The sequence below is a fragment of the Xenopus tropicalis genome, chromosome 4 (genome assembly GCF_000004195.4).
Source record: "Xenopus tropicalis strain Nigerian chromosome 4, UCB_Xtro_10.0, whole genome shotgun sequence".
Lineage (NCBI taxonomy): Eukaryota > Metazoa > Chordata > Amphibia > Anura > Pipidae > Xenopus > Xenopus tropicalis.
In genome coordinates this window covers 83,699,926-83,838,919 of record NC_030680.2, presented here as the reverse complement: position 1 = coordinate 83,838,919, position 138,994 = coordinate 83,699,926, and the positions used below count along the sequence as shown (strand labels likewise).

At 39.8% G+C, this 138,994-nt stretch overlaps 5 protein-coding genes across 9 annotated transcripts; 2 read left to right on the top strand and 3 right to left on the bottom strand.

Annotated features, from left to right (window-relative positions):
* The first annotated feature begins 24,729 nt into the window (after positions 1–24,729).
* Positions 24,730–32,132, top strand: tctex1d1 (Tctex1 domain containing 1). Of its 3 annotated transcripts, XR_004222380.1 has the most exons (6): positions 24,730–24,834; positions 26,899–27,013; positions 28,149–28,240; positions 29,289–29,413; positions 30,472–31,541; positions 31,887–32,132. XR_004222380.1 is itself a non-coding variant. In XM_004913927.4 (5 exons), the coding sequence occupies exons 2-5, from the start codon at positions 26,901–26,903 to the stop codon at positions 30,673–30,675; spliced, it is 534 nt and encodes a 177-aa protein (XP_004913984.1). In that variant the 5' UTR covers positions 25,213–25,372; positions 26,899–26,900; the 3' UTR covers positions 30,676–31,218. The 3 variants fall into 3 exon arrangements, 2 of the variants coding, with proteins under 2 accessions (XP_004913984.1, XP_004913985.1); XM_004913927.4 differs by lacking the exons at positions 24,730–24,834; positions 31,887–32,132 and adding an exon at positions 25,213–25,372 and having other exon boundaries at positions 30,472–31,218; XM_004913928.3 differs by lacking the exons at positions 24,730–24,834; positions 31,887–32,132 and adding an exon at positions 25,379–25,524 and having other exon boundaries at positions 30,472–31,218.
* A 2,396-nt stretch (positions 32,133–34,528) lies between these two features.
* Positions 34,529–38,437, bottom strand: insl5 (insulin like 5). Its single transcript, XM_004914318.4, has 2 exons — positions 37,554–38,437; positions 34,529–35,091 (listed from the first exon to the last, which is right to left on the bottom strand). The coding sequence occupies exons 1-2, from the start codon at positions 37,729–37,731 to the stop codon at positions 34,856–34,858; spliced, it is 414 nt and encodes a 137-aa protein (XP_004914375.2). The 5' UTR covers positions 37,732–38,437; the 3' UTR covers positions 34,529–34,855.
* Positions 38,438–48,514: 10,077 nt separating this feature from the next.
* Positions 48,515–73,128, bottom strand: wdr78 (WD repeat domain 78). The gene is given in 17 exon segments (NM_001113033.1): positions 48,515–48,893; positions 51,509–51,662; positions 53,625–53,851; positions 54,700–54,798; positions 56,158–56,282; positions 56,860–57,017; positions 58,145–58,296; positions 59,762–59,848; positions 60,973–61,112; positions 61,352–61,546; positions 64,404–64,565; positions 67,211–67,350; positions 67,795–67,945; positions 68,552–68,658; positions 70,018–70,208; positions 70,850–71,039; positions 72,930–73,128. Coding segments are annotated over 17 exon segments (2,388 nt in total). The 5' UTR covers positions 72,989–73,128; the 3' UTR covers positions 48,515–48,842.
* A 108-nt stretch (positions 73,129–73,236) lies between these two features.
* Positions 73,237–95,579, top strand: mier1 (mesoderm induction early response 1, transcriptional regulator). 2 transcript variants are annotated; one of them, XM_004913926.4, is made up of 13 exons: positions 73,237–73,343; positions 78,154–78,178; positions 78,682–78,827; positions 80,038–80,196; positions 81,266–81,398; positions 81,514–81,578; positions 82,790–82,862; positions 83,864–84,015; positions 86,495–86,576; positions 87,561–87,652; positions 87,828–87,955; positions 90,916–91,055; positions 92,185–95,579. In XM_004913926.4, exons 1-13 carry the CDS (start codon positions 73,335–73,337, stop codon positions 92,487–92,489), a joined length of 1,509 nt encoding a protein of 502 aa, XP_004913983.1. In that variant the 5' UTR covers positions 73,237–73,334; the 3' UTR covers positions 92,490–95,579. The 2 variants fall into 2 exon arrangements, with proteins under 2 accessions (XP_004913983.1, XP_002939019.1); XM_002938973.5 differs by having other exon boundaries at positions 87,558–87,652.
* A 3,295-nt stretch (positions 95,580–98,874) lies between these two features.
* slc35d1 (solute carrier family 35 member D1) lies at positions 98,875–121,249 on the bottom strand. 2 transcript variants are annotated; one of them, XM_018093569.2, is made up of 12 exons: positions 120,989–121,247; positions 118,797–118,830; positions 118,622–118,708; positions 116,460–116,527; positions 115,052–115,123; positions 112,439–112,507; positions 112,010–112,112; positions 110,854–110,946; positions 107,745–107,812; positions 107,161–107,239; positions 104,358–104,440; positions 98,875–102,473 (listed from the first exon to the last, which is right to left on the bottom strand). In XM_018093569.2, exons 1-12 carry the CDS (start codon positions 121,183–121,185, stop codon positions 102,365–102,367), a joined length of 1,062 nt encoding a protein of 353 aa, XP_017949058.1. In that variant the 5' UTR covers positions 121,186–121,247; the 3' UTR covers positions 98,875–102,364. The 2 variants fall into 2 exon arrangements, with proteins under 2 accessions (XP_017949058.1, XP_017949060.1); XM_018093571.2 differs by lacking the exon at positions 104,358–104,440 and having other exon boundaries at positions 120,989–121,249.
* Between the last annotated feature and the right edge of the window lie 17,745 nt (positions 121,250–138,994).

The window sequence follows — 138,994 nt, the reverse complement described above, 5'->3', positions numbered from 1 at the left end:
GGTGTAGTTAAAAATAAAAATATTGCCAGGCTGCATGCAGCAGGATAACAGGGCCCCACTCTTTGGATTTTGGCCCAGGGCCCACCAAGGCCTTAAAAAGGCCCTGCAGCTTGCTTTCATTGTGGGACTTGTTGTCCCTTAACCTGCCCAGGAGCCAGTGTACCATAATATAGCCCAACCCCCAGACTCTCATTCAAACTACTGCCTGGTTGCTAGGGTAAATAAGACCCTAGCAACTGGATTACTGTTCAAAACAAAACTGTAGGAATGCAAAGAAAAAACCTAAATAAATGAAGACCAACTGCAGGTTGTCTCAGCTAAAGACCAATTGCAAGTTGTCTCAGATGAAGACCAACTGCAAGTTGTCTCAGAGGTATACCAATTGCAAATTGTCTCAGATGACGACCAACTGCAAGTTGTCTCAGAGATATACCAATTGCAAATTGTCTCAGATGAAGACCAATTGCAAGTTGTCTCAGATGAAGACCAATTGCAAGTTGCCTCAGATGACTACCAATTGTAAGTTTTCTCAGATAAAGACCAACTGCAAGTTGTCTCAGATGAAGACCATTCGCAAGTTGTCTCAGATAAAGACCAATTGCAAGTTGTCTCAGTTGAAGACCAATTGCAAGTTGTCTCAGATGACTACCAATTGCAAGTTGTCTCAGATGACTACCAATTGCAAGTTATCTCAGATGAAGACCAATTGCAAGTTGTCTCAGATGACTACCAATTGTAAGTTTTCTCAGATAAAGACCAACTTCAAGTTGTCTCAGATGAAAACCCTGCCCCTGCCCCTGCCCATTTTTTGCTGATTGCCCATTTCCACAGTCATTACAATGGCGCAGCTGGGGAGAACATTTTAAATTTACAGTATTAATTATACTGGCACATCTAAGTATCCATCTTCTGTAGTAATTATTCTGGCACGTCTGGGTTTATGTTTTGGTGAAACGGGTCTGCGCAAAAAGTTGGTGTAGTTAAAAATAAAAATATTGCCAGGCTGCATGCAGCAGGATAACAGGGCCCCACTCTTTGGATTTTGGCCCAGGGCCCACCAAGGCCTTAAAAAGGCCCTGCAGCTTGCTTTTATTGTGGGACTTGTTGTCCCTTAACCTGCCCAGGAGCCAGTGTACCATAATATAGCCCAACCCCCAGACTCTCATTCAAACTACTGCCTGGTTGCTAGGGTAAATAACACCCTAGCAACTGGATTGCTGTTCAAAAACAAACTGTAGGAATGCAAAGCAGAAACCTAAATAAATGAAGACCAACTGCAGGTTGTCTCAGCTGAAGACCAATTGCAAGTTGTCTCAGATGACGACCAACTGCAAGTTGTCTCAGAGATATACCAATTGCAAGTTGTCTCAGATGACGACCAATTGCAAGTTGCCTCAGAGATATACCAATTGTAAGTTTTCTCAGATGACGACCAACTGCAAGTTGTCTCAGAGATATAGCAATTGCAAATTGTCTCAGATGACGACCAACTGCAAGTTGTCTCAGAGATATACCAATTGCAAGTTGTCTCAGATGAAGACCAATTGCAAGTTGCCTCAGATGACTACCAATTGTAAGTTTTCTCAGATAAAGACCAACTGCAAGTTGTCTCAGATGAAGACCATTTGCAAGTTGTCTCAGATGAAGACCAATTGCAAGTTGTCTCAGTTGAAGACCAATTGCAAGTTATCTCAGATGACTACCAATTGCAAGTTGTCTCAGATGAAGACCAATTGCAAGTATAGCCTGTACAATCTGCCAAACAGCTAAAGACAGTCTGTGCCAACAAAGCAATAAATGGAATAAAACCCCTGGTATTTAGCAGAAAGCAATAAATATCAATATAGTTAAACCTGCAGCAAGGAGAGATGTTGCCCCCCCATTTGATAACAGTTCCCTGTCCCACAGCAGCAGTAGAACTGTCTGCCCTACTGGCAAGCATATACCCAGCATCTGTTGGAGGCACTGGCAGCTCATTTGCATACCAGTTATGGTGGAAGAGTCCATTACAAAAGGGAAAATATGTTTGTTTCTGCTTTGATTAAGGAACCCGAGGAAGAGGCAGGGATAATATTGATGACACGCACTGTGCACTGAAAATGGCAACGTTTTGTTGATTCTCCCCAAGGCGTAAAGGGTGGGCAATTGAAGGTGTCTACATTGAGACATGCTGGCAAGTGGCTGCCTTTGGGCAGCCAAGGTGGTAGGGAGGCCCCTGCTCCTGCCATGTAGTGTCTGGCTGAGGATAGGGACTGCCATGGTTGCCCATGTGACAATGGTCAGTCTGGGTGTTTCACATGAAGACCGACTGCAGATTGTCTCATTGCCCATTTTTTGCTGATTGCCCATTTCCACAGTCATTATAATGGCGCAGCTGGGGAGAACATTTTAAATTTACAGTATTAATTATACTGGCACATCTAAGTATCCATCTTCTGTAGTAATTATTCTGGCACGTCTGGGTTTATGTTTTGGTGAAACGGGTCTGGCCAAAAAGTTGGTGTAGCTAAAAATAAAAATATTGCCAGGCTGCATGCAGCAGGATAACAGGGCCCCACTCTTTGGATTTTGGCTCAGAACCCACCAAGGCCTTAAAAAGGCCCTGCAGCTTGCTTTCATTGTGGGACCATAATATAGCCCAACCCCCAGACTCTCATTCAAACTACTGCCTGGTTGCTAGGGTAAATAAGACCCTAGCAACTGGATTGCTGTTCAAAAAAAACTGTAGGAATGCAAAGCAGAAACCTAAATAAATGAAGACCAACTGCAGGTTGTCTCAGCTGAAGACCAATTGCAAGTTGTCTCAGATGAAGACCCACTGCAAGTTGTCTCAGAGGTATACCAATTGCAAATTGTCTCATTTGACGACCAACTGCAAGTTGTCTTAGAGATATACCAATTGCAAATTGTCTCAGATGAAGACCAATTGCAAGTTGTCTCAGATGAAGACCCTGCCCCTGCCCATTTTTAACCTGCCCAGGAGCCAGTGTAACATAATATAGCCCAACCCCCAGACTTTCATTCAAACTACTGCCTGGTTGCTAGGGTAAATAAGACCCTAGCAACTGGATTGCTGTTGAAAACAAAACTGTAGGAATGCAAAGAAAAAACCTAAATGAATGAAGACCAACTGCAGGTTGTCTCAGCTAAAGACTAATTGCAAGTTGTCTCAGCTGAAGACCAAATGCAAGTTGTCTCAGAGGTATACCAATTGCAAATTGTCTCAGATGACGACCAACTGCAAGTTGTCTCAGAGATATACCAATTGCAAATTGTCTCAGATGACGACAAACTGCAAGTTGTCTCAGAGATATACCAATTGCAAGTTGTCTCAGATGAAGACCAAATGCAAGTTGTCTCAGATGAAGACCAAATGCAAGTTGTCTCAGAGGTATACCAATTGCAAATTGTCTCAGATGAAGACCAATTGCAAGTTGTCTCAGATGAAGACCCTGCCCCTGCCCATTTTTAACCTGCCCAGGAGCCAGTGTAACATAATATAGCCCAACCCCCAGACTTTCATTCAAACTACTGCCTGGTTGCTAGGGTAAATAAGACCCTAGCAACTGGATTGCTGTTGAAAACAAAACTGTAGGAATGCAAAGAAAAAACCTAAATGAATGAAGACCAACTGCAGGTTGTCTCAGCTAAAGACTAATTGCAAGTTGTCTCAGCTGAAGACCAAATGCAAGTTGTCTCAGAGGTATACCAATTGCAAATTGTCTCAGATGACGACCAACTGCAAGTTGTCTCAGAGATATACCAATTGCAAATTGTCTCAGATGACGACAAACTGCAAGTTGTCTCAGAGATATACCAATTGCAAATTGTCTCAGATGACGACAAACTGCAAGTTGTCTCAGAGATATACCAATTGCAAGTTGTCTCAGATGAAGACCAAATGCAAGTTGTCTCAGAGATATACCAATTGCAAATTGTCTCAGATGACGACAAACTGCAAGTTGTCTCAGAGATATACCAATTGCAAATTGTCTCAGATGAAGACCAATTGCAAGTTGTCTCAGATGAAGACTAATTGCAAGTTGCCTCAGATGAATACCAATTGTAAGTTTTCTCAGATAAAGACCAACTGCAAGTTGTCTCAGATGAAGACCATTTGCAAGTTGTCTCAGATGTAGACCAATTGCAAGTTGTCTCAGTTGAAGACCAATTGCAAGTTGTTTCAGATGACTACCAATTGCAAGTTGTCTCAGATGAAGACCATTTGCAAGTTTTCTCAGCTGAAGACCAATTGCAAGTTGTCTCAGATGAAGACCAATTGCAAGTTGTCTCAGATGACTACTAATTGTAAGTTTTCTCAGATAAAGACCAACTGCAAGTTGTCTCAGATGAAGACCATTTGCAAGTTTGCATGTGCAAAGTTTGGGAACCATGGCAGCAAACCAATAAAATTCAATAGGTGAAATCTGATTCGCTGTTGGTGGCGCGCCCACTTTTTCAAAACTAAAACTGGAGTCCCCTAGTGACCAACTGTGAAAAGTTTGGGGACCCTGGTGTTATTACTGTGAGAATGGCAGCAGGTTGGATTTCTGCCAAATCAATAGGTACAATCTGATTGGCTGTTCACAGCTCCGCCCACTTTTGGGCATCCAGCAATCATCATATTTTCATTCAGGCTGAGCCCATGACTATGTGATTCAAGTTTGGGGACTGTGGCCTCAAAGCTGTAAGATTGGCAGCAGTTTCAATTTCCCCATAAAAGTCAATGGGTGAAATTTGATTGGCTGTTGTAGGCCCCTCCCACTTTGCAAATTTTTTTTTAAACAACTTGAATTCGTAGTCGCCCAGTGACTGACTGTGCAAAGTTTAGGAACTCTGGCATCAAACCAATAAAAATCAATAAGTGAAATCTGATTGGTTGTTGGTGGCCCCGCCCACTTTGGGGTCATCCAACAAATGTTGCTGTTTCATTCGGGGTGACCCCATTATTATGTTATTCAAGGTTGGGGGGTGTAGCTTTAAAGTTGTAAGTGCGGCATTGACTGTCAAAGTCAATGTAGAAATTGGGGTGTTCGGAGCAGCGCCACAAAAAGACGGGGGGCGGAATCGCTTAGAAAAGCACAAGCAACCTGCTCCACTATAGGGCGAGGAAGTGTGGAGAGTTTGGGTTTGTACCCCTAAAACAGTAGGAGGAGTAGTGTTTAGAAAATGGGGGGCGCTAAGAAGAAGAAGAAGAAGCGGAAGAATCAGCGGAAGTGGAAGAACAGTCTGTTCCACCCGACACAATAAAGCAGAAAATGTAGTTACAGCACCAATACAGTCGGATCCAGCTGCATCGCTTTCATACGTCCCATTGTGGGTTTGATGGGATCATTTTCAAACCTTGAAAGCAAATAAGTTGTTCAGTAAAATCTGCCTCCCCCTCATGTTATTATGTTGGGTTGAAAACCCCACAGACTGTTCTTCCACTTTGGGTTATTCTTCCGCTTCTTCTTATTCTTAGCGCCCCTCATTTTCTAAACGCTACTCCTCCTACAGTTTTAGGGGTACAACACCCAAACTCCCCACACATCTTCACCCTATAGCGGAGCAGGTTGCTTGTGCTTTTTTAAGTGATCCGGCCCCCCATCTTTTTGTGGCGCCGCTCCGAACACCCCAATTTTCCCACTGACTTTGAGAGGGAAGATTTTCAAACTGCTGCCACACTTACAGCTTTGAAGTTACACCCCCCAAACTTGAATAACATAATCATGGGGTCACCCTGAATGAAGCAGCAACATTTGTTGTATGACCCAAAGTGGGAGGGGCCAACAACAGCCAATCAAATTTCACCTGTTGACTTTAATGGGGAAATTGAAACTACTGCCGATCTTACAGCTTTGAGGCTACACTCCCCAAACTTGAATCACAGTCTTGGGGTCAGCCTGAATGAAAATATGATGATTGCTGGATGCCCAAAAGTGGGCGGAGCTGTGAACAGCCAATCAGATTTTACCTATTGATTTGGCGGAAATTCAACCTGCTGCCATTCTAGCAGTAATAACACCGGGGTCCCCAAACTTTTTACACTTGGTCACTAGGGGACTGCAGTTATGGATTTGAAAAGTGGGCGGAGTCACCAACAGCCAATCAAATTTCACCTATTAATTTTTATTGGTTTGATGCCAGAGTTCCCAAACTTTGCACAGTCAGTCACTGGGTGACTACGCATTGAAGTGTTTTTTTTGTTTTGTTTTTTTAAACCGCAAAGTGGGAGGGGCCAAGAACAGCCAATCAAATTTCACCCATTGACTTTTATGGGAAAATTTAAACTACTGCCAATCTTACAGCTTTGAGACTACACTCCCCAAACTAGATTCACATAGTCATGGGGTCAGCCTGAATGAAAATATGATGATTGTTGGATGCCCAAAAGTGGGCGGAGCTGTGAACCGCCAATCAGATTTTACCTATTGACTTGGTGGAAATCCAACCTGCTGCCATTCTCACAGTAATAACGCCGGGGTCCCCAAACTTTGCATGGTTAGGCACCAGGTAACTGTGGTTCAAGGTAAGAAAAAGTGGGCGGAGCCACCAACAGCCAATCAGAGTTTACCTATTGACTTTTAATGGGGAAATTCAATCTGCTGCCATTCTCACAGTATTAACACCAGGGTCCCCAAACTTTTCATAGTTGGTCACTAGGGGACTGCAGTTTTAGTTTTGAAAAGTGGGTGGAGCCACCAACAACCAATCAGATTTAACCTATTGATTTTTATTGGTTTGTTGCCAGGGTTCCCAAACTTTGCATAGTCAGTCACTGGGTGACTACGCATTTAAAGTTTTTTGTATTTTTGTAAGTGGGTGGAGCCACCAACAGCCAATCAGATTTTACCTATTGACTTGACATGGGGAAATTCAACCTGCTGCCATTCTCACAGTATTAACACCAGGGTCCCCAAACTTTTCACAGTTGGTCACTAGAGGACTGCAGTTTTAGTTTTGAAAATGTGGGCGGGGCCACCAACAGCCAATCAGATTTCACCTATTGAATTTTATTGGTTTGATGCCAGGGTTCGCAAACTTTGCACAGTCAGTCACTGCGTGACTTCATACTCAAGGTTAGAAAAAGTGGGCGGGGCTGCCAAAAGCCAATCACATTTCTTTCATTGTTTTCAGTGGGGAAATTTTAACTGCTGCCATTCTCACATGTTTAATGTCAGGATCCCCAAACTTTGCACAGTTTGTCACTGGGTGACTATGTTCCAAGTTTAGGCGGGGCCAACAACAACCAATCAGATTTCACCTATAGATTTCATATGTTTAAATTTAAACTGCTGCCATTCTTTAAATATTAATACTAAGGTCTACAAACTTTGCAGAGCTAGTCACCTGGTAACTGCGGTTCAGAGTTAGAAAAAGTGGGTGGAGCCACCAACAGCCAACCAGACTTCACCTATTGAATTTTCAGATTTTAACTATTGATTTTCAATGGGGAAATTCAACCTGCTGCCATTCTCATAGTATTAACACCAGGGTCACTAGGGGACTGCATTTTTAGGTTTTAAAAAGTGGGTGGAGCCACCAACAGCCAACCAGACTTCACCTATTGAATTTTTTTGGTTTAAATTTAAAATGCTGCTTTTCTCACACTATTTATGTCAGGGTTCCCAAACTTTGCACAGTCAGTGACTGGATGACTACATATTCAGGGTTACAACAAGTGAGAGGAGCCACCAACAGCAAATCCATTTCCACCCATTAGATTTCATTGGTTTATATTTAAACTGTTGCCATTATTTAAATATTAATTCCAGGGTTGTTAAAGTTTCCAGAGTTGGGTATTTGCCGTTTCAAGTTAGAAAAAAAGTGGGCAGAGCCAATAAACAGCCAATAACATTTCACCTATTTACTATGGTAATGATACAATGGGGAAGTGTAAAATGCTGTCAGACTCACAATTTTTATGCCTGAGTCCCCAAAATGGGTTGGTTGGTCACTGGGGTACTGCAGTTCAAAAATAGGAAAAGTGGGTTGGGCCACTAACAGCCAAACAGATTTCATCCATTGAATTTTATTGGTTTAAATTTAAAATGCTGCCATTATCACACTATTTATGCCAGGGTGCCCACTGTTTGTCACTGGGTGACTTCCACTCAAGGTTAGAAAAACCACCAGTCACAATTCACCTATTGACTTTTATTAGTTTAAATTTAAACTGCTGCCGCTCTTTAACTATTAATCCTAGGGTCCCTAAACTTTGCAGAGTTAGTCACTGGGTAACTGCAGTTCCAGGTTAGATAAAGGGGGTGGAGCCACCAACCGCCAATCACTGTTGTCACTCGTTGACTTTCGGTGGGGAAATTTAAGTTGCTGCCATTCAGACACTATTAAAACCAGGTCCCTAAACTTTGCACAGTGGTTTTTACTATATGACTGTGGTCCATGGTCAGTGAAAGTGGGCAGAGCCCATTTAGTGACTTCATGTTTTTCAACCCAACATGAAGTTTGTTCTCAAACTTCCCTTTCTAGTTGTTATTGTTAACACCAAATAAGACTACAGGTCTGGGTGCTTATGCCCCGAACCTCTCACTCTGTAGGTATTCAGTCTTCATGTTAGTGCAATTAATATACCACATACAGTTGTGAACGGTTAGATATACACTCACCGCTTCCTCCATCTAGTCAGAAAGGTATAGAAATCACTGCCTCTCTCCTCTCCTTCCCTCTCAGCACATGACGTTTTTAAAGGGCTTTGCTCCATAGCTCCAGTTAACTCTTTCTTCTCACATAAAACAAGATCATACAAATCCAACTCTCGCCTTGCATTCCTCTCCTTCCTGTTACTTGCTGCTGGCGACATTTCCCCCAACCCTGGCCCTTACCCCATCCCTGTCCTGTTAGGGTCACGTTCTCCAAACCCACCTTGTACCCCTTCAAAGTACAGAAACCTTACCCCTATACCCAAAGCCTCTGTTCAAATTCCCTGTGCCTTTTGGAATTCCTGCTCCGTCTGCAACAAACTCACCTCCATCCATGACCTTTTCATTGCTAAATTGCTTAACTTATTTACAATAACAGAGACCTGGCTTTCCTCTACTGACACTGCCTCACCTGCTGCTCTGTCCTTACTCACACTCCCAGACCTGGAAACAGGGCAGGTGGTGGGGTAGGACTCTTTCTCTCCCCCCCCCCCCCCCCCCCCCCGCTATTCATTTAAAGTCCTTCCACCTCCTCCTTCTCTTTCATTTTCCTCATTTGAGGTTCACTCTATTAGGCTCTTCTCCCCTGGCTTGCTTCGCATTGTGGTCATATACCAACCTCCTGGACCAACCTGACAATTCTTTGACAACTTTCCTGCCTGGCTTTCTTACTACTTTTCCTCTGACTCCCCATCCATCATCCAGGTGACTTTAACATACCTGTTAACAATTCTAATGCCCCTGCTGTCTCTAAACTCCTTTCACTAACATCCTCCTTTGGGTTATCTCTGTGTTCTGACTCCCCTTCTCACTCCAATGGAAACTCCCTGGATCTTATATTTACAAAATGTTGTTCTATCTCAAACTTCAATAACTCCTCTTTCCCCCTCTCTGATCACAATCTGCTCTCATTCCAACTCTCGCTAACTCCCTCTATTCCCTCAGCTGTCCCCCAAACATGCACATACCAAGACCTGCAATCCCTAAACACGTCACATCTCTCTTCTTCCTTTTACTCTCTTCATTCCAACATCCTGTCTCTTGTCCTAATCAGGCTACCTCTGTCTACTACAGCACACTCACCACTGCCCTCAATGAGCTTGCTCCTGCCAAGATAAAACGCATGAGGCCCAAATCACTCCAACCCTGGCACACTGCTCATACCAAATCCCTCCAAAAACAATCACGTGCACTTGAGCCCCGCTGCAGCTACAAATCTGCTCTGCTCTCCTATAATACCACCCTCCGCCAAGCTAAACAAACCTACTTCACTGCACTCATTAACTCCCTCTCTAAAAAACCTGCACAACTCTTCTCTACCTTTAACTCTCTGCTGCTTGACACCATCCGAAGTGACAATGCACAACTTAATCCCCATAACCATTCACCTCCCTCCCTACATGCTACCCAGTCTCTTCTTGGCTCCTTCTCCCCAGTGACTGAAGAGGAAGTCTCAAAACTTTTGGCTTCCTCTCACCTTACTACCGGCCCACTTGATCCCATTCCTACCAAACTTTTACACAATGCCAACCCCTGTCTTATCAAAGCCTTAACTCATCTATTCAATCTCTCGCTCTCTACTGGAATCTTTCCCTCCCAACTGAAGCATGCACTTGTAACCCCTATTCTGAAAAAACCCTCCCTTGATCCCTCCAATCCTAGTAACCTCCGACCTATCTCTCTGCTCCCATTCATCTCCAAACTACTTGAGCGCCTAGTTTACAACTGACTGACGCTATTCCTCTCTGACAATAACCTCCTAGATCCCCTACAACACTCCACCGAAACTGCTCTAACCCGACTAACAAATTACCTCCTATCGGCTAAAGCCAAAAAACACTACTCGCTACTAATACTTCTCGATCTCTGCTGCTTTTGACACTGTGGATCACCCTCTTCTCCTCCAGTCTCTCCGCTCTCTTGGTCTTTGTGACACTGCCTTATCCTGGTTTTCATCTTATCTCTCAGATCGATCCGTCCGTGTCTCTTACAATCATCTTCTCCCTTGCCTCTTTCTGTCGGGGTTCCCCAAGGCTCTGTCCTGGGCCCCTTACTATTTTCTCTCTCTACCTCCTCACTTGGCAAATTAATCAATTCTTTTGGCTTTCAGTACCACCTCTATGCTGATGATACTCAGATCTATCTTTCCTCTCCTAATCTCAACCCAGAGCTTCTAACTCGTTTCTCTTCCTGCCTGTCCGCTATCTCCACTTGGATGTCCCAACGTTACCTTAAATTAAACCTCTCTAAGACTGAATTGGTTCTCTTTTCCCCATCCAATGCCCACATTGTTCCCGAGGTATCTATAAAGGTTAACAATTCCACCATCACCCATCTTCCTAGGCCCGGTGCCTTGGGGTTATCCTTGATTCTGCCCTGTCCTTCACTCCTCATATCCAGTCACTTATCAAATCATATCACTTTCACTTAAGAAATATTTCCAAAATACGATCATTTATCACCCAAGATGCTGCCAAAATTCTCATTTACTCTCTTATAATATCTCGCCTGGAATACTGTAACTCCCTATTAATTGGCCTTCCCCTTCAAAGACTGTCCCCTCTCCAGTCCATAATGAATACTGCTGCCAGGCTCATACACCTCTCCAACCGCTCCTCCTCTGCCATGCCACTCTGCCAATCCCTGCACTGACTTCCCCTACCATCCAGGATACAATTCAAGCTAATGACTTTCACATTCAAAGCAGTTCATAACTCTGCCCCACCCTACATCTCTGAACTTATCTCTAGGTACCATCCAACACGCTTGTTACGCTCCTCTACTGACCTGCTCCTCAACTCCTCTCTTATTCCCTCCTCACAAGCTCGCATTCAAGATTTTGCAAGGGCTGCCCCCCTTCTCTGGAATTCGCTCCCACAAACTATCAGACTTTCTCCCAATCTTTCTGCCTTCAAGAGATCTCTAAAAACGCATTTATTTAGAGAAACTTACCCTAATCTAGTTTAACATAACCTCAGTGTGCCGCTAAAAGCAATAACCTTTGCCACACCTCTCACAACTGTCACGCCCATTCCCACACCTTGTGTCTCAACCCTTTCTCCTTGTAGATTGTAAACTCTTTGGGCAGGGCTCTCTTCACCTCTTGTATCGGTTAATGATTGCTTTATATGTTACTCTATATGTCCAATGTATGTAACCCACCTATTGTACAGCACTGCGGAATATGTTGGCGCTTTATAAATAAATGTTAATAATAATAATTCCAAATGTGCATGAAAATAAGAACAATAAAAGGTCTGTCTGATTTGGGATCATATACACATTTTATTCTGTTTGTGCTTATTCTCAAAACACTTGGCTCACCGTCTATAAGACGAAACAGAAAATTTGTAGAGAAAAAGAACACAAACCAAAAGATGTTTCCATTGTAGGATCCACACCCAAGCCATACCTTCATCTTTCTGCTGTATATGCTACTTCTGCACACACCTTAGGTTCCAACACAGGAAAACTTTGATAACAAATTCTGACCCACGCCCAGGCCTGGACTGGCAATCTAAAATGATGGCAAATGCCAGAGGAGTTGCTATAAGATGCCATAGACAGTCATTATTTAGTGGGCTAGTGAGGGCTGTTTGGGCCTCTGGGTAGTTGAAATGCTAGGGCCTATTTTGAATCCTAGTCTAGGCCTGCCCCCACTCAACCTAAACCTGCAATGGTTGATGAAATTTTGACCCTAACCGGCCTGACCTAACGGTAAACCCGCGGGTCCCGTGGGATGCAGGTCAACCCACACATCACGAAGCTGTGAGACACTTGTTTACACAAACTTTTAGTTTGTGTACTTCTCACTACCGTATGGGTTGGGTTTGCTCCCCAGTGATTGTATTGACTTACCTGATAACCCCGGACTGGTGCTGCTGTTAGCAAAAAACATACTGGCCCAGGGTACATGCAGGTGAGCAATCCTCTTTCATCTTCTTTCTTCGTGCTGGCTACACATGCAAAGAAAAGTAAAAAGCCGAACTTGAATGAAAAAGTTGTCTTTTTGACTCTACTGCACGTGTGGGCCCTGGGATCGCAAAGAAGCAAGTAGGAGGGAAGAGGATCGCTCGCCTGCATGTACTCTGGGCTGGTGCGATTTTCTGCTAATATCAACAGCCCAGGGTATCAGGTAAGTGATTACAATCACTGGGGGGGGGCAAACATTTAGCACCCCACGCTCCAGTGATTTTTAATTTCCTTCTCCTTTAAAGCAAAGTGGAAATGCTACTGATTGACAAATATAATACAAACAAAAAAATAAAAGTGGGGGGAGAGGCTAATTAACATGATCCCAGGTTTTTTTATAAAATCATACATTTTCAAAAAGAGGGTGTTTAATTTTAAAATAGTTAAATCATCCTATACAAGTTATACAGTTCACCTGGGTTTTTGAACACATTTAGGGATCCAACCTGTTCTAATTTCCTGGTCCTTCCACGTGGCAGTGGGCACGCATGGGACAAGCCCAAGCAATAATACAATTAGGGAGGGATAACGCAAAATATATATTTATTTAGAATTAGCTGTAAAGAGGACTTTATGTCTAAAACCAGCATAGGTTTATAGAATTCATATCAACCTTATAATGCTTGATAAAGGTGTTGACTGGATTGCTGCCTCACAAAGCTCCTCTGACGACACCCAACTTCTGCGTGCCCAAAAAGCTGCCAAAGCTCTTGAAGAATGTGGTCTTACACCCTGGGGCTTAGGGAGTGAATTGAGTTCATAAGTTTTAATGATACACTTAATCCAATAAACCACTGTAGGTGGCTGAGGCACCCCTTCTAGATCCAAAAGAACATTAGACAGTCCAAAAGGCTTAACTCTCTCCAAATCTTTCAAACATCTCACAATATCTAGTTTGTTCTATCTCTCCTGCCACTTATCAAAAGGATTGGGAAAGAAAACCGGAAGCACAATATCTTGTGTGAAAAAGATATCACCACCTTCGGCTAGAAAGCCTTGTTCAGACAAACTACTCTATCCAGAAAGAAGACCAGATGACAACATAAAGCATGAATTTCTGCTACCCTCCTGGCAGATGTGATTGCCAGAAGAAAAGTTAACTTTCTGCAAATATCTTTCAAAGGAATGCTCTGAAGAAGCTCAAAAATGTTTGGTCCATGAGGGTCTGAAGTATTAAATCCCATGGAGGAACAGTAGATCTCCTAGGTGGTTTAATGTGTCTCATCTCCTGCATAAACCTAACCACCAGTGGATCTGCATCCCAAGACTCGCCTGTCAAAGCAGACACCTGAACTTTAAGTGTGTTGTACGCTAAGTTCTTTTGAAAATCAGCTTGCAGGAACTCTACTATGTTATTTGAAGATGGATGGAAGATGTCATACCCCAACTCATCACACTAGGGAAAATACACTGCCCAAATCCTGTAATAATTTTGAGAGGTAGACGCCTTCCTGGTCACTAAAAGTGTCTCAATCACTGCCAGTGTCAAAACAGATACCTGCAATCTCCATACTGTTAAACAGAGATTTTCGGGGACTTCCGGGAGGCGGGCCCACGCAGCGGCCGCACTTTTAACGAGCTCCGCACAGCCAGAGCAAGAAAATAGCTTAATAATCTGCTCACCACACTATTTACAGCTCTGAAGCGGAGACCTGACAGCTCGCATCACAAGAAGCCCCTGGGCTCACCGCGACTGTCTCCTCTTCCCCGGAAGCCCGCGGCCCGATAGCCGAACCGATCCGCCATACCGCCGGCGGCCATCTTACACCACGCGACTGGACGTCGCATCAAAGGGGAGATTCCCCCACATTACTATCACTGGGCCACCTGAGAGACCAAAAAGACTGGTACCAGCGAACCAACGCTGCCCGGAAACACCAAGAACCAGAGCAGTGTGCCAAGCGACTGCAAACTCCAAGACGCGGCATACGTAATCTGGCGCCATTCGACTAGGCCCAAACCAAGTAAGCAACTGCTCTCCCTCGCAAAGCGGAAGCCCAATAACCCGCTCCATAAGAAGCCCTTAGGCTCAATTTAACTGCCACCCCCCTCTAAAGACTCGAGGCCCGGCAGCCCAATCGGCCTGACTTACCCCCGGCACCCACCTCGCAACGCACATCTACATACTGCGCCACACGGGGAAAGCCTCTACCCCACCACTACTCCCATACCAGAGGGGACTGAAAGGATAAACATCCACAGCGGGGCAACGACACCATAAGCCCCTAGGGGACCTACCTGCACTGCAAACACCCAGCTCCAAAGGGAGACGCTCAACCCTACAATACAACCCACCCGCCCTCAAAAAGAAGCAGACCACTACTCTGTGAAGCGGCAGGGACTAACGGGAGAGGGTAAAGACACATACCACCTTACCCCCACCCTCATATCACCCACAAGACCTCTGGGTGCAACAAGACACCCCCAGGGAGCCGTATTAATCCTGGGCATCTCGGGACAAAGACCCTGGTCTCAAAAATTGGCACATCAAGCCTAACTGCACCAAACAACAACATAGGTGCAAACCTAGCAACTCAGCTGGCTGTCCAAATACCAGCCACTGCACCCTAGCCAACCACACAACAAGGCAACACGGCGTACCTCGCAGCAAACAGAACCTCACCTCAAAAGTGGCAACACCATACCAAACGCCACACACACAACAACTATATAACTGACTGTATACCCAATCAGAACCAAATAAAACAAGCCGGAGCAACGAACCCACAAGCTCTACAGACACAAAAACTCCTATAACTGTATTCCCACTCAACTCAGCTACGTGACTTCTGCGGCGTCTCACATAACGCCCCAAACAGAACTCCAACTCAAAAGTGGCAACATCTGCCTAAAAGCCACCAATGTAGCATCTATGTATTCGACGTGAACATACAATACCGCACTCTAACCTTCATTTCAGCCAACCTCAAGGGGAACAGCAGGTGGAAACCATTTATATCAGCCTCTATACTAACTACATAACCTGCATCAAAACTGATGTCCACACGGTCATCCCAATCTAGATCAATGGAGAAATATCTGGGGCACTCAACTACACTCCCCCAACGGAACAACAAGGGGAAAAACAAAAACACCAAAACACCAATTCTGGATGCCTCCACATCCCCCCAACAAACCCCAACATCTCCAATCAGCCCACCAGAGTCCATGGACCTTATATCCTCAAGTGACCTGGTTCACCTTCTAGCGCCTTTACTAGATCAAAAACTGGCAAGTATCAAAGAAACGCTAGATGAACTCTTACAACAATCATCTAACCAATTACAGCGCATACAAGAAGCGGAAGATAGAATCTCAACATTGGAAGATGACCTTACAAAAGCACAAAACCAAATTGATCTCCAACAGAGGCAAATCCTAATTCTCACAGACAAAGTTGATGACCTAGAGAACAGAAGCAGACGAAATAACCTCCGCCTGGTAGGCATACCAGAAACTATCAAGGGCAAACAACTGGAGGACCTCCTCTTAAACTGGCTGCCAGCAACACTACAAATACCCCCAAACGACAGCCACTATCAAATAGAGAGATTCCACCGAATAGGCCCCCCTCCACGGGAAGAATCGCTCAAACCCAGACAGGTCATTTTCAAGTTACTAAACTACACCGATAAACAAAAGATCCTGGACGCATATAGGAAAACTAAAGAGCTCAAATATGAGACACATCGCCTCTATCTCTTCCAAGATTTTTCAGCCCTAGTCACCGCCAAACGGAGAGACTTCACCCCCATCTGCCGTCACCTATACAAGTCAGGACACAAATTTTCTCTCCTATACCCAGCTAAACTCAGAGTACTGGAAAATGGGAAAACGCACATCTTTGAGGACCCCCAGAAAGCAGCAAAACACTTTCGACTTCTTACAAGCGGAGAACCAGCAAACAACTCTCCAAGCTCCTCACCAGGCGACTGACCCGATTCAATCAAAGGGCTAGCACCTAGACTAAGATCCAACCAACCCCACACCTCAGGGCAACTTTGAGAACCCTGATACTGAACAGCGAAAAGACTCTGGACAATCAGGGCTACAACTCCCCCCCCTTCCCTCCCTCTCCCCCCCCCCTCCTCTCCCCCACAACCAAGTTTGAAACCATACTCCCAATATCCCCCACCCCTCAAAGGACCCACCCATTCTGGTCCTCCTGTAACCCAATCCCTCACCTCCTAACCCACCCATCCCCTATCTGTCTATAATAGTGCGGTATTTGCTTATGAAACATACGTGCATATGTTAAACTTATTGTTTGTTTGTTTTTTGTACTTTCTTAACACAGTTCACCGGTTCCCGAAAACAAAAGTACCCGGTATCTGCTCGCTGGGACAGAGCCGGCTATCCCCTCAAGTAACCCAATTACTTTTTACTTCATGGAGAAAAGGCATAGGATAGCCTTTAGATGGCAAATACTACAACCATAATACAAGATATTAAAATCTTATCCTGGAACGTAGGGGGTCTTAACTCCCCCCTTAAAAGAAGGAAGGTGTTAGATAAACTGAAAAAAGAGAAACCCCATATAGTGTTACTCCAGGAAACTCACTGGCGCACAAAAGACAAACCATCACTAAAAGATAACTGGATTGGGGAATGTTTAGAAGCCTCTCATAGGAAAAAAATCAGAGGTGTAGCAACTATCTTCAATAAAATGCTTTGTTATAGAATCTTAAAATCTTACAAAGATAAACAAGGTAGATTCCTCCTACTCCAGATAGAAATAGCGAATGTTAAATACACCATTGCTAACATATATGCTCCAAATGACAATAACCAACCCTTTTTTACAGATCTTATGCAAAGATTGGACTCCTGGGAGGCAGCACATATAATCTTCGGGGGAGATATGAACGTAATGTGGGACAGACATCTAGACAACTCAGGTACAGCCCCCTCACAAACCACGGACAGGGCCAAACACCTAAAAACATTATGTAAACACATAGACATTCACGACTCCTTTCGATACATGAACCCCACCTCAAAAGACTATACATTTTACTCGGGTGTCCACAAGACCTTCTCTCGCATAGATTACATTTTTACCTCTCAATCTCTCTTGCCCCACATACAAAAAACCGAAATCAAAGACATAATAATCTCTGACCATGCCCCAATCTCTCTATACATACAAAACCCCCAGCCACAACCCCGATCCTTTAATTGGCGATTTCCCTCATACCTTGCACACAATGAAGATTTTAAACAATATGTCAAGACCTCTCTAGCCAACTACATAGATGATAACTTAACCCACTGGGACAACCCTAATTTGCTATGGGCAGCTGCGAAACCAGTCCTCAGGGGGCAAATCACTGCATATTTGGCGCACCGCAGAAAACACTTTAACACCAAATACATGACCCTCCAACAGGAACTTTCTCAAGCCTACATACAACTGAAAACCAATAACAACAGAGAAACCCAAAACAAATATAAAGAGATAAAGAATCTCTTTGATACACTACTCACTGAGAAAGCACAATTAAGTCTAGACTATAAACGCAACAAATACTTTAGATGGGGCAATAAAACAGGCAAACTACTGGCAAGCATAACGAAAAAACAAAACCTACAACCTTACATACATAAGCTCCAGGGAAAACAAGGCTGGATCACTGACAAAAAAAAAATAACCGAAGAGATGACACAATACCTCCAATTCTTTTACGATTTAGAACCAGACAACCCTACAGAAGGGATTAAATTCTTACAGGAAGCGCATCTAACAAAACTAACAATAGAGGAAAGAAACCTACTAAATGCACCTGTAACAGAAACAGACATTCAAACGACAATTAAGACATTAAAATCAGGCAAATCCCCAGGGCCGGACGGCCTAAGCGCAGAATTTTACAAAATCCTTGCCCCAGAATTAACCCCATTACTTCTAGACTTATACAACAACACACTACAAGGCCTCCCACTCTGGCCCGAAGCCAATGAAGCCAGAATAATTCTCCTCCCCAAAAAAGACAGAGATCCAACCAACCCACAATCATACCGCCCCATCTCACTCTTAAATCAAGATCTCAAAATACTCACCAAAATTATGGCAGACAGACTTCAACGAATCCTGCCCAGAATCCTATCCCCCTGCCAATTAGGCTTCACTAAAGGACGCCACTCGGTTAAGGCAACACGACAAATCTTAGCTTTAATCTACCAACACAACATAGAAAAACGCAAACATGGAATTTTGGTAAACCTAGATGCAGAAAAAGCATTTGATAGAATATTCCATGCCCATCTATTGAGAATACTTAAATTCCAACACTTCGGCCACCAACTACTAAAACTGTTCCGAGCCTTATACTCCACCCCAACCGCCTTCCTCACAATTAACAACCACAACTCAGATCGCTTTCACATCAAGAAAGGCACCAGACAAGGCTGTCCTCTCTCCCCCCTACTTTTCAACTTAGCACTTGACCCCCTACTTAGACACCTCAGACAAAACCCACTATTTCAAGGACTCACAACAAAACACTCATGCCACAAAATTGTAGCCTTCGCAGACGACATTTTATTATTCACCGGCAACCCCAAACAAGACATCCCAATAATCCTTGAGACTATCAATAGATACACAACCTTCACAGGCCTAAAAATTAATTATGACAAATCGGAAGCCATAAAGCTAAGGCATACCACCACCTCTGACTGGACACAGAACTTCCCTTTCAAAAGAGCCCAACATCACATTACATACCTGGGGATCAAATTCACAGGCCATCACGCTGATACATACAAACTGAATATCACCCAAACCATTCTAGACCTCCAACATGAATTAAATAAATGGAAAACAGCGAGTCTAACCTTCCTAGGTAGAGCATATCTCATAAAAATGATATATTTCCCCATGCTATTGTATAAAATCCAGATGCTGCCCTACTACCTTAAACAAAAAGACCTCAAACTAGCAAACAAGATATTCAGAGAATTCATATGGACAAATAAAAGACCCAGAATTGCCATGTACAAACTCCAACAAACGAAAACCAACGGGGGCATTAATTTCCCAAATTTACACAACTACAATATGGCCGCCCTTCTACGTCATGTGGGAGACTGGACTTACAATACTAACACATATAGCAACTTAGAACTAGAACATACCCTCATGGAAGCAAAAAACCTTACCTTTCTCCTCCATCTACCACCAAATGAATTAACAACTACCCAAAAAAATAACCCACTATTTATCCATACCTATAAAGCCTGGCGGACAATTAGACACAAACACAAAACTACTCAACATCTCTCCCTATACTTACCCTGGACAGGAAACACAAACTTCCCCAGCGGCCTAATGACTAACATCTATACCAAATGGAAACAAGAAGGACTTCACTGTATTAGAGACATACTTAATAGAAAATTCTCTCTTATGACATTTACTGAAGCAACCACCAAATTTCCCTTTCTCCAAACTCAACATTTCTACTTTATACAAGCCACACACTATGCGAGAGGGGTCTTGAGACAGCTAACAGAACAAGACATTTCTAGCCCTGTAAATCATATATGGAAAGGAGCCAATACCCACCACTCCACAGCATCTATCCACAGACTCATCAGATCAAATTCAACTGACACACACAAAGATACCTCTCTGAGAAAATGGACAGATACCATCCCGAACGCAGATGAACAATACATTCTAAAACTCCATTTACATGCTATGAGATTAACTCCCTCTAGCCAATACCAGATCATGACCCTTCAACTACTACATCAATCTTACCTAACTCCAACACGGAGATTCAAAATGGGACAACTAGACAATCCCAAATGCCTGAGATGCAAAACAGATGAAGGCTCACTAACCCACTGCATTTGGCATTGCCCAATTATCCAACCCCTTTGGACACAAATATACGATTACTGGCATGAATTGACAAAAAAGATATTCATACCAGACATTGAATGGGCTCTTTTCAGTAAAATAAAAGGAGGGCGACAGATCACCAAACCTGACAGAGCACTAGCAGGAAAACTAGCTGCAGCCACCAGAAAAGCCATACTCCAGGAATGGCTATCAGTCACACCACCACCCATAAACCTCGTTAAAAGTAAATTACATTTTCTCTTTCATATGGATTGGCTCGAGGCATCAACCAACAAAACAATCTATACACACAGCTTCTTTGACACATGGACAACCTACATCCTGAACCTCCCCCTTGACGTTAGGCAACTGACAGTTGATACATTCAAGAATACCATATGGTATGATCAAGAGAGCCTCAGAGGCACTAATCCCCTACTACAGGTCATAACGACCCCAAGATGAGTCCTCGCTGCCTCCCAGGATCCAAAACACAACGGAAACAGGTACCCCAAACAGCTCCCCCCCAGAACCGGTGAACTGAAATGTATATAGTTTACATTGACTTTACTTGTTTGTTTATATCTGTCAATCGGACCCTCCACCCTATCTTATTTTGGTAACTTGGCTCACCTAAGCGTGAAACAGCCAACTACCTACCATTCATATATCTGTATATCTACAACAAGCTTACCAATCTAATTGTCTCAAACCACAAAAATACTAAACACCTATGTATAACAACATGTTTTGATTTCTGTAAAAGATAATATCCTGCATATGTGGAATCCGATTGATTTATCCAAAAATAAATAAAAACAATTTAAAAAAAAAAAAAAAAACAGAGATTTTCAGGATGATGATGAAGAACTGGTTCCTGTCTGAGGCCAGGGCCGCCATCAGGGGGGCACAGGGGGTACTGTTGTGCCGGGCCCAGACAATATCCTCGCTTTAAAGGGGGCCCGGCCGTGATACAGTTTTTTTTTAGCTCGGGCCCCCTTTAAAGAACTCCCGGCCCTGTCATTGGTGGCCAGTGGGAAATTTGATTGGTTGCGCCCCGTGCGTCCGTACGCACGGGGCGCAACCATATGAAAGGTGCAGATCAGCAGGGAGCCGGCACAGATCGTGAAGACGCGGAAGAGGAAGGTGAGCTGAAGGAAGCCGTATGGGAGCTGGAGGGAGTCCCTGGGTGTGGGGGGGCTGGACGAAGTCGCTGTGGGGGAGCTGGAGGAAGCCGCTGGGAGGGAGCTGGAGAGAGTCACTGGGTGTTGGGGGTGGGGCTGGAGGAAGTCGCTGTTGGGGGGGAGCTCGAGGAAGTTGCTGGGGGGGGCTGGAGGAAGCCGCTGTTGGGGGGGGGGAGCTGGAGGAAGTAGCTGTTGGGGGGGGGCTCGAGGAAGTTGCTGGGGGGGGCTGGAGGAAGCCGCTGTTGGGGGGGAGCTGGAGGAAGTAGCTGTTGGGGGGGGCTCGAGGAAGTTGCTGGGGGGGGCTCGAGGAAGCCGCTGTTGGGGGGGAGCTGGAGGAAGTAGCTGGGGGGGCTGGAGGAAGCCGCTGTTGGGGGGGAGCTCGAGGAAGTTGCTGGGGGGGAGCTCGAGGAAGTTTCTGGAGGGGGCTGGAGGAAGCCGCTGTTGGGGGGGAAGCTCAAGGAAGTTGCTGGGGGGGCTGGAGGCAGTCGCTGGTGGGGAGGGAGCTGAAGGAAGTCGCTGGTGGGGGGGCTTGAGGATGCTGGGGGAGCTGTGCAGATGTTGGGGCACATATCAAGAGGGGGGAACCGCAGGAAGTCACTGGGGGGGAGCTGGAGGATGCTGGTGGGAGCAGGGGGGGAGCCGGAGGATGTTTGGGCAGGTGGGAGCTGGAGGATAGTGGGAAGCACGCTGGGGGGGGAGCTGGAGGATGCTGAGGGGGAGGAGCTGGAGGACAAGGGAGGGGGGTTAACTGGAGGATGCTGGGGAGATGCTGGCTACTAATGTTTTAGGGGGCCCCGGGCTACCACTGTTTTAGGGGGCCCTGGCTACCAATGTCTGTGTGTCCTTTTTACTGATGGGAGGGGCCATTGGGGGGCAGGACATGGGTGGAGGGGGGCCCAGAAAATTTTCTTGTGATGGGCCCAGTGATTTCTGATGGCAGCCCTGTCTGAGGCAACTTGGAGGACTCCTTGGCCACCATGGATGAATTCTAAATCTTCTTCTGCCAAATCTTCCCTGATCATCCTCAAAACCTTGGCAAGCAGATGAAAAGAAGGCAGTGCATCCACTGCATAAAAGCCAGCACTTATCATCAGAAGAGGATCAAGCAGCTTCCTGAAGGCATGCCTGACAATTTTTTTACTCTTCAAAGGTGGATTGTCACAGGAAAACACCTAGGTGCGTGTCTGTCATCTTAGTTGTGCCTAGATAAGGTGCTGAAACAATAAATAAAAAATATTCACAGGACACAAAGGAAGCACTCACTTACTTAAAAATCTCACCCACTTGAATCTGAATCAGAGCATGAATGTAAGCGTGACCATGAGTGTGTATGCCTAGAACTCATGGCCTGAAGAAAAAACAGCATAAGTAACCACTTGAGAAAGCTGGAGGGTAAAACAAATGAGGCTATACCAACCTCATGCCAAAAAAACCCTAATGCATTGTGTGAGTTCCACTCCATCTTGCTGCACACCAGAAGTGTGGCTTACTGCAAAGACATGGCACCATGTTCATTGCCCCTCTGCTAATTGTTATTGACAACATTATGCTAAGGCTTCAAGCTGCAGAGAGGCTGAGCCCTACTTGGAAACAATGGGGGGAGTAGTTTATTCCAGCATCAAGGGACAGGAAAAAGAACACATGAAGGGTAATTTAGGGGAGACCTTTTTGTATAGCTTTTTATATATTCTTTATTTTTGCATTTCAACTTTAAGGAGGGGATACAGAAAGAAAGAGGGAGGGGGGAAGGGGAGGGGGTTGCATTGAACATTAACATTCATATTCATATTAATCCTAGACTAACAGCAGGTTCTTGCTACTCTATGGTGTTGTCTTCTGGTCAGTTGTTGTAATACAGCCTTATAAAAATTCTTAACACATAAATTAACAGAGGTGATCTTGTTAAGCAGTTATAGAGGTTTTTAGAGTAAGAAAGGGTGTCTTAGTGCATGTTGTTGGGGGGGGGTATGTGGTTCCTTGATACCTTATTGGTCTATTTTTTTCAGAAATTCTAACCATGGTGACCAATTTCTACGGTAAGTATGACTATTGTTGTGTATTAGTAGAGATAACTCTTCCATTTTCCTGATTTCTTCTATTTTTGTTAGCCATTCTTTGATTGTTGGGGCCTTTTTGTATAGCTTTTAAATTTTTTGTCCTTCTATGTGGCATGAGGAGTTAACCCATGCGTGCCCACTGCCATGTAGAAGGACTAGGAAACCAGTGTTATGCCCAACCACTATTGAGTGATGACACCAGCAGAACATTCACAGAGCATTTTGTTTTCCCTTAGGGATGCCACCATCCACCTGTTTGGAGTCCAGGCAGGGGGGCAGTGATGTCAGGGGTGGAATGATGATGTCATGGTGTGACTCCCCTTGATTGACACTGCAATTGGTCATTTTCTGAATGCAGGTCAATCAAGGGGAGTCATGTCTGGATTTTCTAATTTGGAAAACTGAGCAGGCAGTTTTGACCCTGAGAGCCCTTCTGAAACCAGGTCAAAACAGGACGCTTTAAGAAGCGCACCATCTCGCACACTACTTTCAATACATATTAAGCAGACGGTTACACGTGTATTATATTCTGATTTGACAAAGACATATACAAGCACTCTCATGTCAGCTCACACGGATTTTTTGGTGAGTTTTTTTGCAATGCTTCTGCAGTGCTTTGAGCCCAACATAAATTTGGCAACATCATGTAAACAATAATATATACTCCATGATTTAACAATAGCCCCAGCAACAACTGAGTGACACACAGTAGTACAACCTGTAGCCCCACATTAACTTTGGGGTATTTTACATCTGCCACAACTTTACTTCTATTTAACAATAAAACGTTACTGGGTTGTAAGTAGCACTTAAATGGCGCTACCTTATTTGCGTCAAAATGAAATTGAATATATATGTCAGATTTTACCTCCATAAAGAAAGTAGTGTAACATATGTCCCGTCCGCAACTACTAACACTATCCCAGCCGAGCATGTACAATAATTGACGAACGACAAGTAAACGATGATCAAATCGCCATACCAAAAGTCAGGCACAATTTCTTCTCCGGTGAGCCAATAGGAACTGATGTGGAAGATAGCCCCTCCTTCTTCTCGCAACACAGTTGCTACTAGCAACCTAACGCTGGCCTCATAGCTGCTCTGTGAAGTGTTGGTCGTCTCAGCTGTAGGTAAGTTATGGCGGTATGCGGATTTGAGCCCGGGCTGGTGTATTACTCGCACCTTGCTGGAGGATGACCAAACAAGCAGGACGCCCGACTGTTCGGCTTAGTTATCCGGCTGTTCTGCTTAGTTAAAGGTTTTCTGCCAACAATGAGGGCACCTGGCAGCTTTCGTTTAGTCAGTGCCCTTTCAAATTTCGTTCCTGACAACATAGGCGTTCCTAAATTGTGGGGCTGCCCCCTCGTCCGGTCAGTGTGTAGGTTGGGGTGCTGAAAGCAGAAGGAAAGGTAAAATTACAGAGGGGAGCCAAGTTGTTAGGCACCTGCCCCTTCCCCTGATATAGTCGCTTATTTCTGACTGACTCTGCTAATGTCTGTACTGGGCATGCGCAGAGGATGATAACTATAGAGGCAAGGAAAGGACCCGGGACAGGGTACTGGCTCCTATATGTTTCCAGTGTCCCAGGTATCCCCTGCGCATGTGCAGTATAGGAATCGGCAATACCGCCCATAAACTCGCTCAAGCACAGAGGATAAGTACACGCTGGTGAGTATATCAAAGAAGAGTATTTCAGAGAAGAGTACTGCTGGGCCAGGGGCAGAATTAAGCAACTGGAATCACTAAATGGTGCCTTACAATGCAACAGGCATTGGCACCTGTGTGCTCTCCTACACACTCCTAGAAGCCTAACCTGAAGGGTAAGGTTTGGAGGTAACAGTTTACTATTTAATCTGAAAAGGAATTGACCAACTTGAAGGGGCCTTACATAGAAAAAACCACAAACTTAAGGTGGCCATACATGGGAAGATTATAGCTGCTGATTCAGCTTCTACGGCAGCTTATCTGCTCATGTGTGGGGCACTCCAACAGCAGTACCTGACAAATATCTGGCCGAAAATCAGTCGGACAGGTTTAAAAATCTCCAACAGCCCAAAGAGTCTTTGTGATCCAATCATTTGGCCTTAGCAAATAAGTCCAATATTGCCCACGTTAAGGTGGTCATATCAGGGAGTAATACACCCGTTTTGCGACCTCGCCAAACATGAGGATTCTTCAATGTAACTACACTGTTGTGGCTAGAGATGTGGGGCACAAATCAAAGACAGGAAGCTAAGGGATACATAGCAGGGAACTACCACTCCCAGTACACATACTCCCCAGAATCCGTTGGCTATAGTGGAACGCTAAGAGTTCTAGCAGAGGAATAACCTGAGCCTGGATTGCAGAGGAATAACCTGAGCCCGTTGGGCTGTAATTAGCATTGTGTGTCTCCTAGAAACAAGCTTCTGTATGTCACACAAGACTGGGACAGCCACAGTTTTTAAACTGAATATTTTGTTTATAATCCTATAGTCTTGTACTTCAGTTCTTTAAAAAAAAAAAACAGTCATCTTTGACTTAAAATCACTCACATTATTGAAATAAATCTGACCAAAGAGTCTGCATCCATAAGTGCTGTAACTTTGTTTGATAATGTGATACAATACATGGGCTGTTTGAAGGTTCCACTAAAGGAACACAAAGGTTTGGTCAGATTTTTGACATGTTGACTTTTGGATGGAAGCTGAAAGATGAAGATAAATGGAGCTGCGGAAGGGAGCAGAAATCTTCTGTTCCATAAACAAGGCTAAGGAAGGAATGGTCAATGATAACACAATAGAACTACAGATATACATTGCAGACAACAAATTCTCTCTTTTACCTGGGTAATATAGCAAAAAAATAAAATAAAAGTAACACCAAGAAAATGAAAGTGTTTTAAAACAATTAAAATATAATTCTCTGTTGCCCTGCACTGGTAAAACTAATGTGTTGCTGTGTAGCCATGGGGGCAGCCATTCCAACTAAAAAAAAAAAAAAGACAAAAAACACAGGTTAAATAGCAGATAAACGTTGTACAATACAATGGGACACAGAGCATACCTGTTATCTGCTAACAGGTAAGCTTTGTAGAACACAATGGGATACAGAGCATATCTGCTATTTAACCTGTGCCATTAAGCTTTATTTTACCTGCCCCCCATAGCTAAACAGCAGCTTATTGAAATATTTTATTTTCTTTTTTTCTATAGGGATGTCAGACATAGCTAAAGACAAGGCAGCTCGTCTCCTGAAGAAAAGGGGAAGTATATCATCGCTGGGTAGCCATGATGTGAAACCAAGAGGCAGCTTCAGCAAAACCAAAGAGTAAGGTCTACAAGTTAAGAAATGTTAGTAATATGTGCATGTGTTCCTAGAAATACCTGCAAAGTTTAACTTGAACTGCATTTTACAAAGACTATATAAAAGATAAAACTGATGTTGGTAAAACAGGGAAAATGTGGTAATGTTCATTCATTCCCCCAGCTAGTCATAAGAGGATTAAAAAGCTAAAGCGAAAACCAACACATTAATGAATCCATTTTCCCCAGGTGTTACTGTTTATTAAAATACATTAATTATATTAGTAATTAGCGCCTGAAGATATTGGAGTCAGTTATTGGTTTAACATTTGACAATGCATAATACAGCTTATAGGACACAGATATCTAGAATAAATGTATCGGGGAGAGTTGGCAGAATGTGGTATGATAGTGTACATCCACTTCAGATTGGTAATACAATTGTATATTGAACAAGAGTAAAGAATGTAGGAACCATAGATTCTGTACTTTTATTAAATGTGTACAGTGTACTAGTTAATATTTACATTCATACTGCAAACTTTCATGTAACTCAGATCAGTTTTTAACAATACTTACTTAACAGTCAAATACAAATTTACACCGTTTATTACAACTGTGATCAAACTCTAGGTTGCATAATACCTATGTAATTATGTTAGACATTTTGGAAATCATTTTTGTATGTGACTTACAGGTATGGGACCCGTTATCCGTAAACCCATTATCCTGAAAGTTCAGAATTACGGAAAGGCTATAGACTTCATTATAAGCAAATAATTTTGATTTTTGAAAATGATTTCCTTTTTCCTCTGTACTAATAAAACAGTACCTTGTATTTGATCCCAGCTAAGATATAATTGATCCTTATTGGAGGCAAAACAAGCCTTTTGGGTTTATTCAATATTTACGGTATGGAGATCCAAATTAGGGGAAGATCCCTTATCTGGAAAACCCCAGGTCCCGAGTATTCTGGATAACAGGTCCCATACCTGTACCAGCTAAATCTGTCCATGTTCTGCTGAATTGCCAATATTGGTATATTATGAATCACTTTCATTGGAAAATATGTAATGAAACCAGAAAAGGAGGCTACGGCAATGTGAATATATTAGGTCAGTGCAAAATAAACAAAAATCCATATTCTCATTTATTTTTAGCTCTGTGAGCACAGTATCTTACATAGACGAACCGGGCCACCATGATGACATTCAGCGCCCTGCGATCCTGATGGAAAACACTTATCAGACAGGTAATATTATTGTTTGTAGCTGAAAAATTTTATATTTTTGCAAAAGACATAGCTTACATTTGAGCATCCAATTCTGCACTTTCTCATCCTTGAGAATTACTACTTTCATACACACAGTACTTTTTTCATCCACAGTGGTAACAAAACATTTACAATGTCCTTTGTGTAAAACAACTTCTTACAGAGTAAAGCTGGCCATACACGCACCGATAATATCGTACAAGACCCCGTTTCGTATGATATCCGGTGCGTGTTTGGCAAGTCGGCGAGTCGACTGATATTGCAGGAGGCTGTTAAAAGATTTTGATCGGGCGCCATAGAAGGCTTCTGATCAAAATATGCCTTCAAGGCTGAATCGGCAGAAGGAGGTAGAAATCCTATTGTTTCTACCTCCTTATCTGCCATTTCAGCCCTGAACGATTAGTGGCTGATTGTACGATCTTTCACGAGACCGATGGTAGCACGAAAGATCGGAAATCGCCACGTGTGTGGCCACCTTAATATCTGCCTCTCAGCCAGTAAATTTCATACCACTATTACATTAAGCAAGTTTACTGGAGCTGGTTCTTCTTTAGGGCTGTGCTTGTTTATGGTTCCTGTGTGGGATGTTATGCAGCAGTAGAATATTGTTATGGTTCAGAGTTCAAATGGAGAAGCAGACTAGAGGATTGTGAAGGCTGCTTGATAACTTGAAAAAAATGTACTTATTACGTGGTAACAATTAGGAAGGTGTCTTTTGCTCAATCAGATATCAGTAAGATATAAACAAATAAGCATTACTGGCATGTGCAGCTGGAGGCCTGTGGACCCCATCTGTCCTGGGCCTCAGTATACTTATTTGTGTGAAATAATGTTACTCAATAGGTGACATACAAGATGTGAAATGGCCAGTAAAACCATGGTGAAAACTTTCAATTTTAAGATAAAAAATATTTCCTTGTCTATTTCAAGTGCCTTTGTAAAAGTTGTGTATTATCTTGAAATTTAAAAAAATATACATATGCAACTACTGCTTTGCTAATGTGGTAATGATTCCTATACACTACAGGGCCTACAAAACGTTTTCCAGTAGCATCCGTAAATAATATTTTAAAGGATGTCCTTACAAGTTATCTTCAGGAAGAGAAATATGAAGCAGAGCTGTGCAGACAAATGACAAAGACCATCTCTGAGGTAAAACTGCATTTTAATAAAATACATTTTTGGTTCAGTGTCTACAAGATGCTCTTATTTAAATTAGATGGGTTAGTAGTTTGTATTTTCTTTGTTCTAGAATTTTTATTTAGGGCTGTAAAGTCATCTTTCTGCCTTGCGTTTAGAAATGTTTTTATATAGGTTTAAATCAGGGTAACAAAACTCACAAGTCATCAGAGCGTGTTAGCAGTATATGGCATTAGACAGGGTCAGACAGGAAAGGGTCAAATCCAGAGAATTAGGCAGTAATACAGTGTGCCCGAAATTAAAATAAAGTGTTAAAATATGCAGGTTTTCTTGCAATGCTCTAGTCAAGTGAAATGAGAAGACAGGGTTATTAAGACAGATTAGCCCCTGTATATCAACAAAGTTATTAAATTCCCATTTAATGTCATACTAGGTACAAAGTCTGCATAAAGTGCCTATCTGGAAGGATAGGGTGTTTGGCTACTGACAAACAGTTAGTGGCCCATACAACATATTTAGATGTGTTAAAAATAAAGTAGAACTATGCTTTGTTTGTGTGCTCTGTGAATCCTTTGATCCCAGGAGGTGGCCCTTAATTCTTAAAATGGCAGTTTTCTATTTAGGATCACCCAATAGCACATACTACTAAAAAAGTATATTCTTATGAAAATGGTTTATTTAGATGAAGCAGGGTTTTATTTATGAGCTTGTTTATGCAGTATATTTTTATACAGACCTACATTGTTTGGGGGTATAGTTTTCCATTAAGGATTCTAAAAATCATTTAAACATTACTAAAAAAAAGAAGTGGATGGAAAAAGTATGGATTTATTCTAGCTTCCGTAACATAAAATACTGTTATATTTATACAGGGAAAAGCAAGTTAGAAATGAAGTGCTTGTGTAGAAAGCATGTTATAGGTTTTAGCTTTGCCATTTTTCAAAATCTCCAGATAACAATACCCATATATATATTTGAATATATTGTTATTTGTGTTGTTAGAGGCAATGCCAGTACCATGCAGACATAAGTGAAACTTCATGTTACAATTTTACATGTGTTCTTTGCAGGTTATTAAAGCACGAGTAAAAGATCTGATGATCCCCAGGTATAAGATTATTGTGCTGATTTACATTGGCCAACTGAATGACCAAAGCATGCGTGTTGGAAGCAGATGCATCTGGGACCCAGCAAATGACACTTTTTCCTCCTACTCGTTCAAGAATAGCTCTCTGTTTGCACTTGCAAATGTCTATGGGGTGTACTATGAATAACACACGCAAATTAATTATATCCAATACTTTTAACAAATCTTAAGTATAGCAACTTGCAGGAACACTGAACCAAACTATATTCCTTCCCCCGGCAGCTGTGGCCAGCAACTTCCCAGATACTACATGGCAGATGACTGAGTCCCTGGCTTACAGGGTTTTACAGTTCTGCTGGATATTTTGCATTAAGACTAGAACATGAGCATCCGCTGATCTGCTTGTTAAAGGGTAGTTCACTTTTAATATAATGTAGACTATGACGTTCCAAGACAATTTGCATTTCATCTTCATTTTTTTGTGGTTGTTAAATTGTATAGTTTTTGGTTCAGAAGATCTACAGTTAGGAATTTCAGCAACTATCTGAATGACAGACTGGAAGATGAATATAAGAGTACCTGAATAGAATGATGAGTAATAAATAGTAACAATAATAATACAGTTGTAGCCTCACAAAGCAATATATTTTGATTACCAGGATCACTGGAGGCAGAAGGCTAATTAAAAAGTTGTTAAGAGTAGGTGATTCTAAAACATACTAAAAGTTAATGTAAAGGTGAACTACCCATTTGAGCTTAACCTTTGACAGTGTTCTTTTTTGTGCATTTCTGCATCACCCCTAACCAGCAATGTGCCCAATGTACTTACTGAAATGTTATTTATATGTACTTTTTCTATGATGCTGTAGACACTGGTATTCTAATATAATGTACAGCTGGTATTTATTTTCTGTTCTGCAGATTTTCATTTTAAAATTCAAACAGTTACCTATCTGTTAGGGTCCCAGAGCCAGTAAGACTAATTGTAGAGTGTTTAGATAAAATAATTGAAAAAATATTATAACTGGAAGAGGTAATGCAATAAAGTCTAAAGCTGGCCATACACGTGGCGATCTCACGATGTTTCGTACGACCGTCGGTCGCACGAAACATCGTCAGATCCGCCACACACCATTCAGGGCTGAATCGGCAGGTAAGGAGGTAGAAACAATAGGATTTCTACCTCCTTCTGCCGATTCAGCTCTGAAGGGAGAATTTTGGTCAGGCGCCTTCTATGGCGCCCGATCAAAATTTTCTAACTTGGCCGATCGGCGAGCCAACCGATTTCAGCAGCTTCCTGCGATATCGGTCGGCTCGCTGACATGCCATACACGCACCGATTATCGTACGAAACGAGGTTTCGTACGATAATATCGGTGCGTGTATGGCCACCTTAAGAGTTTGCACCGTCTAGTACACCATAGCAACCATTCAGTATGTAGCATTAACTGGTAACGTGTTTTAAAGCAGACATCAAAGTGCTGTGGATTACTAGACCATTAGTGCAAATGTTGCTACATTAAATAATAACAGACTTGGCTCACAGTGAATCTCATTTGTAATTGTTGGGCATTGCTCCATTGTAAATTCCAAGGTAGGGAAAGACATAATGCAGAGTATAACAAATAAAAAGGAAAAATGTGACCAGTTGTCTCAGATTATCATTTTATATATCATAATAAAAGGTAAAGTTAAAATTCTAAATCAAAATGTGAGTTTAGAGCTGAATACATAACTCCCCTCCACATGTTCTATTCATTCCTATGGAATTTTTAGAAGTGGGTGAAAGTTACCCAAAGATAAAAACACTTCTTAATATCCCATGGGAATGAGTAGAACATTGTTTTTATGTATTAAGCTAACCTTTTTTCATAAATCTGCTCCAAAATGTTTTATTAAGCTGTATTTATTTGTCAATTAAAGTGGAACTGCTGCTATTATATAGAATACACTGAAATGTAGAGGATGCTGAATAATTATTTTTCACAAATAGTTGTCTTATGTTTAAAGGAACAGTAACACCAAAAAATGAAAGTGTATAAAAGTAACTAAAATATAATGTGCTGCTGCCCTGCACTGGTTGTGTGTTTACTTCTGAAAGTCTACTATTATTTATATAAATAAGCTGCTATGTAGCCATGGAGGCAGTCATTCAAAGGAGAACAGCCACATAGCAGATAACAGATAAAACACTATTGTATTCTACAGAACTTATCTGTTATCTGCTATGTAACCTGTGCCTTTTCTCCTTTTTTCCAGCTTGAATGGCTGCCCCCGTGGCTACACAGCAGCTTATTATATAAATTATAGTAGTGTTACTGTAGCAAACACACCAGTTTTACCAGTGCAGGGCAACAGTGCATTATATTTTTATTACTTTAAAGGCACAGTAACACAAAAAAATTACATTATAAATATCACTTCTATAGATTTTAATAAGCATATCTATATTATAGAAATGGCAAAATTATAAACAGATTTAAAATAAATAGCATTACCAGGCTCAGGCAGCAGGTCTCTTCCAACTCTAACGTATTTCCGGGCAGCTCCCCCCTCCTTCCCCTCCCTCCCCTCCCTGTGCAAGCTCAGCCAGAGCGCTCCGATCACACAGGCTACGAAACACAGCATGAGATAAGAAGACCTCCGTCACCCTTCCCTCTCCCTGATCGGGCAAGAAAATAAAGCCATTAATCACTGGCAAGGCAGATTCTGAAAGCGAAGCGATGCGGGGAAATGAACTTCCGGTTTAAAGCGGATGCCAAGCAGTCGCCGTATCGCCGTTTTCACTGTGTCCTATGAATCACTGGTAATGTTATTTATTCAATGCCCAGTTATAATATTGCAGTTTCCATATGGTATGTGTGTTAAATAAAGTGTCTAGAAGGGATATTTGAAATAATAAATTTTGGTGTTACTGTTCCTTTAAAGCTCTTTCATTTTTTGGTGTTACTGTTCCTGTTTATAGATAATGATGATGATAGATAATTGCTGTCAGATAAGAGGAAACCTGTCTGTGACTCACAGATTCAATGTGTTGTGTGCAGACAGTAGCATAACTATGGCCAACCAAACCCCACCTCTTCAGGTGACCTTGCTTAGCTGCACACATTCAGCATCCCCTGCCACCCTCCTGTCCCTGGTAGGTAGTCTGTCGACTATAGCAAACTTTGTTGCAGTTCTGAAGGGGACTACAATAAAGCGAGTCTGCTTTATTGTAGAGTCCCCTTCAGAACTGCAACAAAGTTTTCTGTAGTCGACAGACAGCCTACCAGGGACAGGGGGTGGTGGAATGTGTGCAGTCCAGGCCCCCCTGCAGCCACAGGGTCTGCTGTATTGAAGTTATGCCACTGGTTTCAGCTGCAAATAAAGTTGAACAACCCACAGTTAAATCTTTAAATGTAGTAACCCCTGTAAGAAAATATAATACAAACTATTTGTAAAACAGACATACCCACCCACACACACATACATAAATTTATATATCTCCACTTGCAACACTTATGGGCTAAATTGAATAAACTTGCAAATGATATGGTTGCTTACTTTTTGAATAAAAAAAATTGGAATTGAAAATATACCTTGACTTTGCCTATGACAACTCCCATTAACTTCTATAGAACTCGCAATCTTTTACATGGCAAATTTTTACATTCGAATTTTCAACTCAAATTCAAGTTTTTTAAGCCCAAAAAAACTCAAAAAATATTGATCGTTGATAAATCACCCCCTTAAGTATTTGCGAAGATGCCAAATCCATGTAAGAAGCATAGCATTTGCAAATGATTCACTCTCACTGGATTTTTTTATATCCAAAAGCATTTTATGTTGAAGAGCTTTTGATTATGGAAAAGCCCAGTAAGTGTGAATCATTTACAATTGCTATTTATATATATTCTCACATATGTGGTATTACTATCTGTGTGGAATCAAAGCCCCGCCCAGTGATGTAACACTCCGCCCCCCTGCCTGGAGTTACAGAAGGAGATAATCATATATAATGTTGACAGGTCCTACTTTACAACAAAAGTAGCACAATGGAATTCACTACTAATACTTTTTATTATAACATATACAGGTTTAAACTGATTTGGAAATAAAATGCAAACTTTCACTTTTACTATTTAGTATTTTACTAGACTTTATGCTAACAATAAAAGGCAAATCTTTCTGCAAATGTGCATGAAACATTTTGGTAAGGGAGGGTAGGGGTACAATGGTCCCAACTTTTTCTGGAGGAGTATGCTGGGAGGTTGACGTTAGCAAGAGAGTCTTACTTCAGCTTTCCTGGAAATAGAAGCTGCCATGCTACATGAGAGGAAACACAGACCATATGATTGGAACTAGGACTGTGATTGGTTAAAGCCTATTTAGCATAAAGAGCTTAAGTCTTTTTTCTTGCAGCCATTTTTACAGCAGGCTGTTGTTAACAGCTCGTTCAAGTCCCTTCTCTCTTGAACAGATTTTCTCTCTGTATCCCACAGTTCTCCCAGTGATTCTGTCTTCTGAAAAACCTCATCTTCTTGGGAGCTGGCTTTTTGTAGACGGTACTCCAAAGGTGTTAGTTCCATCTCACCATTATGCCAAGACAAGTAACTGTCCATGTCTGCAGAAAGATAAAATAATGTGAATTAACATGATATCCAATGCTGTTTTCATAGTGGATGTTTTTGTCAGATAGTGACCTGTGTAACAATGTGTTCCCGTAGGACCCAAAGCGCAAATATGCGCTTTGGGTCCTACGGGAGAAAAGCGCTTTACAAATGTTTGTTGTTGTTGTTGTAATGTCTTTATTCAGATAGTTGTGCCACATGTACCCGACTGTACATCATGTAAAGGTCTACTATAGCTCACTGTATCTCTAGTCCTCCATAGTATGTTCCCACCTGCCTTTACACATCGTGCCTGTAAACAATACGTCCTACATGGTATAGGAGATAATAAAAGCTGTACTATTTTCCCCACAGTTAAAGGGGAACCCAGTAAATGTATACATCGGGAACTGCTTTAAATGGCACATTGTACAGTGCATGTAGTACAATAGCTCCTACTCTGTATTGTGTGAGAATAACCTCCACTGCAGAAGTTGCAGATATTTTTGCCAGATTCACAGTAGAGGACATAATGTTCTTTTGTAAATTCCCCATGAGTTGACAGCTCTGGTGCACATTGGGCTCCAAATGTGCTTACATTAAAGCCAACACAATCTGGGGTTATCTGTGTTCATCATACTGGGGCAGATTTAAAAACAATGACAAAAATATGGGGGTAGCTGAAGTAAAACAGGAGATATATTTTGCTTATTGAGTTTATTGTACCCCATTATATCAGCTCTGACCCTTGTGACTGCAGCAAAACGGTTATCCTCCTTACGTGGCAGAAGCAGCTTAAATAAGAGATTCATGATTTTATAAAGTCTGTTTATTTTACATTTTGTACTGTTCTACATGCACTCTCTCTAAAATACAGGTATGGGACCTGTTATCCAGAATGCTTACAGAAAGGATCTTTCCGTATTTCAGGGTCGGACTGGGCCGCCGGGACACCGGGAAAAATCCCGGTGGGCCCCGGCGGCCCAGGCCGACCTTTGCTGGCGCTCCCCCTTCTGACTGTTCCTCCCCTGACGCGTTCAATTCATACGCACTTGGGGAGGTTGTCAGGTGGGGGGGTTAGGGGCCCCTGGGGGGGGTAGGGGACACGGCTGGCTGGGGCACCTGCAGGTCCCCTGGGGCGGGAGCCCCGGTGGGCCCTGCACCCCCCAGTCCGACCCTGATTTGGATCACCATACATTAAAGGAACTGTTCAGTGTAAAAATGAAACTGGGTTAAATGGACTGACTGCACAAAATAAAAAATAATTCTAAAATAGTTAGTTAGGCAAAAATGTAATCTATAGGCTAGAGGCTAGAGTGAGCAGATGCCAGAACACTACTTCCTGCTTTCAGCTCTCTAACCTCTTAGTTACTCAGTGACTAAGTCACTGACATTAATATGGATTTATGCAGCTCAGTTGGGATCAAGTACAAGGTTCTGTTTTATTAGTACAGGAGAAAAGGAAAACATTTGTTAAAACTTGAATTATTTGTTTAAAATGGGATCTATAGAAGATGGCTTTCCCGTAACTCAGAGCTTTTTAGATAACAGGTTTCTGGATAACGGATCGTATACGTTTATATACTCAAATAGGTATTTTCTGTGTGTAAAAGCTTTTACTATATAGAATTCAATACAGATGTAACCCAGTACAGGTATGGTTCCTGTTATCCAAAATGCTCGGAACCTGGGGTTTTCTGGGTAAGAGGTATTTATGTAATTTGGATCTCTATACTTTAAATCTACTAAGAAATCATTCAAACATTAATTAAACCCAATAGGATTGTTTTGCTACCAATGAGGATTCATTATATCTTAGTGTGGATCAAGTACAAGGTACTGTTTTATTATACAGGGAAAAAGGAAATAATTTTGAATTATTTTGAATAGAAATTTGAATTATTTGAATAAAGTGGAGTCTGTGGAAGATCAGAGCTTTTCGGGTAACTGATCCCATACCTGTGTAAAGGTGTGTATAAGTTAATTACAGTGGAGTTATTAGCTCTTAGTGCCACCCTCTTCAGTTATAGTGGCCATCATGACTGCATTTAATATCTTGCTAATGTGCCACCTGAAATGGTATGACTGGTGCTAACTAGGCTAACACTGGGGACCTTGCATGTACACATATTAGTTGGAGAAGTTATAGTTCAGGGGGCATTTCTGTATGGCTTGCTGGGACTCATACTGGACCAATCGCTTCTCTTTTCTTCTTACTTTCATTACAACTATATCTCATATACTCGTATACTAATTCCCTGACTAAATTGGCACAAGGCCTGTTTGGTAACTTTAATGTGTCACACGTTAAATCTTACAAATTGCATTTCATGTATATGTGCAAATTAGATAAAGCATCAAGGCTGAAGCAGAACCTACTAGGGGAACAAATTATACCCTGCAGTTCCTTCAGTCTCAGTTATCACACAGAAGGGAAACTGTGTTAGACTGAAACAAGCAAGAAAACCAAACTTACCAGCAGTGTCTTGGGGTAACTCAGGCAGAAGTCTTCTCCATCTGGAGCCTCCGCATGTGTAGATAACTGCCCTAATGAATTCTCTGCCGCAGAGCTTGACAAACTGATTGTCGCTCCTTACTTCTGCAGCCACTATTAGCACAGTGAGCAGCACCAGGCACAAAGGTGAAACCTTCATATTGGTCAGAAACAGTGGCTACACAGCAGGGCGGGTTTGTCTGGACCACTGACAAGCTGCGAGATGGGGAAAGGAAACAACCTGTGGCCAATTTATACAGAAACACCTGTACTGTGATTGGTTAGAGACTGATGTGTTCAATATTGTCCATTATGTTCAATGATGCATATTTATACATTCCTCACGTTGCGTGTAATTTAGAATTTCCTTGCTAGTTAAGGCCATAGAGTCATTAAACAGCTCTTAACAGATTTTAACAGCTGGGAGAGATTTTAAGATACCATCATCTCAACAATGTGCAAACAATAAAAAAGGTTTATTTTTTTCCTGTAGAGCCTATGAGCATATCCAGTGTATATTCTTTTAGTAGCACTGTATGCTTCTAATGTGGAAAACCCCAGTGTTATTGTGACTTATTTCACCATTACTGTATATAAAACTCCACACATTTCTTAGGAAACGGTTTTCTGTAGAAATGACCTATTACTGCCACATAACTGGGGGACAGATGCCATCCAAATTGATGCCGAGCAAGAGAGCTTGAAGAGGCCTCAGCCAGCACATACCACCATGTCACCCTCTTTATATAATAACTAGGTAAAAATATATAAGGGGACCATACAATAAACTCCCTGATGCTTTATTCACCATTAGGACCTTCCCAAAGACCTGAAGGGAATATTTGAAAGAGTTTGTTACAGGTTATGACATTCTCTCCCAGAAGTGGCTGTACTGGCAGATACATTAGATAGTGTCAAGAAAGGGTTGTATATATTTTTAGAAAGTAAAAATTTAGTATATTAAAATATATCTATTCCTAGACCCACTCTGACATGAAAGAGGTAAGCACAAGCCTCAGGCAGCAGCAGCAACTGGAACTGCCCTGCTCAAAAAAAGGGGTTATGCCTGTTGTACCTTATAATTTCCCCTTGTTGTACCAGTTCTGAGGAAGCTTAGAGAAATTGCCCTAATTGCTCCCTATTGTTATTGCTCCAATGTATAAGCAGCTGTATGGAGCAACATGCAAGACACAGAGCTGAACATGAGTATATACTGTATCTAACAAATTTATAAGAAAAGCAGGTTACTTCTGCCAAATGTAACTCATCCTTAGCATTACAGGGCAGTTTCACTTACCCAGACACAGTGTACAAAGTTGTTAATCGTACACAGTTGTGCCAAATATTTTCATAGTGTGCCTGTCCTGACCCAATTCCTTAGCTGTAAGCGTGCTGCTTTTATTGACACAGGGCGCTGAGGGAGACCAGGGCGCCTGGTCGGGAGCTCCAGGGTTCATACTGTCACAGCAGCACTTAATTCGGAAGAGAAGGCTGGAGGGTCTGATCAGCACTGAGCACAACTACACAGAAGTGCACAGATCTCATTTGAATGGAACTCACTATGGTGAAAAGCCGGTGGGATGGCAATCCGGGGAGATTAGTCGCTTGAGACACAGGAGATTTGTCGCGAGCGGCTAATCTCCCCGTGTGCCAGAGCCCTAACTCCCCTCCCTAATTACAATCTGCTCACTTGTACTCCATAACCCCAGAATCTAGATTTGTCATCTAGGATGTCATGTTTTGACATCTCAACCATCTCCTGCCCTAAATACCTCTGTTTATTATAACAGAATCAGCACTGCCTAATAAACTTGCTCCTGCCAACACCCATTATCCAAACTGCTACCACCTCCGGCATAAAGTTACAACCAGCGACCTCCAAAGGTGGGCATATTTCAGTCAGAATAGAAAAACTGCAACTCCAAATTTGCACTGGTCTGCTTTACTACCAGCTTCTTCCTAGTTAAATGTAACTCTTATGTTTAATAAAGCCAACCCCATCAAGTCAATCTTCCTTTTGCAACTGAAATCATCCCTTTCTTAATAAAACATGTACTTATAACCTCTATTCTTAAAAAGCCCTCCTATGATTCCTGCAGTCTCTTACCTGTAAACCTTTCTTCCACAACATCCCATAGAAAATCCTCAACTACAAATCGCCATTCACTTGTTATTAGTGAAAGCCAAAAAACACATCTTGTAACTCCTACAGCTTTCTCTCATCATTCAGTCTCTTGGCCTTCATGACACTGGCCTGTCCTGATTTTCCTCTTACTTTTTAACTTGCTCTTTTAGTGTTTCTTACACTAGGGTATTAACTTTTTCTGGCCCTCTCCATATCACGGATAGCCCTCCCCTCTCCTCGTGGAAGAACCCCTTCCACCAAGCAAATAAATTGCCACCAGTACCACCTACCCGTGTTTCCTTCTCCTCACTTGTCAAGAAGTTTTGTTATGTTTCACTGGTGGTAGCGTGCATGTGCGGTAATGCAGTCCGGGAACCAAGGTTTTTGTCCCAGGGTCTTTTCCTTGTGTGGGGTATTAAGTTCAGGTGAGCGGGGCAGGGTATACCCTGCACGGGCTCTTGGTTATCCCCCATGTTCCCCCATTCAGTGGCCTTCCCAGTGAGCGGTAATGCTGCTGGCGGCCAAGGCAATGAGACTCCTACCTCGGACGGAGATGCAGGAGCAGGAGTCAAACAATTTTTGCTGAACGGAGAGGGTGGCAGAAGGGAATCCTGTCTTCTTTTGGGTATGTATGGAAGGGAGCGGGTTGGAACTACTAGTGCAGGAAGTGGTGCTCTGAGGGAGAGTATTTAGGGAGCGCACTCGCTGTTGGACAAGCACAAGGTTTCTTTAGGGTGACCTGGGATTGTGCCTTAGAGCTTGAAGCCTAGTCATGATTTGTTGCTATTTTTATTTTAGGTCACCAGGTCACAGGCTGCCACCCTCATAAGTCTACTCCCAGGTTGAGTTAAAAAAAAAAAGGGGGGGGGAGACAATCCCTTTCTGAGCTTTACTCTGCTGTTCTGATTACCTCTGGTTTACTTTTAGTGATGAAGCCGGCCAAAGCCAAACTGAGAGAACAAGATGCATTCTCACCAGGACCTAGCATGTCAGCTCATGCCTAGGATGCACCTCTCCCAAACAAGAGGTTATAGCAGGATTGTCTGAATTCAGCAGCAGGAAGTTCAGCTTTTTCCCAGTCTGATGTCCTGTCTTAGATTAAACAGGCAGTTTCTCAAGAGGTTATTGCAGCTACATCCCACCTAGAAATTTACAAGTGGAATCTGACACAATCGAAGAGGATATTCTCGGTGTGGATTCCTCGTCAGAGGATCGACCAGCATTCGATGACGCCATGGTTCCTCCTTTAATCAGGGCTATCAGAAGTACACTAGATTTAGTAGAGGACAGTCAGCAGACCTCATATTCCTTCCTTCCAGGATCCAAGAAGAGGGTGCTGACCTTTCCCTTGCATCAGAAAGTGAACAACTTCATTAAAGGAGAGTGGGAGGAGGCATGTAGAAAGTTAAAGGCTCAGTCTAAATTCTCCAAGCTGTATCCATTTAAGCAGGAAGAGGTGAAAGATTTGTGTTCCATTCCATCAGTGGATGCCCGGTTGTTCATTTAGCAAAAAGTACCTTACTACCGTTAGAGGACGTGGCCACACTAAAAGATCCCATGGATAGGAGAGGGCATTTGTGATTGTAGAAGAAACAGTCAAACCAGCTATAGCTTGCATTTCAGTGGCCAAGGCCATGGAGATCTGGCTGGAGAATCTGGAGTCGGCCATCAGGGAGGGGCAGGAGATGTAAGACATCTTAGAAGGCTTTTCTGAGTTCAGGATAAAAGGAATTCTGGGAATGAATTCCAAACTCTTAAAAAAAATCCCATTTACATGGGTTTATCCTATAGAGTTTGGAATTCATTCCCAGAATTCCTTTTGTTTGCTTTTGTCTGTATGAGGCAGTCTCCTCAACCTTATTTATTTCTGAGTTCAGGATGGGAGCCTCCTTCCTTCTCAATTCTTCTTTGGATATCACCCGGTTAGCCTCTAGATCCCTTATGCTTTAAGAAATGGCAAGACAAGCTTTATGGCTGAGCAGATATAACCACTAAAGCAGCTTTATGTTCTCTACCGTTCCAAGGACAGGTGCACTTTGGGAAAAAATTGGAAGAACTCATTTCCAAAGCTTCTGGGGGAAGAGTAAGTTTATGCTACAAAAGAAGCGCAAACAGCAGATGAAAAAGTTCTTTCGCAGTAGAATCCCATACAGATCTAAGCCTTTTCATACGGAGTCCAGACCTTCCAGATAACTGGTCAGGAGTTTATAATAGCTCCTTTCGGCACTTCGGTTCCAAATCAGCTGCTTCTTTTTTGGCCTCCCGCAAGCCCTTATGAAGAGAAGGGTACCCAGGGGCCAGAGGTAGGGGGAAGGTTACAACATTTTCTGGCTGCCTGGGAAAAATCCACAGAAGACCAGTGGGTCCTGGACATCGTGAGAAGGGGATACAAGCTAGAGTTCCAGGATTCTACTCTCCCCTCAAATTTCTGGATATCGCCCCTACCGAAAGCAGGGGAAAAAAGACCCTGCGGTTATGTCTTCAACAAATGTTGTCTCAGAATATAATCGTACCAGTCCCCATCCGGGAACAGGGAAAAGGAATCTTTTCCCATATTTTTCCTTGTACGGAAACCTTCAGGGAACCTCAAAACAGTAAATCAATCCCTTTGCGTCTAGCATCGTTTCAGGATGGAAACTTTGGAGTCAGTAAAGGTGGAGTCTGCACAGAAGACTGGATGTGCACCTTAGACATCCAGGATGCCTACCACCATGTTCCCATACAGAAGAGCATCAGAAGTTCCTCAGGTTTTGTGTAGGGGACCAACAATTTCAGTTCACCTGCCTTCCCTTCGGGATCTCTACCGTACCAAGGGTATTCTCCAAGGTCCTAGTGACTCTAGTGGCCTTTCTGAGGTGGCAGGGTCTGAGGCTGTTTCACTATCTAGACAAGCCATACACCACAGGAATATGGTGACAGAAGTACAGCAGAACCATGGTTGATCTATAAACTTCATAAAAAGTCAGAGCCAGCTCAGCAGGTGTCTTTTTTAGGGGCGACCCTAGAAACAAAAAGAGGGGTGGTGAAATTATCATTGCAAAGACAGCAAGATCTTCAAAAGCTGGCTTCAGTGATCCTTTTGATGTCTTGGGTGTCAGCTCCAGTGTTGGCTCATCTTCTGGGAATGATGGCATCCTCCATATGATTGGTGGCCTGATCGCACTGGTACCAACTACTATTGATCAGGTCAGGGGGATTGTCAGCCTGTGTCAGGATGTTTATGGGAGTCAAGTGAAATAGAGTAGCCTCTCCTACACCTTGTTATTAGCGTGCGCGTTTCCGCATGTGTGCTTTGTCTCACGCACCACATCTATTCTGACGCGCGTGTGCGTTCACCTTGTCAGGCACACTGCATCTATTCTAGCGCCCCCGCAACCCAGAAGTGCCGGAAGGAAGGCATCACACAGGACGTGCTTGCCAAGTTCTAGCTGAGCGTGCCTGACAACCTGTCTATCTGGATCCAAGTAGATCAACCCTTCAGGGAGGAAGTAAGGATATTAGAAGTAAGGGCCATCTTCCCAGCACTGCAAACTATGAGGAAGCAGAATAAAATTCAGAAGTGACAATATCTCGGCTGTCACTTATGTCAGAAGATAAGTGGGGACCAGGAGTCTAAGTCTCCCAGCAGAAGTAGAACCACTGTTTGCCTGGGCGAAGCAGAATTTGTCAGATCTAACAGCGACCTTTGTGCCAGGCAGGCTCAACAGGGGGGCAGATTTACTAAGTTGCCACAGGAGTGGCAGCTCCATCTGAAGGTCTCCGAGCAGATTGTGACCAGGTATCGGCAAGCAATACCAAATGCAGAAGTTTCTTTGCCAGGAGGAAAGATCCTCAAGCACTGGGCGTGGACACTCTAGTGCAAAAGTGGCTGAAGACTTTTTGCTAAGTCTTTCCTCCTCTTCCTCTGATTCTGATGGTTCTACAGAAGCTGATGGAGAGCAAGGGAGAATTGACCTGCATTGTTCCAGCCTGGCCGAGGCGGCCTTGGTTTACAACTCTTCTCAGATTGTCAATCGCCCCACAGTGGAATCTTCCACTCTCCAGGGATCTCTTGATCCAGGGTCCATTTTTTCACCCGGACCCAGGTCATTTAGCCCTGACGGCTTGGAGGTTGAGCGAAAGGGTCTAGAGGTGCAGGGTCTCTCCAATAAGTTCATTGAGGTTCTCATGAAGTCTAGAAAATCGCCTACCAACACTAGATACTGCTTGACAGTGGGCTTGGCAGTCAGAACTTTAAAAACACAGGTCTCATCTATCTTAGCCTTTTTGGGGGTTTGTTGGGCTATACATCCGTTAGTGGTTACGTTTTTCAGAGCAGCAATGCAGATGCTACCAGTCAGAAGACCTTTATGCCCAGAATGGGACCTTCCATTGATTCTAGACTTCTTCTCAACTGAACCATTTAAGGTTTCGACCTGGTACTTAACCTTGAAGATGGTCTTCCTAGTCGCAGTGACTTCAGCCAAAAGAGTAGGAAAGGCTTACTCTTCCAGAGGTCTACCAGCTCCCAGGGCAAGGGCTCACTCAACTCGGGGACAAGCAACTTCTTGGGCAGCAGAAGTAGGTACTCCATTGGAAGTGATATGCAGAATGGCTTCCTGTGCATCTCCGAATACCTTTATTTCCCAATATTGGTTGGATGTATCTTCAGCCATTTATGCGCATTTTGGTCATAATGTTATTTCTACCATTGCTCATTAAATAGTGCAGAATCCCATTTTATTGGTGTCATTCTTTGTCCCATCCAACATTTGGGAAGCTTGCTATATCCTGGGGAGTGCAGATATGGAGAGGACCAGGGAAAAGGGAAAATCGCTTCATACTTACGCTGATTTTCCTTTCCTGGTACCTCTACATAAAACACATTTATGCTTTACTGTAATGACCTCTATGCTTCCGATATCTCCTGTTTAATTGACAACATACCAAACCAACAATAGTTCAATATCATGTGGATGTATGTTGTTTTGTTTTACTAAAACCAATAAAACTTCCCTATAAAAAAACAAGAAGTTAGTATAGAACAGCAAGCCTCTGTCCCTTCCATCATAAAAAATAATAAAAACATGTCATTTCATCAAAAAAACAAAAAGGGTAGCCCACCGTTATTTCTACCAGGTTACAGAGATTGCACCCATTGGTATAGGTGGTTACTTAGTCCATAAAGAGTGATACTATCCAGTTGTAGCCAGTAGGCAGGGTCCCAGGTTCAAATGCAGTACATTGTGAAAAATGCTGGATGGCATTCTTTTCTTCCATCTTGCCTCACACAATGCCCCTACAGGTTTCTTCACAGGCGTCACCTGTGCAATGAGTTTTATGATACACCAAAAATATAAATTATATCTGGATAGTGGTGGGTGAAGTTTTCCAATAGCATTAGGCTATCTATCTCTCCGAATCGCACCCAAAATTCCTATATTTCTGGTCTCTTCTTGTTTATCAGCAATTTCTTTTGAAATGTAACATTTTTTTAGAGAAGCTTAGCCTCATCTAGACCTCTCTTTTATGATCTGTCTTTCCTAAATTTCCCTATTTCCACACCTTGCCGATTCACTGAAGGATGAAAAAACGAGTGATATTTTTGGGAATTAACGATTGATTCACTAAAAGGAGACTTGTGTGAATTAAGAAGCAATGTTATTGTTGTTATTTATGTTGCAATTATGCATTAGTATTATTTCTATTCAACAATTACCTCAATGCGATGGAAATAACGCATTGCGATAATCAGGGTTATTGCGCATGTGATATGATTAGTAACGCATGCGAAATGACTTGATGATGAATCGGTACTTAATTATCGAACACATTTTAACGCATAAAACTATGGGTTAAGCGTTAATGACCTTTAGCGAATTGGCCCCCTTGTGTCTTCTGACCCCTTCTCATTTTAGATTGTAAGCTTTAATGAGCAGAACCCCCTTTACATTTGTGATTGTACAGCTGTGTGAGATGTGGGTGCTTTATAAATACATGATTTTTTTTTTCAGAATGCCAGGTGTACATTATGTGCTTTTCTAATGGTTTGGGCTAGGGGCTCTGGTTCCACATATGGAAAATATAATTTGATTCTTGATCATATATTTTTTTTTACCACTTTGTTGCAATAATTTGGTAAAGGTCCTTTACTGTTTCATTGCCCCTGTTCACAAAGGGAATCCATACAGAATTGGTTTGCTGAGATAGAAGTGGAAGAACCTGATTGTCCTGCACAGAACCCTGACATCAGCCCAAATGAACACCTGTGGGATGCGCTGGGACTCTGATGGCAAGCCAGGCCTGATTAGTCAACATTATAGCCCAACTTAATTAATGCTCTTGTAACCAAATTCTACCACCAATGTCTTTACTACAGCTAGTAGTAGATAGCAGCTGGCTCTTATCTTACTGAGCCGATAGTGTTCTTCATAGTTGTACTCTGTGGCAAGTGGAGGATTAGGGGAGTTTGCACTTCATTCCTGGGACCAGAGTCTGTGCAGCTCTCTCCTCTTTTCCTTCTACTTCTCCCCCTCCCATAAGAATTCATAAGAGCTCACTTTCCCTCCCATCAGAATGTGTGTGATCTGAGCTACGAGCAGCTAGAGCTGCAGCAAGGAAGCTACTTAGTTATGGTAAAGCTTTCTACAGATTAATTATAGTGTGGGATTGATGTGGCTAATCTATTGGCATTAAAATGACAAATGCCTTTCCATCTCCTTTAAGGGGAATATAATACAGAACACTGCACAACTAAATGCTGTGTCTGCTATATACACAGCATTTGGCTGATTCAGCCTTTTGAAGATCTATCACAGGCAATTGTCTGCTGGTGCAGGCCAAATCAAAAGAACTGACTGAAGCAATTCAGGAATCTTGGGATGCTCAACATGACAAGAACTAGACTGCTTGGTACTGTAGGTGGGACTTAACCAGCTAAGTGGGATCATTTACTAAGCAGCAGCAGTTGCAATCCTGGAGTGCCAAGGGACACAAGGAAGCCCTGGACATACCACCTGCTTGGGATAGGTATTAAAGGAGAAGGAATGGTAAAAACTAAGTAAGTTTTATCAGAAAGGTCTATGTAAATACAGCCATAAGCACTCACAGTAATGCTGCATTGAGTTCTCTGTCAAAAGATTTGTTGTCTCTGTTTTCCTGTGCCAGAGACACACAGCTCTCTCCTCCTCCCCCCTCCCTCAAGAATGCTAAGAACTCACTCCCCCCCTTAGGAATATGGATCTGAGCCAATCAGCATAGTCTTACTAACTGAGCATGTACACTGGTCTGGGTCTGGGTGCAGGAGCGAGGCATTATGGGAACTTTCTTTACAGTGCTTAGCGCAGGGGTGTCAAACTCAATCACATAAGAGGGCCGAAATCACAGGCTAAGTCGCGGGCCAAATTTTTTTATTAATATACTTAGTAAGATACTAAGGGGTATATTTATCACAATGTGTAAAAAGTGGTGTAAGACATTACCAGTGATGTTGCTCATAGCAGCCAATAGATGCTTTGCTACTATTCAAATCTGATTACTGATTGGATGCCTTGGGCAACATTACTGGTAATGCTTCACTCCACTTTTTACACAGCATGATAAATATACCCCTTAGTCTTAGTTACTATGTGAGGAAAATGGAAATTGATCAGGCTGGATGGTTAGACACACTCACTAAGGGCCACATAAAACAGCCAGGTGGGCCGGATTTGGCCCCCGGGCCTTGTGTTTGACATATATGGCTTAGCGTGTTTTTTTCCTATGAGGCTTCTGATCATCTGAATGAGAGAAATATGGGGAGACGTAAGGGCACTATTGAGAGAACTGAAGGTAGGCTTGAGATTGAGATTAACTCTTTATTATCATTTTCTTCTCCTTTAAGCCCAGGACTCATTTGCTCCTGCCAGCTCACTAACTTATGCCAGAATTTTAATTTGGCACAAGCCAGAAATTATAAATAAAACTGGTTCTTGAAGATAATGACACTATAAAAAGAATTACAGTTCAGATTGCACAAAGTAAGCCATGGAATGTGCTTTTGTGCCAGTGCTATTTTTTTTTAACTGAACTGCATAGAAAAGCTTTGAAAATAGAAAAAAAAACCCAGAAAACAAATACATAACATACCCTGTGAGTAACCATGCTATTTTTACAACAAATGGCACTTGGTACTTGGACCAATATGTAAAGGCCCCAATACCACTGTGATTGCGAGTGATGCAAATACAATAAGCTGGGTGTATATGTTGTACCCTGGTGCTCTGCCCTGGACCATCAGCAATTTATTATTATAACATAGTTTATATAATTTGGATCACTGTGCCTTAAATGTACTAAAAATATTTACATTAAAGTAACCAAATAGGAATGTTTTGCCACCAATATGGATCCATGCAGATAAGGTACTGTGTTATCATTACAGGGAAATCATTCCCTTTCAAAGGTGTTTATTTATGTATTTGTAACATAAAACAACATAAAACATTTGACATTGGTTCTACAAGCGTGTTAGGGAAATCATTTTTTAAAGTTAGAATGAAGTTTATTGAAAATTACCTTCTCATAATTCGAAGCTTTCTTGATAACAGTTTTTTTTTCAGGATAAAAGATGCCAATACCTTACCAACATTTCACAGCCCCAATATTAGTTCCTAATTAACTAATCTTTCAAGCTGCTCTCTGATCATTGTGCCCACTGGGCTGTCTATAAGTCCTGTTCCCCCTGTCCCTGTGAAGGCTCTTCTGATTGTATTAAACAACTGACTGTCCTACAACTTTCCTGTGTCTAGTCCAGACAGTTGCAGCTGTGTGGCTGAAATAAAGACAATGAATGGCTGTGTTTTTATTTTCTGTATTTATCTAGTTTCCTCTTGGTTCTTTTGTAAATACAATAACAACATTAGGCCACAGTTTATAATGTTTCTTTGTGCACTCGGCTGTGCTTTTCATATCCAGTACATGTACTCTGAACCACAAGAGATGGCTAAAAGCACATAAAATCATTAAACTATCAAGCAGTTTGTCTCTCAGAGCTCAAAGTCTAATTACATATTGTAAATACAGAAGGCATTTGGTTGTATCCGGTAGGAAATGCTGGGTGTAGTTCTCTGCCATCAGTTCTGTGACATCATACCGTTTGTTTGTTATTACATGTATTAGTATGTAAATTACAGTTGAGTGGCTAATGTTGCTCCAATTATGTCATATAAGGCATTCACCTGTAAAGAAAAAGAGAACTCATCATTATAGCAGCACAGACCAAGGATGAGCACCCAGTGGTGTGGGATATGGAACATATTGCTAGGATTCACGCAGATAGAGGATAGTTAATATAAAACAAGTATAAAAACGAGAGGGCATTGCCATAAATGTGCATTGTTACCAATAAACTACCACTTAGGGGCACTGACTTCTGTTTATACGGAATCTGAAAAATATAAAAAGACTTGTAAAATACAATTAGATGTGCAAACTACCAAAAGTAATATGTAAGTAATATAACCCTAATGTCCTAGTTTCACAAAACAAACTCTTTTGTAGTGCAATAGACAATGTATTCATATAACACTGCTGTTATATCAAATGGCTAGTGAATAAATGGGTGCGACTGGGTCTAAGGAATAAGGGAAGGAAATGAATCATAAAAAAAGGGGTGCATGGTCATTGGTGACAGGCAGATGAGATGGGAACTTCAAAAGGGACAGCATACACCTACAAACATTGCTATAAAGCACAATAAATAGGACTTGTACTGAAATTACAATCTACCAATTGATTTAATTTAAAATATTTTTTTGCCATTATGAAGGCTATTTCATTGACTTTACCTCCTACCTTAGTTTATAAACAGGGAAAGTTGTTCAGAGCTCCATATCCACCTTTGAACAAACCCTTCCCTTCTCTAAGCAGCAGCTTTGAGCAGCTTATTATCAGGGGCTTCTCATTGGGCTGGTAATTTGTTTTATCAGCTCCTTTGGAGTTATTCAGGATCAGAACGTGGCAGGAAGCGCTAAAGTGAAACTGGCTTCATTTTCTTTGTTCGAGAAATAACAGAAACCATAAATTTCTTAATTAAAACAATAGGTATCAAGTATTTTTAGCACAAGCCCTATTTATTGGGCTCATGAGTAATGTCTCTTAAAAAAAGGAAGGAAAAGGGAAGGAAAAATGGAGGAGGGTAGGAGAGGGTAATAACCTTCCCAAAGGTTACTGATCAAATAACCAGATTGCCCCATTAAACGGTGCTCCATATATTTCTCCTGTTGCCGCCTTAATTATAAATATAAATTAAATTGATAGAATGAAATGGAAAAAGGGAATGGGTGGGAATACGGCTGTGGAAAGGATGACAGATAATGCAGAGTAGAAGAGTAAGAAAATATGAGGTATATACAGAAATCCAATGATGCTGAAGAGACAAGAACTTTATTGCTTGTAATATGGGACTTAAACAGCTTGCGAGCCTGAAGCACCAAAGGACATAAGGGAACCCTGTACTTACCACCTGCATGTTATACGTATTAAGTACAGTGCCAGATTACAATAAAAGATTTTCCTAAATTTCCTATCTCCTTAGTAAATACACCTGACATCTTTAAAACCAGAATTGGTTTTGCTTTCGTGCCATCAAGTGAATTGGTCATGCTCACGTGTTCAGCAGGGCTTAAATGAGCCTTACTTCATTATAAAACAAGATAGTGTTTGTTGCTGAATAAAAGATTCTGTAACCCTGTAGCCTTGATTTCTCTTCAGCTAACACTACAGACACATTCTGTATGTGAATCCATTGTTATTGGCGAGTGCTTCAGGAGAAAACTTAATATATATACATATATATATAAAATAAAGCAATTCTGACACCTAGCTGAATGCCAAAGATTTTACCACATATATATATATATATATATATATATATATATATATATATATATATATATATATATATATATATATATATATATATTCCTCAGTGTTTCCTAGCCAGGGCAAAACTCCGTATTTTATTATACTTGTTTTGCAGTCCTTCATTTCCTATTTTCTTGGTCATTTTTCTTTCTTTGCTCCAGGGATTATAGAACGGCAGAATTAAAACAGTGGGCCAAATCAATCATAAAAGCAGCTTGCTGAGCACTGTCTATAACAAAGGCTCCATGACAAACAGTCATATAGTTCCTGTGGGAACCCTTTTGGCAAGCTAAGTTGAGAAAACAGACACAGTTATTTACCTTCAGTGTTTGGTATTATGTTAGCACATAGACAATTTTTTGGCCTTCTAAGCAGAGTTTAAACACATGTCCAGAAACCATTGTATTACTACACAACAAGGAATAATTCAAGCCTGTTAATATTGCTAATGTCTGGTACAAACTGGCAGTCTTTCAGCTGTATGACTACCAAAAACCCAAAGACAGAATGCAAAGCACCATGTTTTTCACACTTTGCACCCTGTCCCATGTTGCACTCGCACTCCAATTTTTGGCAGTGCCGTATTTGGGGGGGGGAAGCTGCAATCAAACATTCTGCGCCAGGAGTTTTTGTTCTTCTTTGCACTTTCTTGCAGAATATATTCTGTGACAGTCCTGTAAGCTGGATTTACTGGGTGGTAGCTTCAATCAAAAAAGTTTATATATTGTCATCAGTCATGGACCTTGGACCTTTCCACTGTCCTTGCACTCAAGGGGGGAGGGGGCACATAGATATCCCCCTGCCTCCCACTATCCAGTAATTTGCACATCATTCAGAGATGCAAGTTAGGAAGCACTGGTTAAGCGCAGGGTGCACTGTCCTTAACAGAAAGAATTTACAGAAATAAAAATAGAAATGTGCATCTTACCTCTGAATCTTTGGAACTTGATACATTTCTTAGCTCATACACATTAACTTGTCCATCGCTGTCACCAATCAAGACACAATTTGTATTTTTAGCAAACAAAATTGACGTAAGCTTAACTCCAGGGTTGGCTTCATTTACTATTAGTGGGTCTATGCTACAAAAGAAAATTAATTATTCTTAAATTAGAATTTTTAAATTAGAATGTTGCTTACCATAAATTATTTGCACAAGTGAATATGTTAGATGGGTAGCGTACTGAACCATGTATGGCTTGGTATATAGTGAAACATGCTAAGGCGTTCCATACAGATAAGCTAAAACTGACTTTCAGCAATGCTCAGTATGGCACTGATGGGTAAATACGAATCAAAAACAAATCAAGGAATAATCACACAGGGTTGGGTGTATAAATATCTCTTACCCACAGTCACGGTGGGTCCAAGTGCTCATGCCCCAGACCTCTCAGCATAGGGAGCCATCATGGGAAAATCAAAAATAGAAAAGGCAGGCACTCCAGATCTTTTCAAAAATGTAGAGAAATGCAGCAACAAAAGTAGTTTACATTAAAAACGTATAAATTTTATTAGATCCATATGTAAAAAACAGGCTTCTTGTTTTTTACATATGGATCTAATAAAATGTATACGTTTTTAATGTAAACTACTTTTGTTGCTGCATTTCTCTACATTTTTGAAAAGATCCGGAGTGCCTGCCTTTTCCACTGATGGGTAAATGCCTACCCTGCAACCTTTAACACACAAACTAAATAACACCAAAAAAGAAAATCATGGGAAATGGGGATCCATGGCACTATAACTAAGAATATTTATGACCACAAAAGTTTCTGTTGGACCTAAACTATGTTAAATCAAAGCTGTTGATGAATTATTTAATTGGCATATAGTAAGGTATGGGGGTTTATATATATAACAAATTCCTGGGTGCCATTAATGCATGGTTAGTTATGTTACAAAGTACAGCACTGTGGTCTTTTCAACCACACTATAGTGTATTTGTTGGTTCAAAAACCCAACAGGGACCAAAACATCAAGTTTTTGAATCAATAAATACACTTTGGAGTTGTTGAAAAGACCTGTAGAGTGCTGTACTTTTAATTAAAAAAAAACGAAAAACACAGTTCCTTGAGAAAGGTCACACTGTAGTGACCGAAACGTTGGACTGCACTTCTGGGGCGGGGCTTCACTCTGCACAAGGAAGCAATGATAAAGAATACCTTCTGACTGAGGAACCAGGTCAGAGAGAATGCTGGGACAAAGGTAGGTAATTCTGGAGGCTATTTAGAGTAATTTTACGGATAGAAAAAAAAAAGGTTTACTTATTTAAGTACATGTGTATATATATGTAAAAAATGCTGATGCACACCAGGAAAATGTAATCAAAAAAAGATACTTATTTTATTTAGATCGACGTTTCGGTCCTCACCCGGGACCTTTATCAAGATCATATATATATATATATATATATATATACACAGACACAAAAGAGTAGGATCTGCCCTGGGTGCAGATTTAGGAGGAGATTTATCAATCCACGAACGCTCCAAATGTGTCCGAATGCGTTTTTTTTGTAATGATTGCTATTTTTGCGTCAATTTCGTCGCCGTCGCAACTTTTTCGTATCTTGCGCAAATTTTTCTACGCCGTTGCGACTTTTTCGTACTTTGCAATAAAATTTTGCGACAAATTGGTATTGTCGCGCCAAGTACGAAAGTTTCAGATTCATTCAAGCTTCGGTATCGTGACTTTCCTTGGGCCAGGTTGGAGCTGCAGAGTGCCATTGAGTCCTATGGGAGGCTTCCAAAAAAGTCGCGACGGCGACAAAAAATTTGCGCAAGATACGAAAAATTCGCGACAGCAACAAAAAAGTTGCGATCTTCAGAAATGATCGTATCCAATACTAATTTTTCCCATTCGGGATTCGAATTCGTGTCTTAATAAATCTGCCCCTTAGAGTTGATAATAGGCAATCAACAGAAGAAATCGGCACTCCTCAGGACTTGATCAAATTAAAATATTTATTGGGGGAGACTGATGTTTCGGGCCAAAAAAAATCTTATTTTTGATACATACACACTCTGTATAAAATATTGCCTTACGTGCTGGTGCCTAGATCCCAGATCTCGACTCTGTTTTCAGTGACTGCGCCAAACATTAATGCAGAGGAAGGAGACCACATGATGTCATATACTGCATTGGTTGTATTAGAAAATGTTAGAATGGGTGAGAGAACATCTTGCTGCCATAAGTGAATACACCAATCCGCAGAGCAACTCAGAAATACGTCTGGGCAGAATGGAGACCATGCAATTTTATACACAGGACCCTGTATTTTAAGAAACAAAAAAAGTCTTTGAATTTAGTACTACCAGTAGTATTTTGGAATTCTCCCTATTGGAACACTAGTACAGCAAAAAATAATTATCACTCTATGGGGCAGATTTATCAAAATGTGAGTTTTGAGCTTAAAACATAAAAGCTCACCCATGTTCTATTCATTCCTATGGGATTTTTAGGAGCAAATTTATCAAATGGTAAACTATCACTTTCACCCATTGATAAATACACTTCTAAAAATCCCATAGGAATAAATAGAACATGGGTGAGTTCTTATGTTTTAAGCTCTAAACTCACATTTTGATAAATCTGCCCCTAAGTCACTTATAGTCGAACCATCAATTTTCGAGTTCGAGGGGGGAAAAAAAGTGACAAAAAGTGTGCAACTTTTTTTTCTTTATTCTCAAACAGTAGTTTAATAAAAACACACAAGTAAAAATCACATTGTTCCATTCATTTTCAATAAGGCTAAAATCTTAAATAAACTTGGAAAAAAAGTTTTACTTGCTGAAATTTTTCATGTGATGGTCTTGGATTTGCCCAAATGCCAAAACTTCCACCAAAGATTTGGCTGAATTACGAATCGTATCCAAACCATAATTTGCATATTTACATTAAAGAAAAATCAAAAGAATAACTGCACAAATTTTTCAAACAACCATTCTGGCTGCCTAGAAGTCAGCTGTTGCATGACCCACACAAGTCAGACTTTAAAGCCTAAACCTATAAATGTTAGTGGACATCATTACATGCTCTTTATCTAGAATACAGAATTAGGGTTATTCCCAAAACAATATCCAAAATTGCAGATTTCTAGAGCTGCTAGGTTAATGTTACCTTGTGCCCACGGTATGTATCCAAAAACTGTTCATTATATGAGCAGGAACACTTGTGTATATGGCCCTCTTCTGTGCCAGCAAGATAGATGTTGGAGTCCTAAAAGAAACAGTAGAGCAGGAGTCTTGTTAATACAAATACATGGAACAACATGGTTAGCTGATGTCCTTCTTTTCATTTTTTCTTTGGCCCTACCCCCTTTATGCTCATGGGTGCACCCATGACTTAAACCCACAGAGAGAAAAAAACAGACACACATAGCCCTGTGATGTGAACAACACCAATATGCTGTCTGATTGATTTAGAGTTATATTAATCCATAAAGTGCATATTAAATCATAATAAAGTGATATTGATAAGTCCAGCCTAGTCCAGTGACCCATAAAGAGCAATGATTTCTTTAGTTTGTCAGACCCTTGGTCTTGAATAGAACACTCTAGAAAGGCTGATTATGACAGACAGAACAGACTCACAGCTGCAATATGTGTAATTGTACATAAACCAATACTGCTTAGAGTGTAAAAGGTATATATTTTAGAACCATAAGCCACATAAGACCTGGGGTAGCAAAGAAATTTATTTTAAACTCTGCATTATATATAATAAAAGAGCTGTATCACACCTTTCCAACCTACTGCAGAAACAGTAGTTAGACTATAAAAAGCTACAACAGAAGAGGATAAGCAAGTGAGACCAATGGTAAGATCGAGGATAAGCTTGAGGGACACTTTTCCCAAGATAATACAAGTAGAGAGGTACCACACCAAAATGGATGACCAGTGGAATGTTTTTGTAAATATGATATTTATACATATATATTTTCATGTTTAATAAATTGTGAAAAAATAGCAAAAAAATCTAGGAACAATATTTTACACTTTTTGCAGACATTTCTTGGGATGGTGTCTGGGAAATGCTTCTCAATAAAGCTGTCTATAGTCACAGTGTCTTCCTATCCTGCCTCCCTCTGTGATCAGTATGCAAAGGAATCATTCTGTGTATGACAAGCTTAAAATCTATGGGAAAACTGCAGAATTTTCTTGTGGAAAGTATTAGAATTGTCTATTTCAATAAAGTTTTTTTAGGGCAAATCTGAAAATTATCTCCAGGACACTGACAATGACAAATCTGGAAGGAAAAGTTCTCCAAATGGTCACCATCTCCTAACAAATACATAGCATCTAATGTGACCTTAATTTGCTTGAAGTTACTAATTCGTACAGCAAACAAGTTTTAATGGCCCCCTAAACATTACAAAAAATAAATTTACAGGAAAATATATAGAAAATAGTAATTATTTGATGCTCTATGGCAATTTGTGTAGCACTTCCCTGAAGAAACTATCAAAGCTACTTATAGACAGTGTATGTTGGCTTGAAAAATGTAAATAGAAACAAATGAGTGGTTTGCATACTAAGGAGTTTGATATTCACCAAAATCCCCCGTTGCTTACTTTACCTTTGGGAGAAAATCAAAGCACATGCCAGGAGCTTGTCGGGAAATGAATGCTTCTCCTTTTTTTTCCTTTTCGTTGCTTGACTTTTTTGATTTTTCACTTCCTGTTCGTTTTAGTTTCATCAGATCTGCACCATAATATAGATTGCATAACACGTAATTAGTAACATTATTATCTCCGGACTTTTAAAACGGTGTGGTGGGGGGGATTTTGTTGTGTGGGGAGGCTAATTAAAGATATTCTTTCATAGATATTTCTATGTATAATACCCTATAAAACCTTGCAGGATAAATGTAATGCCAATTTCATGCATAATACTCCACAAGACAGTCCTGGTTCATATAATGCGCTAAGAACATATGGTAGTATAAATCCAGTGTCAATTTCATGTATAATAACCCCAGAACACTTGGCAGGTTAAATAAATGCAGTGGCAACAACATCATGTATAATACATCCATCCTGCTTGTGGTAGAGGAACTCACTGATTTTGGTTTGGGGAGGCTAAGCCTCTACCATGTGTTTATATTTGATAAAAATATTATTATTAAAACCAAGAAACTGCATTCAGGAAACCTTGCATCCTTGTCGTATTCATACTCCTATAAAAACTGCCCTGCTGGAAGGCTGCAGGATGCATGTCCCTACTTTTGCACTAAATATGAATAAGTGAATGCTAAATTTAATTTAAGCAGAAGACTCACCATTACAGTCCAATCCTTTTCTAATATGCCACCTTGTTATTCTCCCATCTGCACATACAGACACCAGGATTTCTCCTTTATCATCTCCAAGGTTGCCCCTGTCATGCTCAATCCATTTCAGCTGCCATACCGGGGATGTATGTTTATTTGGGTTGTCACTAGGAGAGTTAAATAATAAAACATGACTAGCAATTGCCCTCAGACATATCACATTTTGTGTACTAGCATCATATTATAATTTAGGTCTAATATTTTACCAATTTCAGTGAAATGGGATTGTGAATGAATTTTGCTATTAAAATAAAGAAGCCCTAACACAGCCACATACATAACAATTAAAGCAAAATTTGATTGGTTGCTATGGATTCCCATGGATTACTACTGAAATATAAATTTCCTTTTTAAACTCATTGGCGCTGCTTTCTAGTCATGCCCTTTAAACGCTGGGAAATATCCTCTGTAAGGCTTTTAATGAGTGTCCACTTTAAGACCACTTTTTGGATATCTAAATCAAGTGACAAGTAGAATATGGGGAAACTGAACAAGCCCCTAGTCTTTTGAGAAAGTCATTAAGAAGAAATATGTAAAGGGTGTAAAGGGTGAATATGCAGTTGAGCAGTACTGGGTCATCTGGAAGGCAATTCTGCAATATTTAATATATATTAATATATTTTTAAGAAAAAAAGAGCTACACCTGGGAGTTACCAGTACAGTACAATTTTAATTTATTTTCTGACACTTTTAGGGTTATGTAATAAAACAGTAGCAGTAACCCATAGCAACCAATCAACATGGAGAGTTTACCTGTTTTGAAGCAGACATCTTATTGGTTGCTATAGGCTACTGCTACTGGGAAAACTTAGTGCCTTTTATTACATATGGGGTTTTGAATATGATTTGTGGAGTTATAAGTGTTGCTTGTGGTGCACTACGTACTTATTTGTAAAATATGGATTACAACTATTAAATTAATTTTTAATTGCTGTCAGTTTATTGTGGGTTTAACATGCACTGAGCAGTAAGGACCCCTAGACAGCATGATAATAATGCACAATTGATTTGTTTACTATAACTTGACAAAAGTTTTTTTTAAGAAAAAGTTACATGCAAATACACTTTATCAATATTCGTTAGTTCACAGTTAAACTATATAACCTCTGAGGTCACCTGAAGCATCCTTTATTTTAATGGTGCCTTCCTAATAGCTGCAGAAAAAAATATGTATTTATGTTTAACTTTACATGTGTTAGCTTCTAGAGAAAAAAAAAGAACCTAGAATACCCACCTACTATCTAGTACTGGGAAATCTTCATTATTCTGTACATTGTAAATGGCCACTGTACCATTATACATTCCAACTGCAAGAAGATTTGGATGAACTGCAGAGAAGTCCACGGCTGTTACACCACATTCACAGTGAAAAATACGTTCAGGCCACTACAAACAATTCATAATATTCAAAAGTTTACAAAAACAGAAAGATCACTGCCACTGTCACATAACTTGGACTCCTCAACATTGATAAGGTTAGAAAAATTACAGCTATTATTGATACTACTGCTGCTGCAGGTATGAGATCCATTAACTGGAACCTGTTATCCAGAAAGCTCAGAATTACAGGAAGGCCATCTCCCACAGACTCCACTGTAATAAAATAATTACATTTTCAAAAAATGATTTCCTTTTTCTCTGTAATAATAAAACAGTACCTTGTACTTGCTCCCAGCAATGATATAATGAATCCTTATTGGAGGAAAAAAGTCCTATTGGGTTTAATCTATTTTTAAATGAGTTTTAGCAGACTTAAGGTATTGAGATCCAAATTATGAAAAGATTCCTTATCTTATTGTGACTAGTACTACTTCTGATACCATCATTACTACTACTATTATTATAGCTAACACTATTACTACTCTCATTATTACGATGTCAATTGTTACTATTTTTAAAATTACTTTTTGCCATTATTACTATTGCCATGTGTGCTATTACAGGTATGGGACCTGTTATCCAGAATGCTCGGGACCTGGGGTTTTCCAGATAAGGGATCTTTCCGTAATTTGGATATCCATAACTTAAGTCTGCTAAAAATCATTTAAATATTGAATAAACCCAATAGGCTTGTTTTGCCTATTGGGTTCTGGATACCGGGTTTCCAGATAAGGGATCCCATACCTGTACTACTATTACTGCTAATATTATTCTTTATACTATTTCTACAAATACTACCATTACTGTTAATACTTTTACTATTATTACTATATAATCTATTTTTTTCTATTACTACTATTAGTTTTATTGCTACTATTACTGCTATTATTTAGGATAACCAAACCTGTGCCAAAGTGCTATTATAACATTTTAACTATTAGTACTGTTATTGCTACTACTACTATTATTACTGCTGATGTTGATATTACTATTACTACTACTATGTTCTTACTATGTCTGTGAAGGTTCTCAATTATTTAGGTCATGGTATATCTGTAGTAATAAGTCAAATCAACTGAACTTGCTGTGTTTTTCTAGAAGACGTTTCACTAGTCATCCGACTGGCTTTTCATAGTTCAGTCCGACCCAGACTGTTATTAACAGTACTACTGTTGTTGTTATTATTACTGTTATTACTTCTGTTGCTACTACAGTTGTTTACATTGTATTTCATGTTAAAAGCTTAGGCGTAGACAACCACAATTTATTTTAGATTCTTTTAAACTTGCACTACATGTAAACTGACTACATGTTGTACTTGTATAACTATGTACTGTATGTGACAAAAGCAGAATATACTTTTTCATTGTGAGGGCATCTCTTTTAATGGTATAAGCAGAAATCAGGGTATATTTAACCAATACTCATGTAAAGGTAACAGTAATTTTATATATTTTGTATTAGCGATTACCATAATGTTCTTTAGTGACCAGCAGCAAGCCATTCCTCCTTTCTGTTCTGTAAATCCAAATTGACCATAACCAACAGCAAGCAGATCCTGTTAAATGAAAAGTAGTTCATGTGTCAAACAAACAGATTTTCACAATGTTACCAAAGAACTGAAACAGGCAATGGCAACCTGTTTGGTACACAGAATTAGAGGTTTCTGTTTATAATTTACATTGTTGCTTGGTGATTATTGGTGGATTTATTTTTTTTTTATGTAAGGGCAATGAAATGTTAAAATTAAGTGTGTTGCATTATTACTTAGATTGTAAGTTCTACGTGGGCAGGGACCTCCTTCCTACTGTGTCTCATAACACATGGCACTTACTCCCTGTGTATTTATAGTTACTGTATTTATTGTATTTATTATAACACTTGTCCTCCCTGTGTGTAATTTTGTATATTTTAAGATTGTACAGCACCGCGTACCCTTGTGGCGCTTTATAAATAAAGTTATACATACATTATTACTGTTTGCTATTACTCTTTTTACAGTATTTACTGTTTCGCTGTTTGGCTCGCTGTATTGCTAGGGTGACATCACTGCATTCTGCCCATTCCACACTCAAAATGCCTGCAGTAACAATGTCTAATTTAGAGTTGAGGCACCATGCTTGTCACATGGTTTACAAGAGTGTCATTGCTGGCTTGAACCAAAGCATCATGTTGCCATGGAGATGCTCAATTCCCTATTGGCCAGAATCAAGCCGGTTGAGCCATACCTCAAGCATGGTGTATTGGGAGGTGCAATCTTCAAATAAAACTGAAGTAACATATTCATACCTCTTGCAATTGTAAAACAGACTGTAGGGTCAATAGGAAGGAATTTGGCAAAGATGGTGGCTGCAAGAAGACTTGAAGTAGGAGATTTAGAAAGGTGATTTACAACTGTGCAAACTAACTAAGCTATTTACTTCACGGTATTGGAGACTTTTATTAGAGCAAACCATTTTGGCTAAGCTTTCATTCTCCTTTAAGAAAAAAAATCTTCTTTTAAAAGGTAATTCTAAGTAAGTGAGCTATTTCAGTGGGCCCAGGTGTCAGTGGGCCCACCTGCCTCTAATGTGTAGATTTCAAGGACATTCCCTCTTTCTGTATGGGAACAAAGAGGCTGAAATTGATGTAAGAACAGATTATAGTTTGTAAAGAAAAGAAACTAGGTGAATGATTACTTACAGAGTTCTTTTTATTCCATGATATGCTGCTAACATTATGCCCTTTAGTTACATCACATGCAAAGGACCATAGCCTATTTAAACTGGGTGACATGATGTTTGAGGACACTGCACTGATCTTGTCCTCATCCTCTTCATGATCTGAAAGATGAAGAATGTTATTTTAAACCTCTCTGTGCCTGAAGTGATTTGAAGGATGGAATAACTTCTTTACACATTAGGGCAATGGCATACATTAACAGCAAAGTGATTAACAGCTCTGTGGACAGGTAACAAAATGCCAGAAATGAATTCATGTGCACTCCCTCAGGGTTAATCTGCATCCCACAATTACAGAAATATTCAGTATTCAGTAAAAACACAAATGTCAGGTAACCAACCTGCAATAACAGGTAACTGTCGATAAGCAGCAAGCCTTGACTGAAATGTGTTTTCCACCACAACTCTTTCCATAAAAAAGAGATCCTGCTGAAATTTCTCCAATTTTAATATTTCTTCAGAATCAGGCTCAGCTTCATCCGGGATTCGAGCTAGTGGCAGTCCTTCTATGTCAGTGGCAGAGCTTGAAAAGCTGTCTAGAAAATTATATGCATATATGATATAAGAATGTTTACGAAATTACATTACATTACATTATATATGTGATGGCGTTTCTTTATTCAAATTAGTACTAGACAATTATAAAGATAGTACAAGTATCTTACTTGGTACCTGTCTTTTCAGATAAGGTCTTTTTCCATAGTTTGGAATTTTATAAGCCTTTTAAAATATATTTAAACATCAGTATTGTTTTTTCACCATTATGGATTAATGCAGCTTAGTTACCACAAAGAACTGTTATATTATTACATAGAAAATCAAAATCATTATAAAAAAAAATTGGAATTAAATGTTTAAAATGGACTAGTCTCCCATAACTTTAAACCTTCTGAATATTGAATTTCAGCATAAGAGATCAGATACCACCTTATAGAGTTGTCTCTTTTACCTAGCCAAAATCGCTACCTAAATGGTTTCCACACCCTCTGCAGTGATATCCCTTGCATATCTTTAATTCTGGCTTTATATTAAGACAAACTCCCCCACCCTATTTAATTACTCTGTCTCTCCTAAAATGGGTGTGTTCATTTAAATTTACAGCCCAGTTACATGTTTCATGCCACCAATGATACCATTTTTTTCATTACATGCAATCGACTTCAGCTCTCACATTTTATCTGTTCCCTCTGATATTTACATTATGAAACAGAGACTTAGAGGTCACCTAAGGTCACCATTAGTAACAGTGTGATGTCCTTAGCTGATATACTATGTGTCCCCCTCACTCCCATGATCCCTTTCTAATCTCACTGCCTGGTCTATACTAGTTCCCCCATAATACTCTAGCTCACCCACCCCCAGTTTAAACACTCCTTCAGCCTTTTTGCCATTCTTTCCCTTAGCACAACAGATCCCTTCTATTGCGGTGCAACCTGTCCTGATTATATAGATTGTACCCCAAGGAAAATTCAGCTCAGTGAGAACCCAAACCCTTCCTTCCTACACCAAGACTTTAGCCATGCACTTAGTCCTCTAAGCTTCTGCTGTCTTCCTAATGTTACACGTTGCACAGGTAAAATTCCTGAAAAAAATTACATTACAAGGAAGACCTTTTCTTTTTAAGGTCCTCCATCTATCATTAATTTTGCCATTAATACTAATATGTACCAAGACAGCAGTTTCATGTCCGGGCTAGCACCCAATAATTTTTCTACCCGATCAACCACATGCCGAACCCTGGAACAAGGAAGACTGTTCGGTTGTAGCCCCCTGGATGACTGATTACCCTATCCACTTTCCTTATATTTGAATCCCTTATAACTTTGATTTGTTTAGTCCTGCTCTGCTCCCCAAAACTATTGCAGAGATTGGTTTCTCGGTTTTTAGAAAGATCTGCCTCATCTAAAACCGCCATTTCAGAGAGTACAAACCCCAGAGAAGCCACCCTTTCCTTTTCACCACGGTAGGTGTTACACACTTACACAACTGTCTCATCCTACTGCTGTTCTGCTCTCCCAAAACTATCTGACCCAGCTAGACCTTGGTCAATGATAACAGACTCCTTTTAAGATTGCTAATTGGTGGCACTGTTGCAATTTGATGCTTTAGAGCTCTAACACAATCCTCTAAAGTGAAAATTTGCACACATCTACCACAAAGGTAAGCACTTTGGAACTATTGTTCTAAATCTGGCATACTGTGAGCTGAGTCAGATCTTTAATTGTGCTGCCACTAATTTCCCAGTTATAGATAAAAGCTACAAAGAAACAGAAAAAAAGGATAAGAATATTTTATAATTAACTTTTTACCTTGTTTTAAATGTCTTTTATTTTCGACTGTGTGTTTTTAAGACTCACTTAAAGAGCAGCTATCTACAAGAGCATGCCAACTGGAGTCCCAGGGGTTCTATTTATACTGTCTGTTCAGGTGCAACTAATAAAACCCCACCCACTTCAAAAGATTGCTCTAAGCCCTATAGCCCAATAATCTTGGTTATTTAGCAGCTAAGACATCAACATGTTTGAAGGAATTAAACCACAACAGTTAAATACAGAACATGGCAGATTGCAACTCCAACTTTACAATGTGTAGTTGCAACATGCAGAGAAAAATTGCTCTGTTGGCAACACACATTTTGCTGTAAAAAATAAATTGAGTGTTTTCCCTTAAAGTGATACTGACAGCCAATTAAAACATTTTTTTACACCTGCTGTTGTGTTTTAATTTGTATCAGCTTTAAATTCCTTATAAACTAAATCTGCAAAGTTTTTTCGCTTCATAATTATGGTAGCATGAATTAAAGACCCACAGAGCAGCCATGTTTCTTCCCCTCTTCCGGATTTTAATTTAAATGCCTCCCAAGTGAATAAATATGCCCAATCACAAACCTGCAACTGCTCTTCTGCTTTCAGCCGGTGTGTGACAAGCTCAGCTCCGTTGTCTATGTGTAATGGGGAGGGGGAAGGGAGAGCCCTTAGAAGCAGGCACGGTAAAGCTATTTAAATTCTTTGTGCGAAGAGCAGAAAGGGGGGGCAGCCCTTTGAAGCAGGCAGGCAATGGAAAGATCAAGCCTGCCTGCTATCTAGTTCACAATTCAAGGAGCGAGGGTGGGAGGGGGAACTCTTTGAAGCAAACGGCAAGCTGAATCCTCCCAGTTTATGACGTAGTCCTTTTGACAGATTGAGAAGTTACAGTCGGGCTGCCAGACTGTGGGGTTCAGGATCTTCAGTAGGATTTATGTAGAGAAACAGGACTTTTAGGAAAAAACAGTCAGCATGACCTATAGGTAGGTTTGTAAGTAGGTTCATATTTTTGAAAGAAATTTTTTGGTGTCAGTATAACTTTAATGCTACATTTAATACAACAAAATAAATATTGGAAGAAAGAACATACCTGCTCTCCCCAATGAGTTCACAGACCGTGTTCCTCTGCTTTCACTTGACCTACTGGTAGAAATATTTTTTGACTCAGTAGCTCTATCCACCGTTTCCTTTACTGTTAGACTTTCAGGTGAATAATATGAATCATATAAATCCCACACTGATGCCGTTACCCCTATCAAAAAATAAATTAAAAAAACATTTAATGCAAAATTATAATATTATATAAATGAAAAAAGGTGAAAGAATTGCTTCTAAGAATTATTATTTAGTTATGAAATTCATGGGAAATTTTTTTTGCAGTCAACATGCATCAGTATTTTTAGTTTGTGTTGATTTTCTATACTATTAGAGAACAGTTCTCCAAGTTATAATTATGTACTACTGCTACATTATAGGGTCAAATTGTCCAAATATCCCTTCTGATTTGTGGGACTGACCAAAATATTGGCCACAGCCATTACTGACACAGGTGACACTGGCTAGAGAGCTCAGCAATGAGCCAATAGAGTGCCACCTGTCCAACTTCCAAGTTTATGACATTTTTGCACTTCTACAGCTGCTCAAGTTAAAAAAAAGACTATGAATGTTATGTGGAAATATCTAGGAACAACAACAGTTCAGGAAGGGGCTGCCAAGAGCTAATAAGTTATTAAAAAGTAAACTAATAGTTGGGACCTTAACAAGTTTCTATAGGCAAGAAAAGATACAGAAGCAAACAATGCACTAATAGGAATGGGTGTAAAAGCACCTGTCTGAGCAGCAGGCACGTGTCCTTTGGATTCTGGATTGCACCTTACCATCTGGCAGTGTAATGGACAAGTCTGGGTTTCGCAGATGCCAACACAAGGGGTACCTGCCTGAATGCATAACTACAATAACTACAATGTTTCATGGAGGAATAAGGGTCCAGGGTTATTTTTCATGGTATAGTTATATGCTATAGCATATAATTATATTCTCAGAACAGTTTGGCCCTTTCCTGCTTCAGCACAATAATGCCTCTGTGTTTAAAGTGAGGTCCATACAGAATTCGTTCAGAGTTAGATCTGATAGTGGTTCTCATTACTGGGATATTAGAAAGGAGAATATGACTTAGATCATTAGAAGTGTCATATATGAATATTATTGGCATAGCAGAACCCACTTCAGCCAGGCAAACAGAAAAATCTTTATTCATAAAATTGATAATCTTTATCCACGTACATTAAAAACACATTTGGGCAGGGAGTAGCTGAGGTGTAATGCATTTTATGGCAATAGACAGCCAGTTCCTCTTATTATAGAGGCTATAATAAGAAGTGTCTGCTGTTACTTTATAATGGTAGTTCACCAGACTGGACCTGGCAAAGTTACTTTTGGTTCTGTTGCGTTTTCAAAGTTTCACAGCAGCGTAATTAAAAAAACATATATTACCACTTTATTTTTTACATGAGCCTTGTGACTTTTGAAACATATAAAGTTGACTGTTGTTCTGTGTATGTGAAAATAATGAACTCTTGAGGTGGATATTATAATGGTGTTTTTAATTTTTGTAATGTATATAATTAATATGTATCTAGTAGAATTAAGTCTAAAACAACTGGACTTTTCTGAGTTTTTTTCTTGAAAACGTTTCACCACTCATCCGAGTGGCTTCTTCAGTTCAAATGACTGGTAGGGAATTCCCCGGTATTTAAACTCTTGATGGTAATACAGTCACAGACATCCAATCACAATGGTTCCATTGAACTTGTTCAGTTAGGTGTTAGCTGAAACTGACAGGTGTAAGAAGGTATGATCCAATCACAATGGTACCAAGATTCTCATTGATGAAGGTGCTAATCCTTCAAAGTACATGACTGGAAGTGTGAACTGTTGTGAAACCAGTCATTTGAACTGAAGAAGCCACTCGGATGAGTGGTGAAACGTTTTCAAGAAAAAACTCAGAAAAGTCCAGTTGTTTTAGACTTAATTCTACTAGATACTGTATATCATGACCTGGATGAATGAGAATCTTCATAGACAATTAATATGTAGGCTGTCCAGTCACCTGTTATACCACAAAAGGTAGAATTAACTTCACATGAATACCCTTATTTTTGGAAAGAGATGTTGGACAAGCAAGGGTCTGGATAAGTTTGACCATATAGTGTTTCTAAAGATACAGATGCATTGGGAGCTTGTCAAAATATGTGGCAGTGCTGGTGTACATGATATATTAATGTGCAACCAAACTGAAACCAGAACATATCCCTCTGGAATTAATGCATATATTTTGCAGCACAACGGGACATTATATTTTACATTAGACTTTAACCAGATGAGAGGAGCGGTGTGGAACTGTGTTACTATATCTATGCAGTAATCTAAAAATGTGCCATGTTTTTTTCCTAAGTAATGGCCATGTCATTTCTGAGTTTTAAATTTTTAACAATAAAGAACAAACCTGTACCAGTTTACGTCTCTTCTCCCATCAATACATTTACACTCTATTAGGGATGCACCAAATCCACTTTTTCGGATTCAGCCAAACCCCTGAACCCTTTGTAAAGGATTCAGCCGAATACCGATCTGAATCTGAATCCTAATTAGCATATGCTAATAAGGTTTTGGAAGGGCTAAATCCTTTAACTTTCGTGTTAACGTGACAAAAAATCATGTGATTTTTAGGATTCAGATTTGGTTTGGCCAGGAGTGTGGATTAAGCCAAATCTGAATCCTGCAGAGAAAGGCCGAATCCCAAGCCGAATCCTGGATTCGGTGCATCCCTACACTCTATAATTGTTTACTATTATTAAAATGCTTGATGGTTGCTTTTGTGTCTGGATTACAATTTACCTATATCTTCCAAGATAATTCTATCACATTGAACTTCTTTACTCTTTGGTGCCCCACTGAAAGTCTGCATCATACGTTCTATGTATTTATCATTCCCAACTTTGTCTTTGCAGAGATCTTCATATGCCTGATTACGCACCCTAAAAAAAAATAAGAAAACTTCATATGTCATTATAGTTATACGGTAACCTTACATTAATTACTCACCTTCCAAACGTGTTCAGTTCAGTTGATTTCAGAAAGTACACAAGAAATAAAGACTTTTGTCAGTTGCATTCTATTTTTTAATTATTTTTCGTTTCTCTAATTGAAATTCAAAATATCATTTTTGACCTACTTATGTCTTCCTGATGTAGTCCTGTGAATAAGCTGTTCCAATATGATACATTAGTTGGTATAGTTCTTATCTTTGACCCTGGTAAGCATAATTTCTAAATAACTTCAACACAGAACTCAAGCAAATATAATTCCCATCACTAATCAGTACACTCCATCCTCAATTCCCCAAAAAAAGATTATTCTCTTGGCTTTATTTAATAGTACTATACAGTATGTATTGTAGAGTGATGTACTGCTTGTTTTACCTGATTAAATCAGCATTTTCTGAATCACTTGAGGTTAGCGCAGGTGGCATGTCTAATAGCCACAGTGTTTCAGTGTCAGTTAGAAATATGTTAATTATTTTATCTAAATCCTCCTCAATTGGTTGCATCTCATGCTGCTTTCCTTGTATTTCTGAAAAAATAAATGTAGGTTCTTTGTAATAGCACTTTTTTTTAGCAATCTTTCCAAAATCTTACATTAATATAAACATTTACAGTTCTGCATTTACAATGTATTGAGTTCATAGTCAGACATTTTATTTAGAAACTATAAATATTATGACATGGGATAAAGCAAAAGTCAAGTGGAAGAAAACAAGAAACGGATTGGCACACAAACTAAGGCTAGCCCCAACAATTATCTGAACAGTAAAATCAAAAAGTGGGTGTTCAATAAATTTTTCATTTTCCATATAACTGAATCTGAATCCTAATTTGCATATTAAAGAGAACCGTGTGCACATGTGTTGAAAAGTCACATGATTTTAAGGATTTGGTTCAGCCAAATCCTGCTGGAGAAGGCTAAATCCAGGCCAGATCTCAAACTGAATCCTGGATTTGGTGCATCCCTATTTCAAAGCAAAGCACCAGTAATAATGTTAAATACAGAACCATGCAATATTCTCAACCATAACAAACATTTGGAGATAATGCGCTGGATTGCTATATAAGCCCTCTTTGTAGAGTAAATTATTATCATGAAAATCCCAATGCAGAAACAGCAAGATGCTTAGCTTACCTGATAAACTAGCTAATTCACGTTTGAAGCCTGTATCTTCTATATATTCTGTCAGCGATTCTGTTTCTTTGCTAGATCTTGAAACAGTACTGCCACCAAATGTTGATCTTCAAAACAAAAGCACAGATTTCCTGTCAAATATCTAGTCTATGGATACAGAACCTAAAACTAAAACATAGGCAATAGAACACTTAATAACATGGTGTAATGATGTGCGGGTCAGCCCGATACCGGCAGGACCCACGGGTTAACCCGCGGGTTGGGCGGGTTCGGGCCAACCTTGGCACATGACTTGCAGGTTGCAAGCAGGTTCGGGTTGAGCTCTTCTGCTCACTCTCCCCGCCCGCAACCTTACACTGCCGGCTACCTCTTACGGCTTCTGTATTCATCAGTGCGTGCCCTGGCAGGTTAGGGTCTGGTCGAAGTTTTCGCAACCCGCACATCACTTACAAGGTGCTCTTTTGCTTTTATAATAATGGAAGTACCGGTACATATGATTTTTAGCAGCTGGTCTACTCCTGAGTGTTGGTTAGACCAAGCACTGGTGATTAATTTCTTCTTTTCATGTGTTTAACTATCATGAGTGACCACTTGCAATTGACTGTTTATATTATTTTTAGTTTGTATGTATGTGCAGTCAACTTTTAATTTTACTCAAATGAAAAAGCTCTATCATATTACTACATTTTACTACTTTTTTATTTATATTTCCTTATTTAAGACCCCTCCTGCCTGGATTTTTTTTTTTTAACAAGCTTTATTAAAAACAACAGATCGGTTGCCCTGCAGAACATGCAGGCTCATTAAAATGGATTGATAGTGCGCATGTGCACCACGCCAGGCAGACAAGGAGATTCTGAAGGGAGGTGTGGGAGAGGGAGTTACTGAGCTCTGCAGTGAGAGAAACATCAAGCGATCGCTGCAGCTTCACTGTTTGCTTTTGAGGGACTGGAGTGGCAGGTACTTAAAGAATTCTGTGAGGCTTTTCACTGTGAAAATTTTTGGTTGGGGGGTTGACATGTCCTTTAAAAGCACATGTAAACGCACCACAAAAAAATGTAATCAGTGAACAGCCTCTTTGAAATCTTTAAATACCTGCCACTCTGGTTGTTCAAAGGTTAATAGTAAAACTGCAGTATCCCATTAATCCTCCTGTAACCCGCTTAAATTTACTTTGGCTGTTGGCTACTAGGCATGCTCAGTTCTTCTCAGCTGAGGTTAATAAACACGTTTACGAAATAATCAAGTTAATCGTAACTGAACCATCTTGGTAACTGGTTCACTACCTAGATTTTTTTTGACGCAAGTTCTAATATATCTTATTTTATATCCGTACCCTTCCTGCCTACATGGTGTATTTTAACTGGCCTTAACAAAAAAACTAACTTCAATACAAACCAATTGAAGAGAAGTACAGAAATCTGTAATACATGAATTTATCTGTAAATGGCTGTGAATAATTTTACCTTGTAAATGGACCCACAAAGCTAGCATTAAATGCAGTCTGCTGAAGAGAGAGTGATGAAAACATATCGGATGTAGCTATTCCTGATGCATCGGGTGGTGTGAATAATTTGCTTTGCTTTTGGGGTACTGTTCCAGGCTCAGCTTGAAAAAGTGGTTGAGGAGATACATCTTTTCCATCATCATCTAAAATCTGTACACAAGAACAATATTTTTAGGGCCCTCATGAATCTAAACAGTTGACATGTCAAAAATGTTTGCTTAAAGGGACCCTAACCAATCACATTTTTCTGCTCTGTTGTGCTTAGCCAAATATCACCCTGAGAAATATGGCTGGGCCAAGCTGGCCTGGTGCCCTAGGCAACCCAGCCAGTCACCTCACACTGTGCAACTGGACATACATTATAAGATCATGGGGCAACCATGAGGTGGGCTGCATCAGGCTAATCCGATCATTTCGCCCTCGGGCCAAAGACTTGGTCGCAGCTGTCCCTCTGTAGGCTCTGTTTAGTGCGACTGAAACAACTACGGAAGAGCCATTACCCATGTTGGGCTCAGTATCGTTGGGCTAGAGGAAGCATTGGGGGGCTTTTGGCAAAAAACTTTGGAGCATTGCAACTAATTACTAATACTGACATGTTTCTATGGATTTTCATAGGAATGTGTCAATATTATTTTAAGTCATAAAAGAAACACCTGGGAAAGGTAATTAAGATTGTGGTATGGTGCTGCATTTGTGTTTTAACTATGCCAATCCATTTTATTCCTAAAAGCTTGGATTCCCTTAGCAATACGCATTAAAATTGTGTTTTCAAAAAGGTTTTTAGAACTTACCTTGATATTTTGCTTGCCAACTAGTGAAAGGTTTCTTTCACCCATTTTGCTTTCAGCGTGTAGATTTAAGCTTTTTCTACTAGATGTTCCAAGCATACTACGATTGAATATACTCTGGTTCATTCTGCTTTGGGTTACAGATCCAGAGATGACTGATGGTTTTTTAAAATGTGCTCCAAGCTTAGAACGCCTTCAAAAGAAACAAAAAAAGTTTTCTTTTTATAAAGGGATTCTGTCATGATTTTTATGTGTACTTTTTACTTCTATACACTGTTCTATATACTATTACACTGTTTACATAGCAAATAATTCACTCTACCATTTAAAATTCTATTCTTGAACCAACAAATGTATTTTTTAGCTGTAATATTGGTGTGTAAGCAGCCATCTTAGTGCATTGTGCCTGAGTTTGAGCTTTCAGAAGAAGCCAGGGCTACATGTTAGGGTGAAGACACACAGAACTACTTAGTAGCAGCTACTTGTCACGGCTGCTAATACCCTGCCATAGACAATACTAAGAATTGCCTCTGCTAAAACATACAATTATCAGCATTGTCTATTTCTGTAGCCATGACAAGTAGCTTCTACCTGTAGCTCTGTGTGTCTTCACCCTAACTGGAGGAGTCATGAGCTCGACTTGGATTTATTACTACTGAGTGCTATTCTGATATCTACCACTAGAGCCTGCACTCCAGCTGGGGGAAACAATAGCCTGCGCTGGAAGGGAGGGAGCTCCCAGTGCAGGCTGTCTTTAAGGGCATGCATGCACATAATGGATTCACTCTGCATGCTTGTTATGTGGATACATGTGATGTTATGCGCATGCTCATAACTGGAGAAAGCTTTGGCACTAGTTTCAGAGTGCCCTGCCCTAACTTAAAGGAACAGTAACACCAAAAAATCAAAGTGTATAAAAGGAACTACAGTATAATGTACTGTTGCCCTGTACTGGTGCAACTGGTGTATTTGCTTTAGAAACATTACTATAGTTTAGTAAATGAAGCTGCTGTTTAGCCATGGGGGCAGCCATTTAAAATAGAAAAGGCACAGGTTACATAGCAGATAACAGATAAGTTCTGTACAATACAATGGTGTTTTATCTGTTATCTGCTATGTAACCTGTGCCTTTTCTCCTTTTTCCAGCTTGAATGGCTGCCCCCATGGCTACACAGCAGCTTATTATATAAACTATAGAAGTGTTTCTGAAGCAAATGTGCAAATTTTACCAGTGCAGGGCAACAGTGCATTGTATTATGATTACTTAAAAACATTTTTATTTTTTGGTGTTACTGTTCCTTTAACTTGAGACAGACCCAGTGAGATACTGCAAATTTATACCTGAAGTCATCAGATGCAACCCACCTCTGGTAGCAATTGGTCTGCTCTGCCCAACCCTTTGCATCACTAATGCGCTGGTAAACTAATTATTATTCTTTACAATTTTTGAATTATTTGGCTTCCTCCTCTAGCTTTTTCCAGCCTTCAAATCAGGGTCACTGACCCCAACAGGCATAAAACTATTCCTCTGTTAGGCTACAATTTAATTGTTATTGTTGCTTTTAATTACTTGTTTTTTTTAATTAAGTCCCCCTCCTATTCTCATTCCAGTCTCTTATTCAAACCACTGCCTGGTTGCTATGGAAAATAAAACCCCAGCAACTAGATAGCTGCTAATATACCAAGCAGGAAAGCTACTGAACAAAAGGTGAAATGATTGAAAAACCATAAAAAATGAAGACCAATTGCAAACTGTCTCAGAATGTTACTGTCTACGTCACACTAAAGGTTAATTTAAAGGTGAACTACCCCTGTAATTCACCATGATTCCTACACTGTCACGTATGGACTTTCTTTCTGGCCTTACAATAAAGGCAACATTTTTTAAAAAAGAAGAGCTATTTTGTAATTGGTGTGTACTCCCAGGTAATATGAACTTGTTACCCCCAAATTCACAAGTAATATAATTACTTTAATAAATGGGTACAGGGATAACAAACACATGTACAGATAAATGAAAGAAATACACAAATCAGACACAGTTAGCCGCATTATTTAAGCAATACAAAACGTTTGTGCTTACATTGTGACAACTGAATTCAGCTTTTTCGCTTTCCCCTCAGTAGCTGTGGGGCCAGACATGGCTTAGCAAATCTCGGTACGACACGGCGTACCAGCTATAAGATATCAGACGCTTCTTCTTGAGCTCTGCCGTGGTTCCGACAACAAGCGTTATTGGTACCCATGGAAACGCTATGTATTCCAACCCGGCTTGGGAAAACGCACGCCCCCTGGCGAACCGCCCTTGTTTTGTGAGAAGCCATTGCCACGCCTGTCGGTACAGTGGGCGCCTCCTCCTTTCTGCTGATTGGTCTCGCCACCTGGCGGTCAGACGAGAGCAGGCATCCACTTCCGCCTTTGCTGCGGATCCTAAGTTTCATCCGGGGTTTCGAGCTGACCCGCGATGTGACCCGTCAGTACGGCAAACATGGCGGAGGTAAGAAGGAAACTCATATAAACATCCCCAGTAGTCCTCTTTGCTGTCACAAATACATTCATCTCACGATGGTGAGAATTCCCTCCACACCTCACGTGTAATAGGCTCTATTGCAGCCCCCTAGGCCGAACCTTTTGCAGCCTTCACTAACTTGTTGCATTCTAGCTCTCCCGCCCAATCTCGCCTTACGAAAACTTCTCAGAGTGTTTCCCGACGCGCGGTGCCGCTTGGGACTGACTGATAGAGCGCAGCTTGCACCCTGATGGGGAGGCAGTGGGGCCGCTTGTACGGCCTAGCCTGAGACTTCGCTTTCGTCCCTTGCTCTTTAGGCGGGAATATGCGCTAGTCACTGCGGAAGGGCCACTCATTGCGCTCTTTCTATACGCCGGCCTTTCATATTTGATTTTCACTAAGATTCCGCTCTTTAGGGTTTTTTCTAAATTTCTCACAAACTTTCATTTAGAACAAGCTTGTGGCGTATTGTTCGCATTTGCTTTTAAACTACAGTTCCCAGTATCCTACAGTAAACGTTGATGCTCTTCTTAATGGGGAAGTCAGTCAAACACCAATTTTGTTTTGCCTAATTAAAGACAATCTAAATCTTTGCAATTTGCAATACACATTTATTCAAGATTGTCAATGCTTTCAAGTTAACTGTTAATCATTTTGCTAATGGATATTAAAAGCAACATCAGTCAGATTTCTTTTTCTCTGCACTGCTGGTTCTGACTTGTATCAATGTAGTACTGAGGAGACATTGTAGAACTAGAGAGCAAAAAGGGATAAACAAATGCAGCTTTCAACTGGAATTACATTAACATATATATTTGTAAAGATATGTTATTTATATTTAGAAATATATATGTTACAGAGAGTTGCGTGATGTGGATCTGGAAAAAGTTTAGTTTAGATAATGCTTTTGCTACGTTGTTGCTTGTTGAAATGTTTATTTCCTTATTGAATTCAGCAGCATGTTATAACATGTACTGTGTTCCATTCCCATAAAGGATTTTTTCTGAAGTCTCTATGAACAGTTAAATGTGCAAGATACAACCTTTTCCAACATGAGTAAAATATTTGTCTATTGTTTTAATTAGGAAAGTTTGTATGTCTTTTGATACTACTTACACTGAAAAGGTCAAAACCTGAAAATGAAACTAAAGTCACATTGTACTTCCTGACTCGTACCAGCACAATTAAAACAAATCAGCAGTCCACAACAGGTATAGGACCCGTTGTACAGATTGCTCGGGACCAAGGGTATTCCAGATAAGGGGTCTTTCCATAATTTGGATCTCCATACCTTTAAGTCTACTAAAAAAATCAATAAAACATTAATTAAAACCAATAGGATTGTTTTGGCTCCAATAAGGATTAATTATATCTTAGTTGGGATCAAGTACAAGGTACTTTTTTTTTATTATTACAGAGAAAAAGGAAATCAATTTTAAAATTCTGAATTATTTAATTAAAATGGAGACAGGCTTTCCGTAATTCTGAGCTTTCTGGATAAGGGATCCCATACATGTATAAAGCTTGTGCATTTGGTGGTGTGCTTTGGTCAATTAATTTTGATTTAACAACATGTGATTTAAGTTTAAATCAACCCGTAGGGCAATGACAGAGGTTTTTTCTTTTTTACCCATGCTACGTCACAGATGACAAAATGTTCAAAATAACCCTGCCCTTTCTAAATATTGATATTTCTTGGGGTAAAACAGTCAAATCAAGGAAAAATCATATTTATTTGACTGATAGTGGTTGGCAATTGCAGATTAATTTTGATGTTTTATCGCCACCTGTCATTGTACATAAAGTCTAGTCTAAAATACGTTACACGGGATAAGAATCATAAATAATATCAAATTACAGGCTGTTAACGCTAGGGCCAAGAAAAGTGAATTGCGCAATGTGGGGAAACATCACTATGGTATGCAGCTACAAGACACCTATGAACCACAGCAGTACCTCAGTGTCCACCTGTCCCTCAAATAAATTGTAACTCTTCTGCTGTATTTTGTGCTATGGTATTCAATCACACATACTTGCCCAGGGTTCTTTTCCTCTGAGCACTGCACCACTTCACTGATGTCCCATGGCTGGCTAGGACTGTTTGCATGGGCAGTACATTAATATTTCCAATTTTACTATACTGTGCTTGCAGTGATTTCTGCGTTCCTATACTGTGTGATCCATGGCAAGTCTGTGAAGATGGTGGCGCTCAAAGGCAATGTACTGTTAGTAGCTGTATGTTTCTATACACTCCCAGTAGCCTGGATAAACCACCCCCCATAGGTCTTTAAAGGCCTCCATAATGATCCAGTTGTTGGTTTACCAAACAAGCAGCTCTTCCCATATATTCCCAGCTTCGCAAAGGTGCATGTAGGCCATAAAGTACTCACACTTTTTTTTTTGTCTGGAATTAAAGAATACTAATATAATTTGTGTTTTTTTTGGTTATAATTACCAGCAGTAACAGGTTGTTTCCACAGGCTCCTCAACCGTTCAGGCATTTCTCAGTCATAAAAAAAAATCATAAAGTTTTGTGCATATCATGTAGATATTATGTGTAATTTCTTTTAGGGTGTTTTTTTGTGTTACTAGTTTTAGTAAATGTATTCTTCATGAACATTACCGTGTTCTAGTGTACTGCCCATGTTTGAGAAATTTTGGGTTCAGAAGTTAAGGTTTAAAGAAAATCTTTGTTTCTGTTGCATTTGGGTTTCTTAAGGGCAATGGTACATGTGGACATTTGTGAACTGTGTTTTTAGCAACCAGTGGATCAGAAATTTGTGATTTACCTGCTTGCTCTGTAAGAAAGCAGGAAAGCAGGCTTGTCTGAACAGAGTTCAAAAGAGCCATTTAATTGCTGTGATGTCACAGCAGCCAGAATGCAATTTAATTTTCATATCTAAGTTTGGCTGTCAATAAGAACAGAGTTTATTTCAGTGAAACTTACACCCATGATTTTATTTGCTGCTCTTTGACTCTCTTGCCTTTGCCACTTGCAGTTAGATTTGAATGGTCACCTACAAGTTAGAAAACAAAAATCTGATTAGTTTGAAATAGGCGACCTCACCAGTGATATTTGTCCCCAATGTTAATAAATATGCCCCTTACAGTCATGCATATGCTTTTAGGGGATTGTGGTGTTTTGCCCACTCACATGATACCCACACAACATAATTTGACATGTATAAACATACATGGTGCCCTTCTGGCCAGTGTGAATGCTATTTGCACTTCATAATTATTTAATTTTGGTGATTGTCATTCCATTTTTACTTATGCATTGATACTTGTGTCTGTGACATTGTACTGCAGTCTAGTGGGACTTTGATTTTGACCGCCAATCTCACTGTGAATGTTTTTTTTTGCTTTGTTAAATTTTGTCACTGTTTTCCTTCAAGTCCCTTTTTACTGTATTTTTCTTCTTGTGAGGGAAAAAAACATGTCAGTCATACCGCAATTGCTATTCTAAGGCCTTTTAATTGGTTGGTGAGAATATGGTCAGGTGATTTTTTTATTGAAGACGATAAGCACACACCTAATCAAGGCACCAACTAAGAAATATTTAAAATTAATTTTATTTCACTTACTTTAAAAATAGACAAGTTAAAATAACATACAAGGGATGCTGGGAAAGTTTAAAAACAAATCAACTGTGTTTGTTAGACTTGATACTGTTTCATATTCAATAGTAACAAATCAGGTAAGTATGTTACAATACATAAACAATGTAGCAAACTAGGGACTGAACACCACTATTTTGATTGCTGCTGAGAAATCAAGGCTGTTAAGTTTCTCCCCACTGGGAGTGAAGTGATTGCACCAAATCTCTTATTTACAACTATGATTAAATAAATGTCGACAGTTTGGGATCTCCCATACACACAGGCAGCATAGGGCAAGCAGAGTATGACACACACAGGCAGCATAGGGCAGGCAGAGTATGGCACACACAGGCAGCATAGGGCAGGCAGAGTATGGCACACACAGGCAGCATAGGGCAGGCAGAGTATGGCACACACAGGCAGCATAGGGCAGGTAGAGTATGGCGCACACACAGGCAGGGAAGGGCAGGCAGAGTATGGCACAAACCAGCCAAGAATGGCACACGCAGGCAGGGTAGGGAAGGCAGAGTATGGCACAGACAGACAGGCAGGGTAGGGAAGGCAGAGTATGGTACACACAGGCAGGGTAGGGCAGGCAGAGTATGGCAGGTTTTTGCTGTACTACAACCATTAATATGGGTATGGTCATGTGATAACACGGGTGCGGTTTCAAAAAGGTGAGTGGTCAAAACTGGCTTCCATTATCGGCCCTCCACCACGTAGGTCGGAAGAATTCTGGCCCTCGGTACCACAGAAGTTGGACAGCACTGGTTTAAAACAAAACATCCATGTGTTAGAATGGCCCAGTCAAAGTCCAGATCTAAATTCAATCTGTGGCAAGATCTAAAAACTGATGTTCACAAACGCTGTCCATCTAATCTGACTGAGCTGGAGCTGTATTGGTCTTTGACGTGGAATTCCAATAAAATTGATTCATGTTTGTGGCTGTAATGTGACAAAATGTGGAAAAGTTCAAGGGGGCCGAATACTTTTGCAAGCCACTGTAAAAAGTACGTCATCCGTGTGTGGGGCCAAAGCGTGCTAATATTAAGTAGATAAGCTCACAAATTACTATTGTCTGCAATTATCTCTGCCTCTGTACTCCCTCTTTCATTTGTGTACACTTTTAATTGGTGCTATTCAGTTTTCTGTTGGAATAATAAATGTATTTTTAATTGTATTTATTTTTCTTGCAGCCTTCGCTTGGGACCGCAAGCCCAGGTAACTCCTGTAATCCTTTATTTGCATAAATTATAGCAAACCATACATTTTCCCTGAGCATATAGGGCTTTATAATACATACATCATCTGGCATGTGTTAGTTACAATATTATTTATGTATAAACTTTAAGGGTAATCTGCTAAATACTTGTTGGATTTGCATGAGAAAAGACAATTCTTGTTGGTTAAGCAATAGGTGAGAATGTAATATTCTCCCGAGGTTTTTGCATGGGCCAGCATCATGATCTTATTGCTGGCCTGGGGGCCAAGTCCAGTTTGGCCAACACTAGACCAAGATCTTGTTTCTGTTTTTTATTTGTAAATTCACACCCAATTTCTTGCTTTGAAAAATAATTTTTCAATATTGCCATCTCCAATTTGAATGTGGTTCATGGGTAAAAAAGTTTGGTGACACCATGCTAGTTAATAAATAAGGTTTTTATAATTACAGTTATTGCCTGTGATATTAATGGCATCCATATTAATGAGGTCCTTTAATCTAGGTGGTTCGGCTGCTTCAGATGACCACGAGTTTGAGCCATCAGCTGACATGCTTGTTCATGAATTTGATGATGAACGAACTTTGGAAGAAGAGGAGATGTTGGAGGGAGAAGTCAACTTCAGTTCAGAAATAGAACACCTCGAACGAGTAAGTGGTAGTGAAATCAGTAAAATTACAAAAACAATTTCTATTGCAGTTTGAGTTTGTAAATTTTGTAGTTTAGTGTTATTGGGAATATTTTTTCCTAACGTTATGTGAATTCCACATGGATAAAGTCCATTCTACCTATGACTATGTGTTGAAAAACAGGAAACGCATCAGGACAAATGTGAATAAAGCTATTTCTTAAACCACCTTCACCCGTGTCTGGAGTGCGTACCCATCAAGAAATTGTGCTTGTAAAGTCCATTTTTAAACAAATGTGAAGAGTTCCATTAACAAGTACTTTTTTGTTACTGTTCAAATGTCAGTTACACCTTTCCCATAAAACAGATGCATGTCATTTTATTTTTGATTGTTTTCTGTTTTTTAAAATACATTTAAAATATTGTAATTTTGCAAAGGGTAGATTTCAGTTTACAAGGTTACTCTAGGCCAGGGGTGCACAAGCGGTAGATCTCTCTCTATTAGTAGATCACTTAAAAGTTTCTGGTAGGCCGCAACGGCGATGCAGTGGGATGCCATTCCACCACTTCTTTTATTCCCCCAACATAGTAGAGCTTTTGAGTGCAGCAGCTTTTTCCATCTGTCCATGTTGTTTCATCCCAGCATAGAAGTTTGTCCCCGCCTGGCCACTATACATTTGTTCCCACTTTATATATGTTTTTGTGTGCAAACTACAAAGTGGACTGTGAAGAAGGGAAGTAAGAAATACTACAATCCTTTTCACATTAAACTTGAATTTGGCACTGCATTAATAAGTTGCTATGTGTATTTGGGTATATAACATCAAGAGTGATATTTTTTTCTTTTGGCTTGCACCAAATGATAGATGTTGCACTATTTTTGTTTACGTAGATCTCATGACAGAGGCCAGGTTGCAAGAGTAGATCACATGGTGACAAAGTCTGGGCACTTTAGGCTGAGTGTCTGAAATGTAAATTAAGTGAAATGAGATCTTCATAAATAAAAATATGGGAAGTCTTGAAGTTAGACTGACAAGTGGTTATCTTGTTTTGATACATTGTGTCTTATACCATTTAAGGTCATATAACTCTAGATTGTTGATCTGCTTTTTAGCTTGTATTTATATTTCATGTGATCATGTGTTGTATTAACATATTATGTGGTAAATAAAACATATTATTACATTTTCTTGTTTACCTAACCTGCTTTAAGCTAGATGTATATATTACAGGAAAGTGAAATGCCAATTGATGAGTTATTGCGACTATATGGTTATGGTAGTACTGTTCCACTACCTGGAGAAGAAGAAGAAGAAGAAGAGGAGGAGGAGGAAGAGGAGGAGGAGGATGTGGATAATGATGGTAACAGTGGCTGCAGTGGAGAAATTAAGGTGCAGATTCTTTTATGTGTGTGTTAATATTAGATTTAGAATCCTACTTTCAGTTGAAGGGACAGAGAATATTAATTTTTACTGTTTTGAAATGCAGCATTTTAACAGAGCACTGGTACCCAGCAATGAGGCAGAATTATACCTTCTCCTTTAATACAGACAAATAACAATGCAGCTGCTATAAGCTTAGCATAGGTGGTTGTTCTCTTGCAGTCATTATACATGTTAGGGAAAAATGGTTATCTTTTGGGCCCTTTTATCAGTAAGACCTTTTTTGAAACCTATGGATAACAAAGCAAAAATGAAAGTTATGGATTGGCTTAAAGACACAAAGAGAAAAAATGTACGCAGCCAACTATAAGATTTTGGCTCAAATCAAAACATGCAAATTTGAGAGAAATATTATAAATCTTGGCTGGTAAATTAAAATCTACTAGAGGGCATAACAAACACTAAACTGTTTAAGTAGCTTGTCCTTTGAGTGCTGTATCCTTGCCATGTCAAGGCCTGCTTTAGCTGTTGTGACAATGTCTTCCAGGAACCTACAACACCTCATTATTTTTTTACCAGTGGATTTGCTACAATTGCAGCCAATACTGTTCATATGTTGCCTTTGTTTTGTTCATCAACGGTAAAAATATTTCCTTCTGGGATGATTGATGTAGGCTTTAAAGGGAATTAATCACCTCAAAAAGATTTTAGCAGAGTTTGCACTGCACAGATAATTAATTTTAAACAGTACTCGCCCTGCTGTTCCATTTAGCCGATTCAGTCTTTAGTCTCTTGATAACTTTTCTGCTCAGTTATGTTGCTCTTGGTCAGCTGTGTGAAGTTTTAGTGTGAATGTGATAGAGACTTGACATGAAAAACATTTATATTCAGTAGAGCTTGTGTCAGCATATATTTGTAGTTCTGCGTGAATAGTATTTTCCTTGGAGGATGATGGACTGAATTTGGAAAGATAATGTACCCTTCCGGTGTTATTACTAGTTTGCTTGAGCTAACGAGCAAACGAGAGCAAAGCTTTCCTGCTTTTTCAGATGTAATGTGTGTAATTGCTGTCTTTCAGGATGAAGCTATTAAGGACTCATCAGGTCAGGAAGATGAAACACAGTCTTCAAATGATGAACCTACTCCATCTGGTACATGTAGGGATGTACGAGAAGTAATCCGTCCACGTCGATGCAAGTATTTTGATGCAAGTATGTCCCTTATTGACTCATCCTTAATCTGTAATTAACTCCACCTTCTGCTCGTAGTTTTCTTATCACCTTGATATATTAAAATCCTAGTTAAAATCACAATTTGTTTTTCAAGATAATGAAATAGAAGAGGAGTCTGAGGATGATGAGGATTATGTACCTTCAGAGGACTGGAAAAAGGTATATGGTTGAAACTTTTTTTCTATTGTATTAGTCTTGTTTTAACAAATGCTCAAATCCACTGCTGGCATGTACATATTCCATCTCTTATAGAATTAATGTTTAATATGTGGGTGGCTTGGTCACTTGAACTATGAGCCCCAGTATGTTTGTTTGAACATAATTGGTGAAAAAATAAGATAATGTATTGCCCTTAGTAGCTCAGTATTTTAAAGCAGTGGTGGTCATTTTTTTTTTCAGGCCCCCCTTAACTTATAATAAACATGAAAAATATCTATAAACATCCTTAAAACATATTCCTGGCTACCAAATATCAGTATATTTACGAAACCATGCTGTAACACAACCCCTTTAATATACTGTACCTTTGTATATATTGTGAAATCTTCAATAAAAGTTTTAAAACTGGAAAAACAAAAAACATATTCCTGGCTATAATTGTACTAGAATCGTTTGCTACATCACCCTCTCACTGCCTTGAGTTACCATGGGGGAATAGCACTTATGTTGATAACAGCTGCTTTAATAATACATACAAATTAGTGGTTTGGCTAAATCAGGAAATGTTGAGGGATTGAGTAAAATGCTAGGTTTAAACAAAGCTTTCTTGTACAAATCACTTTATGAATTGGGCAATTTTACTTATTCCTAAAGCAAGGCCATACACAGGCCAATATAAGCTGCTGATTTACTATGCATTTCTGATGGCCGGCATCAATGATATCTGGTTGAAATTACAAATTTAACCTTCCTGGCTGAAGACGACCACATGAGCCTGTTTGATACAGGCTTGTTAGGCCTGCAGTATGATCTGATTGAGCTGTAGTTGGCTATTGCCCCCCTATTCTGCTTTTTGCAGGGACTATTAGGACACGTCCACCTCTCACTTGAAACATGGACAGAGGATCTATAGGGAGCTCCAGTAAAGTAGCCATTTTTACACATATTATTTTTAGCCCAAAGTATAACCAGCACCATATATTATTCAAGAGCAGTGTTTTTTTTCGTTGTCTTATCCTATATGTCTCCTTTAATATTGCACCAATCTATGTAAATTGTTAATTTCATTTTCTTACGTAAAATTCTGAATGCCTGCAAAATGAATATTTTAAAAATTGGTGGTAGTCAGAAAACAGCAGTGGATCTTTAGCATTTTGCTGTTTTTTAATATGCTAATGTACAGTATATCTATCATATTAACTTTTCCACAGGAAATTATGGTGGGATCCATGTTCCAGGCTGAAATTCCAGTTGGTATTTGCAGTTACAGAGAAACAGAAAAAGGTGAATATGTATTTTTTTGACACTCCGCAGTGACTCAGTTTACAAAGCTAAGCAGTTTAATTCTTCTCTTTTAAAGGGACAAAATACACCTATAAACATCTTTCCTAAAAAGGAGCACTATAAATAAGACTTGTGCTGAAATTACATTCTGCCTATTTTAATTTTGGGCTATGGCCGTACCCCCTTCCTTCCTTTATAAACAAATACATTTGTTCAGAGCTCCCTATCTACCTTTTAACAAACAAACCACTTCCTTCTCTAGGCCACTGCTCATTATCAGGCGCTGTCAGTGGGCCGGTAATTAGTTTTATCAGTTCCTTTAAAGTTCCTAGGGACCAGAAGTGACAGGAAGTACTACAGTGAAACTAGCTTCATATTCTTGTTTAGTGCTAGAAGTAACATAGACCATAGATATTCTTTAATAAAAACAATAAGCAAAAATATGTTCAGCACAATCCCCATTCTGCTAATGTTGAAAAGGGGTGTATGCTTTCCATTTAAATTAGTGCTAAAAGGAACAGTAACACCAAAAATAAAAGTTTTTTAAATTAATTAAAATATATGTACTGTTGCCCTGCACTAGTAAAAGTTGTGTGTTTGCTACAGTAACGCTACTATAGTTTATATAAATAAGCTGCTGTGTAGCCATGGGGGCAGCCATTCAAACTGGAAAAATGGAGAAAAGGCACAGGTTACAGAGCAGATAACCTCTCTAGAATACAATAGTGTTTTATCTGTTATCTGCTATGTGCCTGTGCCTTTTTTTCCTTTGAATGGCTGCCCCCGTGGCTACAGAGCAACTTTGTTTATATAAGTTTCGGTAGAAAACACACCAGTTGTACCAGTGCAGGGCAGCAGTACATTATATTCTAATTACTTTTATACACTTTCATTTTTTGGAGTTACTGTTCCTTTAAAGTTTTGTTAACCTTTCGAGATACAGTTAAATTTTAAATCTGTTTTGAACCATTTATCTGTCATTACATATTTTTATTACTTAGTATATGAAAATGATGACCAGCTACTCTGGAATCCAGAATATGTTATAGAAGATAGAGTAATAGACTTTTTAAATGAAGCATCCAGAAGGACTGGTGAAGAAAAAGGGCTAGAAGCTATTCCTGAAGGATCTCACATAAAGGATAATGAGCAGGTAGTGTGTAAAGATCATTATTTAAACAGCTACCTAAAGCATTTTTCTGTTAGAGTGGTAACTCTTAAAGGGCTCATACACACGGGCATTTCTCTCATCTCCTTGGGGGACAGAGGAACGCTGGGTATAGCTTGTACCACTAGGAGGCAGGACACTAGAGTAGAAGAGTTCCTCCCCTCTAGCTATACCCTTCGGATCAGCCTTATTCCATCAGTTTTTTTTAATGTCTTCCAGAGGTTAGGGCTGCTAACTCCAGATTATCCTGGATACCATGGGATATCCCTAGCAGCCTTTACAGGATCAGGCTGTATGGACCTTCCCCCTTTGTTATTGTTGGGCTTCCCCGTCTGTAATCATACATGTATTCGCTATTCCTTCTTCTAACATCCGCAGTTATTTCAAGTTTACTGCAGTTTAGGAGATTAGCGCCCAAACCGGAAGTTGGAAGCTCAGGTATGCGACATCCGGTTTCTCATTGTGTCACTTCTTCCTCCATGGCAGGGGCAAACTGCGCTTCTGGCATTGCACCAGATGCCGGAAGCAGCAGTGAATGCTGCCTGAATATCCTTTGGGCATTTTGTCTAGCTTTTGTGTTCCCTCCACTTCCTATGCTACCACGGGTACTCAGAAAGTTCAAATTGCCCCACTTGGTACTCCAACATTCTGTCCATGTCACAGAACAACCAGTAGACACTACCTTTGCATCTAGACTTACAAACTCGGACTGGCACGCCACCCCAACATCAGGTTTCTGAATTTTATGGCATGGCTGTTGAATCCCTAATATTGAAGAGAAAACCCTTCTCACCTGCTGTGACTTATGATGCCAAACCTGTCAACAGGAAGGAGGTCACTCTACATTCCCTGGATGCAGTCTGTGCTCTTAAATATTATGTCAGCAGAACCAAAGAGATCCGCAAGTCTGAGACCATTTTTGTCATTCTATTGGGATCTTTACAAGGCCTACAAGCTTCAAAAACCGCCATTGCTGGATTGCTGAAGGAGACCATCTGCAGGCTATGTGGTTAGAGGCAAGCCAACACCACTTCCAGGCAGTGCCTCTTGGGCTTTCAGGAACCATGCCTCAGCCAAAAACTTAGCAAAGAGGCCAGTTGGTTCCTAATTCATTTCTTTGCAAAATTTTACAGTTTTGACATGTATGCAGCATCTGACGCACATTTTGGGTGAAAGGTTCTGCAGGCGGCGGTGGTCTACCTTTTGATTATGCTTCCTGCCCACTCTTTCAGGCCAGGTGATAGCTTTGGTATGTCCCCTGAGTTCCTGTGTCCCCCAGGTGATGAATTAGAGAAGGGGAGTTTGTGTTACTTACTGTTAAATCTTTTCCTCTCTAAATTCTCTTGGGGGGGGGGGGCACATGACCATCCTTGTAAGGGCTTTCATATTATCTTCAGTCATGGTTATTGTATCAAGTTGAAGTTAATTCTGTTATCCTCCTGTCCTTGCTATTCCAAACGGATGAGCCATAGGGTATAGAGTAAGGCTGAGCCATAGGGTATAGTTAGAGGGAAGGAGCTCTTCTACTCTAGTGTCCTGCCTCATAGCGGTACAAGCTATACCCAGTGTTTGTGTCCCTCAAGAAAATTGGAGAGAAAGATTTAATGGTGAGTGACACACAATCTCCTTTTTTCATGTGTTTAAAAACATGCTGCTTGTAGAAAAGCACATATATTTGTGTTGATATGTATTTTTGTAAACGTGAATAAGTGCATTTTTGTGAGTTTCAAATGCAACTTTCTTTAGAAGCATATCAAGCACAAAGAATACAGCATGTAGCTTATCATATGAATGTAATAAAGTGCAACTATGAACACTTATTAATACATATTTATAAAGTGCCAACATATGCCACAGCACTGCACAATAAATGGGTATTTGCTTTGAACATACAGATTTACATATAAAGTTGTTAATAACTGATATAAGTGGTAAAGAGTGCTCTCAGCTCAGATTACAGCAGAGGGGGTGGGGGAGAGGAGCAAACTGAGCAGGCTCTGCTGTGCCCTAAAGGATTTTTTTGAGAGAAGGAAGTCTGACATAGAAGATCAAGATCATGTATACAGAATAGTGTTTCTTATCACTGAGGACTCAGAGCTGCAGTGTTGTAAATGTTTAGTACAGTGAAAACTTTATGGGCACAAACAAGCAATTATTAGCAATGCAGAATTGAAAATCTATAATAATCTATATAATAGGTATAATTTTGCTAGAAATGTAAAACAAACTGAAATGAATTTTTGATTATGGTAGTCACTTAGGGCAATAAAACATTTTTGATGTAAAAAAAAAAAACTTAATAAAGTAAAAAAGTGAAGGAAATATGTATGTGTGTACACCTGTCGTGTCCATGTGCTGTGTCACTGTGGTATTTGTTAATAAATATATCTTTCTTGCAAAACTCTTTATAATTGAATTTACATGTTTCTTTTAGATCTTTAATTTGCGATACTATTTCTTACAGGCCCTTTATGAACTAGTAAAATGCAATTTTGACACAGAAGAGGCATTGAGAAGATTAAGATTCAATGTCAAAGCAGCCAGAGGTGAGAGTAGTTAATTTTTCCAGACTGCCCTTTAAGCTATATACATTATCAATTATTTTTGCAATCCACATAGATCTCTTTAATAGAATGCCCACAGTGGATGGTTGGGACTGTTTTTGGACGAGTTTAGCAGGGTCACTATCCATTGGTAAATGTACAGTTTAATTTTTTAATTACATTTATGACTGAATTTGTTAAACTGCTTGTTGCATTTTAAAGTAAAGATTTCAGATTAGACTTGTATATAAGACTATAAGGGTATAGATAACTGCAAAGAATACTATATTTATACAGGTCAGTAGGAGCTGTGATATTTTTGAATGGAACTAATTTAAAGGGAATAAAAATATGGGATCAGTATAGTTACTATTATTATTAACATTTATTTATAAAGTGCCAACATTTCGCAGCGCTGTACAATAAGTGGGTTTCATACATTGGACATACAGAGTAACATATAAAGCAATCAATAACCGATAAAAGAGGTGAAGAGAGCCCTGCCCAAAAGAGCTTACAATAGTTAGGGAAAGGTAAAAATTGAGCTCGCCCCAGATTCCCAAAATGTAATTTCACAGCTCTGGTTTGCTTTGTATAGGATTGACCCAGAACCACAGCATCCAATTTTTTTGTCTTACAATAGTATGATTGGTGTGGGTTAAAGCTGTTTGGAATCCTCCTTCAAACTAAAAAAGTAGTATGAGCACTTTCATAACTGAAAATAAAATTGTTGCATACCCATTAGTAGCCCAAAAAGAGCATTTGCTGTGGCATGTCTATGAGAAGCCCTCTGATCTGAGGACTTTTCTATAAGTAGTAAATTTGAAGCTAATTCTATTTTTAGCTATAAAAATAGCACTTAGGGTTGCATTGCAAAGTTTGCTGTTATGCAGAGCCTTATGTAATATATAAAAACAGGAAGAAAACACTATTTGGTTGCATTTGTTATGATGTGAATAATGCATTATGTTTTTTCTCCTTCAGAAGAACTTTCCATTTGGACTGAAGAAGAATGTAGAAATTTTGAGCAAGGTCTTAAAGCATATGGGAAAGATTTCCACTTGATTCAGGCTAACAAGGTAGATAGTTGCAGTAAATACATTGATTCCTCATACCAAGTATACTGATACATAAAAACTTTTAGTCACCCTGATATACTTTTATGCATACCATCAAACATCTCACATTAATTTCGACCATTCATGTAATTTTTGTATCTGTTCATTGTTTCTTCTCTTTACCAACTCGCCATAGGTAAGAACAAGGTCTGTTGGTGAATGCGTGGCATTCTACTACATGTGGAAAAAATCAGAACGTTATGACTTCTTTGCCCAACAAACTCGATTTGGAAAAAAGAAGTACAACTTACATCCCGGTGTAACGTAAGTATATGTATTTACGCTACTCTTACACACATCATAAGGATAACACAGCTGTCTGTTTCCAACATATTAATTTCAGTAAATTAAATCACAACATGGTGTGGGGTGTGGAAACATTCAGTATGGGGGTGCATTGTGTGTTTACCATGGGGATAAATAAAAAGCCAACAAAAGTTTCCTTAAGTCATTTTCTGTTCAGTATGCACTTTGTTTGTGCAATCCAAGCTACCAACTTTATAATACACTAGCAGACCAGTATGAAGCTTGTTCCTAGTGAGAAAGGAAAGTAATGAAATCATACTGAGTTAAAAATCTAAAGGAAAGGAAGTGCTAGCACAGGAGAAGGAGAAATAAATAAAAAATAGCTATGGACAGTAACTGGGAGAAAAATTAGAACATGAGAATACATTGTACCAACAGGTGGGAAAGCAGAATTGGTAAAGAGTGGTGTAATATCTGTGTTAAGAGGAAGAAAGGTAGCATTGTAAGATAATGGGACTAAGGGCAGGACTGAAAGGAGAAGGGTTGAGAATTCAAAGTATGAAAGGGAGAGAAAAGGGCAACAAATAGAAAGCAGAAGAATTGAGATGCAAAGACCAGACGATATTTATCTGTTAAACAACCAAATTCAGCAAATGTGCCAAATATAGAGAATTCATTGTTGTGCATCAATAGAATTCTCAGATTATCAACAGATCCCCCTCAAATCGTATTCTTCATGCATTGAAAGGAGGGGGGAATCACTCTACACAAATGCAACTGTGTGGTTCTTTGTTAGTCACTAAACTTAGAAAGCACTCCGGAATGGTGAGACAAAAGGTGACTTTATATATGCCACAAGTCAGGCACTAATAAAATCACCTTTTGTACAATTCCAGAGTGCTGCTCGAACTTTCTTTCTACAAGTATTGATCCTGGCCAGAGGGGATCACAGCTTTGCACCCGGTGTATCACTACTTACCTTGTGTTGGTAAACTTAATAGAAAGTGCTTGGAGGCACAATCACAGATTTCCCACTTCTGGAAGGCCAGTGCCACATGGGGCGGATTCTCAGCCTGCAAATAAATGTGGCCCTATGCTAGGTTTTGTGCCAAATTCTGTAGTTTGTGTCTGCACCAGGGCTGACACTGGCTCCAGGTGCAGGCACAACCAAAAGCTTTTTTGAGGGTAGGGACAGATTCTTGGCCTGCGTTTATCCACAGGCAGAGAATCCGCTCATTGTGGCATTGGCCTAAGATGGATTTGTTTTACACTTATTGTGTCTAATGATATCAGTTTGTTTGGGCAGCCAGTTAATTTTTTGTGAATATACCTATGAGTCCACTAATCTCCTTTGATTATCTAAAAAGTGTGTACATTTGGTACTCTAGAGCAGTGCTGTCCAACTTCTACGGTGCCGAGGGCCGGAATTTCTCTAGCATACATGGTGGAGGGCCGCTAATGGAAGCCAGTTTTGACCACTCCCCTTTTCAAAACCACACCCACTTCAAACCACACCTATTTTATCACAATGGTCGTAGCACAGCAAAATCCCAAATGCTTGGTCCTTACTGTGGGCATATCAACCATCATTCATATGTGAAAGAATTATGTCATATTAAGATATACCCTTAAATTCCATATGCCTCCTCCTCCCCTGTGGATAGCAGAGCAACCCCCAGAACATAATTACACACCTTAGGGACCATTTAATGGCTATTTCCAACTGCTAACAAACTCCCACAACAAACCCCTGCCAGGTTCACCTCCCACAAGCAGCATAGGGCAAGCAGAGTATGGCACACACAGGCAGCACTCTGCCTGTCCTATGCTGTCTGTGTGTGCCATACTCTGCCTGTCCTACCCTGCCTGTGTGTGCCATACTCTGCCTTCCCTATGCTGCCTCTGTGTGCCATACTCTGCCTGCCCTACCCTGCCTGTGTGTGCCATACTCTGCCTGCCCTACCCTGCCTATGTGTGCCATACTCTGCCTGCCCTACCCTGCCTGTGTGTGCCATACTCTGCCTGCCCTACCCTGACTGTGTGTGCCATACTCTGCCTGCCATACCCTCCCTGACCTATGCTGCCTGTGTGCCATACTCTGCCTGCCCTACCCTTCCTGTGTGTGCCATACCCTCCCTGACCTATTCTGCCTGTGTGTACCACTCTACCTGCCCTATGCTGGCTGTATGTGCCATACTCTGCCTACAGTACCTATGTCTGAGGTGTGAACAGGGGAACAATGGGGGTGATTACAGCCTGAGCCTGAGGTGTGAACACTGCAGGGGGTGAACAATGCAGGTATTAAAAGGTGTGAAAAACACAGGGGATTACATATTTAAACAATACAGAGGGATTACAGCCTGAATCTGAGGTGAGAACCATGCAGGGGGCCAGTTAATCTCAGTACTGATACCCTTTAAAGCTTACTCAAAGGTAAGCCATCAAAGCAGCCAGACAGGTGGGGGGCCACATGCGGCCCGCGGGCCGCCAGTTGGACAGCACTGCTCTAGAGAATCGGTGGACTTGAATGTGTTTTCACCTTATGTTCGTTTATGGAATATTCTGTGCCTGTGTACCATTATTGTTTCGAGTGTCTGGACCATAATAATAATACATTGTGTGGCTCTTCATATATATGGTATGGTAGCTGTAAGTTGTATGCATAACACAGCTAACACATGGACCCACTCCAATTTAGCTACCTTCTACAGTTGCTCTGAAGATATGTAAATTAGGGCCATTCCTTTTCTGCACTGTTTAATATAACAAATCTATAACTTTTTTTTTTATAATTTGAAACAAAACTGATGACCCTGGCATGAACACGGTCTAATCACTGGTGATCCTCTCTTTTAATGATGTCATTATGCACAGAACTCGCCTTATATGCACTTTGAAATCTCTAAACCATTTTTTGTGTGTGTCACTATACTGAAGCGGCTTTGTACAAATCAATTTTTATGTGTTGAATGCCACAGAGATTACATGGATCGTCTTTTGGATGAAAGTGAAAGTGCTACATCCAGCAGGGCGCCGTCTCCCCCACCAACTACCTCCAACAGCAGTACTAGTCAGTCAGAAAAGGAGGAATGTACAGCAAGCAACAACACTCAGAATGGTACTTTTTCTTTTTAACTTGTCCTCATTTACTAAATATAGTGTATATATAATATCACTTGATAAAGGCAAAAGGCTAAACCTGGTAGCCCATTGTTTAGGTCATAGCCATTGACCTCTGGAGAAGCCAAAAAAAAAAAAAATTTGATACACTGCTGATTAGGAATTTATTTGGATTCACATGATATGCAGACATAAATACCAGTGCATTCTGAATCATATCTGCACTACATCATACACTTCTGTGAAAGATGTAACCTCACTTTCTGCTAATGTCTCAGTGATTTCTGATGATCTTAACAGCAGCAAACAGTATGTGCAGTGATTGTCACTGACACTCAAACGATGGCCTAACAATCCAGTATGGGATGTATACATGTCCAGATAGTCAAGCAGTATGGATAAACTTTAGACTTGAAGTTGTATCAGCCCTCGGTCTTTTAAAACAGCCTTTCACTTGGCCAGTTCAGTGAGATGCTTCTGTTTGTGGGCCACAGTATATGCAAATGAATGTAATTCATAGCAAAATATGCAGCCATCAGGCAATTAGAGCATCGTAAAATCTACTGAAGGGCCATATCTGGCTCCATTGCCTCCAGTTGGATACTCCTGTTTTTTATGGCCCCTTACATAAAGGGTTGGTTGGCTACTTCTAATATGATAAGCTAAACGTAAGCTTTTGCCCTGCCCCCATCATGTCAGATTGCACACACAAAGAAAAAAAAATTACCTTAAAGAATAGGGGTGTGCAGGTTGGCTTGAAACCTGCAGGTTAAGTGGGTTTTAGACTGACCAATTCTCCCCAGAGGCAGGTGGCAGGCCAAATTCACCAGCTTCCAGCCACTCCCACAACATCTCTGTACCATACCAAGCCCCCAAATGACAGGGTGGCACTGGTTTATATACTCGTGCTTGCCATGCCTTGCACCCTCCCATGATGTAAGAGAAGGGGGTGGGTTAAACGTGCACATTTTTCAACCTGCACATCACCAGTGAGGAAACATGTGCCTTTTTACTGACTAATTATAAAGCAATGCGGCAGGTTAAAATGATTTCTGTATCTCCAGAAATATTTTATTTTAACCCTGTAGAATGATTGTTGTTGAACTTGAATTTTTTTTCCATTTCAGGTGTTTCTGTGAATGGCCCATGTGCAATGACTGCATACAAAGATGAAGCCAAACAAGGTGTGCATTTAAATGGACCTACTATGAGTAGCAGTGACCCATCTCCTAATGAAACTGACACCAATGGGTATAATCGTGAAAATATTACTGGTGATTCCAGATTTAGTCATATTAGTGGAAAAACTGACGCAAATCTAGATGATAAAAACGAAAGGCCAATAAAAAGGCGACGTATGGACAGCCCGGGGAAGGAAAGTACAGGATCATCTGAATTATCTCAGGAAGTGTTTTCACGGGGAGAGGTTTAAACATTTTGCAAATTTTGAGGGGAAAGGAATTTTTTTTGGGGGGGGGGGGGGAGTTTCTGGGGATCTTGGAACTTCAGGGTTATTAAATTATTTAACAAGTTATTTTTTGTATTATTTTTCTATTTGTCCCATGCACATTTGAGCCCCACAGAAGCGTGAAATATTTTGTGTAGTTGAATAGTGACATTTGTAAGCCCTTTTGGGAAATATAAGGACCCCCAGAGCATGTCCAGTGCTCAGCAGAAAGCAGTTATCATTCTTACAGGAAGAAAGTCCTTTAAACAAAAAATGTTTGTTTTAGAATATGTCTTAGTGCAATTGCAGTGGAAAATATTAACCCTGGAAGTTGTTGGTATAATTTTTTAGGTAGATGTTAAGAATAAACCAAATGAGGTTTGTGTATGTAATTTATTGACATCAATGATGTCTTTCCTATTCCTATCTGGGCTGAAAAAGATACATTCTGTATTTTTCCAGATTTCTTTGTAGCCTTTGAAAGATTTTTACATTACCTATGTTTTGATTGAACTGCCCTTTCTTAAACAAAGCTTGTATAATTTTCTTAACTTGTACAGTTGATAAACTTTTATTATAAAAAAAAAATATTCTGAAAGTTGTATGTTCTTGCTAAAATAGGCTTCATTGGACTCATTTTCCTTTTTAATGTTTACATTGTTTTTCTTTCATTGTCTTCCTGATTAAGTTCATTTATAAATTAAGAAGAATCACTTGGCAGGTTTTAATTTCATCACATTGTAGAATTTTCTATTGCTCACACATTGTGCAATTTTAGCATGAGCAAATTGCTGGTAAATCAGTTATATGCTTAATTTGTATTGTGTCGCATCCCATTCTTGGTCCCTAAAGTTGCAAGTGTTTGTGAATGGTGTGGTAAAAAGTGAATATTTGTATTCATCTTTCAAGTGCACATTTTGAATCATTTCCATATCCTCGTGCTTTGATCTTTTGACCTGTGAATTGTCCTTTGTTGCTCAACCACAGCCCCCAGCTTTGGTTATGTGGATGTATTGGCAGTTATAATTTGGCAATGGAAGGAGAGCCACAGCTAGGGGAGCACTGATCAGCTGAAGCACTTACATGAAAATATTGTGTAATATTTTTTAACACACATTATCCCCACACGTTTTTTTTTTCAGGGGAGCTGTATGCATGGTTTAACCTGACCCAAAATATGCATTTATAGGACTGATATTTTAAGAGTCTTTTTAAAAAACATACTTTTTGATGAATTAGACAAAAATCAATTGATACTGATTGCTACATTAAAAGTTTAACTTAGTGTAAAACCTTTTTTACACCTTTCCTTTTTGTTTCTAAATTGAAAAATTGCAGACTTGGAGTGTAGGAGGGTGGGTTTGTCTTTTTCATAATTGTTAAATAAATATGCAATTTTTTTTTTAATTTTTTTTTTAAATGCCGATTTCTGTAGCATGGGAACACAGAGTTTACACCTGTTTACATTTGTATATAGTGCATTGTATGTAGATTTTATTATAATCCAGTCGCTGGCAGGTGCATTGGTAGACCCACAATTTCAGCCAGTGCACACTTCTGGAATGAAGGGAAAGGAGGAATCCTTACACGTGGGATATTCAGTGCTGTCTAGGTGACAATAGTACAGGTTAGGTAACGCCTACTTATGCATTTTAGTATCTTATCTGTGAAACATGCAAATTAATTTATTTTATTGCATCAGCTTGCAAAAATGATAATTTATGACAAATTTTGGCTTTAATATCCTCAAACATTTTTCTATGGTTATAGATTATTCACTATATATATATATATATATATATATATATATATATATATATATATATATATATATATATATTAGAGTGTCTTATAGCATAAGATAATTTCATTTGCATTTTTGCTAACCATACCACCTTTTGTTTCTTTTACTGGTGTCCTTTGTTTTTCTGAGCTTGCTGCCATCATTTTTTTTTTTTTCTTTTTAAGATATATCTTTGTGTAAAGAAAATAAATAATGTAAGGCATACTTTATTGACTAAAGATTTGCAGTTATTAATTATAAATTTCACTCCCTGTCTTGCATTGTTGAAAAAAAAAATATCAGTTTTAAATATTACATAAATATATGTTTTGGGATGGTGATAGAAAGGAGTTCTGCATGATAGTAGATCTGGATTTGGGTAGTTAGGAAAATGGAAGGTTTTCCTGCACCCAGGCAGTATCCTATGTTATTCAATAAGGTGCCTGCAACAAGTCTTTTGGTATCTATTGAAGCATACGTCATGCTTTAGTTGCTAATAAGTAGATTTCTATTGTCACGGTTGATTTAATTTATTGTCGTCCACATTTTGTGTTTCGTTGCTGAAATTTACGAACATTAAAGAAGTCTTGCATGAAAACCAGATCTGCAATTTCAGTGCAAAGATTGGGGTTTATGGACGTTGATGAACTATGCTTTCCATCTTACTTCATGCCCACAGTTCCCATAGCTGAGTGTGGCTACAGAGTTAGGCTTTGTCTGTTTCTGCAATAGCCACACACGTCCATCCACAATCGTTAAGATACCTCAGGAATAACCAGTGTGTCAAAAGCATGATCCTAAACGTTGTATCTGTTAGTCTTTGTATGTATAGGGATTTGCTATAAATATAAAGCTCATTAGTATGTAGTGGTTTTGAAACTCAGCAAGCACTCATTGCACTACACATCCTGGTAATCTATCCTCACATTAATCACTGGTATCCAACTCCCAAAAGTATTCTTACAAAAACACATACAATAGCTTTAGATAACTGAAAATCTTTTCTCACTATAGCACTCCTGTAAATAGATAGTAGGCAACATTTTCCTCAACTTGGTAAGCTTTCATATTTTTCATTTTAACGCTTAAACTATGTCATACTTTTACATGTATACTTGTCCATTACTGAGCTTTAACTGATTGTAAAGTGATCGAAGATTCACAAATGATTACTGGTCACGTTTCATAACTTGCTTTTTTCCTTCATTTTGCACTGTTGGTATTTTGCCGCTGTTCTTCCTGATTTTGTCTGCATACCTGCACAAACTTATTAAATATATTTTTACTATCTGTCTCTTTGTATTATTCTATAACATGTCATAGAATGTTTCCAGCAATTACCAGGGGCATAACTACTGCTTCATGTCATTGCATTTGTGCACTAGCATGGATTGCATGTGTTCTTCAGTGGCTCCGTAGGAAGGTATGACTAATCAACCGTGTAACACTCAGAATACAGTAAAATGTTAGAAGCTGGTATTATGTTTCTTAAACTGCTAATAAACAAACTAAAGAAAGCTACTAAAGGTAAATGGAACCGAAGGTTCATACATCATCATTAAGTGCAACCTAAATTTCTTTTGTGCATTTCTTAGGATTTGGCACTGCTCATGGCATCAGGGATTCTGAAATTAACTGTAGGTTACATAGAGTATTGTGGCACAGGGTCTGGGGAAACACTAAAGGGAAGGTATATATCTCTAAAATTGTGAGAGCCAACATATGAGAAGAATAACAAAGGCTGTGTGTAATCAACCTAAGGTAAGCAGCACAGGAACTGTGAGGCATGAGGCATCACCTGGGGGAGGGGAGCTCACTGCCAAGGAAGCAAGAAGGCTGTGGTGGTCTGGCTAAGGGAGTTTTGGTGTGCGAACAACCCCTTAGAGAACCAAGGCTGAGGAAAAACCTAGAAATGGACATGCTGCTCTAGGTGGGGCTAGGGTTTTGCAGCAGGAAGCAAGACCCAGGTAGATAGGCTGCTAGTGAACTGTTCTGGTTAATGAACATTATGGGGGGAATTCACAAAAGTGGAGGTAGCCCTTTTTTGGAGTAAAAGTGGTGGAAAACACTTTCTCCAGATTCACAAACAGAAATCCGCCTAAATTCCGACTCAACCGCCACTTTTCTGTTTTTGGTGAAAGAAAGACCGTTTACAGACACTTTTGTGAATTTGTCGTTTAAATGACATTTATACGACGTTTTAACGACATTTTTTCCCGACATTTTCAAAATGGAGTAAAGCTCAGTGTAACTCTGTCAGATCAATTCTAAGCTCTTCTGTTTTGTTTCCCCCAGTCTCCATATCACACCTCTGGTGGGGGCCCATTGCGGGATCATTAACATATTAATGGGGATTAACAGACTATTGTTAGGGGACAAGTTTCTGTGCATTGCTATGCCAGTTTTATCTTAATCAATGAGGCAATAATAAAAATTTTGTGTGAATATATTGTAAACATTTTTATTAAAAGGAAAAGTAAAGCCTCCCAGGCAAATTTTTAGTTTTAGCAGCAGTGCCCCCTCTTTAATCACTTCACTGACATTTGCCCCAACTTATCTGTGCCCCCATAGCATGTTCAGAACTACAGAGCTGCCTGACAGCATTGGCCCCCACCTGTTCCCAGCAGCCATCTTGGTGGCACATACACACACTGGCACCCAAACTGGGATATTGGGGTACAGGGTTGGACTGACCCCAACAGGGCACTGAATAAAAACCCAGTGGGCCCTAGTCCTGTTGGAGCTCTATTCACCGGCCATGTTGGTGTGGGGGCCAGATTGCTGCTGCCCAGTAATGATTAGGGGCTAGAGAAGAAGGCATTTAGACCCTTAAATCTTGTTACAGGAGTGGAATTACACAGAAATATAGAAAACATTAGAAAGCCCCAAATGATGTATAGTTTCCCATGGCAAACTAAAATTACCCCTCAGGAAATGCCCCAAAGCATATGAAATGCAAAATCCTGCTGGTAAAATTCGTATCCCAAGGCTCCTGTCGCTGTGGGACTGGGTTTGATGGCAATGACAGATTTACTAACAGCTTAAGGCAAATTCATAAAAAAATGTCGGGAAAATGACAAAATCTGAAAACTGTTTAAAAGACAAATTCACAAAAGTGGAGCTAGAGGTTTGCGAATTAGGTGGAAAATCCGACAAATCTATCTCCTCTTTTATTGTGTCGGAATATCACCACTTTTGTGAATTCCCCCTATGAGTTGCTATATCAATACAATCACATAAAAATATACTGATACCTAAACTAACTGTAGATCTTGAGGTCACAATAGTCTTGAATATTAGTCTTAAAATCATCTAAATACAATCTATTGTCACTGAAAAGAACCACTTTTGAAAGATTGATTCCTGAAGTCTCAAGGGGTGGTGGCCTCTTGCTCTTTGAACTTCTGTAATGAAAAAAAAAAAAATCTTCAGCTTTGTCCAAAATGCTTTCTAATGTATTTGTAAGAAGTAATGTCCCCTCACAAGCATCTTTTTGTCATAGAAACAACCCCAATGATGACAGGGTTTCCCTATATTTTAATTCTTACATTTGTTTTACCAGTGTAGTTGCACATCTCTCCAACTCATTGATATGAGTCTTAAAGTCTAAAGCCCAAAACTGCACTGCATGCTCATGGTGAGACCTTACCAGAGACCTACCAAAAGACAAAATGATGGTTTCATCCCTCAAGTAAATGGCTTTTTTTTTTTTTCCAAGCCTACTTTATTTGCTTTAGTAGCCACTGAATGACATTGCCTAGGGTTACACAACTTGTTATCCACAAAAATCTCTTAAGTCTTTTTCAGTTTAGGAGACCCCCCAACACATTACCATTTAGTGTATAAATTGCATTTGTTATTTCTACTAAAGTGGCAGCATACTGCTTGGGAGAAGCCAAGATACTTCTAGTAAAATAATAGCGTATATTGTGATAGTGTATAGAGTATATTGATCATAGTGAAAGTGCATAAGGTAACAAATGGCTGCTGTTACAGGCTGCAGTTTGTGACTTACATCATCACTGAGCACCACCTGCCCTGTAGGATTATACAGATGTCTTATCTAAGTCACATGCGTGTGTGTGCTCACACATTTTGATAAAAGCATCACATCTGCAATCAGGTATCATGGGGCAAGTAGCACTCAGTAATGATGTAAAACAAACCTTGCAGCCTGTAACAAGAACAGCCCATTTGTTAACTGCATGTGCTTCCACTATTGGCTTTTATACATGGAGTTAGCTGCAACAATGATCTTGGCAAATTGGCAGAAACAAGAAAGTTTGGGGTGGGAGTGCAGACAGAGGAAAACAATCCATTATCTTCAAAATGGTAAATTATATTTAAGAAAATGTTTTTTAGCATTCCTTTATGACTTGACTTTCACAACAGTTCCCCTTTTAAAAAGCCTTGTTTGTGTGTTATGGTCACAGGACCCTTATGTTATAAATTGTGCGTGTATCAGAGGTGGAGCTCAGAACAGCTGTTGTGGACAAGTTTGCTGTTTTTCAGGGCTCATACACCAAGTTCATAAAATACAGCATTTCTAGTCTAATTCCATACCGTTAATACACTCCACACCTTAAATCTTTTCAGATGCTTTTATTTAAAGCATGTACAAAAACAGTTGGTACATTTACTTAAATAAAACCAGTACTACATCTTTTTAAAAAGTTCCTAGTCGTACAGAAAAAGGATAGGATTAACATTTGCACAGACAGCATGGTATACAAATAAATACTGGAAATAGTTTCTAAATGCCTTTAATAAATACAGATTATTACATAGCCTCTGGTGTTCTTTACACTTTCAGAAATACTAAAATACAATTGCATAAGGCAGAGTTCCAATAAAAATGCCAATCCCATATGGCCAGATTAAATAACACCCCTTTAAACTTTAAGAAAACAAATGGATTGCAACGTGAGGCCAGAAAAACTGTAGGAGTGCTCAGACCAGGTGGCATTGGATAGTGAAATACAGTCTCTATGAAAGTGCGGCACCAACCCAGACAACTGATGAGTCCCACGCTGAAGGGAGCCTGCCATGGGTTCCTCCAGTAGACAATGGCACATGTAACATGAGAAAAGTAATCACACAGAAATACTATAATACAGTATAATGTGCCCCACCAGGGTACTGTATTAAAAAAAATGACCTGGGTCCAGATTATATCCAAGTCAGGATTTTGTGCTTTATACAGAGCCAATGAACAGCTCAGGGACATACTAAGTACACAACTATGTCCATTCTACCTCCAGGTTACTGTATTCACAAATTGACTTGGGTCCAGTGAAAATAAAACATGATTAAACAGCTTGTGGGTACAGTACCCTGGTGGCAAAATGTGCATAGTAGTGTACCTTATATAGTGTTCTGGTAGTCATTTTGGATTTTGATGCACCAGATCCTGCACGAAAGATTCAGGCAAATCCTAATTTGCATATCAGAATTAGGCTACGAAAGTGTTAAAGAACCATTTGCTAAAAAATGTTCAACTTATGTGCTCATGTTATGAAAAGTCACGTGATTTTTTGGGATTCGGTTCAGCCAGGACACTTGGATGCGACGGACTAAAAATCCTGCTGGAAAATGCCAAATCCTGAACAGAATCCTGGATTTGGTGCATCCCTAGTTTATATTAGTATGTTCAGGAGCTGGTAAGATGGCTACAAAGTTGTACTATTTATGGTTGGTCTCCACAATATCCCCACAGTCAATTGTATACTGTCACTGCACTGACTACTAATGCAGGGAAACCCTAAACTACTGTCACCACCTTACCAGCTAGTAGCTCCCTTTGTGCCCAGAATCAATAGATGCAGCACACTTGCACCCCAAATAATCAGGCAAAGTTTAAATATGAACCTTGCTTCTGTACGCAATGTGTGAATGCTAATCCCCTGCTGACTGCATTGTCAGCACACACATCATGTTTATTGTTTTGGAAATATACTTTTCCCCACAAGACTGTGGACAAGTGCAGTAAAAAATTGACCAAGCTGCAACTACACTGTACATTCCAGTCAGTAAGAAAAAGCAGTTAAAAAGATACAGTGCCTCTAGAACAGTACCAAAAATAAAAATGATATTCATCAGTGCAGGTTACAGAAAAGTCATCTATGACCCCAGTCTGGACTTGCACTATGGGATTTTGAGAGCTGGCATACAACTAGTGTGTCACATTTTGAGCTCAATATTTTTAATGCAGTAACACACTAAAAATATACATTTGGCCCCATCCAGACTGCTGTGAAGACAGTACACATCAGCTTCCCTATCGCTGTGTGAATGAGCTGCATTTGGAAACTTTAAATAAAAATGACAGAGAAATCGCCATTATGTATTTCTTCTGAAAAAGAGGGGTGAGCATTAGCAATAATGTATCTTATTGCTAGTGCCGCACTGGGCATATTCTCAACCTGCAGCCACACTAAACTGAATTCAGCACCAAACTGCATACACAAGCAGTTGCACGCTAAACTCCGCTTACAGTGGCTGCACCCGGGCCGAAGCAATGCTCCAGGTGCACCCACAACTGTCAAGGTGTAGGGGCTGATACTCATCCTGCGTTTATTCACATTATGCCAATTCGGTCATTAAAACATTTGATACAATTATGGCAAAACACCGTTAACATGATAAAACATACTGATTTTGTTTTTAAAATACCTAAATCTTTAAATACTCCTTTTTGAGTGTATAATGTATACATTTTTCTCCTCTCTTTCCTGCTGTGTAACATGATTAGTGAGTAATACAATTCATTTTACTAAACGGATTCCATATGAATGTCCAAAAAGGCAGATTGGCACAGCTAAAACACAGCTCTTCTAAGCAATGCCTATGGGCCTCACACTACTCTTTCAGTAGTTTTTATACAGACATTTCTTAGAGCAACAAACCTCCACCTGTGACAGAAGTGTTGATGACAGGAAGGTTATGTATACTTTCAGAGTTTATATGATACATGTACAGGCTAGAAAACAATACAAACAAGTTGTAGCGCAACTGTATGTTTAGGGCCAGACCAGTACCACCTGAAACTGTTATAAAGGCAGACACAGGTGGGAGCTAGCTGAGACACCTGCCATTGAGCACAATTTTTGATCGACACTCGCTTGTTGGTCAGGGAACTCCCTGACATGATGTACAGAGCTGGTCCATGGCTAGTGTTGTGTAGCAAACACATAAACACTTGACTGGTGGTGCAGGCGATTGCTGTGAACCACTTTCATCTGGAGCACTGACCTAGATAGTGTGCACACTGTGAATCAAATTAAAGACCCTGCATCTGCAGAGATAAAGGCCTCAGCAAACACAGCCAAATCAAAGCTGCACCCCATATTTCACTGGCCTGCACAATAAAAAGAACCGTATTCAAATCTAGAGTATGTTATAGAAATAAGGAAAAATTCATACTGCCAATGCAAAAGCTACAGTTCACGTAACACAGAATAATATACTCTGCTGAAAGATGGCCACAAACTTAAGATGGCTCACTTATGTCACTTTAACAGAGAGGCTCATCATTTATGAGGAATCATAGAATAAGAAAATACGTTACTGCATACAAAAAGGGAAATTGTCTAAAAAAAAAAAAAAAAGTTTTAAAAAATACAGTTAAAAAAGTACACATTGCAAGGGCAGAGATGTCCAATACAGCTCCCATTATCTGCACTGGGAGTTGTGGCAATAGGTTGGCAATGCCTATTACTATACCTATACAGATACACTATGTCTCACACATGTATCATTTAGCAGACAATGAAATAAAGCTAGCCTTATTTACACAGCTGTTTGTGCACTTGAAGCCAGAGTGAAATGTGTTGCCAGTAACAACTGGGTTAAATCAAGCATTAAAAAAATACTTATTTTGTTGCTGATCAAGAATTTAAATATGTGTATCTCTAAAATCAAAATGTCTAAAATATATAGATATGTATATATAAAAAAGGCAATTATCTTTCAATTATTTCTGTCCATCAAATGTGCAAATTAGCAATAGCCTTGTGAAGTTGTACATGCAGTTCATGTACCCAGGTGAGATTGCACAGGGCAGGGCTGGGACTCCGGCTCACACCGCACTTTTCCCTTTAATGTCCAGTTTGGCTAACGATTCTGCCTGCTTGTTCATGTTCTCTTCTGTGAAGGTTATGTAGGAATATACCAGGCTTCCAGCAATACTGAAAAAAAGCAAAATAAACAGTGTAAGTATTTTGCATTTGTTAATGTATAAGGACAGCAACCAATTCTCATAATTGGCTTGTTCAGTTACAGGGCACGTTCACACAGAGAATAAAAAGGAATGACAAAAACAACGTCAATGATAATTAAATCATTCTAAAAGTATTATAAAAGTCATTTAGCAGGCTGAATGGCCAGCAACTGCTACTGAAAGCAGCCAGTCAGCTTGGTAGTGAGCTCTCTTCTAACCAAGACTCCAACTCCCACAATGCCTTGCATGTTTCAAGGGTTATAAAACTGGTAAACCACCATACCACGTCCAGGTAAACCCCATATGGTAGTCCTAACTATTTATCTCCAGCTATAATTTTTCAAAGGCTGGCACCTCTCTGCATGGTAGCATTTTTTGGTATAAGTGTCTCCTAACCAGGGCATTGGTTCCAATCACAGGGCTTAGCCCACCCCCATGCCATTAGCTTTTATAGCAGAGAGATTGCCACAGCATTGGTTCCACGGGCTTAATCCTTTCCTGCTTGTGGTTTGTCAAGTAGAAGACTGCCCACTGACCAACCACAAGGAAGTTTGTCCATTATTCCTGCAGAGTAACTGCTAAAGTACACAAAAAGGGGGGTTGTGTAGTTTAGCAGAGTTGTGAGAGCGCTCCAAGGCTAAGTAAAATATACAAATATACAAGCACACCGAATGTGCAACTGATCTGGCCAAATTAGCTGCAAACATACAAAAGAGAGGGGGGATTGATCAATGCACATTCCCTGGCCCCATTTCATAAATGATTTAGTGTCTATGCTAGCGCATGTAGCTAATTTGGCCAGATCAGTCGCACTTCCAATTCCTATTTACTTGGACTTGGAGTGCTCCCACAACCCTCCTTTTTGTGTATTTTTATACTTAAGCAGAGTTACTCTGCAGGAATCCTATTGGAAATTATTTAATTTTTAAATGATTTAAGGTCCAGTGGTCCAAATTACAGAAAGATCTGGAAAACCCTAGGTCTCGAGCATTCTGGATAACAGATCCGATACCTGTACATTGTTTCTGTAGCCAGGCAAACTGAAAAGAGAATACCAAAGCACAGAGAAAAATTGCTTTCAGTTACAATTTTATTTACAAATAATGTTAAAAACTGTAAGAAATGTATATCAGAAAGTTGCTTAGAAACACAACAATATATAACCAACAGTTAAAATCTTTAAACCCATTTAAAACTGAATGTAAAAAAAAAACCAAAAAAAAAAAAACCTCGTTTCGTACACTATTCGGTGCGTGTATGGCAAGTCGGCGAGACGACCGATATCGCAGGAGGCTGCTGATATCGGTCGACTCGCCGAACGGGCGTGTTAAAAGATTTAGATCAGGCGCCATAGAAGGCGCCTGAGCAAAATCTGCCTTCAGAGCTGAATCGGCAGAAGGAGGTAGAAATCCTATTGTTTCTACCTCCATATCTGCCGTTTCAGCCCTGAATGTTAGTGGGCAATTGGAACGATCTTTCGTTCGGTAGATCGAAAATCACCACATGTGTGGCCACCTTTACACTAGCATCTAAAACAATTAGTTTATTATTCACCCAAAATGTGTTTTTTTGCTTAAGAAATGAAAATTCAAAGCAACTTTCCCATATACAATGGTTTTTTTTTTAAACTCTTCCTCAGTATAACATGGTCAACTGTCAATGATATTTATTGAGCTTTATCAGCTGGCTAGCAACATTGTTTCAGGAGAACAGACAGATACTGATTCCAATAGGAATCACATTTAGAAATAACTATATTTTCTATAAGTGATATAAAAATAACTTTTGGGTGGAGGACCCATTTCAAAACTTGCAAGGATGGCATTAACAAATTGAAAGTAATATTCTGTACCTGATATTTAATCCCAGGAAGTTTGTCCATGAAAAAATATAATCTCCTCCAAAAAACATTCCAATGTATGTTATTAAAATGTTCTGCGGAAAGAAAATATATTACATATATTACCAGGGTGGCAGTCTGTATTTTTATATAAAATTATACATCATATACTCAGGGACAAAATTAATATGCCACACTTGCCCATGTATAGATAGTTACAGCTGCGATATATGTTTAGAGCACAGTTCGGGGAAACTGAACTGACGCTAACATACCATTCTCTCACTACTTAGGAGAGAAGACTCCCCTAAAATGATCTCCAAGCTATATGCACAAGTAAATTCCACCACCCAGCCCCATTCCAGGTGGCATACAAACAATGGCATGATGACATCCCTGGGCTAGGGAACGATCAATGGGAAGAAGCGACTGGGAATCTATATTAGTTTCTGATCAGTTCCAGAGACAGGTTGATACAACATAAATTCATCCTTAGAACGTACTATACCCCGAACAGACTGGTCCGTATGGGTCTAATGACATCCACCATATGCAAGAGGTGTGGAGAGGTAGATGGATCCTACTGGCACATGGTCTGGACCTGCCCCATTATCAGTAGATACTGGATTAAAGTCACAAGATATATGACAATGACCCTAGCCCTCCCTCCACTATGTCAACCTAAAATATGCCTACTAGGTCTTATAGACGAACTCATACCCACCAACTATGCCAGAATTATGGTAAGATCATTACTGTACTATGCAAAGAAAATGCTGATCATGAAATGGATGGCCCCCTTGCCGCCAAAAAAAACCGGGTGGATAGACCTTCTTAATAAAATGCTTCCCTTAATCAAACTCATGTACAAAGCCAGAGGCCAACCAAATAAGTCTGACAAAGTTTGGGGTGGTTGGTTAGAAACACACCTGATAAGATTACCCCCCCCCCCCCCCCCCTTCTTCTTTCTGTATGCCTATACCGGTTTATATGCAAAATAAGAGTTTCTTTTAAATAAAAAAAATTTTTTTTGCATCATATAAAGGATATGAGACAGCATATAAATCAACAAATAAGGAAACGTGCTATTAATTACAATAGAGAATTCCCTGCTCCAGGACTGGGGCATAGTAGGCATATGGAGCTGTTGCTTGCATGGCTTTAGTTAAAGAACACTGATCATAAACATCACAACATTGGAGGATTTCCCTTCACATCTTTCAGTGCTTTGATCATAAGTCTAATGATCCCTGGGTAAGATACTCCTAAATTTGGCCAGTCCTGATCCTATTGTCTTCATCAGGGTTCAGTCAACTGGAATCACCCAAAAACCCATGTGAGTGTACAAAGCATTTTCCACATACTTATAGTGCTGGGCGGTATGACCAAAAATTTATATCACGGTATTTTTCAAAATTATATCGGTATCACGGTATTTTTTTTTCCCCCATGCATGATTAGGTGACCACCCCAAACACCCGCCACCCGCACCCCCCCCACCACCCCAAACACCCCCCCCGCCACCCCAAACACCCCCCCATCCGCACGCAGCCCTCCCACCCCCCCACCCCCTTCACATAAATATAACCCCCCACCCCACCCCATCCCACCCCCCCAAACACAACCCCATCCCCTTCACATAAGTATAACCCACCCACCCCCACCCCAAACACCCCCCCATCCCCTTCACATAAATATAACCCCCCACCCCACCCCACCCCCCCCAAACACAACCCCATCCCCTTCACATAAGTATAACCCACCCACCCCCACCCATCCCCTTCACATAAAATATAATTACTGGCCAGGCACCCCCGACAGCTCACATTGGTATCCGACTCTGAATGCGTCCTAGCGATGGCGCTTTTGTAGAGTGTGCGCGCTGACGTCACGTGCGCGCTGACGTCACGTGCGCACCCGGAAGTATTCAGCACACCGGTATGGGGGTATGTCAAAAACTTATATCGGTTTCAAAAAAAAAAACAGTGATCGTTTTTTACCGGTATACCGCCCAGCACTACATATTTATGTATGTATATTTTTATTTATAATGCGCTACTTATGTACACAGCACTGTACAGTAAAATACATTAATACAAGCAGGGGGTTATTTAACAAAAATAGATAAATACAAAGTATAATAATAAATACAAGATACAGTTGCAATAAGAGTAAGAGAGACAAGAGGATGGAGGTCCCTGCACCGTAGATCTTATAATCTAGATTATATATCTCAATGAATGCTGTTAAGGGTTGCTAGGGCTGCTAACCCTAGCCCACTTACCTAAAGCTTCATGCAACAATCTGGTTCATGGGGATTTAATTTCAGTTGCACAAGGATTTTGCAATATTCCCCGTGTTCAAAAATGAGCCCCAGTTTTCCCACTGGGGTCTATAGCAATATACACAAGTGACTTGATATCATTTATAGTTTACCTACAGCTTTTTTTATATATTGTGTGTAGATACTGGTCAGTGTCACTGTGTTACATGCCATTTTTCACATGTTGTGGGCCACACCCTGCAGCTCTTTGCACATAAGCAAAATAATGCATTTCACAGTATTACAACCAGATCTAAAAGCAGTGTGTAACTTTATTGGCTCATATAAAAACCAGGCATAAAGCTAAGCAACCTTTCTGAAACCTAGCCTTCTACTGCAACACATGATATGAACCAGTAATGATAACCCCCCCCCCCCCCCAGCAGCCAAACCTGGAGTTCTGCATCCACTAGTTTTAAGATCTAGGCCAAATATGGGTGCACAGTACATGGACACATACACTACAAATACCTGCTTAAATTATATACTTACTTTAATGCAACCAACTATCGTCGTTGTCAGGGCTGAATTATAATGAGTGCAAAGGACCGTGGAATACATTAGAATAAAACTGGAGGGAGGAAAACATAAAAACAATTAAAAAAACGTAATAAATGCCCGTTATTGTTATTATTTCATCCCAAAGAATCTAAAATCCATACCAATTTTTTTGTGGTTTCTGGCAAAATAATTAAGATACACTGCTACAGCAATTGTAAGTGCCAAGAGCCCTCTTTTCTGATTTGCATTATTGGTTGAGGTTGCCATTGTCAGGGACTTTGCATCACAGAAAGAAAAAGTGCACCAAGAGTGCAGGGATGCTCCCATCTACACTATTCTTGTAAATGTATATGTAACATACACTGGTTAAGCTTATACCTGAGTGCAGGTATATGGAAATGGCACATTTTGCACTAATTTGAATTGACACTAAATGGGTGTCATATCACCTGCATTATCTTGTACAGCAATTGTTAATTTTCGTGGTTATAAATGTATGTCAGGACAAGTAATCAATATAGCAGTTTTTTGTTTTTGCAATTTTAATTATGAAACACTGTAGAAATGGAACATACCCCATGACACATGACAGAGTGAACTCCACAATGAAGAAGAAGTCCCCCCATCCTTCATATTCCATAACCTGAGGGAACAAAACAGAACACTGGTAAGATACATCCATGATAATGACTCAGTAGAGACCAGTGTCTTATAATCTGGTGAGGATTTGGAGCTTCGTTAATTCAACAACTGTAATTATGGAAAGATTTCCAACCTCAACAGAGTGTAAAAAAGAAGGAACTTGGGGGGGAGGGGGGGTGCAGTTCTCAGAGTCAGCGTAGTCTACAATTATAAATGTACTTTTTTATCCAGACTGCCATGAAATGAACTTGTTTAAAGGACCAAAAATATGAAGTGGTTTTTTATGCATTTAAAAAATCTTGCCAAACATTTTTATAAAGATGCAGTTGTGCAGCCATTAGCGAATCAGTCCTGTTATGCTTTGAAATGGCAAAAATTTGTGAAACACATCATAAATGCCCTGCAACTTTTTCTTGTACCCACTGCAGAATACAAGGGATTCAGTACTTCAGAACCGAGAAGATAAACTGGGGTCATTTGTCAATATGAAATATCTTATTTGAACAGATATACACTTTAATGCATTTATCTTCACTTTATTGTTTTAGTGGTCCTTGTAGTTTCAACAGCTGGTTGCCTATTTGAAAGCTACAAACTGGAGAAATGCTTAACAAAAATTTAAATAATTAAACATTTTTAAAAAAACTATAAGTAAGACCAATTGCAAATTGTTACAGAATATTACTCTCTACATTAAAAGTTAGCTCAAAAGGTGAACAACTCTATATACAACATAAACCTGATTTCAATTCAAATGTCAGGGGGCGAATAAAGGGAACTTCTAGGAAATATATTTTGCCCAATTGTGGCAGACTTTTAGCTTACCAAACTGCCCAAGCAATATGCATTCTGGGCATAGATCTCTCTGGTGTCCACCCCCTTACTCCTGCAACCCAAACATATCTGTGCGAAGAATGGTTCCACCTCTGGCACACGGGAGATTAGTCGCCCGCGGCAAAACTCCCTGTTCGCGGGCGACTAATCTCCCCGAGTTGCCTACCCCTGCCTTCCCACCGGCGAACATGTAAGTCGCCGGCGGGATGGCAGACGCGGCGGCGCGATTTTGCGGAGTCTTTTTCGGCGAATTGCTAATACAATACACACTTCAGTAATGCCAGTGTTAACTGGGTTGTATGTAGAATAACAGCCTTGCTAAAAAATAACTAGCAATCATTTCAGAATCATGCTGTTTCCCCCCCCCCCCCCAATTCCCAGACCTCTAATAACCATACTTTTTCAGTCTGTGATGGTAAGAGTAACAAATCCTACTATAGAAAGCTAAAACAGAGCCCCTTTCAAGGAATGTAGTCTACCAGACCAGCAGGACAGTTCTGCTTGAAGGAAGGAGGTTCCAGCTCAATAAGAGCTCCCTGCTCACTGTCAGTGCATTTGAATGAGGGGGGGGGGGGGGTCTTTTTTGAGAGAGACTTCATTCATGTGTTTTACTCATTTGTTATAGCCACCATATAATCATTTTTTTTTCCTTTTTAAATCTTCAAGAGCTGGGTTGCTAGATCATGCGGTTAATAGCTAATCCACAGCTACAGCCTATAACATGTATCTAAAGTTTTGCATTTTAAACACATAATTTGGCCACAGCAATCACTTCACTATACATTGTTCATGAAAGTCCATTTTAAAAAGATGTATGGCAAGAGGAATGGAGCAGGTTAAATATTTGCAGCATATTGAAAACTACAAATGTAATAATCTATAACAGGGCTGTCCAACTGGAGGCCTGCTGGCCAAATGTGGCCATTGGATGTAGATTTTTATGGCCCCCAGTCTGCTCAAAGGCTCCACATACTTCACGATATGACATCATTATTTTAATATAACCTGGCGCTCCAACATAGTGTATAAAATATAATTGGCCAATTACATGTAATAGTTGGACAGCACTGAGGTATAGCAATCATTAAGCAGTTAGCATGTATTAATCTGCTGTTTGAAAGTTGTGCATTACTAGACATAAGGATTCTTAGAAGGCTTGCTTTAGAGACATATAGCTCACATCCCTCCACTGTAAAATGTTTTATTGATGGGGGGCAGCAAGGAAAAAAAAAAAAAGTACCACAAAGACTCCTTTGCGACAGAGCAAGCAGCAACAAACTGCCTATAAGAAAAAGTTAAGCTCTGTAGCTTGTATACTTTAAACAACGCTCTCTTTGTTTGTTTGCTCAGCAGTTACAAGCAGCGCATACAGCAATGACAGTCTCTGCTGGCTTCAGTACAATGCCTACATTCAGTTTAGTGCTGGCTAGTGGCTACTGCCGGGGGAGGAAAAAAATGGATGTATGTTTTAACAGCAAGATTTTCCAGTTGCTGAATGTAAACCTCAACAGCATTATAAAAATCAGCTTTATGACTTGCTTGCTTTCTATCACTTTAAAGTCTGGGGCCTGTAAACCACTACAGGATCAGTGTTGTTAAACAAAATTGAGATATATATATTTTATATTATATCTGTATCCTAGAAAAGCAACACACTGTTGCCAGTCTTAAATTTCCATAACATTCAGGGAATGATGATAGCACTTGTATTTTAGCAACAGTTCAAACATTGCTGTAGGGCAATGCTGCTTAACGTTTTACAGGTTAGGGCAGTGGCACATGGGGATTAGTCGCAATAAATCTTTACCATTGGGGGCGACTAATCTCCCTGACATGCCATCCCACCAGCAAGAATGTGAATCGCCGGTGGGATGGAATACACATCGCTTCGGTCGTCCAAAGTTGCCTCACAAGGAAACTTCGGGCGTCTTTGGAAAACCAACGTATGCCATCCCACTGGCTATTTACATTCTCACTGGTGGGATGGCATGACGGGGAGATTAGTCGCCCGCAATAGTGAAGATATATCACGGGCAACTAATATTCCTGTGTGCCACTGCCCTTAAGGGCTGAGTATTGCTAATATCACAAAGTTGAGTGGGTTGGGAAATATATATTAAAAAGATGACACGTACAAAGATGTCTGTAGAGAGCTTAAGTAGACTGGGGCTATAAATTCTCTTGGGGGCCACTATATAAAAGCATTACCTTGTCAATATCTCCAGTGACGTATGCAATTCCCAGTGTAGGCAAAATCATGAATAATGCATTGTAATAAAGAAGACCATATTTCCCAAGTTCCTACAGAAATAAAGAAAATAAAATTCCTTTGGATAAATGTATAAAACCAATAAAAACCAACATCATATCATTAAATTTTCATTTTAAGCTTTAAGCCTTGAGTATACATATTATGACTGGTAATTGTGAATTTATGACCAAGTGTGTCCTTAGTGTGCCACACGGAGTTCAGCTTAGTGTGGCTCATTTTCTTTTTGCCAGGGGCGGGTCAAGCAACCCAGTAGATCACCTTGCCCCTGCACCTTCCCTGTGCAATGCCTTTGGGGAGAACAGTGTGCACTGTTGCCCCAAGGGGGGGTATATCCTTGAAAGATCATTTGGAGACTTTGCTAAATGAGCTGATGAATGGCCATCTTAAATTACAGAGCAGATAACTGGTCTGTACTTGACACCAGAAATATATTAGCTGGTGCTAATTTGGCTGGCTCACAACTGCCAGGTCAAGTATACAGTCTGTGGTTTAGTAAATAATGGTACAATGGTACTTGTCCAGCTTTCTAAATATAAACATGGGCAGGGCAAATATGTTCACTGCGCAAATAATTTTGCACTGCATACATTTTCTAAATGAGCCCCACAGAGTGGATTTTGGTGCAAAAATGCATATATGTGAGTTTCAGCACTGAAATGAGCTTTATGCATCTGCACCAAGGCCGACACTGGCTGCAGAAACAGGGAAGCAAAGATGTGAGCAGAAGTTTTTAAGCGCATCCCAGCGTGGCACTAATATAAAGAGCCGCAAGTTAAATTTAATGTTTATATATGAGCCCAACAAAATCATATTACATAGGCATGCGCCCCTGACAAAGACCCTGTTTGACAAAGTTTACCATTTACATATTCCCTAGGTGTAAATTTGAACTGGCAGAGGAACTTTTATTATTATACAGCACTTAACAGGTAATAGCTGACATATAATCTTTAACTTAGTACAGTACATATACCAGTGCTGTCCCATGGTCCCTTTCTCAGTGTGACTTTCCTACAGTCAGTATACACTGCAAGTTATATGCCCAACAGGTCACAGCCTTAGATATGGTATCAATAATAACACAATATTTACCTTTGAATCGAGTTTCTGTTTTACATAGGCCCCATTTGCAGCTGTTAGAACGTCATTCATTAGGATAAATATGTAACCTTCAAGGTCGAAAGCTAGATCAGCACTAAGAAATAAAAAAATTATTGGCTATAACAAAATTAAAAAAAAAAAATACCTCTCTCTCTAGGGAGTGTTAAGTATTACATGGAGGTCCACCTATCAGCTGCAAGACAAGGACAAGTTTAGGATGTATGTCTACCCTAAAAATATCCTTTTCCCAGCATAGATCAGAATTGATCAAAAAATGTTTTCCCAGTGTATATAAAAAAAAACAGTTTAAATGACAAGATAACATTATATATACATATATACACAGCAAATTCTGTAAGAACATGGAGTCCACATAACTTTAAGAGCTATATCATAAATAAGGGGAATAAGGGGACTTACCTGGCAGCAATAAATGCTCCAATTATCATAGAAAATACGGTCATCTGAATGCTGCGGGAAAATTTTTTCCTGTAAAAATGATAAAGATAACAAATGTAACTCATGCTGGCATTGTTTGCGCAAACCAACAAACATTTCATGGAACTTAAGATTTAAAAAAAATAAAAATAAATAAAGCAGAAAAAAATACTAATTACCTGCTTCAATTTATAAATTTAAAAAAAAAAAAACATAGTATGGCTTCTGCTGTCCTTTATATGGATTTTTAAACAATATTCTAAATCAAGATTAGTGGTGTAACCAAATATTACTGGGCCCTTCAGTGAAAAGGCTCCCCTGAAAACATTAAAGGGCTTGTTTTTTTAATAGGTAATGTTTTATTGTTTTTTTGTTGTTTTTTTTTAAACCTAAAAACAAACAAAAGCAAAAAAAAGGAAAAGTAAAAACAAGAAAAAACAAAGTACAGGTCTATAATAAGATGAGGTACATATTACAGTTTGGTTTTGGCAAAGAAAACTTGGTTGGTATAACAGTCATTCTGGTTGTTCAGCTAGCGTCTATTCCGTTATAGTAGGTCTTATACGTATACATATATTAGAAATGGGGGACTACTACATCAAGGATCTATCCAGGAGATTAAGGTCATCAGTATATGCAAAGTGGGGTGTCACATTTTATGTTAAAGAGCCTTGTCCACCTAGCCCGGCCTCCCACCAAGGGCTTCAATTTTTTTTTAAATTTCTTTCGGGAACCTCTGGCTAGTAGAGTAAGTTTGATGAGGGGCAAGGTTTGATTTACCAGAGTAATCCAGCTTTGAACTGTGGGGGTTTGGGTCCCATTCACATCATTGCAATAATTTTCCTTGTGTAGTATAAGATCATTTTGTATCTAGTTCTTGCATGGTCGGTATTTATTTTAAGCCATAGAGGACTCAGTCGCCATAACCTGTCTACCGGAGATGAGTTCCAGCGGAGGGAAAGGCTAAGTGGGGAGTGGTCTGACAGGGCTTGAGGTAGATATTGTATTGTGTCGACCATGGGCAATACATCTGCTGAGGCAAAGGCCAAATCAATTCTAGAAAGGGATTTGTGGGTAAGTGAGTGGCAGGAGAAAACTCTCGCTGTGGGGTTTTTCCATCTCCAGACCTCTGTAAGGTGGAGAGCGACCAGGCCATATTTAGGGCTTATCCATCTTTAAATTAAATTTAAATATGACATAGACGTTAATATTCTGAGACAATATGCAATTGGATTTCTTTATTTGTAGTTTTTCAGTTATTTAGCTTTTTGTTCAGCATGTCTTCATTTTGGAATTTTAGCAGCTATTGCTACAGTCTTGTTAACCTTAGCAACCAGGCAGTGGTTTATATGAGAGATTTAATTATAAATAGAAGCACTGAATAGAAGGATGAGGAATAAAAAGTAACAATAACAATAAAATTGTAAGCACACAGAGAGGTTTTTTGTTGTTGGGGTCAGTGACCCTCATTTGATAGCTGGAAATATGTAGCAGATTAAGGCAAATACCGTATATACTCGAGTATAAGCCGATCCGAATATAAACCGAGGTACCTAATTTTGCCTAGGAAAACTGGAAAAACTTATTAACTCGTGTATAAGCCTAGGGTGGGAAATGCAGCTGCTACTGCTAAGTTTCAATAATCACAATAAAAACCAGTAAATTACATAAATTGAGGCATCAGTGGGGTATATGTTTTTAAATATTTATTTAAAAGAAAAACCGTAAACTAGCTCTGTAAGCGGAGAAGAGGGTCAACAAAAACAATATGAGTACTACCCCATGCTCAATGCGCATTGGCAAACTGGCAGCAGACCCAGTCCCGGAGGACACGTAACGGAGAATAAGTATTGCGTGGGCCAGGGCACTGGAGGGTCTGGTTGCAGGTGGCCTAATTTGCACACAAAGGACAGAGGGTGCTAGTCTGGAGGGACCCATGGCACCCGACTCGAGTATAAGCCGAGGGTGACTTTTTCAGCACATTTTGGGTGCTGAAAAACTAGGCTTATACTCGAGTATATACAGTAATACAAAAACTAGAATACATAATAATGAAGACCATTTGCAAAAGTTGCTATTAATAGGAAATTATATAAAATACTAAAAGGTAAGGTAAGGTTAAAGTGAACCACCCCTCTAAGAGACAAAATTGAGTTTTCCAAATAGATATTCTGCTTTTTTGTGGAGTATCTGGAATGCCGCCTCAGGGTATCATGGGATGCAGAATCATTGGTCAGTCAAAGCATCACTTGACCTACTGTACTTACTGGCCCCCCCAGTAGTCATATCAGTTTGGCCAAAATTTGATTTTTTTTTTTTTTTTACCAGTGATATTTGGGTTCACCAGTGAGCCCAGTGTATAGGTGGTCATTACAAAGTCTGAAAAGGTACTCAGCTACCTCTTAGCAAATAGACTAACCACACGGAGTGACAGATTTGAATGCGTTGTTCATTAGAATAAGGATTTCTTTTTCAATAACTATAGTTTGCCTTATGAGTAACAAATGGCAAAGAAAGTGACGTTTCCACCTGAACCATACAGAATGCATGCGTGTACATAGCATCTTTCAGTGATCCGGTGAATAACAAACTTACTTTAGCAAGAAACCCTCAGCAATCATTGTAAACAAGATCGAGAACCGTCTAAGGACTGTGAACATTGGAAGACTGCAATAAGAAGAAACATTTTATCATACAAACGAATCAATGCTTTTTCATTAATATCGGATGTTAGCCCTGCCATTCCCAGATGGCAGGCGTTTTTGTTGAAATCAGCCAAACCTCCTAACCAAATCTGTGGCTACTTTTATGTTATGGCAAGTCCATTTTCAATTTATAATCTTACATTCATGGCAGGTTTAGGATTAGTAGTCCTGACTGAAATTTGTTAGTTATGATTAAGGAAGTGAAGTCCTGTCTGAACTAATGAACAAAAGAAAAGTGATCATTCATACAATTTCAGCCCATTTGGGCCAAGGGACAATCAGCCAGGTACCACACAGGTCAGTCTGTGAATGGCCACCTTAAAGCTAGTGCCACACGGGGCTGATTCTCAGCCAGCGGAAAAACGCAGGCCAAAAGCCAATCTAATTTAGCGTGTAAGGTAATGGTAACATCCGTACTATCTTTGACACCAGTAGCAGGAGTAGCTTAGGTTTCCCAAAGAAGCAGGTATAGAAACCTTATCAGATCTGCTTGTTCTATCACATTTAGGTAAACAGTGTAATCGTGTAAAACTGCATTGGTGGGCATTTTTGTCAATTATGCATCTACATAGCAGTGGTAAGTTTATCACATGCCAGGAAAGGACATTTTTTGGCTCCTTTGTCATCAGTGATTTCACATGGCCAACAAAACACCCAGTGCATCCTTGAAGATGTAAGTGGTGCTCTAAAGCTAAAGCTATAAAGTTTGAGGAATAAGATGTTATTATGTGTATTACTTCTACTTGTTGGCATAGTGCAGGCTGAGCTCCAGTATACTCAATAAAAGACTGATTAACCCTGGGCTTACTGGCACCAGTGCAGTAACCTATACCGACTCAACCAACCACTAACTTTAATCAGTCTACTGAAGATGTGTGTGACTGACAAAAAAGCATAATGTTTAGTAGATTAGCTTCAATAATAATTTTGAAAAAATTACTGTAGTCTAATTTGCTCCATATTAGGAAATGTACCTAAAATGGCTCATTCCTATTTCTTACAAAACAGTAGTTCTATTTAAGGCCGAGGCACCTTATAGCAGAGCATTGACATCAACGAGTTTATATCACTGCAGGGCCAGGAATGCCTAACAAATGTAATTAGCAGACTGGTTTAGATAAATCCACTCCATAAGTGGTTATAATATATATAACATGTATATATAAAGGTCATGCCCTAATTAGATGTGCATAAATACTTTAAAAACAGAGTGCATGGGATTAGGTATTCCTTTAAGTCTGTGTTCACTTCAGTCCACTGAGTTTATAACCCTGTATTAGGTATATAAATAGACATACTTGAGCTTCTTTGTGCTGAATAATCCCGTTACTTGATTCCCAAAATACAGAAGAGGTAGAGGAAAAGTCTGGAATGGGAAAAAGATAAATAAATGAGAGAGAGTCAGTGGCCTGTTACAACCCAAAAGCAAAATTGTTTCTAAACTGACACTAAGGGGCTGATTTACTAAGACACAAATTCCAACCGAATTGGAAAAATTCCGATTGGAAAACGAACATTTTGCGACTTTTTCGTATTTTTTGCGATTTTTTCGGCGACTTTACGACTTTTCGGAAATTATCGCGACTTTTTCGTTACCAATACGATTTGCGCGAAAAACCGCAAGTTTTTCGTAGCCATTCCGAAAGTTGCGCAAAATCTTGCGATTTTTTTCGTAGCGGTAAAACTTGCGCGAAAAGTCGCGCCTTTTCCGTAGCGTTAAAACTTAAAAGGCGCAATGTTTCGCGCAAGTTTCAACGCTACGAAAAAACGCAAGATTTTGCGCAACTTTCGGAATGGCTACGAAAAACTTGCGTTTTTTCGCGCAAATCGTATTGGTAACGAAAAAGTCGCGATAATTTTCCGAAAAAATCGCTAAATACCGATCATTACGAAAAAACCGCAATCGGACGCATTCGGCCCGTTCGTGGGTTAGTAAATGTGCCCCTTTGTGTCACAGCAGTTTGGTTAAAAATGTCTTTGCTAAATAAGCTTAGTAAGAGTGACTTGCTATTAATTGCCACTAGCCGGGAAACTAGATATCCTATGCTATTTAAGAAGCATGATGGGGAATGTCAAGCTGTTCTGAACTACAATTCCCAACACTTCCAGCCAACAGCTAGATAAGCCTCTTAGGTTTAGTATACAATAGTTAACCCTTTTCTATAAAAGAGGTTGACATTACATCCCATAACATCGGTGGATCCGGGTGGATCCAATACTTCTGGGTGCAGGCACAACAAGTAGATTTTAGTCCATTGTCAGGCTGTGCTTATACACAGCCTATTTCCTTAAGTTAGTGTCAGCTTTTATTTCCTCTTGAATAGAAATATGAATGATTTAAAAAAATATATAGTTCTAACTATCCAAACTACATTAAAGATTCTCAATAATTTTAAAAGTTATCTGCAAAGATAATTTCTGCTGAAAGCCGTGTTTCTCTATCCTTTTCGGTTCTCTAGTTTTCACTCGTGAAACAATGTAGTAGAAATATGACAAGTTTGTTAATCTGCTATCTGTTGCTAAATAGTTTCAGGAGTCAGAGCAAGAAAAGCAGAACAAATAACTGGGAGACAAATACTGCATTTATTTGTAATTACATGTACAAATAATTCTAAAACCCCTATAAGTAATGTATACTGTTTTAAGTTTTTCAGCGCAGAACCTTTAAATAAAAATGTGAAGTTAAAGTACGACCAACATGAAAATAAAAGCCCATTACAAAGTTGAACAGAGTACTTTTGTCTGTAAAATTCCTTAAGTGAACTTCCTCTTTAAGCTACAGGAGTAATCTGTTAAAACACGTATTACCTGAATGTGACCTAAGGCAAGTCATTCAACATTGCCTGAGGCATGACATCTACGATTCCTCTACTGATCTGATAGAAACTAATCAAGTTAATCATCCAAAATTAGAATCATGCTTAATCCTAAACATTATAAAGCTGTCTGAACAATTTGTTCTAAGGCAAACTGCTTATGGTTTGAGATCACAGATATGACTTCTTAGGTATGTTTAATATACTGGCTTCTGGGGTAATGAACCAGCATATACAGGTAATTCTACACCTCTGTATGCATTTGGTGTTCAAAATATACTGCACAATTTATGCTAGGCATCTTGCAAGCTAGCATTTTTATTCATAAGCAAAAACAGACAAACAACAATTGCTGGGTTTTAAAGAATAGTTTCATTCAGGCACACTTTTCATATGTTTATATTACATCACATCATTTTAGGCTGCCTGTGACTCTAAGAACTCCTCTGATTTGCCACACTGATTGACCATATACATAAAAATACTAGTGTGCACCAGGCACATTATAATGCACTGTGCAGAGATAAGGTATGTTATAAAGAGAGAGGGGGAGGAAAAGAGAGTAAAAATAATACTGCCATTTTATTATATGTATTTATGACACTGTGCAGCAATAAATATATAAACAAGGTGTGCCAACGTACCTTTCGAGGTATGTGCCTGTCAAAATCAGGAAAATGGACAACCCTCAGTGCCTTTCCCACCCATAATACAACCACAGTGGCAAACATCTGTAGAAAACAGAAGAGCATTCAGTGCTGCCAACATACAAGGCTGATAATGAAATAAGAAAAACTTTACTAGCAGTGTTTCACTGACCTGGCCAAGTCCCACACATAGTGAGGAGGGAAACCTGCAAGAAAAAAAATAATTTATTCCATTAGCATAAAAACACATAATAAAAGTATTTTGGGGGTAAATACATTTAGAACATAAAGCATTTGTGCTCTTTGTATCTATAATTTCAGATAAGATGGTATGAGCCTTTGGCCCAGGTGTTTTCTTAGGTAAACCTGTTACAAACATGGACCCTCTAACACAATCCCCACTTCTGGAGTCTAAATTCTTCAAGGAGCCTTAATTTGAATTCCTATTTTAAAGCTCTAACACTGACAGATCAAATTATGTTGATAAATGGTGTGCTTTTTGCGAGTGTGAGAAAAAAAATATGAGATTGGAGCCCATCTGGCATTTTATAGGCCACACCTGGCCCAGGAAAGACCACTGTTTGGTCTTAGGCTACACGTGAACCTACTAAATTTAGATGGTACTCAGTAGATGTGAGAGATGTTAGAATAAACAGCTTCTTTTATGTAGCACTGCTAGAAACATGGCTCATCTGCCAGCACTGGGCAGATCAAAACAGAGACCTATTATGAAAGGATGGGAATTTCCAACCTCGCTGATAAATATGTAACGGAGCCCTTGTTCACGCGTGCATATTTGCATTTATAAATAAGTTATTTGTATGTTATAACAGTGGCTATGACAGTTTGGTTTAAAGTTCCTTTTGTGATACATGTCAGCAAGGTTGCAGATTTATGAAAACACTGTGATATTGCTCTTCCTCTGTGGCTGCTACAAGAATACACAGCACAACAAATTCTGGCCCAAGCTCACCCTAGTTGACCTTCATGGTGGGCCCTGGTTTGGAGGACCATGATATCTTCAAAGAATGGTTCACTAGAGATGACTTAATACAGATACACCTATAGGTATGGGACCTGGTATCCAAAATGTTTGGGACTGGGGGTTTTCCAAATAAGGGGTCTTTCTGTAATCTGGATCACCATGCTTTAAGCCTACTATGAAATCATTTAAACTTTAAATAAACTTAATATGATTGTTTGCCTCCAAAATGGATTAACTATATCTTAGTTGGGATCAAGTACAAGACACTTTATTAATACAGAAAAAAAGGAAATCATTTAATTTTTTGAATTATTTCCAAATAATTCAATACAGGAGAAGGACCTCCCATAATTTGGAACTTTCTGTACAATGGGTTTCTAGATACACAAAAACTGCACGCACCACAGAAACCTACATATTGTAGGAATGAGTTGTCTGTGCAGATACAGCTTTCCTGTGCATTAAACCAAACTGAATATATGTTCTCCTTACGTATGAAACAAAACACTGTGTTGAGTAACTGCATGTTCCAGATGCCCTCATCAACTGTACCGAGCTACTGAATATCGCTATCCTAGAGACACATACTATAAAAACTATACATTTTATGTGAGCAAAGCACCCTGCTATTTTAAATGATCAAAGGCTCTGATGGGGCCGCTGCTAAGAGTTTAACAGCACCTAAATTAGATACACACATAACAGCATTCCTGTGCACTGGGGGCCTCTCCTTGCTGGCTGCTGGATGTAAGCGACCATTATTCTATCACATTCTCTCACAGCCTCTGTCGTTTCATTAAGGCAATATCAGCTATATATATTAAAGGTTGTTTAACTGTTTGAACACTACCCGAGACCAATTCCCCAATAATAAGTAAGCAAATGCTTTGTTGTTCTTAATTGATGCATAGAACACACTGGTTGCAAAATAAATACATAGAAGGGAGTCTGAGTTTTACTCACAGGAGCACCCCCATTGGCTACTGCTGGCTGCCTTACCCTCGCCTGCCTGGCATCACTCACTGTAATGAGCAAGAGACTTCTCCAGAGAATTTTCAGATAGGAATTATTTAAAGAATTCCAGCAGCAGCACCACCCCCTCCAAATAAATATCTATTTTAAAATGAAAAAAAAAGTCCTAACTTTCTTTTTAAAACACTTTCCTAGTAGGAATGAAAAATGTCATCCAGTGTTGAAACCTGAGCGCTAGATGCCAAGCAGCATCCCTCAGAGGAGCCCAGGGTAGCTAGTTCCACACTGACTGAAGCTGCCAGCGCTGCTCAATCAACTCCCTCCCTTATCTGTTCTCTCCGGCTGAACTTTGCCTCCAAGTTGCACAAGAGGCGAACTGCCCCCTCTCCCTGCAGGGATCCCGCTACCTGCGATTGGTCAGCACGCTCTTGTTCACCACCACGATGAAAAACGAGCTCACGCCGTAGAAGGCGGCTGCCAGCAGCTTGATCAGCACCGTCATCGTTTCGGCCGCCATCCCCAAACCCTCATCCCTGTATGCTGGGGGCCTCGGGGAGGCTTCTCCTTTAACCCGAGCATGCTGACGTCTACCGACTTCCGCCATGGTAAGGAGGCAGTGAGAGGCAGTGGGAAGAGGCAGGCAGGGGGCGGTGCAGACACAAGTGGGTGGAAAGGGTTTCGGTGAGAGGGACTGTGAGTGGGACTGTGGGCGTGGGCATGGGCAGAGCGAAGGGAGGGATGGGGATAATACGTTCATTCTGTGCTGGAGCTGGCGGTGCTGTATAGACTAGGCTAGGGAATGACTGGAGGGACAGGCTTGCCTCGCACAGGGGGCTCTGGTTCTTGGCAGAGCAATGTTAAATTAGTCCTCTCCAGCGCCCTTTTATGATCTACCGCTCGTGTCCTGGTTCTTCCTAAATTACCCGCTACTCTGTTGTTGGCGTAGGAGACTGTGTGCACAATTATTTGTGATACTACGGGATATCTCCCTGCCTCTCAGTCATTACTGTCTCCGTCTCACAGTGTAAAGCTGGCACCCTGGCGGCTCTATTTCCCTGTTGTTGGAGCAATGTCGGACTGGCCACAGGGATACCAGGAAAACTCCGGTGGGCTCGGGTGTCAGTGGGCCCTCCTGCTTCTAAGCATTTAGCTTAATTTATAGACATTTCCTACTTTTCTATGGGAACAAATCAACTAAATATAAAGAAGAATAGATTATAGTTCATAAAGACTAAAAACAAGAAAATATAGAGGTTGAGTGAGAAGTGGATGAAAAATAGTCTGACACTGTGTTGGTGTATAATTTCCAGGACACCTAAGTCCCCCAATACAGCCTTCCCTTTGGTAAAATTGGGGCACTTGGCTAATATGCCTACACTGACATGACTGCCATAAGCTGAAAGGCCAAGGATTCAGGGCAACCAAAATATATGGATATGAGAAAAACTGCACTTGTTCCTGATATGGTATTAAAGTTTCTGTACTTATTAAAAGAGAAATTAAAGCTGAAGAATATAGTATATGCTGTTGCTGTATCACTGAGCATTCATTGGCATTTTGTGTGTTACTGCAGTTCTATGGAAAACAATAGTAACTAAATGCCTAGGAGTAAGCTCAGTGGCACCAGATCAGGTAACCAGTATTCTTTCTCATCCTAACCTTAATCACTCGATCAATAAACAGGCAACAATTGTTAGTGTTAAGGGGCCATACACAGTGTATGTACTGGGGTACCTGGGGCCCTCCAAACATGAGTGCACTCGTCACTGTGACCCCTGCCACCACCCCTCCCAGCTTTGGATCCCCCAGCCCACTGTGTAAACAGACGAGCAGGGCTGTCTCAACAAAGTTTGGGAAATAAAAACTACATGGTGCTTAGCTTGATGCTTTTTTTTTGGCCCTTTACAGCAACTTTTAGCCATATACATGCCAGTAAGATCACTGCAAAAAAAAAATAATTATGAGAATATTTACCACAGACATTTCGAGTAAGATCACACAGAAAATGAAAAACAATCATATTAACCAACTCCTGACATGCCAGTAAAATCACTCTAGAAAATAAGTTGTACACAGATTAACTCTAAACATGCCAGTAAAATCACTGCCAAAAAGGACACAGCATATAAACCCAAACATGCCAGTAAGATCACTGCAATAATAGATTATCAGTGCATTAACTCAATACATGCTGGTAAGATTACTGCAGAAAATGGACAATAAACACTTTACCCCCAGACTTGCCAGAAAATCATTGCAGAAAATGGATACATTGAAATTATTAATTCACCCATGAGTGACAAGCAGTATGCTATTAGCTTTTCTTCTTGCTGGTACTCCTGTGCTGCTTGCCCTGCTCTGCCTGAAGCACTAACATAAAAATTAAATGATGAAAGTATGTTCCACAGTGGAATACGCGGCCATCTTTCATTTTTCTCATCTCCTTTGTTCTGTCTGCAAGCAAGTGGTAGGCAGGGCCTTGCATTGGGGGCCAGCAGGGTGACAGACGAGGTACCAGCAATGGGCAGGTGGGGCCCAAAACAGAAGCACTTGATCAGCAGGGGATTAGAGGGCCCAGAAGGGAAGCAGAAAGGCAGGCTGTCAGGGGCCAAAATATGTAAGCTTATGTGCCTTGCCAAGGCTCCTAATTGTAAATGAGTCCTACACTGCCTATAAGCATTATATATATAGTATATAAAGTCTGTAGTGCAAATAAAATCTAGTCCCCCAGCAAATAGAGTGACTGTGTAGGAAGACCATGTTGAACTTACAAGCTCTAGAGAGAAAGGAGGGAGCTTTTAAGCCCCATCTAATTATCCTACATCTGTAAGTAGTTCCTTGTTCTAAAGACTGAATGGCATCTAAAATCAATATTTGGCTACAATTTGTACATGAAACACAGAAAGAAATCATCTCAAGAATGTGGGTTCGACTAAGCTCTGGCACAAGGATGTTTCTGCTTCTGTCACAGAGAGAAACAGATACAATTAATTTCATCATACAGTTTACAGCAGTGATCCATTACTCCATAAACTGCAGTTAGCTGAGATTTCCCTTTTCTAATAATGCAACCTTTTCACATTGAAAAGTGTTTGCGTCATAACTTGCTTTGTAAAACATGTCTTATTAACCAAATCTACATTTATCCGAAGATTGTTTTGTATTTTATTTATAATTTTGCCCTAAAGGTATATGTCCAATGCTTTTACGTTACCTTTATGATTCCCAATGTTCCCCTAAGACAGGGCTGCGATATTTGGGCAGCAGGAGTCCGTTAGCATTAGACGCTATAACTGACAGGTTGGGAAGGTTAGGAGCTTCAAGTAACACTTAAAAAAGCAGCCTTATCAGCGAAAAACAACCAACATGACCTATAGGTAACTTTTTAATATTTTTTAGTGTCAGTATTCATGTCACTGTGCACATGGACTTGAGGATGAATATGTGACATAGCCCTGAATCCCAGGTTTAGATGGTACCTTACAAATTAAAATTTAATGGGGAAAAAGGCAAATGGCAGAGAAAATAAAGACAAAAATAAACAATAAATACAGTCATGTGAAAACAGAATTCAACTTGATCACAGGAAGAAGCAAAGAAGGGCATTCCCACACAAGCTGAATCGCCGCAAGTAATATAATTTACTTGTGATGGTTCTCACATTAAGGAGATTTGTTGCCCACACCAGCACAGATTTAAAGCTGGGGACAAATTTTACTGTGTGCCATCACCCTGTGAAGTCTGGGAAGGGATTTAAAAACTTTTCAAAACAATTGGACATCAATCATTTCACAGATCCAAAGATAATTTAGTAGAAAAGATTTCAAACTACTGGTAATTTGTCCAGGCAGTATCAGCAAATTCAGTCCAAAATTAGAACCCATATTGCTGAAAGAAGTAAGAACCTTAGAAATGTATCAGGGGACCTATAGGTAGCTAGGACATCTGGAACAATGTGTTCTGGACAGTTAAGAGTTATTTGGCCACACTACCAAAATACATATTTGGCAAAAACCAAAGACGCCATTTTACAAAAAAAACTGCTATTAACTATGAACCATGAGGTGGACATGTTATTGCTTGGGGCTGCTTTGATGCTTTAGGACCTGGGCAGCTTGCCATTATAGAATCCACAATGAATTCTTAATTTTACCATAAGATTTTTTAGGATATTTTAGACCATCTGTTAATAGATTGGAGTTCATCCAAAAATGGACCTTATGACATGACAATGACCCATTTCAGACTGAAATAAAGAAAAATAGGATTCTGGAATGGCCAAGTCAAAACGTGGATCTCGATTCCATTGATATTCTGTGGGGGGTGTTTAAATAGGCCGTGTATGCAAGAAACCCCTCAAATATTGCACAACTAAAAAAATATTTATGGAGTTATAAGAAATGCTAGCCATGCTTGTTTCTGCCAAAGAAAGCAATTCCAGGTATGAAAGCCAAGGGTGTATCTGTTAACTTTTGGTTCAGTAAATTATTGCAAAGTCAATTTCTCCTTTTTTGTTTATCCTCCTTTATACATCACCTTTATCTTTATACACTGTCTGAATGAAGTTCAAATATTGATAAGTCAACATATGGTACTGGGTGTGCTTACCTTTTTACATGACTATATAAAAAGTTCATTTTTATACTAGCACTGCCTACTCTATTCCCATGACGACAGGAGCTGCAGTCATTACACAGTCATACAAACACCTCAGTTAGACCTTAGATGTTAGAGTGCTAATGGAAAGTAAAGTGAAGGGGTGTGAAATGTGAGGAAATAGAGGGGAGTTTGAACTTGGAATTTCACAACTAAGGGAAGCAAATGAAATTATATGATGAATAAATGAGCACAATAATAGGGTGGGGTAACAATTCTTTAATTTTGGGAAGCATTCATTTTCCTATTCATCATTTTAATCACAAACTGTAAAAAGTTACATTAACAAAATAAAAACTATTTTATTTGTATACCTCTGTTACTTTCCAGTGAATGCCCTTTGAGGCTCCTAGTGTAGTTTGTGACAGTTTGTGTTCTTGAATGTTTGTAAACCCTTTAAAATTCTCTATATTTTTAAATGAATGTGACCTAAAACATCATCTGATTTTCAAACAAGTCCAAAAAGTAGATAAAGAAAACCTACTTAAATGAATGAAACAAAAATTATTATAATTGGTCATGTATTTATTGAAAAAAAATGATTCAATAATATCTGCATGTAAAAAAAGTAAGTGAATCCTTAGGATTATCATATAATTTGAAGGTGAATTCAGAGTCTGGTGTTTTCAGTCAATGGGATGACAATCAGGTGTGAGTGAGAGACCCTGTTTTATTTAAAGAACGGGGATCCAGCAAAGCCTGATCACACATACAACACATTTTTGTGTCTACAGTCAGACAGATTGTGTACAAATGGAGGAAATTCAAGACCGTTGTTACCCTACACAGAAGTGGTCGACCATCAAAGGTAACTCCAACTGCAAGGCATCTGAGAGGTTACAAAAGAACCTAGAGTAACTTCTAAGCAACCTGCCTGACATTGGCCTCACATTGGCGAATTGATGTTCATGAGTCCTCCATGAGCAGAACACTGAACAGCAATGGTGTATGGCAGGTTAGCAAGGAGAAAGCCAATGTTCTCCCCCAAAAATATTGCTGACTGTCTGCAATTTGCTAAAAATCATGTAGACAAACCAGAAGGATACTGGAAGAATATTTTTGTGGCCTCATGAAGTCAAAATAGAACTTTTTGGCTTAAATGAGGAGCATTACATTTGAAGAAAGATAAAAACTGCCAAAGAATGGTTAAAGAAGAATAAAGTCAATGTTCTGGACTGGCCAAGTCAAAGTCCTGAGCTTAATCCAACTGAAATGTTGTGAAAAGACCTAAAGCGAGCAGTTTATGTGAGCTAAAGCTGTTCTGTATGGAGGAATGGGCTAAAATTGATTGTCAATGTGTAGGATTGATCAAGAGTTATGTTTAGTTGCAGTTATTGCTGCACAAGGGGTCAACAGCAAATACTGAGAGCACGATACACTTACTTTTGCTACATGCAGATTTGTTATTGGATCATTTTTTTTCAATAAATACACGACTAAATATAATACTTTATGTTTCATTAGTTTAACTAGGTTTTATTCATTTACTTTTAGGACTTCAGATGATGTTTTAGTTCACATTCATATAAAAATATCGAATATTTAAAGGGTTCCCAAACTTTTAAGAACCACTGTATGTCTGTTTGAACATAAGGCAATATTGTAAAATGTTATATTACTTGCATGATTTTTAAATTACATTGTTAACGTGATTTAGAAACATGCAAGGAAATTGCTAGGGATGCACCAAATACATTATTTTGGTATATAAAAATGCTCTTTTTATCCCTCTTTCCATTTTTCAAATGTTGGGAGGTATGAACGTGTCTAACACTTTGCCACCCCTGAAATAGGCTTTTCTTGTCTTTTAAAACTGATGGCTAAGTATGACCTTATTCCTTACTGCTCTAAAAAGGTTTTGTATTACTTTAATTTTTTTGGCATTGTAGCAGAGTTGGACTGGGCGAGCAGGACAAAACTCAGTGGGCCCTGCCCTTCATGGGCCCTGCGGAACCAGATCCGCTCCTAATGGCACTGCAGATGTCTCCCCCCTTTCTTGTCCAATTACAGCTGCAAGATGAGAAAGGAGAAGGAAGTTAAATTATGCAATGTGAAATGGTGCAGTGGCGTTGGGAAGAGGCTTGGGTAGATATTAGAAGCGGAGGCCCTTGCAGGTGCAGCTCTGGTTAGCCCTGGACACCACAGTCCGACGCTGCATTGTGGTAATTAAAGGAAAAGTAACACCAAAAAATGAAAGAGCTTTAAAGTAATAAAAATGTAATGCACTGTTGCCCTGCACTGGTAAAACTGGTGTGTTTGCTACAGTAACACTACTATAATTTATATAATAAGCTGCTGTGTAGCCACGGGGGCAGCCATTCAAGCTGGAAAAAAGGAGAAAAGGCCCAGGTTACATAGCAGATAACAGACAAGTTCTGTAGAATACAATAGTGTTTTATCTGTTATCTGCTATGTGCCTGTGCCTTTTCTCCTTTGAATGGCTGCCTCCATGGCAACATAGCAGCTTATTTATATAAATTATAGTAGACTTTCTGAAGTAAACACACAACTTTTACCAGTGCAGGGCAGCAGCACATTATATTTTAGTTACTTTTATACACTTTCATTTTTTCGTGTTACTGTTCCTTTAACAGGTGGAGACCTGTAAGCTGGAAAACACTATTATTATTATTATTATTATTATTATTAACATGTATTTATAAAGTACCAACATATTCTGCAGAACTGTACAATAAGTGGGTTTTTACACTGGACATACAGAATCACATACAAAGCAACCAATAACTGACCCAAGAAGTCATATATATATAAACAGACCACATCTGAAACACACAAAACAGAACACAACCACATCTGTTATACAGCCAAATACAAATTATTCTGATCCCTACTGAAGTGAGGAAGGATCAGATGAACATTGTTTTCCTTGTGATAAACTCACCCAGCAGTTCCCATGGAAGGAGACGGGTTACATTCAGAAGTCAACACAGGAAGTCTGCAGCAGGTAACATTTTTATTAATGGCTCCCAAACCAACTGCATGTCCACAGAATCACCACTGCAGCATATGTTTGTAAAAGAGACATGTGGGCAGATTTATCAAGATCTGAGTTCAGAGCTTAAAACATAAAAACTCACACAAGTTCTATTAATTCCTATGGGGTTTTTAGAAGTGTATTTATCAAAAAGTGAGTTCTAACTTTCACCCATTGATAAATACACTTCTTAAAATGCCATAGGATTGAATAGAATGTGGTTGAGTTTTTATGTATTAAGCTCTGAACTCACATCTTGATAAATCTGCCACATAAGCCACATGTTATGCAATGCAAATAATCAATTCCATTTGCTTGTAAGCAGCACATGGTTTCAAACAGGAAAGAACAACTTTGAAACAAGGGGGCCCGGACTTAATGATATAGGTCTTCTTTTTGTTACTGTATCAGGGTCTAGCATCAGAAATGTTCACATGACCATGGGAAATGTAATTTTACTGCATGACACTGAGAAGGAACAACACATGTTGTATTTAAATAAATAACACTAATTGTTTACATTATTTTATTTAAAATATTTACAATGAGAAGCAGCCAGCAGGGTCATCTAATGGAAATGTATTTAGGCAGTGCTGGGCTGCTACTAACTACTGGCTACTGACGAACCTCCCTGTACATTTTGGGCATTAAAGACTTGTTCTGCTTTTTTGTAAACGAGCTTTAGTTTGAGTAACTGCAATGGAATAAACTGGACAGGCATGCAAGGAGCATGCTTCCTACAAGAGTTTTTATATAACTCAAGCCGCTTGTGATTTTTATATACTTCTGTTGTAAAGCAATACCATTTAGCATGAAGAGGCATGTTATTTTTATTTGGAATACAGTATTAAACCACTTTATGCAGTAACATTATTGCCATATCTTAAAATGAAGAGGGAATTATGCCACAGGTAAAGGGGTTGCCTTTTATAGCCATCTGCAGATGGTCTCTTTGTTTGTCCTCAGCACAAAACACTGAACTCCTTTTATGAGGGTTTTGTTGAAACCGTGAGCCATCTACATTCACATTACTGAAGAGAGTCCGTTCTGATCCTAGTTATAAAAATATAAGTCATGTTCTTACAATAAATGCAATAAAAGCCTTTTTTTTAGTAAACTGATTTCTAATGTACTAAATCTGAGCACTTTTTGCAGTGCTCGGCCGAGCAGAAACCACTTAAATTCATGTAACTGAAGCTCTGGAATAATGAGAGTGACATTTTTTTACCAATTGATGCAATATTTAGATTTTTCCAAATCTGAATATGCAAATTAAGGTTTGCACGATGCCACCAGTACCAGGATGGAGCTCATGAAGTGTCCCAGCTTGCTCATTAAGCACATGTGACCAAACATGGCTGCCCACACTTGGAGCTCCCTGTCAGTGCAGGTGGAAATGCATTATTGTAAAATCTAAGTGACAAAAAAGCGACACGTATGTTTTCCCACCAGTGATTTACTGTTGCTGTGTTGCTGCAATTTTGCTGGATTTCTGGAAAACAAATATTGTGTTATGGGAACAAAATATGTTGAACTGCACCAGTTTTTTCAGTTTGCACTCCTTTATTAAATGAGCCTTAATATATTTTACTTTTCAATAGCAATCTAATGGGAATATGGTTTTGTACCAATGGAAATTTTTAGTGCTGAATAAAAAGGCTCTACAACGTGGCATGTGAAGAATGAGGACATTCAGGTTTTGCCAGCTTAAGCTATGCAGTTTGACCTGAAATCCAACAAACATGTATAAAGTAGAAAAGGTGGGGTTAACACCAATGTAAATATTGTATAGAAGTTGCTCTTTGGTTCTCTGACATTACTGTTTAATAATGAAGTGTTTTAAATGATGAGTAAGAAATTAATGAATCAAAGCATGTAGATTAAACAAGAAAGAACCCAAATGTTATCCTGACAAAAGAGTCACTTATTTGTAAAAAGCCCTGTACCAAAGAGCACATATATAAAAACTGGCACTCACTTAAAGACTATAGTCACTTGAAATGGTGATTCTATTTAATTCATCCCATGGAATTTACCTTCAAGGAGCATGAATGACATGGGCGTTAGCATTTTACATTTATACACAGATCTGGCATAGCCTTCGGGGCATATTTATCAAATTGTTAAAAGAGAGCTCGCTAGAGTCTGCCAAAGGGAAATTCTGCTTCTATCTTTTCACATCTACAGTTTTTTTTAGTTAAATAAATACAGGTTTAATCATATGGCACTCAAACCAATATGCAACATACAATCTTTGTGAATATTTATTTCCACTGTACAGTTGAGGAACAGAGTTTTACACAGGAACATTTACATTATTCTATATTTTTAGAAACATAATTATCAGAGGTTCATGCTTTTATATATTATCACCCTTTGATATATATGTCCCATACAGAAGTGGAAAACTTAGTTGATAAAGTTGTCCCTAATACTTAATGCAAGTGAATATACGGTGGCAAATTTATCTCTGGTGACAAGTAGCAAGCAGTCAATTTACTGACCAATGCTTTATATTACTATGATTGTAGGCTCATTTGGGAGGTTTACAATGGCCAGAGAGCTAAGCTGATTAGTACTACTCAGATCGTTTTTAGAATTAATTATAAGCCATCAGTAAGAGCAATTTTTAACTAATCGCCATCATATTTCCACATAGATACAAAATGCTCCAGGCTCTGTAGCAGCAGCTGTTATGACAGTTGTATCCTAACTTTCTACCAATGTTTTGAAAATTTCCCACGCCCCATACACAAAGCTTCTCAGCAGTTGCCCAGACCATACTGAGGATGTGCACTGTGCACAGAGTCACTGACACTCAAAAGATGGCTGTAAGGAGGCCCGGGTGTCTGGAGCAAGTTCTTACCTCTATGCACGCCAGTCCCCAGGTTCCTCCATGTAGGCACGCTTTCCCACGTGTCCTTCCTCAGCACGCCCTGGCGCGCACTAATCCTGGGCGTGCAGTAACACACGACACTGTGTTGTCGCGCTGTCTTAATTAGGATCAAGTACAAGGTACTTTTTTATAATTACAGAGAAAAAGGAAATCATTTTAAAAACTAGAAAGGGAAGTTTGAGAACAAACTTCATGTTGGGTTGAAAAGCATGAAGTCACTGAATGAAATCTGATCTGTTTTCTCCTTTTTTTCTAACCGTGGACCGCAGTTATATAGCAAAAAACACTGTGCAAAGTTTGGGGACTCTGGTTTTAATGGCTGAATGGCAGCAATTTAAATTTCTCCACTGAAAGTCAACGAGTGACATCTGATTGGCGGTTGGTGGCTCCGCCCCCTTTTTCTAACCAGGAACTGCAGTTACCCAGTGACTAACTCTGCAAAGTTTAGGTACCCTAGGTTTAATAGTTAAAGAATGGTAGCAGTTTAACTATAAACCAATGAAATTTAATGGGTGGAAATGTATTGGCTGTTGGTGGCTCCGCCCACTTGTTCTAACTCTGAATATGTAGTCAGCCAGTGACTGACTGTGCAAAGTTTGGGAACCCTGACATAAATAGTGTGAGAAAAGAAGCATTTTAAATTTAGGTAATAGGTAAAGGCTGTTGGTGGCTCCGCCCACTTCTTAAAACCTAACATGCAGTCCCCTAGTGACCAACTGTGAAAAGTTTGGGGACCCTGGTGTTATTACTGTGAGATTGGCAGCAGGTTGAATTTCCCCATTGAAAATCAATAGTTAAAATCTGATTGGCTGTTGGTGGCTAAACCCACTTTTTCTAACTCTGCAAAGTTTGGGGACCTTAGTATTAATATTTAACTGCAAATTTTGGTAACCCTGGTATCAAACCAATAAAATTCAACAGGTGAAATCTGATTGGCTGTTGGTGGCTTCACCCACTTTTTCTAACTCTGAACCGCAGTTACCTGGTGACTAGCTCTGCAAAGTTTGGGGACATTAGTATTAATATTTAAAGAATGGCAGCAGTTTAAATTTAGACATATGAAGTCTATAGGTGAAATCTGTTTGGCTGTTGTTGGCCCCGCCCACTTAAACTTGGAACATAGTCACCAAGTGACAAACTGCAAAGTTTGGTGACCCTGACATTAAGCATGTAAGAATGGCAGCAGTTAAAATTTCCCCACTGAAAACAATGAAAGAAATGTGATTGGCTTTTGGCGACCTGCCCACTTTCTAACCATGAGTATGAAGTCACCCAGTGACTGACTGTGTAAAGTTTGGAAATCCTGGCATCAAACCAAAAAAATTCAACAGGTGAAATCTGATTGGCTGTTTGTGTCCCCGCCCACTTTTTCAAAACTAAAACAGAATCTGCCATTACCACATCTCTAGGAAGGGCATTCCACAACCTCACTGCCCTCACCGTGAAAAACCTCCTACGCTGCTTCAAATGGAAGCTCCGTTCCTCTAATCTAAAGGGGTGGCCTCTGGTGCGTTGATTGTTTTTATGGGAAAAAAGAACATCCCCCAACTGCCTATAATCCCCTCTAATGTACTTGTACAGAGTAATCATGTCCCCTCGCAAGCGCCTCTTTTCCAGAGAAAACAACCCCAACCTCGACAGTCTAACCTCATAGCTTAAATCTTCCATCCCCTTAACCAGTTTAGTTGCACGTCTCTGCACTCTCTCCAGCTCATTATTGGAACAGTAACTCCAAAAAATGAAAGAGCTTTAAAGTAATAAAAATATAATGCACTGTTGCCCTGCACTGGTAAAACTGGTGTGTTTGCTACAGTAACACTACTATAATTTATATAATAAGCTGCTGTGTAGCCACGGGGGCAGCCATTCAAGCTGGAAAAAAGGAGAAAAGGCACAGGTTACATTGCAGATAAAAGATAAGTTCTGTAGAGTACAATAGTGTTTTATCTGTTATCTGCTATGTGCCTGTGCCTTTTCTCCTTTGAATGGCTGCCTCCATGGCTACATAGAAGCTTATTTATATAAATTATAGTAGACTTTCTGAAGTAAACACTTTTACTAAACAACTTTTACCAGTGCAGGGCAGCAGCACATTATATTTTAGTTATTTTTATACACTTTCATTTTTTGGTGTTACTGTTACTGTTCCCAAAACTGCACTGCATACTCAAGGTGAGGCCTTACCAGGGACCTATAAAGAGGCAAAATTATGTTCTCATCCCTTGAGTCAATGCCCTTTTTTATACAAGACAGCACTTTATTTGCTTTAGTAGCCACAGATTGACACTGCCTGGAATTAGACAACTTGTTATCTACAAAAACCCCTAGATCCTTCTCCATTAAGGAAACCCCCAACACACTACCATTCAGTAGATAGTTCGAGTTTATATTATTTCTACCAAAGTGCATAACTTTGCACTTATCAACATTGAACCTCATTTTCCAGTTTGCTGCCCAGTTTTCCAATTTTGTCAAATCGCTCTGCAAAGCGGCAGCATCCTGCATGGAACTTATAGTTTTGCACAACTTTGTGTCATCAGCAAAAAATAGGTAAAATCTGATTTGCTGTTCAAAGCTCCGCCCACTTTTGGTCATCCAACAATCATCATATTTTCATTCAGGCTGACCCCATGACTATGTGATTCAAGTTTGGGGAGTGCAGCCTCAAAGCTGTAAGATTGGCAGCAGTTTCAATTTGCCCATTAAAGTCATTGGGTAAAATTTGATTGGCTGTTGCTGGCCCCTCCCACTTTGGGGGTCATCCAAGAAATGTTGCTGTTTCATTCGGGGTGACCCCATGATTATGTTATTCAAGTTTGGGGGGTGTAGCTTCAAAGCTGTAAGAGTGGCAGCAGTAAGAACATCCTCCCTGTCAAAGTCAATGGAAAAATTGGGGTGTTCGGAGCGGCGCCACAAAAAGATCACTTAGAAAAGCACAAGCAACCTGCTCCGCTATAGGGCAAAGAAGTGTGGGGAGTTTGGGTGTTGTACCCCTAAAACTGTAGGAGGAGGAGCGTTTAGAAAATGGGGGGCGCTAAGAAGAAGAAGAAAAAGCGGAAGAATAAGCTGAAGTCGAAGAACAGTCTGTTGGGTTTTTCAACCCAACATAATAATTAGAAGTATTTGCTTATAATGGAGTCTATGGGAGATGGCCTTTCTGGATAACGGGTTTCTGGATAAGGGATCCCATACCTGTATATATGGTTTTTTTTTTTTGGTTTTTTTTTAATGGTTTTAAATATTAGCCATTTTAATGAATTAGTAGAAGTTTTAACCTAGTTTTATGGGAGCAGGTTTATCAAAATGTGTGATTAGAGCTCACTACAGAAAACTTTACCCACTCTAATTTTCACCCATTGATTATTACACTTCTACAAATCCCATAGGAATGATTAAAAAGTAAATCTCTCTGTGGTGAGCTTTAATCTCGCATTCTGAAAAATCTGCCCCTTAAGATGGCCATGCACACACCAATATTATCATACGAAGCGATATTCAGTGTATATGGTGGGAGACAAGGTGACCATTGTGGGAAAAGGCCTTAGATGTCGGTTGTCATTTTGAGCTGGCTGAATGGAAAATTTTGATTAGGCGCCTTTGAGGCACCCCAGGTCCGGCAAGAATTTAGTACTGAATCGTCAGATAGAGTTAAAATTCTTTTGTTTCCACCTGCATATCTGATGATTTAGGAAAGATCAGAATTCTAAGACATATGGCCACCATTAGTGTCTGCCCTTGCCTATATACACAGGCTAGAGGGTCAGCAGAGAAAACTGACTTAAGAAAGAGAGCCTTAGATGCTGAGAGGAAAACCCCTATAGTTTGAAGTGACGTCTGATGTACAGCAGCATGGTGGTGAGTGGGTAGCACTGTTGCCTTGCAGTACTGGAATTCTGAGTTCAATTCCTGCCAGGGCACTATTTGCTGGTAGTTAGTATGTCCTCTCCATATCTGTGTGGGTTCCCTTTGGGTCCCCTGATTTCCCCTCATACTCCAAGGGTAATTGGCTTCTGATAAATTTGACCCTACTGTCATGTGAGGTTTCCAACATCACTCTGCATTAATAGAAGGGATGTATCAAACCCACTGTTTTGGGATTTGGAGAAACCCTAAATCCTTCGTAAAAGATTTGGCCAAATACCGAACCCAATCCTAATTTGCATATGCAAATCAAGTAATAGAAGGGTTAAAAAGAACCATGCAGCAAAATATTTTTTACGTAATGAGAAGTCACGATTTTAAGGATTTGGTTTGGCCATGACCAAAATCCTGGATTTGTGCATCCCTAATAGGTGCAAATGCATCAAAATTATTTGGCGCAAACATCTCTCTCATGCCAAGTGCACCTAGAAAAGTCGGATGCAACACCCCCTGGTGATCTCAGCAATGCTGTGGAAAAAAACATCTTTGCACACTGTGGTAAGGAAATAACCCATTTAGTTGCTTGATTATTAAGCTCCTCTCCTTGATCCAGCCTGCTGCACTGCCTATCAGCACCTGTGAAACACTGCCTTGGTTCCTGAGTTCCTTTTCAACCTCTGTCCTGTTATTTTGACTCCACCCCTACCTGTCGCTGGCCCTGACCTCTGGCTTATGTACCTGCTCTGACCCTTGGCCTACTTACTGGAGCAGCTTTTGGCTGCATCTGTTTACCATGAGTGGTTTCTATTTCTTGCCACTTCAGCAACCAGCACCGGATTTGTAAACGTTGCTTCCCGATTCTGCGCCCCCTAACTTGCCCCCCCTCTATTGCGCATGCACATCTGTGCATGCACGTTTAGAATCCCCTTACAGAGCAGTGGGGAGAGGTCCCCATTGCTCCGTATGGGAACAAAATTTCTAAATTTCGCTGCGGCAGGGCGGCATGCTGCCCCTAAGTTTGTGCTGCCCTAGGCCCGGGTCTTTGTGGCCTCGTCACTAATCCGGGCCTGTCAGCAACCAGTTTGTGGCCCAATAACCAGTGATGCCCAGCATATAGATTCCAGCCCACATTCACTTAGCCTTTAGTTCCTGATATATATACAGCTATTTAATGTCAACTTAAAGTAGGGCATAGATAATGTCTGCTAAAATCTCAAATACTAGGACAAAATGTACTAGAGATATTATAACCTTCTAATTTTAATTTTTTGTCTTTTGTTTAAACTTTAGGTTCAAGGAAAGTTTTGTAGTTTAATTAATGAATAAAATAAAAAAGTCACAATGGCATATGCTTCCTGTAGTTATAGATTTAGACCAAAACTTGAACAGTATCCACATTCAAGTTGGTAGTGACAGGCTTGGATGGCCAATAGGGCAGTGTGTCAGCTTTCTAGCCAGAAGTTCTTTGGTGTATGCCTAAAAGCAGGCACCATCCTCATATAGCCTTAAAATTGCTGAGCTTTGGCAGTAATGAAATGCCTTGGATATCAACATGGAAACTACATTAGTATATTAAAAGAAGAGGAGTCTAAGTCAGTCAGAAGCAAACAGTTAACAGAGGAGTCGGGAGTGAAAGGATTTAATGTACCACCCTGGCAGGTGCATCAGCAAACTGAAACCATTCACGCTCACACTAACTAAATAAGAATGACATGCATGCAGTTTACAAATTCTGATGTTAGTCAGCACCAATATGGCAAAACAAATGCAACTGTGCCCATGGTAGCCAATTAGCTGCAAGTTATAGCTAACATTTTCATGGTCGGACTGCATCATTTTGTTCTCTATGTAACCTACTGTGTGAACCCTTATTGTACAGCGCTGCGGAATATGCGCTTTATAAATAAATGTTAATAATAATAACCCTGGAATTACCAGCATATTATTGTGGCAGTAGGACCAGGGTTCTGTAGTTGCAATTAGATACAATTCAGTTAAAGAGGTAGAATGGATCAAACGGCACTTGGTGACAACTATATAGACCAGGGGTCTCAAACTCGCGGCCCGGGGGCCATTTGCGGCCCTCGGTACAATATTTTGTAGCCCGCACCAACGCCTTCTCAAAAGCAATGAATGGATCACGATTTTCATTGCGATTCAAGGGATAATGCAAGGCACAGCGGGCGGGAGCTACTGATTGCGGAAATTACGTTATGCCATCATAACAGTTATTATGGGAAGACGTTCTGTGTGCACAATTAGCTGCTAAGGAGCTAATTGTGCACACAGAACGTCTTCCCATAATAACTGTTATGATGGCATAACGTCATTTCCGCAATCAGCAGCTCCCGCCTGCCGTGCCTTGCATTATCCCTTGAAAGCCAATTTTTTGTGAAATCCCTTATGCGGCCCAGCCTCATCCTGACTTTGCCTCCTGCGGCCCCCAGGTAAATTGAGTTTGAGCCCCCTGATATAGACGTTTAATGAATGGTGTCAATAAATGCAACATTTGCACCCATTTTAGTCTTCATAAATGTCTAAAAAGTGAGTTAATAAGAAAGGATCCACCAGTAGGTGTCTCTGTCCTGCAAAGTATAACAGGGTGTTTTACTGTGATGTTTGCTAGGAGGCGAGGTTCATGCAAACATTGCTGTGTGCCATGCCATGAAAACATACAGGCGTTGTCGAAATAAAACATTTTTTCTTGGAAAATAATATGAAAAAGTATTAACTGAGTTCTATAAAAGAAGATTCAAATCATGGCAACCTTCTACAAACTTTCTCTGAACAATGTCAATGCTAAGTTGCATCCATTAACTTGCTACTTCCTCACAGAGAGAACTGACAAAATGTGTGCACTGGCCAAAACTAAGATTCACTCATCTATTATAAATGTAACGTAGTAACATAGTAAGTTAGATTGAAAAAAGACCTACGTCCATTACGTTCAACCATAATGCCTATATATAACCTGCCTAACTGTTAGTTGATCCAGAGGAAGGCAAAAAAAACCCATCTGAAGCCTCTCAAATTTGCCGCAGAGGGGAAAAAAATCCTTCCTGACTCCAAGATGGCAATCGGACCAGTCCCTGGATCAGCTTGTACTAAGAGCTATCTCCCATAACCCTGTATTCCTTCACTTGCTATGTATACCAGGTAAGCTCATCTTTTGAGCGCTTATTCTTTTACTAGAAGACAGCGGTGTTCATGATAATAAAACAAGAACAAACAAACATGATTTTATATTGCTAGGTATTCATATATTTTATTGCTGAGTAAAAACTATATGGTACCATAGAAGACTAATGGGGTTATGTAATAAAAGGCACTAAGTTTGCCCAGGGGTAGTAACTCATAGCAACCAAACAGCAGGTAGAATTTACTGGTCACCTGTTTAAAAGCAAACATCTTATTGCTTGCTATAGGGTATTGCTCCTGGGCAAACTTAGCACCTATTATTACATATGGAGAAAAAAGTGCACTTTATTTACTACCCCTCAATGCAGGACAATACCTGCTAAAATATAGCAAAAACGAATTCAGGTGCTGGAGCACAGAACCATCAGCCCACATTAAGAGATGGAGTCTTACAAATAATAAACTCTCCACAGACAACCCTATGTAAGTATTAATATCTACAATTAGCATTGATGTTAGTATATATAGTTTATGTGAGTGTACAGATAAGTCAGTATACCTATACTGGCAGATTTGTGTGTGCTGGGTTTACTTGGGAGGGTTGAACTTGATGGACTCTGGTCTTTTTTAAACCTGTATGTTAAGAGAAAGCAGATGTGTTTGGGTTGAATGAGAATCATTCCCATTCACCCAAAACACACCCGCTTTCTGGTAACATTTTTTTCTCACAGTAACTCGGTGGTATGTATTTATGACTATACTGTGCTACATAATTCTGATGTGATTATTGTAATTTGTTGTCATAATGAATTTATTAAGCAAGTAAAACAACAATTTTTTAGTATACCGCCCTGCATTATTGTTTAT

Bases quoted from the DNA above. Each gene is read 5' to 3' on its own strand.
- tctex1d1 (XM_004913927.4), top strand. From the start codon at position 26,901: ATGTCAGACATAGCTAAAGACAAGGCAGCTCGTCTCCTGAAGAAAAGG. The intron at 27,014-28,148 runs GTAAGGTCTACA...ATTTATTTTTAG, and splicing joins AGCTTCAGCAAAACCAAAGA to CTCTGTGAGCACAGTATCTT. The intron at 28,241-29,288 runs GTAATATTATTG...TATACACTACAG, and splicing joins GGAAAACACTTATCAGACAG to GGCCTACAAAACGTTTTCCA.
- insl5 (XM_004914318.4), bottom strand. From the start codon at position 37,731: ATGAAGGTTTCACCTTTGTGCCTGGTGCTGCTCACTGTGCTAATAGTG. The intron at 35,092-37,553 runs GTAAGTTTGGTT...ATCTTTCTGCAG, and splicing joins GTTACCCCAAGACACTGCTG to ACATGGACAGTTACTTGTCT.
- mier1 (XM_002938973.5), top strand. The intron at 81,579-82,789 runs GTATATGGTTGA...ACTTTTCCACAG, and splicing joins CTTCAGAGGACTGGAAAAAG to GAAATTATGGTGGGATCCAT. The intron at 84,016-86,494 runs GTAGTGTGTAAA...TATTTCTTACAG, and splicing joins ACATAAAGGATAATGAGCAG to GCCCTTTATGAACTAGTAAA.
- slc35d1 (XM_018093569.2), bottom strand. From the start codon at position 121,185: ATGGCGGAAGTCGGTAGACGTCAGCATGCTCGGGTTAAAGGAGAAGCC. The intron at 116,528-118,621 runs GTACGTTGGCAC...TTCCCATTCCAG, and splicing joins ACAGGCACATACCTCGAAAG to ACTTTTCCTCTACCTCTTCT. The intron at 104,441-107,160 runs GTAAGTATATAA...TTCTTTCCGCAG, and splicing joins CGATAGTTGGTTGCATTAAA to AACATTTTAATAACATACAT.